Source organism: Magnolia sinica, chromosome 7 (genome assembly GCF_029962835.1).
Source record: "Magnolia sinica isolate HGM2019 chromosome 7, MsV1, whole genome shotgun sequence".
Taxonomy (NCBI): domain Eukaryota; kingdom Viridiplantae; phylum Streptophyta; class Magnoliopsida; order Magnoliales; family Magnoliaceae; genus Magnolia; species Magnolia sinica.
Genome location: NC_080579.1, coordinates 46,103,287 through 46,247,465, shown reverse-complemented (window position 1 = coordinate 46,247,465; position 144,179 = coordinate 46,103,287). Strand labels below are relative to the sequence as shown.

The 144,179-nt window shown below is 41.5% G+C and overlaps 1 protein-coding gene across 6 annotated transcripts; it reads right to left on the bottom strand.

Annotated features, from left to right (window-relative positions):
- Positions 1-45,608: 45,608 nt before the first annotated feature.
- Positions 45,609-134,926, bottom strand: LOC131251319 (lactoylglutathione lyase-like). Of its 6 annotated transcripts, none has more exons than XM_058251972.1 (7): positions 134,801-134,926; positions 133,352-133,477; positions 117,971-118,032; positions 102,424-102,484; positions 102,220-102,299; positions 101,731-101,801; positions 45,609-45,953 (listed from the first exon to the last, which is right to left on the bottom strand). In XM_058251972.1, the coding sequence occupies exons 1-7, from the start codon at positions 134,909-134,911 to the stop codon at positions 45,853-45,855; spliced, it is 612 nt and encodes a 203-aa protein (XP_058107955.1). In that variant the 5' UTR covers positions 134,912-134,926; the 3' UTR covers positions 45,609-45,852. The 6 variants fall into 6 exon arrangements, with proteins under 6 accessions (XP_058107955.1, XP_058107956.1, XP_058107954.1 ...); XM_058251973.1 differs by lacking the exon at positions 134,801-134,926 and adding an exon at positions 133,885-134,002; XM_058251971.1 differs by lacking the exon at positions 134,801-134,926 and adding an exon at positions 133,834-133,992.
- Between the last annotated feature and the right edge of the window lie 9,253 nt (positions 134,927-144,179).

Genomic DNA, 144,179 nt, shown 5'->3' with positions numbered 1-144,179 from the left:
TGGGCGGGTCGTGCGTCGCTGCTGTGAATGATGCTGCTGCTGATGGGAACTACCAGAGGGCGCCTTCCTCTTCTGATCTCCTCTCTGGTCATGGGCTCTCTACAAACTGGCCCAATCTGACTCATAAATCTGTGCCCTCTCCACGATCTGCTCAAATGTGTGAAGCATGTGTCCGATCACACGACTCCTAAGGGTAGGACGCAAACCGTTTTCAAAACGGCGGGCCTTTCGCCCCTCATCATCAACAAGGTATGTCGCGAATCTCGACAGCGCGACAAAACGTGCCTCATACTGGGTCACCGTCATGTCTCCCTGGACTAGAGTCTCAAACTTTAATGCGCGCTGCTGGCGCACATGCTCAGGAAAGAACTTCTAGTCAAACCGGTCTATAAAGTCCTCCCAGGTCCACTCAAAATCAACTGCTACCGATCGGCCGACAGATGTCTGCCAATGCTGAGCCTCACCTTGGAGAAGGAATACAACTAATGAGACTTGCTGCTGGGTCGTACATCTCTTGGTGTCGAATATCTTCTCCACCTCGGAGCACCATATCTCTGCTGTAGTAGGGTCAACCTCGCCCCGAAAACGCGGAGGATCGTGCTGTTGGAAGTCCTTGAGGAGGGCGCTCGCACGCTCCAGCTCAGCCTCGGCTGGTGTAACAATGGGACGCCTACTCTGCCCCTGAAGAATAGCAGTCATTGCCTGAAATCAAAGAAAGTCGACATTATCAAGTGCCGACTTCTGATGGCACAGAGCAGACAGAAGAGCTACGCCGATACGAGGTGGCGACCGCTAGAGTTCGAGGTCGGAGACCATGTGCTCCTCAGAGTTTTCCCGATGAAGGGAGTCCTTCGGTTTGGCAAGAAGGGAAAGCTTACGCTTCGATTCATTGGCCCATTCCAGATACTTAATCGAGTGGGGGCGGTAGCATACCACCTTGCCTTGCCCACTCCCCTCGTAGGCGTGCATAACGTATTTCATGTATTTATGTTGAAGAAAAATGTTCCCGATCCGTCCCACATTATCAAAGAGGAGCAGGTACAGTTGAGCGAGGATGCTACATATATACTGCGACCGATGCGTATCCTAGACAGGAAGGAACAGGTGCTGCGTAGCAAGGTTATTCCACTTGTGAAAGTACTGTGGACGCATCACACGGAAGAAGAGGCTACTTGGGAGACAGAAGCTGAGGTTCGAAAGAACTACCCTCAGATTTTCGAGGAGTACGAAAAGGTACTAATTTCGAGGATGAATTTTTTTTAAGGAGGGTAGATTGTAACGTCTCAAAAAAATCCGTACAAAGACCTGAGTACAACCTCAGGCAGAAATCACCCAGGACCAAAACCTTTAGAAATTAGGTTAATGTTAGCAAGTGCTAAACTAGAGTTCTTGTGAAATTAGCACTAATCACTTTAATTATGATCTACAAGACCCAAACCCTGCAATATCATTGACACTACATTACCCTGAAATTTAGAATCCATCCCTAAACCCAATTGCTCTCGGGAGCACACCGAAACTCCGTATCGGACCCGGACCGCACGTCGAAAGTCCGATGACCACAAAACTATACAGTTATGACCGTATTACTAGACTTGACAACCCCTTCGAAAATCAAGTCTTAATTCTGTCTAGAAATGCACAACTTGAGCCCGAAGCAAAGTGTGTGAGAAATGTGAATATCTTTAGAATGAAATCCGAATTTAAGTAATCTGAGGCGTATCGCTTGCGGGCCAAATATAAGGATTCAGACCGTCAGAATCTGACTCAAATACACCATCGGATCAGGAGAAATGACCCCTACATGTAGATGTACTTGTGGCCCTGATCGAGTGACCGTGACCGTTGAACTGAAACCGGTCCGCCACGGCTAATCTACAAACCTGATCGAAACGAAAACTTAGCCTGACCTAGATCCGTGGTCAGGGAGCTTAAATCCAACCACACGTGGAAAAGGGGCCACCAGAAGTGCTCCGTTGGGCTGAAATAGACGCCCTTTGGATATAACCTAAGTATACCTTGGCCCTGTGGCTATTTCCATCAATCCTGGGCCTATATAAGGACCTTAAACCCTCTCTCTCACCTCAAACGAATTTGAGAAACCCTAGGGGAGAGAGGAGAGAAAAGAGAAGGGAAAAGAAAGAAAGTGAGAGTGAGAGTTGGAGATTCTTCCTGGGATTCAATCCTGCTATTCCACGCACTTAACCACCATTCCTATATCGCTATACAGGCGATTTCGATTTCGTTCTTAGGTAAGAAAACTTAACCCTAACCTCTTTTAGTGTTTCAGATAGTGTAAGTTATGAAATAGCTAACCTAATTTATGCTATAGGTTGCCAATCCGCCGTTGACAAACACTGAGTGTCTAAAACAAATCCGTTACACGTTTATGGCATTAGGCGGGGACTATAAACGTATAGGTTATGGTTTTCAAGGCTTTCAATGTCGGTTAATGGTTTATTACTGATGTGGGTGCTATTTCACATGCCAAATGCGATGTTTGTTTCGTGTTTCAAATATGTATGAACTATGTGGAGTTTAGTGTATTCCATGTATTTGTAGAAAAGACCGTATACATATGGAATTTGAAATTACGTTTGCCATAATTAATTGTCATGTGATTATGCTAGTTGTATGTGTAACAACTCCTTGATGAAAGGATTTTCCCAAATACATGTTATCCAAACATACGTTGTGTATATTAAAAAGGTGTAGTCTAAGTGTTTATGAAAATGTCTGAATGATGGAAGATTTGCATTCGTGCTCGCCATGACAAATTGTTGTGGGTATATGATTGTTGTGTAGGCGGCAACCCCTTGGCGAAAGGTTTTACCCTAATACACATTATAATCAACATACGTTATGTATGTTAAAAAGGTGTAGTCTAAGTGTTCGTGAAAATGTCTGAATGAGCAAGTACTTGGCATCAGGTACTTTATATGAGTGTTGAGATAAGATTCTCAACTACCTTGACTATGTGTATGATTTCCTCCATGTAATTTATATTATATTATTTGTTTTACTTGTGAAATGCGCATGTGTGAATTCCTGTGTATGTTGTACTTCATAACATGCTCAAATGGTTATAGGATTGGAATTATATGTTTATTGCTGCTTTGATTATCTTATATGATTATCTATTATAATTGAATGTGTTTGGGACTACGGGATAGTCCAGGCAATCGGTAGCAGATCTCGACTTGGTGGCTGAGGTTGTTTTCACCCCACAGGACGTGTTTGATGAGTCCGAGTTGTACTTCAATTACTGACAATGGTTAGGCCACACGGAGTGCTTACGCACTTCATGTCAATCAACTCAACGTGCACTCGTATTAGTCGAGCTCGTCAAGTAACCCGATTGACTCGATGTATGTTCACCATGTATGGACGCTACTGCTTGAATCTAAGGTACCAAACTCACTAGTGAAAACTCCTTTAATCTTGGTACCTCGATCCACTAAGACTCATGAGCCGGGCATGGTGGTATGAGACACCGTGGTTGAGCTGTCGGCCTACGCTGGGGTGACGAGCCTCCCCGTAGTGACCAGTGAGCAACCCAAACTCATGAGCCGAATACGGTGGTATGGGACACTGTATTCGAGCTGTCGGCCTACACTGATAAGATGACGAGCCCTTTGTAGTGACCTCGAACGTACGCTAAGACTGTGTAGAGGTGACGAGCCCTTACGTAGCAATAAGAGTACCAACTAGGCCTGTACTGATAAGGTGACGAGCCCTTTGCAGCGACCTAGAACCGCAACATCGTATGAGAATTGCTAGGACTGACGACCCTAGAATGGATCATTGTTTGGGAATTGATATAAGGGAGGTACCTTAGCTTCCCAATCCTACTGTATGAAAAGGACTAATAAAAACTTGGTAATCACGCTCATGCACCGCATTGCATGTGCCATTTGGCGATGTGTAGAAAGCACGAGGAAGTGACTGACATACGCGACCATTAGATGAAGATCGCTGAGGGAGTGCAGGCGAGGGCATGCATCATTTATTCATACCATTCCTGCATTAATCAGAGTACTTAGGGATGTTCGATTGTATTACTTTATCATTACTACTTAACTGAATTGATAACATGTTAACCTTTGCTTTATTATTCCACTGAGTTGATCACTCACTCCCACATTACGGGACGGTTTCTTAAACACCAACCAGACCCTATTGTAGGTTCAGATGATGTAACGTCTCGAAAAAATCCGTACAAAGACCCGAGTACCACCTCAGGCAGAAATTACCCAGAACCAAAACCTTTAGAAAATTAGGTTAATGTTAGCAAGTGCTAAATTAGAGTACTTGTGAAATTAGCACTAATTACTTTAAATATGATCTACAAGACCCAAAACGTGCAGAATCATTGACGCTACATTACTCTGAAATCTAGAATCCGTCCTTAAACTCGGTTGCCCTCGAGAGCACACCGAAACTCTGTATCAGACCTGGACCGCACGTCGAAAGTCCGATTACCCTGAAACTATACGAATATGACTGCATTGCTGGACTTGACAACCCCTTCAGAAATCAAGTCCTAATTGTGTCTAAAATTGCACAACTTGAGCCTAGAGCAAAGTGTGTGAGAAGCGTGAAAATATTTAGAAATAAAATCTGAATTTAAGTAATCTGAGTCATGTCGCTTGCGGGTCAAATATAAGGATTCAGACCATCAAAATCTGACCCAAATACACCCTCGGATTAGGAGAAATGTCCCACACATGTCGGTGTACTTGTGACCCTGATCGAGTGACCGTGACCGTTAAACTGAAACTGGTCGGCCACGGTCGATTTGTAAATCTGATCGGAACGAAAACTCAGCCTGACCTAGATCCATGGTTAGGGAGCTTAAGTCCAACCGCACGTAGAAAAGGGGCCACCAGAAGTGCTCCGTTGGACCGAAACAATCCGTATTTGGATATAACCTAAGTATACCTTGGCCCTGGGGCCATTTCCATCAAACCTGGGCCTATATAAGGACCTTAAACCCTCTCTCTCTCTCACCCCATACGAATTTGAGAAAACCCTAGGAGAGAGAGAAGAGAAAAGAGAAAGAAAAAGATAAGAAGAGAGAGAGTGAGTTGGAAGTTCTTCCTGGGATTCGATCCCGTTACTCCACGCACTTAGCCACCCCATCTGTATCACAAATCCGGCATTTTTGACAACGTACTTGGGTAAGAAAACCTAACCCTAATCTATTTTAGGGTTTCAGATAGTGTAAGTTATGAAATATCTAACCTAATTTATGCTATAGGTTGCCAATCTGCTGTAGACAAAGACTTAGCTTTAAAACTGAGTTCGTTACGAGTCTACTGGCGAAAGGTGCGGACTATAAATGTTTAGGTTATGGTTTTCAAGGCTTTCAATGTCGGTTAATGGTTTATTACTGATGTGGGTGCTATTTCATATGCCAAATGCGATGTTTGTTTCGTGTTTCAGATATATATGAACTATATGGAGTTTAGTATATCCCATGTATTTGTAAAAAGGGTCGTATACGTATGGAATTTGAACGTGTGTTTGCCATGATTAACTGTCGTGTGGTTATGCAAGTTGTATGTGTAACAACTCCTCGGCGAAAGGATTTGGCCCAGTATGTGTTACGACCAACATACGTCATGTATGTTGAAGTGTGTAGACTAAGTGTTTGTCGAAATGTCTGAGTGAACATGGAATCATGATTAATACTTGTTATGATAGATGTTTGTTAATACATGATTGTTGTATGTGTCGCAACTCCTATGTGAAAGGATTTTCTATAATATGCGTTTTAAGCAAATAAATTTATGTATGTTGGAATATGTAGTCTAAGTGTTTGTAGAAATGTCTGAATGATCAGGCATGTAGCATTTGTACTTTACATGGGTGTTGAGATAAAATTCTCAACTACCTTAACGATGTGTATGATTTCCTCCATGTAATTTGTATTCTTTGTCTGCTTTGCTTAGACACTGCATATGTGTAAATTCATGTTTCAGTTGAAATTCATCAAATGCTTACATGCTTGTATGATTGGAATTGTTGATCCATTACTATTTTAATTAGCTTGTATAATTATCTGTTATAATTGAATGTGTCTGGGACTACGGAATAGTCCAGGCAATCGGTAACATGCACTAAATAGGTGGCTGAGGTTGTCTCGCCACATAGGACGTGTTCGATGAACCCGAGTCGTACCTTGGTTGTCGGTAGTGGTTAGGCCACACGAAGTGCTTACGCACTTCATGTCGGTCAATTCAATGTGCGCTCATACTAGTCGAGCTTGTCAAGTAACCTGATTGACCTGATATATATTCACCATGTATGGACGCTACTGCTTGAATCTAAGGTACCAAACTCACCAGTGAAACCCTTTTAACCTTGGTACCTTGATCTGCTAAGACTCATGAGCTGGGCATGGTGGTATGGGAACTATGGTCGAGCTGTCGACCTACGCTGGAGTGACGAGCCTCCCCGTAGTGACCAGTGAGCAACCTAGACTCGTGAACCGAATACGGTGGTATGGGACAATGTATTCGAGTTGTCGGCCTACACTGATAAGGTGACGAGCCCTTTGTAGTGACCTCGAGCGTACTCTAGGACTGCGTAGAGGTGACGAGCCCTTACGTGACCCTATCTCATATAGAGTCCCCTAAATATCTCAAGCCGAAGGGTATATGCTATGAATAATCATTATCCACAACAAGCATACAAATGATGTGTATGGGCATATAACTGGGCATGATATCTATTACTAGTGTGTTCTTTAAGGACAAGCACACTAACATGTTATCAGACATATCATGATATAATTGGCCTAATTGGCACATCATACACAGAGAGTGAAAACCGAACAACAGGCCCTACCAGAAATATAGAGGTCTATGTGGTGTGGCCCACATTAGACTAACATTTGATCCTCATATAGCATATCCATAAAAATCTAGTAGCTAGATGTAAGGCATGGATAAGACATATATGCCAAGGCGGGGTCTACTGGGAATGACCCGAATGGACACCCACATGTGCGACATGTGTGCCACTAGATTATCAATCTATTAAGAGCATTGCCCACTGATGATATCCCAAAACGATCAGATTATCATCAACATTACTATAATTACCTCAATAGGATGATCTGCACCATTTGGACATTGCCGATGTAATCGACAGTTATAAATCATTGGTTAGTCATTAGGATGTGATCATGTGTTTGTGGCCCATCTGAGTCTTGGGATTTCATCATTTTAGGAAAAGTACATGCCTCAATGGATTAATATAACCATAATTAGGGATTTTTTAATTAATTTCAAGCCCTTGCAAATTCATCCTGTATTTTAACATACAATTATATGGATTTTGAATCCAGGGTATCAAACATAGCCAAGGGATTCCAGAAATCCAGGAATCCCAAGTCCAAGAGAGCCCCAAATCCAAGGGATGCCAAATTCAGGGATTCCCAAGTCTATGGGATTCCAAATCCAAGGAATTCCCAAGTTCATGGGATTCCAAAGTTTAGGAATTCCAAGTCTAAGGGGTTTCCACCCCCAAAGTTCCCTGTGGTGCGACCCACCTAAGATTTGGATTGACTTGAACCTTAGGTCCATGGCTTAACACAGCCTGAAGAAAAGGATGAACGGTGTGGATGGCACAGAAACATCAAGGTGCATCCCACGAGTGGGCCCCATGTGCTGCTAAATAGGGGCAACACTCCCTACTCGCTTTTCCCTTAAGTGCGATCTTCTTAAGATTCAGATCGACCTGATCATTGGGCCCTAGCCCAAAACGATCTGGCAAAATGGATGGGCGGAGTGGATAAGGCACATACATCATGGAGGGTCCCATGAGTGGGCCCCATTCCATGCCCCATGGTAGGCGTCTACCTGCCCATGGGCACTGGCAGCAGCACTAGCTACTGGCATGAAAAAAATATATTTTATTATTATTCGAGGAAAAGATTACTGTCGAGATCTTGATTAGCCCTAAAGCATCAACCATCACTTTTCAGGTCTTTGACATTACAACTTCATTTCATCTCCTCCCTGATCGGTCTTGGATCCATAGAGTCAAGGCTCTCTCTTCAATTCTTCACCAAAAGGCCAAGTATATTTTCGAAGACAAGGCACTAACTGTTCTGGATGATCCCAATCAAATCTTTCCGATAGAAGCAGTCAACCATCAAGAGCTAGATATCTCGATTACAGACATACAATGCTCCGATGAGGATATCCCATACCATAGTCTTGAGTTCGAGACTGAATTGCATGCCTCTTGCATGTCCCATCGGATCAAACTATGTCTTCCCTCTAGTCGAGCACCAACATTTTTATTATCAGCTCAAATATCAAGAGAATGCAGACATGAGAGGACTGGGATATCAACCTCTTATGGGTGAGATACCAAAGCACAAATGGACCGAAGGAGGGCAAAGTCGGCAAGAGGAGGATGATCCCTTTAGCCACACATCAATCAAATCCATCAAAAAAGGGATCATCTATCCGGTAGGCAGGCCAAGATCCACCGTGGAGGATCAAATTAGCAGAATGAACCTAACTGAGTTATTTGAAAATGACTCAGGCAAGGGGTAAGAATTGCCCCTGACTGACTGGATCACAGTCTGGATCCTATCTGAGCTGAAAGAATCCAAAGGCTCACAATGCATTGGGAATGAGCTGAGAAAAATGACATCTAACACCAACTTAGAGCTCAATCTTGAATTCATCATGACATTTAAGCACAACGAAGAGGGCCCACCTACTAATCTGTCTAGCCCTGCCTCCTGAGGGGAGGGAGTGCAGGGCGATAATTGGTTCGCAATTCCCAAGACGACATAATAAAAGAAAATAGTGTTTCACTCCCGAGCCAAATTAGGCAATCCTTAATTCACATCGTCGTCTTTCTTTTTAAAAAATCAGAAAATTTCAAAAAGCCAAAAACATTAGATATTTTCGAAATGCCAAAAAATTCCGATACTTGTTAAAATCCAAAAAAAAAATTAGAAATTTCCTAAAAACTAGAAACATTAGATATTTCCGAAATGCCAAAAAATTCAGATACTTGTCAAAATACCAAAAAATCATATATTTGCCAAAATCCAAAAATAACAGAAATTTCTCAAAACACAAAAACAATAGAAAGTCTTTCAAAACTCATAAGCAATAATGTGCCAAATGCGTTTGTTACAACACCCGAGTTTAAAGTCGACTCATATGATCTCGATCTAGAGTTAGACTTCAAACTCATGGGTTTGGACAAAGCTCAGGATGGGGAAAATGATGATCCAACTCTCGAGCTAGAGGATTCCCTCCAAAAGTTCAAGGCAAAGGCCAATGTCATCACGGATGATTTTGAAATTATGAACTTGGGATCCTTTGAGCTCCCTAGAATAGTACGCATCAAGAGATCCTCGCCTCCTGAATACATGCAGACAATGACAGAATTTCTAAGACCTGGGGCTATATAACTTTAGGTTTTCCTATGAAACCTTACCCAGATCAAATGAAAAGCTAGTCATACACCATCCACTATGAAGCCTGAAGTCAAGACTACCAAAGCTATCAAGATAATGTCTGAAGTCTACAATGGAGTCCACAACTTGCGCGTAAAGGAACGTGCATTGTCCAAGAAGAAGTTATGATGAATGATGGAGATAAGCTATTGCAGCATGTCAGAAAGTGCTTTAAGTATTCAAAGCTTGCATAACGAATCCATGTGCATGCTTTGAGTCCTTATAACCTGACAACACTCTAGCCCTTCTTCATTATGGGGTGTGGACATCATCGAAAGAATGAACCCAAAGGCATCCAGTGGTCACAAATATATTCTCGTGGTAGAAAAGAGCGGGCACCAACAACATCCTATATCATCGGTATGAATGAAAAAGAGAAGTTAAGGAAAATGACCGGTGGTAATCTCGATACAACCAACTATATCTTATAGACATAAAGAGCATGGCGATCGCTAGGACCAACAACAAGCAAGTCTAAAAGAAAGGTTAGTAACATTGTAATAATGCATATCTTATCATTGCACCTACTAGATCCAGGGGGCAAGTCCAAGCCATCGTAGGATGATCCGCTGATCGCTTGCAAGTTCTTCCAGGATGTGCCCTTTCATCTCATCATCATTAAGGGCAATGATCTTTTAGAGCCCATCAACGCCGACAACATGGGTAATCCTACCTGACTATGTCAACAACTACAATAAAAAAGTTGAAGTCAAACAACAAGAGGTTAGCATCCTGAGGTACATTCCATCATCATTCCTTCCTTCCAATACGTGTTTGTAACGCCCTGAAAATCGAGAGTCGATCAAAGCTCAACTCCCGAGTTCCAACGCATCACTTATGCAACATAGATAATGATGTTTGAATGTTGTCCATGTTAGTGTATTAAACATGAGTGGGATTAGACTAAAACAGCATGTCATACTCCAGAGTTAATGTAATTATGAAGCGGAAGACTGAGATAGATATATAAAGTATAAAAGTGTTTCACAATCTCCAGAGTATGAGTATGTTACTAAGCTGAATACATACATGTATTGTTCCAAAAATTATAAAATATCAAAGTATAAATATCCAACTAATCCATAAGTCCAGGTAATCCTGTCGAATCAGCATAAGGTCTACATAGACCCGTCTGAGAGCTGAATGTAAGAGAATCCTTCCTCCTCACCTACGAAGTCCAACTCCACTATATAGACTTCGCCATCACCTGCATCTAAACTAGAGTCTGGGTGGTATTTTAAAACACCGTCCCAGGTGGGAATGAGTAGCTAATTCATTGGAACTATAAAGCAAAAGTTAACATGTTATCAATTCAGTCAAGCAAAAATGATAAAGCAGTACAACAATCAAGTCCTAATTACTCTTGTTAATGCAAGAATGGTATGTAATAATGATGTATGCTCTTGCCTGCACTCCCTCTGCGACATCATCTCACGGTCGCGCATGCTACACTCTCGTTAAACGTGCGCTTCCTCACTAAAGCACATGCAATGCGGTGCATGATCGTGTTAGCCCAATTCTTAATTAGGTTTATCCAAACAGCAAGTTCGGGAAGCTAAGGTACCTCTCTTTATATCATTAACCCAAACAATGATCCATCTAGGGTCGTCAATCCTAGTTACTCACATACAATAGGCAAGTTCGCGAGTTCATACTAGTGGTTGCTATGAGAGGCTCGTCACCTCAATATAGACTTGATTCATACTCGAGGTCACACCACCAATGCCCTACCAACTGACAGTCTATTTTCGAAGGCTCATCACTAACCTGACTGGGGACCACAGCCAGGTTGCGCCGGGGTAGGCCTGTTTTACACTCAAGGTCACTACGGGAAGGCTCGTCACCTTAGCGTAGTCCTAGTGTATACTCGAGGTCACTACGAGAGGCTCGTCACCTAATTGTAGGCCGACAGCTCGAATACAGTGTCCCATACCATCGTATTTGGCTCACGAGTTTAGGTTGCTCACTGGTCACTATGGGGAGGCTCGTCACCCCAGCATAAGCCGGCAGCTCGACCACGGTGTCCCATACCACCATGCTCGGCTCATGAGTCTTAGAGGATCGAGGTACCATGGTTGAAACAGATCTTTACATTGGTAAGAAATACCTTACGTTCAAGTAGTAGCGTCCATACATGGTGAACATACAATAGGCCCATCGGGTTACTGGACAAGCTCGACTAGTATGAGCGCATGTTGAATTAATTGACATGGAGCACGTAAGCACTCCATGTGGCCTAACCACTGTCGACAAATAGCGTACGACTTGGATTCATCGAACATATCTTGTGTGGTGAAACGACCTCGGCCACTAATTTGGAAATCATTGTTGATTGCCTGGACTACGCAGTAGTCCCAATCATCTTCAAACACAATAGGCATTTCATCCATAAATCACGTAGTAGTAAGATAGGTTACATGAAGGAAACTATAGGTATAGATAAGGTAATTAAGAATCCTATCTCAAAACCCTCTTTAGATACATTTCAACAAGCATTTTCTCATTCAGGCATTTTATCAAACACTTAAACTACACATATCAACATACATGTAATAAATTAGTTATGACATATATTATAGCAAAACCTTTCACAAGGGAGTTGCCACACATACAACAGTCATGTATTCTCCAACAACAATCATGGCAAGCACAAATCATAATTCCATATTCATACAAACATTTCAACAAACACATGGAATGCATTTGTTTCAACATAGTTCATATATATGTGTAATACGCGGAAAACATCGCATCTAAGCATATGTGATAGCAATCAAGTCAGTCATAAATCATTGACTAAAATTGACAGCCTTGAAAACCATAACTTAATGTTTATAGTCCGCACCTTTCGTTGGTTTGCTCGTTTCGAACTCAGTTCGAATCCTACTCTTCCGTCTACAGAACAACGGCTACCTAAATCACGAAATAAGTTAGTTATTTCTTCGAATACCCTATTTGGATCCCTAAAACGAGATTAGGGTTAGGATTTCTTACCCAAATCGTAACCGAAGATGTTCATGTAGCGATGGTGGGGAGGTGAATCAACACGTGGAGTTGTGGGAGAGAATCCCAATAACGATCTCCCGACTCTCCCTTCTCTCCTTACTCTTTTCCTCTCTTTTCTCTCTTCTCTCTCCTAGGGTTTGGAGAAAATCCTATGGAATGGGAATAGGGTGGTTTAAGGGCTATTTATAAGCCCAAAACTGATGTCAATGGCCCCAGGGCCATGGTACACTTAGGTTATAGCCAAAGGGTGGCTGTTTTGGGCCAATGGAGCACATCTGGAGGTCCATTGCTTGCATCTAGTCTGTGGCAAGTTCCCTGATAATGGATCTAAGCCAGGTTAAGATTTCGGTCCAATCGAATTTATGGATCGACCGTGGAGGACTCGTTTCAGTTCAACGGCTATCGTCACTCAATCAGGACCACAAGTACACTGACAAGTGTAGGAAAATTTCCTGATCCAAGGGTGTAGTTGGGTCAAAATTTGATGGTCTGAAGTCTTCAATTTTACCCATGAACGAATGGCCCAATTCACTTAAGTTCTGGTTCACTTTCTAAAGATATTCGCGTTTCTCACACACTTTTCTTAGGGCTCAAGTTGTACATTTATGGATACTATTCAGGCTTGATTCCTTTAATAGTTTTCAGGCCCAGTAAGGTGGTCATAACTATATAGTTTCACGGTAATTGGACTTTCGACGCGCGGTCCAGGCCCGATACGGAGTTTCAATGTGCTCCCTAGAGCAACTAGGTTTTGAGATTGATCCTAAGTGTTTAGGTAATGTTGGGTTAGTAATTTTAATGGTTTTGGGTCTTATAGTTTCTATTGAAAATGGTCCAAGCCAAATTCATCAATTGTTTAGTTTAGTACTTAACTAAATTCTGCCCTAATTACGACAGAATAAGGTCCTAGGGTAATTCTATGCCCCTTTTTGGCACTTTTAGTTAGTATATTATTTTAATTATTTTTTAGTAGTTCGTCATCAAGTCTAATTCATCTTCTCTAAATTTCATTAGATTTTGTTTTGTAGAAAAATTTTAAAAATTCTAAAAGTAGCAGCTATCTGAACTAATAATTTTTGGATAGTTGTCACATCAACCTAGATTCAACTATATTAAAAAAATTTATTATATTTTTTACTTATTTTTATATAAAACTAGACTTACCAAGCTTCAATTTGGCTTTTGAATCACCTAAATTGGAGTTACAACGAGGGAGATATGACTTTTTTGAAGTTGATCGAAAAGTGCAAAAAATCTGCAGCGAGGGTCCACCAAAACTTCGTACACCGCCGGCGCGCCACCGACTGGGCGGTGGCGCCGCCCACCTGTTGTGATATCTGGTGGTGGTTTTGCCATGCGATTCTTGAAATGAGTGTATCTTGCAAACCAGAATGAGTTATTCGACGTGCAATATATGATTTTGGGTAGGAGAAGCTACTCTATCCAAATAACATATTTTATGAGATTCCATAAAGTTAATGGTCAAAAACCTATTTTATTTATTTATTTACTATTTATAGTAAAATTTTATTTAAGTATTGTTCTTTATCATTTAAATTTTAAGATTAATGTTTAATATGAAAGTACTTAGAAAATTTTAAGAATAAAGTGGTGAAAAATGAGATTTTTGAAGGAAATGGGTTGAAAAGGGATTTGAGACCTTGGGATTGGGTTTTTGAGAAGTCGATAAGGTGTTATGATAGACCCATTGCCCAAGCACGTCCATTTCCAAGTTGGCAAAAATCCGGGATGTTACAATGTTCCAAAAAAATAAAGGGTTAAAAAAATATTAAAAAAATGGACTGATAAAGCGTGCAGTCCAAAAAAAAGAAAAAAAGAAAAAAAAAAAGAAAAGAAGAGTCAAATCCAATGAGTGAGAACATAAGTCACCAACCCATTTCCCCTCAGGATAGTTTAACATAATGTCAACAGCTTCACAATCGTGATTGAAGACAAAGTCAGGTAGCTCACTAGTCGGCCGGCAATGAATGGAGTCTAGCCTCCCGCCTCTGTACGAGAAAAAGAGAAATCAAAAGAAAAGTAACGTGCCTAAGAAAAATAGGCGAGGTGAAAACCTGAAAGGGCGGCTTGAGTAAAAACAATGGGCATGTAGCGAACTTGGTAAAAACCTAAAAAGGCATCAAAGGTAAAAAGAGCACAGCTGCCAAGGGGTAGGCAAGAGCAAAACCCCGAAACGTGGTGAAAATCCGAAAGGGTGCCACGGGCAAAAATGACGGGAAAGCCAGTCGTGGTGAAAACCTAAAAAGGCGCTACGGGCAAAAATGGCTATAAAAAAAATAAAAATAAAAAGTGGAGGTACAGAAGAAGCCAAGGCAACAAGCAAAGTGAAGAAACACAAGGAAGAGATAAGTCCTGGATTAAAATTCTGTCAGACTCTACCCAAGTCCAAGGGGCATGATCCTAATATGCGCTACTCTCAGAGAACAGAGATCCCTGGTAAACAACTCAGAATACCAGATTCGACATGGGCTGAGTTCAATATTCTGATCCCAATCATCCAAAGCACAAATCCAAACACAAGTAAACACTGACAAGTTTGGCACAAACAAAAATTTTCATTCCTTTAAAACATCCTTTTCACAAGTACATCATTTTCCTTTACAAAAACAAAATAAAAACATATACAAGACAAGCAGTCAACGAAGTCAGGGATCACAAGGTAAGCCTCTATCCTATCCCTCATATATTGACAGCCTCTGCCTGAGTCTTTCTACCTCCATGTGCAGGTAGAAGACCTCATCTCTCTCCAAGCGGCCACATCGAGGCATGCTGCACAAGCAAAAGGTTTACAGTTAAGTACCCTTCTCACCACAAGGCCCAAAGTCCAAAAGCCCACATGCTAAAAGGCCATAAAGCCCACAATTCAAAGCCCCAAAGGCACATAGTTCAAAGCCCCAGAGGCCCACAGTCCAAAGCTCCAGAGGCCCATAGTTCAAAGCCCCAAAGGCCCACATTTCAAAGCCCAAGAGGCCCACACTTCAAATCCCATAAGGCCCACAGTTCAAAGCCTCAAAGACCTATAAGTTCAAAGCCCCTAAGGCCCACATTTCAAAGCCCACAAGGCCCACATGTCAAAAGCCCACCAAGCCCATTGTCCAAAGGCCCATGTTTTCAAGCCCATTCTTAGGCCCACATATCCAAAACAAGGCCCACTTCATAAGTCCAATTTCAAGGCCCATGGTCTTAGGCCCACATGTGGGCCTATTTGATCCAAATTATACAATAAAAACTGGATGACAACGCCCTCCTGCGAGATTGGACGGATGTTTCAAAAAATCCCAAAAAATATATTTCAAATAAAAACCATGAGCCCCGCCAACTCATCAGTGGAGGCAATGCAACTGTTTACTTGACTTGTGTAAATAAAAACCAAACGACGACACCCACCCATGAGGTCGAACGGATATTTTTTAAAAAATTCCAAAAATTTATTAAATAAAATCCCCAAGGAGTCCAGTTCCAAAGATGATAGTTTTTAAACAAAAAATTTTAAAAAATGCACGCGGCACATAGTACACTGAGAAATCTTCTATATTCTCTAGTTGCGGTTAGTGCAAACAGCCAAATAAGATTCTATCCCTTTCGGTTTTCCCGGAGGATGATCGAATTCGTACATGATATAAGTACGGTTGGCCTGATCTCTATACCTGGACAGTCGTACGAGACGAATGCGAGTAAAAATGATTGGATTTATCTCTGGAAAGAATAATCAAACTCAAAAGTGACGACAATCCATTGTAATCAAAGTATCAGAATCAACAGACTACATGGCAAAAGATTACCGGCACATACCTAGTCGGGGATGTTCAGAAAGTTTTGATCGAGTTCAAGTCGGCGTAGTGAGTTCCCCATAAGGCTGCATCGACACGTAAGGCAACTAACCACTTTGATGATCAAAACAGAACGAATACTCCTAGGGTGATTAACAGCAAAGGAAATGATAGATCAAACAATATGGGAATCCTCGTAAAGTCGCATCGATGCACAGAGGCCCTACTTTCCAGACTCACCCTCCAATGCTATTAATAATCTGACGTGAAAGGGTTGTGATTGGTGACTTGTAACACCATATCAATGCGCAGGGACAATCACAACGTTTTCCTTAAACTCTCATGATATGTGCAAGTCATCTCTTTTCCAAACAATCAACTGACAATGATACAATGGTAGGCAATAGATTCAAACCACTACCTTTTCTAACCAGAAGGGTGGGGTGTCCACTTACTTTGGCGCTCGGTTGCGTATAACCTAGGCTAAGGAGGGGTATCTGTAGACACCCCACCCAGTCTAGTATCTTGAGAAAGCTAAGACAATCTGAGAACCATGGTCTAATCCAAACTAAACCCTGATCCCAAACCCTAATCCCAGAACCAAACCCTGATCCAAAACCCTAATCTTAACCTGAGCCATCACGAGCCATCATTCAAAGTCAAAGCACACCAATTCGAGCTTAAAAGCCCGAAAAGTGGACTATTGGACCAAGCGGAACATCAGATAAAACCCACCAGTCAAGGCTCGGCCCGAACCAGGCCTGTGCGATAGTCTGACTACCGCCAGTGGTAATCCAATTACCTCCACACGCGAGACATGTGTGTCCTCCGAGCAACAACTATCTCCCGTCCCAAAGTCAACTTTCATATGGATTTTGTAAGGCCCGTATCCTAAACCATACCATTCCTTAGATTTCTGTGATCCTCCCTATCAAATTTTGATGACCCGTGACCTATAATCTATGTTTGCATGCGACCCTAAGTCGAGTCTCATAGATCTGAGTCAAAACTTGTACCCTGGCGACAGCATTGTCCCCGCGGTTCTAACGCCACATCTCACATGCCGATGCGATATACAGGCTAGGAGTTATGGGCTCGCGTTTATCTCAAAGAAAGCCGCGCATTGCAAATCCCAAGAGAATCTCTACAACCCATCACATCAATCAATCAAGTCAAGTCAAGTACAGATCCCATCTCTAGCCCATGCTTCCTTTCTCCCCAAGACAAGCAACCCACCTAAGTCAACTCCTAAGTCAAGTACACCCATCACACCCATCCCTCTCCCTTACAACCTCTCTCTCTCTCTCTCTCTCTCTCTCTTCCCTAACCTTTTTTTCAAGCAACCAAAGGAGGTGACCGTTCAAGTTTCAAGAGAACCTAGGTGTGGCCCACTTCCTACCCTAAAAACCCTTAACTCAACCCTTCAACCTTCATCATCTGCCATCAAAGAAGGAGCCAAGGAGCTTAGCTTGCCATAGATCTAAGAAGAAGAGAAATCAGTGGGTGATCTTGGGATTTCCACCGTTGATTTTATTTAAGAGCACATTGTGGTGGGACCCATTTTGATGTATATGTTGTAAACAAAGAGGGGCCCATAGTGGTGGAGTCCCTCCTCTACACCATCCATTTCTCTCTCTCTCTCTCTCTCTCTCTCTCTCTCTCTCTCTCTCTCTCTCTCTCTCCCTCCTCATTTCATTTTTTTATGATGATGTGTGTGGCCCATCTGATGTGTCCAACAATCTGGACTGTCCAGATTTTCTGGATGTCCAGCGAATGGGCCCACCTTACTGCCCGTTTTTGGGCCAGCTAGGATGAAGGGAAACAAACAAAAATTAGCTTGGTGGGAACCCATTGATGTATGTGCTACACCCACATCGTCCAGCAGCAGGATGTGGGACCCATTGATGTAGGTGCTGCACCCACATTGTCCAGCAGGTGGACGTGGCTCCACCTTGTCGTATGTACCTTAACCCACACCGTCCATTTCTGGACGGTGCCATGTGGGCCGACCATGATGTATCTGTTTCAGCCATCCATCCATGCAGCATGTGGGGCCCACCCCACACGTGATACACGTGTAGGATGGGACCCACCTCGAGGATGTGGGTCTGATCTTGAGGTTGTGTTATATCCAACCGTCCATCCGCTTAAGGATGTGGGCCACACTAAGATGTACGTGTTTCTCCATACCGCCCATCTGATGTTGCCTTTGTGATTTGGGTAAACTTGTGGTTATGCTTCTTATGAGATAAATGTACGTTGCCAAATCCTCCTTGTAGGATTCCAGGATCAGATTCTGGTGTATGGACGCTAAAAGCCGAGATAGGGTACTATAGAGGCTGTCGGCACCAGATTCAGTGATCGGGAATTCTATGCCCGGTTTTCGAGTTAGTATCAGAGCATAACTTAGGAATACCTGAGGATAACATCACATATCTGCTGATAGCTACCCTACACTATAATTGTTAAAAACTTAGAACAATTAGATCCACGAGTTCAAATAACTTAGAAACTTTCTGATATAGCTCCCTACCGTTGAGATCATGAGGTTGCATAGTATTCCAGTCACGATTGTTTCTGACAGGGATCCGAGGATCAGTAAGGTCATCATAGTGTAGAAGAGGCATCTTGGGAGCAAGAGGCTGAGATTCGTGGGCATTATCTCCATCTCCTATGTGTTTAATTATGTTGGTATGATGTGTTCTAATTATATCTATAGTGATAGGATTTCCTGTCACCCCCCAAACTCAGAAACCAGACTCAAAAATTCCCGATTGCCGAATCCGGTGCCAACAACCTCTATAGTACCCCATTCTCGGCTCCCAGCGCACATACGCTAGATTTCGATTCTAGGATCCTACAAGAAGGATTTTTCAACGTACATTTATCTCGTAAGAAGCATAACCACATATTTACCCAATTCACAAAGGCAACATCATCATCACATATCCACTAATATAAACAGTTGAATACAGTGCTGAAAGGGAAATATACATATATTGAAAATCAAGCTCCAAAAGACCGCTGCACGCTCCAAGCTCAACTCTACTGCGACCAAACGCCACCTGCATGCATCTATCATGCATTAGCTTATAGAAAGCTTAGAGGATAGTGTAAGTGTGTGCAATGTACATGTCAAGCATATAAATATCAGAGTAAGCGAAAATACTGGCAATCCATAAATGCCATCAGCCTTAGCCAGGCTATGCGATGCAAAGACATAATAAACCAATATCATATACTGAGGAAGCAATGTAGATCAACTATGCAATGCGGAGACATAGTAAGCCAAATATCAGATACCAAGTCCACGAATACCGTTAACCTTAATTAGGTTATGCAATACAGAAGTAACCAAATGTTATGTGCTGAGGATGCAATGCAATGTGCGATGCGAATGAAATGACCAAGCTGGAGTGTGAAGTCGGGATGATAGTATGTAGTATCACAGCAACGGGTTCCACCATAAGAGACTTCTATCCAAACTAGTCTCATACTTAAATTTGGATAGTCAGACTCAATGTGGTAAACTCCTGATCTCAGGTTAATCGTGCACCCCAACTGTAATCCTGGCCATTGAGAATGTACACATATCAAATTAGTTGCGCACCACCAGCCCGAGTGGATAGTGAATGAATGAGTAAGATGCTAAGTATAGAACTCCTGCTCAATAAGTCCACATATCAACACCATACATCTTTGGGATCATCACCGGGGTCTAGTACACTTTACATGCAATCGCCGCCCACTGGACGCAAAACCATGCAAGTGGAAGAGACTTCACTATCCGTCTGGCTAGTAATTAGCCAATATCTACCCAACACATCGATAGTGGACCCATTTACGAGCTGGACAAACTCAACCTAGTTATGCCCCCTACCCTCGGGCAGGTAAGGCCACACCCCTTTCCAACCGACCATAATAAGTGGTAGACACGGCCTACTGGTATTCATCACTTGGGCGCTCATGTATCCACTTAGTCTAGACGTTGAGGCGTTTCCTGACCACGGAGGTTTAGAAATTTTCACCCAGGGACATCTATAGCGCCCCGATGCTAGTCACAGATTTTTGGTGTCCCATCTGGCCATCCACGACATGCCTGTGGAGGCTATGGCCCTGATGTCGCTAGGGCATATAGTAATCACAACACACAATGCAAGATGCGTGAGTCATACAATCTAGTCATGCATCAATCCTGTGCATACTGTGCGCTCATGTGAGACAATCTCCGCCTATAAGGGAGTCTCATAACAACCTGTCCAATGACATATGCAATGGTCAACCACATCTCATAACGAATATGCAGATGATGCGTATGGACATGTATCATGATGCTATGCTATCACATACTCATAATTGGTATCAACAACCGGCATCGATAATCGGCCTATACAATCGGCCTTAACAATTAGAATTGGCCTCGACAATTAAAATCGGCCTTAACAATCAGCTTCGACAATCGATCTCAACAATCGGAATCGGCCTCGACAATCAGAATCGGCCTCGACAATCAGAATCGGCCTTGACAATCGGAATCGGCCTCGGCAATCGGAATCGGCCTTAACAATTGGAATCAGCCTCAACGATCAGAGTCGGTAATCGGCCTAACAAAGGGCCTATGGAAAGGTCACAATGTGGACATTTAACCATCATCGCTCATCAATGTAGACATTTAACCAACATTGCTCCCAAGGAGTGCCCCACAGAGCCAAACGTATCGTGGGACCATGGCCTCACACAAGGGTCTAATACACATCACTATGGGCCTCACTCATGGGCCGCATATACATCACAATGGGCTTCGGCATATGGGTCATAAATATATCACATCGGGCCTCACTCATGGGCTGCATATACATCACAATGGACCTCAGCACATGGGCCATAAATACATCACATCGGACCTCACTCATGGGCCGCATATACATCACAATGGGCCACATCTCAAGGCCTAATATACATCACCATGGGCCACAACCCATGGGCCTCAATATACATCATAATGGGTCGTAACCCATGGGCCTCAATATACATCAAGTGGGCCGCATTAGTGGATGCACCAATGAGCCATAAATACAACGAGTGGGCCACATTAATGGGCTGCACCAATGGGCCGCACCAATGGGCCATAAATACAACGAGTGGGCCGCATTAATGGGCTGCGCCAATGGGTCATATATACAACGAGTGGGCCGCATTAATGGGCCACACCAATGGGCCATAAATACAATGAGTGGGCCGCATTAATGGACTGCACCAAGAGGCCTCATATACATCATAAAGGGGCTCTCATATGGGCCCAACATACATCACATTAAGGTGGGGCCCACACATCAATTAGAGGTCTTTTTAGAGCATTTCAAAAATAAATCCCATCAAAAGATCATTTGGACCATACCACAAACAATGAGTTTCACTGTTTAAACTCGCGAGGCCTACCATTTTATTTTCTGTCCAACCTGATCATAAGGTCACAAAGACCTGGATTAAGAGGAAGAATAAATTTCATATCGCTCCAAACTTCTGTGACCCCAATAAGGGTTTTAATGGTGGACATTCATTCTGCACTGTTTTCTGCAGTGTGGTCCCCACCTGATCATCAGATCTACTTGTCCCAAGCCTAAAGATGAGCTTGCCAAATGGATGGACGGTCTGGATGGAACACATCCATCAGAGGGACCCATAGAACTTGTTGCATCAGTACAACAGCAATATAGCTGGTGTCAGCGCACACCAGCCAATCCATTTCCAAACAAGGTGGGTATCACGTGGGGCCTACCAACAAATATTATATTGATATAATATTTACATTATTTTATTATTATCATTATCTTATTTATTTATTTATTATTATAAATATTTTTTTAGGACAACAATGTCCAGGCCATGGACGGCCTAGATGTTGCATCATGGTGGCCCTATACGGCACCGTCCAGTAATGGACGGTGCTGATGAATAGCACATATATCAAGTGTGGGCCCTACGGCCATGTTGACGTCAGTACAGTGGGCCCACTGTCCTGAAATCGGATGGACGGCTGGGATAAAATTCTTTTATCATAGTGGAGTCCACTGCACGGACGGTGCAGATAAAACCCATGTATCACAGTGGCATCCAACGTCCAAACAGCTGGACGGTAAGGATGTAAGGTAAACGCATCACGGTGAGTTAGGTCCCATCGTGCACAGATGGATGGTATGGAATACAAAACATACATCGTGCATGGGACCCACAGAACTTGTTGACGCCAATGCAGCAACTGTTGCTGCTACTATGTCCACCATCTAGACAGTGGACGGCTAGGATAAAACACATATTTCATGGTGGGTACCCACCGTCCAGACCAGTTGGACGGTGCAGGTAAGACCCATACATCATGGTGGGTGCCACATAGCAGTGAACGGTGTGGATCTCACACACTAGAGAGGTGGGTCCCACATGAGGACGGTGGGTAAAACACCTATATCGGGTAATCCCACATAGGACGACATGGATACACCATGCATTAGGGTGGGGTCCATGGCAGCATGGCCCACCAGCTTTGGATCAAACCGATATTTGTGTTTTTCCTTTTTCAGATCTATCCCAAAAATGGGCAGCAACATGGTGGGCCTCAAGATCGAACGGTGAGGATAATACATCAAGGTGGGCCATGTAATAAAGGAAAAAGAGAGGGAGAGAGAGAGAGAGAGAAAGAAAGAAAGAATGGTGGAGATGGGAGGGACCCCGCCACTATGGGTCCCTCTAAATACAATGCATACATCAAGTGGGTCCCATTACAAGTGGGCCCTAAAATAAAAACTGAGATGATGAACACCACCCATCGTTGGATCTCCTCTTCCTTCTTCCACCAATGCATCTTTGAGCTCCATGGAATGTATTTCAATGGTCGAGATGAAGCTTAAAGGGTGGGATTGGATGGTAGGAAGGTGGGCCACACTAGCTCTCTCTTATGGAAAAAGTTTGGACGATTGCTCTCTTGGAGCTTAGGAGGAAATGAGAGAGAGATGAGAGAGAGAGGTGATGTAAGAGATGGGTGTGATGGGTGAGGGATGGGTGAAAGGTGATGGATGTACTTGACATAGTTGACTTTGGGGATGGGTATTGTACTTAGAGATGGGTGTGAGTGATGGGAGTGATGGGATGTGTACTTGACATTTGATGGGATATATTCTCTTGGGATTTACAAGGCGTGGCATTTCCTCGAACTGAACGTGGGCCCACATCTCCTGGTCGGGGTATCGCCTCAGCACGTGAGACGCGGCGACGATGCTATCGCAAGGATATAAGTCTCAGGTCAAGCCAACTCTAGAATATGGGATACGACTCAGGATCGCGTGCAAACACCGGTTATAGATTGCGGGTCACTGGAATTCGACCAGGAGGATCGTGGAAGCCTACGGAATGATACGAGTTAGGATACGGGTCTTACATTTTTCTCCCTTGATGAGCTCTCTATTGGTTGTGTTGTAGTTTAAATTTTGAGGAAATTTTTATTAGGAGAGGAGAGCTATAAGGCCCGTATCCTGGACCGTACCATTCCTTAGACTTCCGTGATCCTCCCTATCAAATTCTGGTGACCCACGACCTATAATCGGCGTTTGTGCATGATCGTAAGTCGCGCCCGTAGATCTGAGTTGGCTTAACCTGAGATTTGTACCCTTGCGACCACGTTATCGCCGCGTCTTGCGTGCCAATGCGATACCTAGGCCAGGAGTTGTAGGCCCGCGTTTATCTCAAAGAAATGTCGTGCATTTACAAATCCCGAGAAAATCACTACAACCCATTACATCAATCAATCAAGTCAAGTCAAGTACACATCCCATCTCTAGCCCATGCTTTCTTTCTCCTCAAGATAAGAAACCCACCTAAGTCAACTCTCAAGTCAAGTACACCCATCACTCAACCATCACACCCATCCCTCTCCTTTACAACCTCTCTCTCTCTCTCTCTCTCTCTCTCTCTCTCTCCCCCTTCCCTAACCATTTTTCAAGCAACCAAGGGAGGTGACCGTCCAAGCTCCAAGAGAACCTAGGTGTGGCCCACTTCCTACCCAAAAACTCTCATCTTAACCCTTCAACCTTCACCATCTACCATCAAAGAAGGAGCCAAAGAGCTTAGCTTGCCATAGATCCAAGAAGAAGAGAAATCGGTGGGTGATCTTAGGATTTCCACTGTTGATTTTATTTGAGAGCCCACTTGTGGTGGGACCCATTTTGATGTGTGTTATAAACAAAGAGGGGCCCATAGTGGCGGGGCCCCTCCACTATGCCATCCCTTTCTCTCTCTCTCCCTCATTTCATTTTTTTGTGATGATATGTGTCGCCCATCTGATGTGTCCAGCAATGTGGACTGTCCAGATTTTCTGGACGTCCAACGAATGGGGCCCACCTTACTGCCCATTTTTGGGCTAGCTAGGATGAAGGGAAACAAACAAATATCAGCTTGGTGGGAACCCACTGATGTATGTGCTACACCCACATTGTCTAGCAGCTGGACGTGAGACCCATTGATGTAGGTGCTGCACCCACATCGTCCAGCAGGTGGACGTGGCTCCACCTTGATGTATGTACCTTAACCCACACCGTCCATTTCTGGACGGTGCCATGCGGGCTGACCATGATGTATCTGTTTCAGTTGTCCATCCATGCAACATGTGGGGCCCACCCCACACGTGCTGCATGTGTGGGATGGGACCCACCTTGAGGACGTGGGTCAAATCTTGAAGTTGTGTTATATCCAATCGTCTATCCGTTTAAGGACGTGGGCCACACCAAGATGTATGTGTTTCTCCACACTGCCCATCTGTTTTAAGGGTGGGCCCACCCCACACGTGTGGGCAGGTGGGACCGACCTTGATTTATGTATTTTGTATCCACACCATCCATCTGGATGGTGCGGTATGGGGTGCACCCTGCTGCATGTGTTTATATCCAAACCGTCCATCTAGACAGGTGGTGTGGGACGTTTCATGAGGTATGTGTTATACCATCCTGTCCATCCATTTGGCAACGTGGGACCCACCCCACACATGTTGCACATGTGGGGGTGGGGCCCACCTTGATATTTATGTTTTATCTCTACCGTCCATCTCCAGCTGGTGAAGCCCACATGATATATGCGTTGTATTCCACGCCATCCTCCAGCTGGTGGGCCACGCACGTGGACCCACCTAGATGCATGTGTTGGACGGTGGAAAGCCACTTGGCATGTGTTGTCCACACCTGGGCACCACATGATATATGTGTTTTATCTACACCGTCCACTGATTGGGACGGTGGGCCCCATCGTGAGGCATGTGTTACATCCAAACCGTCCATCTGGACGGTGGATCCCACGCAGCTGAATAGCTGCTATTTTGATGTCAGCAACTTCTGTGGGTCCATCCTAAGATGCATGTTATATCCCAATCGTCCATCTGTAGGACTTGGGACCCAACTGTAATGTATATGTTTTGCTTCACACCATCCATCGGGCTAGACGTGGGCCCACCATACTGTACGTATTTTATCTAGGTCGTCCATCCCTGGATGTGGACCCCGCCATGGTGTATATCCACACCGTCCATGGGACGTGGGGCCACCACGATATATGTGTTGTGTATTCACACCGTCCAGGGGTAGCGGCCCACCTTGATGAATGCATCTTATATCCAGGCTACCCATCCATTTTTCTTGGACTATGGGTTGCCCATCAATCCCATGTAATGCGGCCCATTGCGATGTGTTAGGCCCATGTGATGCGGCCCATGTGATGTATATAAGGCCCATGCGATGCATATGAGGCCCATTGTTGCGGCCCATTGTGATGTATATTAGGCCTGCATGAGTGGCCCATTGTGATGTATATTAAGCCCGTGTGAGAGGCCCATTGCATTGTGTAAGGCCCATGTGATGCGGCCCATTGTGATGTATATGAGGCTCATGTGATGCAGCCCACTTGATGTATATGAGACCCATGTGATGCTGCCCATTATGACATTAAGGCCATGGGCCCATTATGTGTTGGCTCTATGTGAGCCCCTCCTTGGGAGCAATGTTGGTTAAATGTCCACATTAATAGGCAATGATGGTTTAAATATCCACATTGTGATCTTCCCTTAGGCATTTGTTAGGCCCATTCTCATTCTTCTCTAAGTGGGTTGACCCTAATCATTGGGCCCCATTGATGTTAGTACTACCCGTCTCGGAATATATGATATACTTGTGCCTTGGGAGGCTAATGTTAGTCTAACATAGGACATACCACACGGACTCCTATAGTTGTAGAAGGGGCATATCGTTTAGCCCCTACTTTTGTAGGTGGCATACCGGCTAAGACTGATTATCACCGGTTATATTTTATAATCATGTAATTGTACTTAGTCTAGTAGGACACACTGAGAACATGCTTAGTATTACCTCATGACACATGTCCATATGCATCATTTATATGCTTGTTGTGAGGAATGGTTGATCATAGCATTACCGTTGAGCTGAGTTATTTAGGGGACTCCTTAAGAGACGGAGTTGCCCCACATGATTGCGCGGCACGCGTAGGTCTAACGCATGACTGGAAGGTATGACTCATGCATCTCACATTTGTATGACATGATCATTTGGTGCCCTAGCGATATCAGGGTTGTGGCCTCCACAAGTTCATCGTGGATGGATAGATGGGATACTGAAAATATTTGGTTCTAACACTGTGGGCACATAAGATGTCCTTGGGTGAGAGTCTCAGAATCCTCTTGGTACTAGAGGATACTCTAACATTTAGACCAAGTGGATACCAGTAGGCGGCGTCTCTCACTGTGTCGTGGTCGGTTGGGAGGGGCTATGGCCTTATCCACCCAAGTGAGGGGGCTATAAGCTAGGCTGAGTATGACCAGCTCGTAAATGGGTTTGCTATCGACGAGCCGGATAGGTATTGGCAGACTATTGGTCAGGTGGATAGTGAGGGCTTTTCTACTCGCTGGTTGTGCGGCTAGGGAGGCGGCAGCTATTGTGGAGTGTACTAGACCCCGGTGATATCTCAGAGATGAGCTATACTGATATATGAACTTACTGAGTAGGAGTTGCGTACTCAGCATTTGACTCATTCATTCATTCATTCACCATCCACTCGGGCTGGTGGTGTGCAATCAAGTTATCGTGTGTACCTTCGCAGTGGCCAAGATTTTGGTTGGGGCGCACAACCAACATAAGATCAGGAGTTTACCACATTGAGTCTGGCTATCCAAATTTAGGTATAGGACTAGTTTGGATTGAAGTCCCTTGTGATGAACCCCATAGCCTGTGATACTACGTACCATCATCCTGACTTAAAACTCCAACTTGGTCATTTCATTCGCGTCGCATATTGCATTGCATCCTTAACACATAGCATTTGGTTTACTATGCTTCTGTATTGCATAGCCTGAATATGGTTGATGGTATTATGAACTTGTCAGGATCTACATAGTACGTTACATCCACGGCATATGACATTTTGGGTTGTTATGTTTCTGCATTTATATAGCTAGATACGGCTGACGGTATTCGTGGACTCGTCGGGATTTGCCTATTGCATTGCATCCTCAGTATATGATATTTGGCTTGCTATGTCTCCACATTGCATAGCTGATCTACATTGCTTCCTCAGTATATGATATTGGCTTATTATATTTTTGCATCACATAGCCTGGATAAGGCTGATGGTATTTATGGACTTACCAGTATGTTTCCGCATTGCTCTGACATTGCATATTTGATACTTATCTTACGCACACACTTACACCATCCTCTAAGCTTTTTATAAGCTTATGCACGATAAATGCGTGCAAGTGGCGTTAGGTCGCAGCAGTGTTGAGATTGGAGTATGCAGCTGTCTTCTGGAGCTTTGATTTTCAGTATATATATTTTCCTTTCAGCACTATATTCAACTGTTTATATTAGTGGATATGTGATGATGATGTTGCCTTTATGATTTGGGTAAACTTGTGGTTATGCTTCTTACGAGATAAATGTACTTAAAAAATCCTCCTTGTAGGATCCCCGGATCAGAATCTGGCGTATGAACGCTAGAATCCGAGAATAAGGTACTATGGAGGCTGTTGGCACGGGATTCGGCGATCAAGAATTCTATGAGCCCAGTTTCTGAGTTTAGGGCGTGATGATTGTTGACCATCCCACCTTATTTACCATTTTACCTACCTCCAAGAGCCGATGAAAGTATGTCACATGACATTCTTCTCTCCTCAACCAATCCCAAGTTGTCATGTCAGCTTTTACCCCTCCCAAACCCAGCAATTATAGCAATGCCATCAGAAAATACTATAAACAGCCCACTCCTCTTCACATTTCATATACAACAATTCCAAGAGAGAAAAAACTCTTCTTATTTCAAGGGAGAGAGGGAGAGAAAGGAAGAGAGTAAGGGTGAGAAGGAGCTCCCAAGCCTCCAAGTTCAGATTTTTCAACCACTCTTTTGCCTCCTCCTAACCTTCTCAACCCACAAGTCTAGCCCGAATTAATTATGGTGCAACCCATGTCTTAGCCTACTCAAGATCAAGCCAAACATATTTTTATTACATACAAGCATTCATCATGACATTTATTCCCTTCTCAACCCCCCTGCTTTTCTAGATCTCTAGTGAACATATGCTCTGTGACTTACCGTATATCGGATCCTATCACATCAAAAATTATTAGCGTTCTAGTCTACTTTTCTTTACCTTTTTGCATAAGCATCATCACATCCATTTTCTAGACATTCCTTGGACATATGCTCTGTAGCTTGCCAGAATTCTGGATCTTTCTACATCAAAAATTTGGATTCGTCTAGTCCCACTTTGATCATATCATCCCATCCCTTAAGATCATCTTACCACACAAAGTAGAGACCGTACACTCGTACGGGCAAAGAAGGTGCCTAACACCTTCCCTCTTTGTAATCGAGGTCCCTTATTCAGAATTTCTAAAATCACAGATCCGGAGTCAACTTAAAGTAAGAGAGTCTTTAGATTCTCTAGCTTTACATATTCTGTAGGTTCTAACCGACTGCTGGATTTTGAGTTAAGTAGCTAGTGGCAACTCCAAGTCTACATTGCATCACTAATCCAAATCAGCCAAATCACCCCACCATAAAATATAAATTTACGTGGGTGCCGATTTCCAACATTTAAAGACTTGGACTGGTTTGCTGTACTCGATGCGACCCACTGGAAATATGGATCGATTTCATTTTTAGGTTCAACGTCCAAAATGAGGTGGAGAATCGGATGGAAGCCGTGGATGAAACATATGCACCATGGTGGGACCCACGAGTGGGCCCACACGGTCGCCCTTGGAAGGTGCAGCCGCCCATGCTGCTGGGCATCATCTTTGGACATATTGCGTCTAGCGGCACTTGCAACTACCCCTATCACTCTTTTGATTTAAAATGATGGTGGGGCCCACCTAGACAAATCCACTCCGTCCATTAGATTGGCTAGGTCATGGTGGGTCGATGAGCTTTGGATCAACCTAATCTTGGTGCTTTCCATCATCCAAAATTATGTGATCTACTCAATAGGTTAGATGAAAAATAAACATCACAGTGGGCCACATAAGGTGGTCCACGCTGTGATAGCGTGTGGGGCACGTTCTCCAACAACATGGTCGAATTAGACTAAGTAATCTACAGCTAGAGGTGATGATTATTCCTTCTAAGTTTTCCTTTAGCCATTGATAGTTTTAGTTAATGATGATTGAATTTTGTTGCAATTGTCTATGATACAAATGCTAGAAATATCTTGTTATTATTATTCTTATGATAATTGCCTATTTAATGCTAACATGCTTGATGAAATGACTATTTGAATCTACTCATGATAGTAGAGACCTTCTATGATATTTGACATGTTACTTAGATTGTTGATTAGGTGTTTGGGCAAAATTCCAATTGATTCAATATGATAATATATTCAATTGTTATATACTTACAACATATACATGATAATATGCATCTGTTTGGTTATGGATCAAACTCATAGAACCATTTGAATAAGTGGACTATCTGCCTTTGATTGCCATCACAGACTTGCTCGATTTTGCTAAACTTTCCTTTGTCCACCGAATAAGCCCAATTTAAAGTTGATCATTTATGTTTTTTATTATTGTACCACACCCTATTGAATATGGGATACTACGATTTCCTTTAGATTGAAGTCTCAATTATAATCATTAGTGTGATTCTATCTTATTAGTAAAGTCTAATGGTTGGATATAGTGGTATGGGACACTATGTTCAAGCTTTCAACCTATGCTGGATGATGAGCCCCCCATAGTGTCCAATAAGTAACAATGGAGGTGACGAGTCCTCCATAGTGTCTACTGAGCAATAATGGAGGTGACAAGCTTACCATTCTGTTGTTGGATTAGGGTGACGAGCCCTTTACATGTTGATTTAGTTTTGGGTGTCGAGCCCATACCTTTGGATTGATTACTTATATTCAGTATTAGTGACGACCCCTTACCATGTTAATTATATACTCGAGCGATGATCCCCTACCTTTGAATGATTATTCATATTTGATATTTCGGTGACGAACCTTAATTTGGATAAAGAGACACTAGTGACAAGTTATGCGATTCGGTTTATTTGACTTGTGGTATAACTTGTGGTATACTCACTTCCCTAATATAGTTGCATATAAATGGATTAATAAAGGCTTGGCTAAATCATGCATATAATGACATTTGTCAGTAATGTTGGTAATGAGCCACATTACTATTGGCTTGTTTGCATTTGCTGGTAGTATTGGTGACGAGCCATATTACTGTTGGTTTGATTATTTTGTGGGCGATTTTGATGGCGAGCCATTTCATTGTCGGTTTGATTCCTGAGACATGCATACATATATCATATCATACATGTATTTAATTAACAAGATTAGGAAGTTGTTTGTAATTTTGTGTTATCATTGCTTATACTTGATTGTGTTAATACCATATACTTAGAGGAATGGTAACATTGAGTTGCCTACTCACTCCCACCTGGGACGGTGTTTCAAAACACCAACCAATTATCTTTGATATAGGTACAGTCGAGACTGCGGTCTTAGACGAGACCTATGTGGATCCAATGGATGAGTCGCCATATTTCTAAATTGTTGATGAGCAGGCCTAGTCCAGCATTGCTACTACTGTGTTATTTTCGTTGTAGTTGTTTAGATTGATTAGAGTTTTAGCTCGAATGGTAGTACTGGTGTAACCCGCGGGCAACTAGGCACCCGATTTCATCAAAGTATTCATAAAATGGTAGCACTAGCTAACCCTTAAGCAACCAAGCACCCAATTCCATCCAAGTATCCATAAGATGGTAGCACTGGTGCAACCCTCGGGCAACTAGGCACTAACAATCATCCATAAAGTACCTATCTTATTGTAATATAGTCTGTGACCATCATTACCAACAGATGTCATGATATCCATGATTGGCCAATTCTTTATTAATCCAAATTCGAACAGCAAATTGGTGAAGCTAAGATACTGTCATTATATCACGAGTCGCTAATCGGTATCACGTGGCTTGTTACAGCATGGAACAGCTCCTCAACAGTGTCCCTTGATCCAATTTAGGGTTCATCACCCAATAGTCAAAATTACACAATCAAACAATGATAATGGCTTGTCACCCAAGGACAATTACAAATGAGGTAAGGGCTTGTCAACCAACACAAATCAAGGCGAAAATGGCTCATTACCCAATTCTTATAACGGCATGGTGACTCGTTGCTAATATCACCAACTAAATATCCTGATGTGATATGGCATGTCACCTCCATTAGTGCTCAATGGACACTACAGGGAGGCTCATCACCCTGGCATAAGCCGACAGCTCGGACATGGTGTCCTATACCACCATGCTCGACTCATAAGTCTATGTAGGATCATAACACACTAATGGTTATGAATGAACTTAGAATGAATGGTAATGGTAGTATCCCAAATTTTATCGAATATTATGCAATCACCAAGCATAAGAATGATTGGCTTAACATTATATTGATCCAATTGACTATGAAGAGCCTTAACAAAACTGGCATTAGGTGTAAAGCATCCCAAGCAGTTCCAACTATTGTTGGTCATCCATATTCAACCTTGGTCGACCGTATAAGTTCGGGATAGCCAACCCGAGGCAGGTCATCCACCAACTTAAATAATTAGCAAGGCTTGATCCACGACAATAATTCAGATCTATCAAATACTTGGTCATAATCACAAAATAATTTAATGCCTCGCTAGGGTATATCAATTAAACACATGTACAAATCTGTACAATCAAATCTATATCAATACAAATAAACGTATATCAATAACACAAATTAATACCATACCAGGTTATATCAATTGAACAAATGTATGATTTCGTACAATTCAATGTATATCAATGCAAACTAATGTGTATCAATAATACAAATTAATAACACACTAATGTATATCAATTGATCATATGTATGGATTCGTATAATCTAATGTATATCGATACAAACCAATATGTATTAATTACAGAAATTAATACCACACCAGGGTATATTAATAGAACACATGTACTTATCAATGTAATCTAATGTATCTCAATAAAACCCAACATATATTAAGAATACATATCCAATAGCGTAAAAGAGTTCTAATAAGAAGAATTTCATATCAAGTATTCCATCAAACATGTTAGCTACTAACAATAAGTAACATTAGGGTTATAATAATAAAGCAATCTAAGCATAAATATCATATGAAATCCTAACAATAACCAAAGATCATTATCTAACACTATCAAGGGTTGATAAAAGGAAAACCAAAAGAATGGTCTGCACCTTAGTTGAGAGATTTCTCAATCTTCTGTTACCTAGGGTTAGGGTTTTGGGGAAAACTTCTATTTCATAACCGAATGCAAGGAAAGTCATGTAAGATTCATAGAAACTATCACTAGGTGGCTTAATCGAAAGGTACGAAGCATTTCTTATATCTAATTGCAAGTAGAGATAGATTCGGTGAAAGAAGGTAGTAGATCCTAGGGTTTATGGAAGGAACTTAGCAAGGGCATGCACTAAGACACTTTTATCACACTCTTCTTCTCTCTCATTCCCTCTTTCTCTTTAATTTTTACGACAAATTCATACGGGAGAAGGGGGAGCCCAAAAGAGGGGTGTTTATAGTGTTAGATGTGGTCTATTTGGCCCTTAGAATTGGTTTATGTGTTTACTAACCCTGTGAGAGGTTGATTCTAGCTTTTGGAGTCTACTAAAGAGTATATGGGTCGATCTAAGTCGTAGGATAATTGCCCCTAGTGGCGATCTATACAAGGCATCGATCGCCATGTAATTCAGACACGACAATCAACAATTATAATTAGAAGTCATTTCGATGGTTACCAATCAATATCAAGATGAAGACTATGAGGGATATTTGTAGAATAATAATTAAGGGTAGTGCCTGTAATTTGGTTATAAGTTAATGACTCAAAAGCCATAACATTAGGTGAGTCTGAATGTGCATAATTAACTTAAGTTCTGAGTGATTTTTAGGCAGCCTCACACATCACATGTGCTACCCTTCAACTCCAAGTTGAGTGATTTGGTACACGGTTTTGGCTCAATGTCCCTTAAGGGACGTCAAGCCCACTATGCGGACGATTTTCATTTGTTTCGAATTTAGTGGCCCATTAACAAGTGATCTAAAGTTTGTTTGGTGATTTCGATTATCTTCGAAATGAAGTAGAAGGTGAGATTTTGTGTGTATTATGTGTGGGGCTGAATTGACTTATCTTTAAGGTTTGGTCATTAGAAAATTAACAGAAGTGGTGTTTTAGCCTAATTCATCCTCAATCATTTATTTTTAAGTTATACAATCATTTGGTTAATTCGGGCCATGCACATAATTAAAACTGTTGATGCAGAAATCTAGTTAGCCCCTTCTGGACCTGCTTGGTTGCACAAGGAACGGACAAGGAAGACCCTGGCTAGAGTAGGGGACCCTCTGATGCCTGAGTAAGGAAAGGGATATGGGTCTAGTCGAGTATTGAAGGTTTATGGCTAAAGATAGTATGTACCTCTCAGCATTAGAAGTACCTTTATTTATAGCTTTAGAAGAGGCGGTGGCGTAGAGGAGACCTCCATACTTAGTAGGTGTGTATTGGAGAGGGATTCGGATCCCGGACTAATAAGAGGATTTTTTGAGTCCTTGGTGAAGATTTTGGTAGTCTGAACGTGTCATAAATATCCTCCAAGATCTTTGGAGAAGACCTTGGATGGATCTCTCTTGGGTAAGATCTGATTACATGAGGCCAGCGGAGGGGTGCGATGGGAGGTTGAGATGGACTTGGCTGACCTGACCTGGGAGTGGTATACCACTTTGAGTCAAACCGACCTGGGTTATGCTGACTTGGGTTGCGTCGACCTGGGCCATGAGGACATGGGTCATGCTAACCTGACCTGGGAGTGGTATGCCACTTCGAGTCAAACTAACCTGGGTTATACCGACTTGGGTTGCGTCGACCTGGGCCATGGGGACACGGGTCATGCCGACCTGGGTCACATCGACTTGGGTTGTGTCGACCTATCTCCTTAGTCGAGCAGAGGGATGGGATATTGCTGACAAACTCTGGAGATCTTGGAATTGTCAGAGGTGGTTCTCTTATGGGCATGTTCCTTGGTCACGAGCTCTGAGTAGGAAGCGGGCTCTCGACATGGCTTCTCGTCGTCGCTTGCTTGGTCGAGCATATAAGGTTCCAACCTGACATTCTTCCATGGGTCGATCCCTTTTTCCCCATAACAAAAACTATCCATTGTGTTAGTCTTAGGTAGATCTTCATTATGTTTTGGTTATATAGATTTATTGATGGTGAGGTCCACTAGATCTTAGCCCTAGATTCGCAGTTCGCGTGATTGGGCTCAAGCTTTTGATGATCGATCGCATGCATTAGTTTTCTAAGGATGTCTAATCGAATTCGCACAGTTGATTTTGAAACTAGATGGTTTAGTTGGGTGTTTAGATGATAAAACGTCAAACTAGTATTATGTTATGGACAATGGATATGTGATCTATGGCCCGAGTTTAATTGTGAACGGTTTGATTCACCTATCAAAGTAATACACAAAGTGTTATGAGTATGAACTTTTAGAAACAAGTTTCCAAGCATACTTTCAAAGTGTTTTGAGTTTTAATTTGGGTGCGTGCACATATGTTTACCCAAGTAACAGAAAAATTCCTAGTGACACCCGAGAACATCTAATACTCGAGTATTGAAAAAATTGAAGATGTTACAACGAAAGACCTTGGCCTTTTGAATTATTTTCTTGGAATTGAAGTGGCACAGTTTAACTTAGGTATCTTACTATCTCAACACAAATACACTCTTGACCCGCTGCAGGAGACATGATTGATAGGATGCAAACCATGTGACACTCCTATCGATCTAAATGTGAAGTTGGATGATGATTAGGAGGAGCTCGTTACATATTCGAAGAAATACAGGAGACTAATTGGCAAATTTATATACATGATTGTCACTCGTCTAGATATCTCATTCGTTGTTGGAATGGTTAGTACATTCATGCACAAACCAAGGACACGTCATTGGGATGAAATTTTGCAAATTTTGCATTACTTACAGGGTGCACCTAGTCAAGGGCTTATTTATAGAAGGAGTGTGCATCTTATAGTTAAAGGCTATGCAGATGCGGACGGAGCTGGATCCAAAATAGACAAAAGATCTACGTAAGGCTAGGGAGCCTTATAACATGGAGTAGTTTAAAAAAAAAGTATTATTGCAAAGTCCATCATTGAGACCAAATATCGTACTATGGGTCATGCTCTATGGATCAAATCTCACCTCTAAGAACACCAACTATTTAATGAAGCATTGGTGTTGTTATATTGTAACAATCAGGCCACAACTTGCATTGTTAACAACCTCATTTTTCATAAAAGGAGGAAATATATTAAGATAGACAACTATTTCATTCATGAGAAAGCTGCATCCAAAGAAATTATTATGGAGTTTGTGTTGTCCAAAAACCAATTAGCTGATATTTTCATTAAGGGTTTTCCACAAACTAGGTGCTGAAATTTATAATAAGCTGGGCATTATTAATATATATACACCTGCTTGAGGGAGAGAGTTAGAGAATAAAAGGGCCAAGGCCCAATTTATTGGTGTAATGGGCCTTTAATGTGGACCTGGGCTCGGTCTAGTTTTCTATTATATAAAATAGGAGGAGAGGGTGGATACCCTAACACTTGATCCTCTCCTCCATCTCTCTCTCACATGCTCTCAGCTCATGGACTCTTCTTTCTCTTGTTATCTCTCTTCTTGTCGTCGCTTGTTAATCCTATATTGATCCGGTGCCCTAACGTACCTTAGGTTTAAGGTCAAACGTGTCACTAGAGCTATACATATTAATAAAAACTACCTAGTTGAAGAAAGAGGTTAAAGCACTTAAGATTGCCTTAGTAGAGAAGAGAATCTTACACATCCTCTTACCAAAACACTACCCACCAAAGTTGTTGTAGATTATATTTTTGATATGGGATTGCATATAGAGAATGTTTAGATTTAGATTACATGGGAGATTGTTGGTAGTATTGCCCCTGAAATCCAATATAATTTTAATGATGATTGGAACTTAGGTTATTAGCAACCTTTTACCTTATATTCTTCTTTCAAGGGACGATATGATGTGCATGGAGACATTCTTCTTATCGGTTGCAGTTGATTCTTTTAGATTAACTCTTCATTGTATCTATGGTAAAAGTTTAAGGGATGGATTGGCTAAGTTTTGCTCACAAGAGAGTTGTGTCCTATGGTTCTCGAGTATTCTAAATTCCATAACCACTACGAGATGTTGGGTCATCCAAATCTTTTTTGTGGTTATCTTGTGAAGAATTTCAATGACCTAGTGACTAACAAGAATGGATTAATCTCCACCATCAGGTCATTATAGCATCTTCATTTGGGGATCTTCACCAAATGGGAGTACAAATATTCCTTATTATTATTATTATTATTATTATTATTATTATTATTATTTTATTTTTAATACCAGTTTTAGTATGAAGCATGATTAGATATTTTGCATTGGAGAACTACGTCGAAGTTTTCTCACCGAGAAGCCATCATGTTTGGATTAGATTGACTTAATCATAGTTTTGATGTGATGACTTTGGCACACCAATGGACATAGGAATTTGATTTGGGTACATTCATAAAGGTTAAGAAGCCTCGTGTTATCTAACAAAGGATCCACCATCACCACATATGATTAGTGGCTTAGATTATTGTTGTCGAGACTCCATTGAACTCATCTTTGTAGGTTTTGTGGGCCCACACTTCTGAATGTTTTAAAATGATTTTCCAAAGGTTTTTAATTGTTGGATCTTTTGTTTTATTATGCTTAATGGACAACCAATCGTGATGATCTACTAGTGGCCTTCACTTGTCCTAATCCGAAAGGTGAACCGCCACATTAGTGGAGGGATATGCTCTGTTTGGGTGCATGTATAGATGTGGTTTATGCACCTTTAATTATGTAAGGCATATCTAAGTGCACAAGGTGGTGATTACCATACTCATAACCCTAGGCCTACACTACATAGATCATATTACTAAGATAATCGATGCTCCATGCCTTTCCCCTTTAGATGGTTTCCAAGAGAGAGAGAAAAAAAGAGGAGAAAATGTAAGAGAAAAAAGGTGAGAGACGAAGAGAGAGAAAGATAAGATCCTCTCCTTAATCACGCATGGTGCATCTCTTAGGTTAATCTCAAGCCTTGGTTCTAGGTCTCAGCCCCTTAACGAGATCTAAATCATTAAGAATATATCCAAGAAAGCATTCATTATGAAGAAGAATAGCATTAGCCTTGTATATATTTGGGTGAAGATCAGAATTCTTGCCCTATGAAGAAGCAGAGGTGGAATAAGACGATGTAATCCATTGAGCTCTGCAAAGCTGCAACGCTTTTCAATTAAAAAAGTAAAATCATTGGAGTGGAAAAAGAGAGAACTCTCACCCTTGCAACCTGGCTCTGCAAGGTTTATGTTAGGCAAGCGTCTGCTTGGTGGGCAGGTGTTGTTCTCTTTATTTGGATACTGGATTTTTCTTCTGTTCATTGTTTGGATGCTAGAACTGAAGTAGGAAGCAGTTTGTTTGGTGCGTAGTCATTGGGATGGTTGCATGACTGGGTGCTTGCATATATGATGGTTGCATGGCTATGTACGAAGTAGTTTTCTGGGTGGCTCTTTGTGGGGGTTGCTATAGCAGATGAATTGTCAGTTCCTTTTTTGTTTCTTGTCGCTGTAGAGGCTCAATCTGTGGATTATTGTAAGCCAGCTTGTGTCCATGTTTATTGATTTTCTCCCTTTCTTTCAATTATATTTCAACCAATCTGTTGTGGCTCTACCTAGCCTTGTATTTGTCTTTGCCACACTTTCAATCCTTCTGCCTTGAGATTTATCGGATAGGTAAGGCCCTTCTTTTTTTAAGGCGCCTGTTGTATTGGCTTCTACAAACTTCACACATTAACGAAATTACATGTGGTAAGAAGAAGAAGGCGGGGGGAGGAGGAGGAAGAAGAAGAAGAATCACAAACTCAGTTGCATTGACTTAGTTTAGTTTTAAGTTGGGTCTCCAAGTTTTTGGACTATAATGTAAACTAAAATTCTCATCCAGTGCGTCACATTATATTTGACAATGATATTTCTCTTCATTGCAGATAATCCTAAGCATCTGATTAGTGGCTTCAAAATTGACAATTTTTAGTTTACATTTGATTAACAACAATTAGAAGAATTTAGGGTTTGTTTGGCATCTCTACTCAAATTCAATAAAAGCTTTTTAAATAACAACTATTCTAATAAGCTCTTTTTGTTCTAGCTCTTGTTTTAAATAAGCCCTTTTAGAAAAAATCACTTTTTCAAAGTTGAGTTTTTTTTTTTTTTTTTAAATCTAAAATAAATAGTTTGACAAAACATTCAAATGATTATTTTGGCGGACTTTATCATAAATGGACCATGGTTGAAATGGCAAAAGAATGGATGGCTACAATCTTCATGTTTTAAGGCATTTGAGCAATCCATTGCGTTGGACATCGGATGTGGATCGTCCATCATATGGAGCCCACCTTTGATGTGGACCTTTCATCTTGTGAATCAAACCTTCAACGTGGGTTATCCATCATGCAAGGCCCATCTTGGATGTGGACCATTAATCATTAGGGGCCCACCTTGATGTAGTTCATCCATCATGTGGGGCCCATCATCAATGCTAATTGTCCTTTTTGTGGGGTCCCTCAATTTTCCACTACCCACACCCATCATGAGGAGTCCACATTCGATATGTCCATCGTGTGGGCCCTACCTTCAAAGTGGATTGTCCATCATATGGGGACCACTTTTGATATCCACTATCCATCGTGTGGGGCCCACCTTCTATTTATATCGTCCATCGTATGAGCCACTTTGGATATGGGCCATCCATCATAAGAGACCTTGGATGTGGACCGTCCATCACAAGGGGCCACACCTTAATGTGGGTACTCCATGTGAAGCCCACTCCATCCATTATATGTGCCCACCTTGATGTGGACCATTCATTGTGTAGGGCTCCACCTTCAATATGGGTCGTTCATCATGTGGGTCCACCTTCAATGTCCATCATCCTTCATGTGGGTCCCACCTTTGATGTGGACTACCCATCAAGTGGGCCCACTAGATTTGGGTCATCCATCTTGTAGGCCCGCCTTTGATGTGAAGTGTACCTTGATGTGGACCATTCGTCATGTGGGTCCCACTTTCAATATGGGTCATTCATCATGTGGGCCCACCTTGATGTCCACCATCCATCACGTGGGTCTCCCCTTTGTTGTGGACCATCCATGATGTGGATGCCCTTCATGTTAAGCCACATTTTGATCCAGGCCATCCATCATGTGGGACCCACCATTGATTTCCACCATCCATCATGTGGGGCTCACTTGTTGTGGATAGTCCATCATTTTGGGCCCACCTTTGATTTCCACCATCCATCGTGTAGGTCCCACCTTTCTTGTGGACTGTCCATCACGTGGGGCCCAACCTTTAATATGAATCGTTCATCATGTGGGCCCACCTTTAATGTCAACATTCCATCATGTGGTCCCACATTCAATGTCCACCACCCATCATGTGGGTCCCACCTTTGGTGTGGATCATCCATCATGTGGGGCCACACTTTGTGGGCCATCCACCATATGGGGCGCACCTTTAATGTCAACATTCCATCATGTGGTCCCACATTCAATGTCAACCATCCATCATGTGGGTCCCACCTTTGATGTGGGTCATCCATCATGTGGGCCATCCACAATATGGGGCCCACCTTTGATGTCACCATGCATTATATGGGCCCACCTTAATGTAGACCATTCGTCATGTAGGGCCCCAGCTTCAATATGGGCCATTCATCATGTGGGCCCCCCTCGAAGAGATTGTGAAGAGAAGGGAGCAAGATAGAAATTACTTGAAAAGTTTAAGAACAAACTTGTATACAAATTAGCAAAAATGTGAACCCGGTTAAGTCAAATAAGCTCTTAAAAATTGACCTCTCCATCACTTATTTTTTTAAGAGCTGTTTAGATAGTTTCAAAAAAAAACAAAAAACAAAAAAAGAGCTTTTTTTATATTATTTTATTATTATTTATTTAGAATAAGCAAAGACAGCTTTCTAGCTAGTTTCTAAAAAATAAATTACTTAGTAAGTTTTTATTTTTTGTTTTTCAACTTATTTCTCTCTCTCTCTCTCTCTCTCTCTCTCTCTCTCTCTCTCTCTCTCTCTCTGTGAGAGATGGTCCACATCAAAGGTAAGGCAAGGCCCACATGATGGACGGTCCACACCAAAGGTGGCATCAAGGTGAGTCCACATAATAAATTGTCCACATCATAGGTACGCCCCTCACAATGAATGGCCAACATCAAAAGTGGGTCCCACATGATGGACAACCCACATTGAAAGTGGGGCCACATGACGGTCCATGTCAAAGTTGGGCTCCACATGAAGGGTGGTGGATATTGAAGGTTCACATGATGGACAATAACGTTGAAGGTGGGCCCTGCAAGATGGACGCTCCACATCTAAGTGGGCACCATATAATGTTATCAAAGGTCAACCCCAAAAATGATGGGTCGCAATCAAGGCCCAACCCGCATGATGGACAACACATCGAAAGTGAGACCCACACAATGGATAATTCACGTCAAAGGGCAATGAACATTGATGGACAATTTATTTTGATGGTGGGCTCCCCATAATGGACAATCTACATCAAGGAGGGCCGGTGATAAATGGCCCATATCGAAGGTTGGGCCCACACAATAGACAGTCCACATCACTCCACATCATGGATGGTGGATATTAAAGGTGGGATACACATGATGGACAATAACATTGATGATGGGCTCCACATGATAGATGACCCATATCAAGGTCGGCCCCTAATGATGAATGACCCACATCCAAGGCAAGCCTCGCTTGATGGATTGCCCACTTCGAAGTTGGGTCCGACATGATAGATAATTTGGTTTAAAGGTGGGCCTGCATAATGGACTGCCTACATCCATGGTGGGGCCCGCATGATGGATAGCCCACATCAAAGGGGGGCCTTGCAAGGTGGATAGTCCACATTGAAGGTTGGCCCCACACAATGGACGCTTCACATTGAAGACAAGGCCAAGGTCGGCCCAAATATAATGAATGGTCCACATCAAAATTGGACCCACATGATGGACGGTATATATTAAGGTGGATAGAACAAATTTGAGGAATGAGCAATCAAAAGATATTGGAAACCAAATATACTTCAACATTTTGGCTGATATGTTATTATGCAAACATACTTAATTGTTGAAAAGCTACTTGAGGCATGAGGCATAAGTAACTTATGTAACGTAACCCATGATCCCAATGCTCCCTTAGGGGCGTTTGGATCATAAGTTACTTAAGTTACTCCTCTCTCAACTTATTTTGGTTTCTACTTATTAAGCTGCAGTGATAAGGTACTTCTAAGTTAAAGAAAAAAAAAAAAAACTTATAATTGATCTTAAACCAAACTTACTTATCTAAAAAAAAGTTACTTATCTACTGCTCGAAGTACAAAAAGTAACTTATTTGGTGGTATCCAAACGGGCCCAAAGTGACTAGTAAGGTGAATTAAAGTGATTGGACAGCTCAATAGCATAGGGAAGATTAGATGGTTATAATTCTCCAATTTGCGACTTTTAGGCCCAACCACCATCCACAATGGGTCCACAATCTGATGGTTCGGATTTGCATGCATGTATGTCACAAATGCAGTATACTAGTTGCCACATTTTTTACTTCATCCACAACACGCACTGAATTTTTCACTTGGTACCATAAGACAAGTTTTCCACAACCATGGCCATGTTTTAATTGTAGACATGGATGGAACACTTACAAAAGGTTTTGAGTTTGATATACATTCTTTAAAACCAGGTCAGCCGGCCCAGTGCTTGGTCACGGTGAGTCAGGCCTGGGTCTGGATTCTGTACCCATTTGATAGATGAGTTGGCTCAGGCTGGCCACCCCCAAACTTCTCTATCCTACATCAATCAGGACCATTGATTGATAGGCAACCTTCACTTTCAGTAACCTTAAATTCCCATGAATAAGAATTTCTATGGTCAATCCAAGGACAAGTACACATGTAGATTGTCCACCAAGGGAATGGATGTGTTCGCAAATCCCAGTAAAAATGACTAAAAGATACCTATCTCTGGGAGGCCGGCTAACCCTTTTAAACTTAGCTTTATCTAATCTTCCGATTTACCAGATGTCGCTGTTCAAGTGCCCAGCATCGGTCGTGAAGGTTCTGGAAAAGTTAAGAAGAGTTTCTTTGGCAAGGAAAGTCTGATAGGAAAAATTTAACCTCATTAACTGGAAGGTTGTCTTCTATCTGAAGCAAAATGGAGGGGCAGGCATCAAGGACCTAAAGCTAATGAACCGCGCTCTTCTGGGAAAATGGTTGTGGAGACTCGGGAATGAAGACAGGGCCCTATGGAATGACTTGATAAAGAGTAAATACGATAGATCCGATGGGGAATGGTGGACTAATAGCAGCTGCAATCGCAAAATGTCTGTTATATGGAGGGACATCCTCTCGACCAAGCCGGATGTCCTCAGAGGTATTACAATGGTTACAGGTAACGGCACCCGAACCCTTTTTTGGCTGGACCCTTGGGCAGGGATAGACACGCTCAGCACATCTTTCCCTAACATCTTCCGCATTGCTAAGGACCCCCTCAACACGGTTGATGACTGTCTTTCATCCGAAGGCGGGAACTCCGTTTGGAACATCGAATGCAGAAGGAACCTTAGGGAAAGGGAGATTGATGAATATGCTGCCCTCCTCAACTGCATCTTACAGTTTAAAGCTCAATCGCAATGTGCCTGATAGAAAGCAACGGGAATTCATTAAGAAAGAAAGAAAAAACTTACAGAGCAGGGCTACTGAGGTAGCAAGCCCAGAAAAAGGAAGAAAACTACAAACCTAAAAACAGGAAATCAAAGTCTTTTAAGGTCCAAAACATAGGAAACCCATTCGATCAACAGAAACTTGGCAAAAGAGCCCACTTTCTGAGCAGAGTGGTGGACATTGTTGAAACAACGATCATTTCTTTCCTTCCAGACAGCCCACCAAATAGCAAGGATAGCCACCCTCCAGATACCGGTTTTAGATTTGCCCAGATTAAACCCATGCCAGTAAGCCAGCGTAGAGGGAGCGGACAAACAGGGCAGATTCACTGTCGAGTCTCTTTACAGCCTCCTGTCTGTTAATTTCCCTCGTCCTACTGGTCTTATGCGGTATTACGGCTGGTATTACTCAGTCCCTCCCAAAATTGCAGTCTTCGGCTGGTTGGTCGCAAATCAAAGGGTCCTCACTGTCGATAATATGAGGAAACGGGGAATGTACATAATCAACATTTGTGCTTGCTGCATGGCCAATGAAGAAACGGTAAATCATCTCTTCATTCACTGTCCTTTCATCCACAAGATTTGGACGGTCTTCACCGCTTCAACGTGCAATGCTGCTTTCCAAGTTCAACTGACAGTCTCCTCTCCTTCTGGCATGGGGTTAGATGTGGGAAGCACAGGACCCCTCTCTGGCAGATGGCTCTTCTTGCGGTTTGGCGGGCTGTCTGGGTAGAAAGGAATGATTGGTGCTTTAACGACAAAGCCAATTCAGCGGACCTCATTGCGTTTAGGGCGATTCATTTTGTGGTCGAATGGGCTACCTACTCATCTAAGCCTACTGATTGTAATTTTGATTTTCTAGCTGCTTAGCAGTTACTGCTATCTCAGCAGAGCTGCGCTCTCTCTCTCTCTCTCTTTGTTGTCTTTCCCTTTTTTACATTTAATAATATTCTCTGCGTTAATTGTCCAAAAAAAAAAAAAAAAAAAAGACAGACTAAAAGAGAGTTGCCAGGAATTCCAAGAGAACACCATGCAATTTGCAACGCCAAAAGTGGCATCCTTGTAAAATGATTTCCAACCTTTCCTGCTTTTTCTGATCTAAATCACAAGTGAGACAATGGGGAGGTCCTGGTCATACCTCACTTGCATTCTGAGGCTGCTGTATCATGTTGGCCTTCCAAATTGAAACTCAAAACATAACCCTAATATTCCGAAATATAGCACAGGAAACACCACAACAAAACCGTCAAGTCCTCAAGAAGGGGGAACTTGTAAAACAGTAGAAATGCAGCATGTCTTCACAACCAATACAAATATCATAATATTTGGAAGTGTATTGCTAGCTAGACCAGCTTATGGCAATCTGCAGGTGTGTGCTAACTTCTGGAGATTCAAACTACTCATCTCTAGCTCTGATACCAACTGTATTGGACTTGCAAACTCCTTAACCACTCTCTCATGCAACACCCAAACACTACTCGAGTCCAGCCCATTCACACCACCATGTGCTAGACACCAAGAACTAGCTAAGATGCAAGAGAACTCAAGAGAATGGGTTGGGAAACCTTATATTGCACTATGGAGAGAAGATTAGAACTCTGAAGAGCAAGTCTGAAATGAGGGGCACTCCCTCTTTATAGACCATAGAAAGTTATGAATGGCTATCCAGCTTATCCTCCAAATGGATAGTAAATGAACATAAACATGCAGCATATGGTCAGCATTCCAAACAAAGAAGCACCAGTTGCTTGGATAAAGAATCCGATGGGGAGTTCTTTAGTTCATGACTCATCCATGTACGACCCACCATAAAAAGGTGGACCCATCTGTACCGTTGCAGACCAGAGCAGCAACTGCCAATTCATGTTTATTTATTTTCTTTTTCATCAACAATTATATTTATTATCATAGCATATCAAAGTCAGGCCCACAACAAAAATAAACAAAGTTTGGTCCCATGAAGTGATGTACAGGCACCATGTCTGAGATGTCATGGCAGTCATTAATGTACAGTGCAGAACCCAATGATCATCTCCTTTAAGACAAGCATAATCAAAACCAATGGAAGATTAGCTTATGCATGTGGCCCATTTTCAAGAAGCATCAGTAGTCACATTCCCAATTCTAGTAAGATCAAAGATTTCAATCCAGTAGCCATCAGGATCCTTAATGAATGCCAACCCTTTCATTTTTCCTGCAATTGGCCCAACAGAATCAATTACAACATTTCCAGGGAGAAAGACCAAGGATGTGTAGCCCTAGAGCCATGCCCTAGCTGCTTGCCCCTTTCTCCCCACCATGTGATGATCCAGAACATTCATCTATATGGTCTCACCTGATGGTCGACATGGAAAAACTTACTTATCAGAGATCTTATTGTTGATTGGAAGTTGATTCCAGAAAAGCAGTATGGACGATAAGGATATCTGGTTGGTGAGACTTTTGCCATGAGATGCAAATATTGTAAAACAGTTTGGATCATCACTTGGAAGAGGCAGCTTCTAGGGGGCAAGTCTCCTTCACATTCCCCTTGAGGAATAACCAAAAACCAAAATAATCTCAGAATAGCTCTTTAATATAGACATGGACTTGTTTGCAATTTCAGAAGGCTACAGTTATGCATAAGTGGAAGATAAGTGAACAAACAAAATATTTTTAAAAATCCAAACTGAGACAACAATATTTTATATTATAAATGAACTGCATATGCTGCACCCTTTTGATGCATCAATTGCCCACTGTAAAGTTATTGTACAACGTCCACTTTGGATGTGATGCCAATGTGCATCTGGCTCTATTTGCATGGTCGCCACTTCTGTCACTTCTGTTACAGAAGTGGCGATTCTGAAGCCACTCATAGAGAATGCCTGTCAAACTAGGCTCTCTCTCTCTCTCTCTCTCTCTCTCTCTCTAGCCACTCAATGCAAACACAATCCCAAATGCACCCTAAAGTAAAATTTGATGGCACCCTCTAGAAGTAGAAAACACAAGTTTGACAGAGTATGATGAGACAATCACTCCAAACCTTGGATGTATTCTCTTTGCACAATTATTCTTGTTGAATCAGCAATGCAGCATCCTTGCACCAGTAAGATGAGGAAAATGCATTTATTTATTGTGATTCAAAAGACGCATGCATGATGACATCCAATTCATGCATCCATCAGACATCCCAGATTTTTTTCTCCTTAAGAGCCATTTAGTGAGACACCCTATGGATTCAAACTGGCACTCAGACTTGATTGGACAAATTCTGTGACGTGATCGTTGTGGCTGGCTTGAACTGTACAAAGACAGGAAACATCATACTTTGTTTATTTACAGCAAAGTAATTCTGCCAATGTACATCGTTGATATTTTGATCATTTGTGGGAATCCTAGTATCATTTCCATGGAATTCCCTGAAGATACAATTGCAGTTTCCAAAACAGTCAATCCATGGCACAAATAGTAAGGGAACCCTGCACAGTGCACACTAATCAATCACATCTAAGCTCTAAATTTACGAAGTCTGTAAGGCCCAAAGCCAAACCCTGAAATAACTTTGGAACGGGTGATTCAACCTTGAAACCCCTCAAATACACTTACAAGTCCTCAGAAGGAAACAAAAATGTCCATAACTGTAAGCTTAGGCTACCTTTTGGTAGCTTTAGAAATCCCTGAAAGGCAATGGAACACTCATTTTTGGGCAGCAACAAATAAGCCTAATGAACCAAAAATTCTCCCAAAATGCTAAAATCAGTTACCACCTGTTCACCGTTGTTTCGACGTTCCTCTTCCTTGCATGGGTGATGAATATGCAGGCATGCTAGAATTGGGATTGCGGTTCCAATTCAAACCGAACGACAATGACCCCGAGCACCAAAGTAGGCAGACACTGGGTATGACCGAAGTCTGAGGAGATCGGTCACCTATTCGGCCACTCGCTCAAAGCGTAAATTGATTAGGCGATGGTCAAAGGGTGGGGGTTCATCCTCTGATGATGAGTTTCTCTTTGCCTTCCGTACGAAAGGACTTTCTCAATGCGTGAATGACAGAATACGGAGTGATAATTCAAAATTTTGACAAATAAAGAGTATTCATATTCTAGCTATCGACTACTGTATTTACACTGCAGATTATACTAGAGAAGGCAGGTAAATGCGATAAGTAATTGATTGCTCTAAAGGAAAGAAATTACTTGAAAGAAGCTGCAATTACACTATGAAATGTAAATTTGACAAGATAATTTGAAGATAATTGATTTGTTTGGGTTGGTGTGAGACAATTTTTCCTATTAACTTCTTCTATTTATAACTTTGATCCAAGCATTCTGGATCCTTTTCACGATCTGACGGTTACCATAACCGTTTTTGCCCATGCTCTACTTCCAGATTCTTCCCACGATCTAGTCTTTCTTGAGCCTTTAATCCCTATTCAGCATTCGTGGTGACTCGACCGCTGGCTGACTTAATCAATCGGTCGCGCCTCAATGATTACTTGTCATGTGCGAAACACGTGATAACACCCTTCGGGAATTCGGTCGCGCCTCAATGATTACTTGTCATGTGCAAGACACGTGATAACACCCTTCGGGAATTCGGTCACATATTCTTATTGTAATCTTCCGACCGTTAACCTCATGAACATGACCCACACGAATCTGACCGAAACGGGATCCGGTCGAATAGGGTACAAACACCAGCATAACTGTTGGGCTTGTAGTTGTTGATATGCTGCTGATTAGGGGTGCAACTTGGGTCGAACCCAACCTAAACAAGACTGGCAACCCAAAATTTACGTCAGGTCAGGTCAGGTGGGTTTAACACTCAGGTTGGGCTCAGGTTTGAGGCCTCAGGCAACCCAAACCCGAGCCTATATCACACTCTCTTTTTTCTTTTTGGGGTACTACCCTTTATTACAATTATACATGTATGGTTATAAATGAAAATATCCGACGGTCATATTTTAGCAAACAAGTGTCCACTGATCAGAGGTTAGGATTGTTTGAAAAACCTGATTTTGGGACTGTGACTTAATGATAGTGAGTCCCTCAATATGTAAGTACCTTCTTTTCTTTTTTTTCTTTTTGGGGCAATACCCATTTATTACATTTATACGTGTATGGTTACAAATGAAAATATCCAACGGTCATATTTCAGCAAACAAGTGTCCACTGATCAGAAGTCAGGATTGTTTGAAAAACCTGATTTTGGGACTGGGACTTTATGATAGTGAGTCCCTCAATTTAGTCAGTTGAATGAGAGTTAATGTATGCCTCGTGTTCAATTGGTAAGTGCCTATGTATCAAGCGTCATAGGCAGCTGGGGTATCAAATAACTCCCCAGCATCATGAAAAACGCTATAACACTGATACATCTCGCAAGAGTTTGTTTTGCCTCTGTCGCAACTCCAGATCAAGCATCTATTGTTTCCCAGTAGGGCCTACATGCTGAATTCTTTAATGATCTGAACCATCCATGTTGTGAAATCTGTTATACTCGAACCACCATGCAAAGCTTTCGCTCAACAGATGATTGTTACCATCACTATTTGTAGATGAATTGAGAACTATGAGAAGAAGATTTTCCTGGTTTTCAGGTTTGCTGGGACAGAGTTGGCCTAGTGTTTCCTGGGGAATGATTAAATTTTTTGGTACACCACATTTCCTCAGGAAACCAAGGAAAAGTCTAAATTCTCTACGTTTTCCATTCCCCAACTAAAAGCTTAGGAAAGTTTTTTGAGAAAAGGATGCGGAATGTATAACTACCAAAAGAAGCCTAACCGAAACAGGCTTTTTGTAAAAGCCAGGGAATTACTAAGCTAGAAAATCCAAAAACCAGCAACCAACACCTCCTCAAAATCAAAAGTGAGGATCATCATTCAAATATGATTATGGGAAACTATTCAAATTATGGTAGTTAAGAGAAAATGGATGGGTTTGAATCTCGGGACCATCTCAAGTGTGCGCCCCAGTAGGTGGCAACGCACGCTGGATATTTCTAATTGTCTGTGTGCCAAGTGTCATACGCATTACATAGTTAAATCCCCTTACACAATGCGCATTATGTGCATTGCTGAACAGGAAACTAATCATCGATTGGTGGAGTTTCCATACCTTAGTTGTAACCCGACTGGACCCAAGATGGGTTAGGGTTGGGAGTATGGAAGATCAGGTTGGGCCATGGATTGACCCAATCTGAGGTGGGGTTGGGGACCCTCAACCTGAACCAAGCTGCCAAAGTTATAACTCCTACCTTCTTTCTTCTTCTTTTTTTGTTTTTTTTGGCAACCCCCAAGTTGCACCCCTACTTATCCCAATCTAAATCTACGACCACAACCTTGATGCGTAACCCAATAGCTCCTTAGGTAGGAAGAGGCATGGTTCCTGATCAGAGGACTTCCGCACAAGCTATGAAACCCAGAGGTGCTCTTGGAGGTAGGTTTGTGCTTAGGGAAGGTTATTATGCTAGATCCGTCAATGGCGGATTGGGGGGAGCTGAGAGTTGCTCAGCTGCCGGTGAGGGAAAAGAGGTTTGAGAAAGATTTGGGGTGGATTCTGGTGGTCGTAGGAGGTGTTAGGGTGGTAGTTCAGGTTGAGCGTGATGGGGGTTAGCGGCCGAGGGGAGCAGAGGTGGTGGCAGACTGGTGATAATGGAGGTGGGGGAGTAGGCTGGGAGGAAAGTTACAGGAGCACCGAGTTGGATGGAGTACAGCTTCGCTGCTCCAAAAGAGTATCCGTGACAAATCAAAACACATGTATGATGGAGGTTGCACGTTAGGAGGTGGGGGGATGAGTGGTGATAGGAGAGGCAACACATATCCAGCTCATTGGAAGGAGAGGAGGCGAGTATGATGGGTAGACCCGTCTCAGGCGGGGAGGCAAAGGAGGTAGCATCTGACGTGTGTTGTCTAGGCTTCAATGAGATGAGCAACAGTGGCAGCAAGGGAGGTGAGGGAGCTGGAACGTGTCTTACTAGTTTAATTGTGAGAGGACTTAAAGAAGGCAGTTGACTGACCAACGAAAGAGATACAACAAGGCCTAGGTTCGAAGATGCCAAAGCTGGGGAGGGGGGCACATTCGACCTTCGCAAAGCCAAGAACATTGACGCATGTCAGGTTGGATGGGTTTCGAGAAGAAATTATGACAGCAATGAGGCCGAGTGCCAGACACGCATGGGGATGGATACAACAACAGCGCTCGCGCATAGAGTTCCCCATGTGGAGCTGGCATTTGCATTGGCATGTGGGTAGGATGAATTAGCCCCCTTCGCATGTGAAAGATACACCCTTTTATTGATGCAATAGAGGCTCGTCAGTAGAGAAGGAGGTGGAGGGGGCTTGCTCAATAGTTTTGAACCTACAACTGGAGGTGGGAAGTATCTGTCAACGATCAACTCCAGTGATATGAGGAAATTTTTTGTGGCCAGGGAGGTGGGTTAATGTTTGTCTTTCGATGAGGTCGGAGAAGAGAATGCATTGGTTCTCCTAGAGGTCAAACTGTTAGCAATGTGTAGTGATGAGATGCAAGCATCAACAAAGGGACTGAGGAGTGAGGAAAACAGTTTGGAGGCTTTGGAAGTGATGTCTCTGCAAACAGCCATGCACACAAGAGAGGATAATGGGCTCAACACTAGAAGCTCTAGTGACATCACACCAGGGAGCTCTACAGAACGTATATCAATGGCAAAAGGCATGTGGTGGGTCCAGGAAGCTTTCGAGCATGTCGGAAGGTTGCTCGGGGTAACTTTTGGAGAATGCGAAGAGGATTGTTTAGTATTGTTCCAATTTTTAGAGGAGAAAGGATTGAAGAAAACAAAGAAGGCACGAAAGGGAAGGACCCAAAAAACTCCTAAGGGGAGTAGAGAGTTGGCAAGCCTCGACAGCAACAACGAGGGGATCACCTCAAGAGGTGAGAGAAGGGGAAGAGTGAACAAATCAATTAAGCAATGAAGATGCTGAGTTGGAATGTTACGGAGTTAGGGTGCAGCTAGAAGAGCGCTCAGATTAAACGGATGCATAGGCTCTATTTGCCAAACCTGGCATCTTTGCGGGAAGTGTTTTAGGAAGATCTAAACTCTTTTTGCAGGGGCTGATCAGAGGGGGGCATTCGAGAAATCAAGGGATAGAAGGATTCCTATAAGCATGATGGACTTCTCTGGGTGGGTGGACATCAAATTCACATGGTTGAATGAGCAAGAAAAGCCAGTGATGTCGAAGCTTGATAGATTTATGGTTTCTTCATCCAAGATTAAGCACTTTCCCCAAGCTGTGCAGAGGGGCCTTCCAAAACCCATCCAGGATCATTGTCCAGTTTTACTGGAAGTGGATGACGATAATTGGGGCCGCACTCATTTTGGTTTGAACTGTTGTGGCAAGAGGTGGAGGGCTTCTAAGGCTTAGTGAAGGACTAGTGAGAATTGTTAGAAGTGGAAGGCAAGGTTGGCTTTAAACTCTTTTAGAAAAATACAACTACTTAAGAGGAAGATCAATGATTAGAGGAAAGAAGTGTTGGGGTAGAGGGAGGAGGAAATGGATGCCATTTTAAGGGAGATCTAGACACTCAATATGAAGGAAAAGGGAGGAGAGCAGTTGGTGGAAGATAGGTCGGCATGGGAGAATTTTAAGCTCAAATATAAAAAGTGGTCAAAGGAAGATGAGATAAAATGGAAGCAATGATCAAAAGCGATGTGGTTAAAAGAAGGTGATAAGAACACCGAGAATTTCCACGAGGTTGCTGGTGCTCTAGCAAGGCCGAATCAAATTAGAAGCGTGAAAGTGGACAACGTTCGGGTTGAGGATAAGGATCAAGTCCGCAAGACAGCTGTCATACTAAATCTACCAAATTAGCCACGATGTACCCAGTATTCCAAATATCAGTGAGATTATAGATAATATCATCAATATTATTGGTATCACTGGTCAGCGATAGCAAAACTTCAAGTAATATAGAAAATTCCAAACATCACCGATAATTTATAACGATGCCAGTGACACCAACGATATTTTGGACTTCTGGATAATATAGAAGTTTCTTGGTACCAACAATATCAACAATAATATCACTAATACCAGGGATACTTATGTAAAACGCTAGAAATTCACGAGAAAATTGAGGGAAAATCCTGAAAATCGAAAAAATCACCATGTTTTGTGGGATTTTTTTATTTTTATTTTTAATATATTGTTCCATAGGTGATTTCACCCACTCTCTTTGGTTTTTTTGTTGAAATCAAAGCTTCTATTTGGGGGAGAAATCTCGACTCTAAGGAGAGACAGTCCAAAACTCAAAGGTGACTTTTGTTCGTAGAAACTTCACTCTCTCTCTTTTTCTTTTTCTTTTTTTTTTTCAAATATTAGCATGTATTGCAATGTGTATGCATGATTCTTATGCATTGACTATCAGTGCATTGATTAGCGCACCTTGTTTGTCAATCACGTGTGTCTATGTCAGGGAGTTGGTTGAGCCCTTAGAAGTTGAAGACTGAAGACACACAAAGACTAGAACATCAAGGAAGTGAAGAACAAGTATATGAGGTGCCTTGGTGACCCTAACCTTGACCCAAAACAACCCTTAAACCTCTAGATGATCCTAACCCGATAGATAAACCTTGTTGATCATTACTTAGCTATATAACCAAAATTGGAACATGGTAAGGCTAGAAGAGGTGCAAAGCTGCTGTGAAATCGTATGCCAAAACAGCAGTTTTCAAGTGGTCCTCGATCCCATCGACAGGTTATCGATGGAATCAAAGGATCACTCAATCCGATCAAAGAATCAGTCTAGTAACCCAACAAATATATTCCTGAATTTTCTCAATGGGATCGACGATCTGTTCGATCCTATCGAAGGAGCTTCGATTACATCGAAGGGCCTTTCGATCAGATCGACAGAGCCATTAACTAGCAATTTTATGACCGTTGCAAACGATTTCTTATAAAAGGGCATTCGGCTCTTGGGCAATATGATGGGTTTTTGGTGCAATAGAAGCTTGGGAGATTTCCCACTCATATCCCACATTCCTAACTTCTAAGTAGATGAGATCTAAGTCATCTTCCTTGTAATTCATCATTTGGAAGAAGATTTCAACCACATTGAAAACGATGAACATGATCTCTTCTCCGCCTTGTTCTAGAAATTAGACTTGAACCCATAGTAAAATTCTTGTCTAAATCTTTTAGAACACCCATCTAGGTGAATCCCCCAAGAATTACAACATTTCCATGTGTTATAGGCATTGTTGTCATGTGCGACTGCACATGAGCATATACGAGTGCATATGCGCATATCCATATGCAGATCACATATGCGATCATGGCATCTACAAAAATATGCGATCGCATATGCAATGTATGTGATTGCATACAGCATACGCGATCGCATATTGGCCAATGGTTGGCACATTATTTTATTTTATTTTATTTTTTTGTTTAAAAAAAAAAAACCAACTTTTTCTCTATAAGGCTTCCAAACCTCCCCCATTTGCAATATTCTCATTCCAAAACTCTTTTACTCTATTCTTCTCTTACATTTCTTAATTTCAAGTGGTCTTAATCTCTCTCTTATATTTCCTACTTCTAAGTGCTCTCTCTCTCTCTCTCTCTCTCTCTCTCTCTCTCTCTCTCTTGGAAGTTGGAAGATCAAGATTTAAGCACTTGTTATTTAATTCATTGTTTAATTGATTTTATTTCTCTCAAATATATTTTAAATATGTAAAATTAGTTATTTAGTAACTTAGAAATGTTATCCTTAATTTCTTTTTCTTTTTTACAAAAAATTTTAATTTTTCATATTTAAAAAAATAATAATAATAATTTCCAAAATAAAAAATATGCGGTCACATATGCGAATCTGCAATCGCATATGCGCATATGCATATACAAGCACACATGATAGCATATGCGATTCGACAACATTGGTCATATGAGATTCACCCAACCTCTCATCACCTTGGTCACCTCAATAGAGCATCGCATGCAAGATATTTGATCTTGAAGCTAAAGCATCATCATCAATAATCAAGAGAGCAAAAGGGGAGTTGATTGAAGCACAGGAGAGCATCAATCAAGCAACCCAAGACGATGCATCAAAGGGGCTCAATTCGACAAGTGTCAATTAGTGAGTTCATACTTTATTTCCTTGTGTAGGATTGAGGATAAGAGTTTGTAACCCAAACTCGATAGGTTCTTGTATGGGACTTAGGCTCTTGTGTATGGTTGAATTCACCGAATACAAGTGGGTACGTGTTAGTCCCTGTGGGAGCCTCCAGTGGGAGTGAATGTAAGTCCTTGGACTAGGACTGAGGTTGTTGGTTAGCCAATAGAAACCAACTAAAGTCTCTTGCGGGAGCCTCTGGTGGGAGTGTATGCTAGATAGATTCTTGTGTAGGATTGCAGTCCTTGTGTAGGGTTATAAAGGTTAGAGGTGAACCTGATTTAAAACCTCCGATAGTAAAATCCAGTACACTCAGGGAGAGTGTGTCCGCCTGGAGTGGAGTAGGGAAACCGAACCACTATACACGCTTGTATTTGGGATTATCATTTGAATACTTTTCTAATGATGCTTAACGCGATTGTTTTGTTAATTTATATGTATGCTCGATTAGATGAATGATAGGATTTGAATAGTTAGCACTTCCCACACACATGTACACTATCAATTATAGACCATTTCCATAATTGGTATATCTTTAGTAATCTGTGATTGGACTCTATTGGCTTGGAATCCTTGAAGTTAATTGCCTTAGTTTAATTAACATATCAGTTTAAGTAAGCAATTGTGTGTTAAAAGGCAAAAAAATTAGTTGGTCCTAATCACCATTTTATAACTCCTCCAAGCTTCCATGCATTGTCGTGGTATCTTATTCCACGCAATTTCAATTGGTATAAGAACCAAGTTGCTCTTAAAGGGCTTAACCACTTTTGAGTTGCTCCAAGGAGTTTAAGAATCATGTCTACCTAAGAGGGGTGTGTCGTCACACAACCACTGTATTTTGATGGGTCTAACTACGCCTATTGGAAAGCTAGGATAATGGTCTTTCTAAGATCCTTTGACCCTATGGTTTGGGCAATTTTTAAATAAGGATGGACTATGCCGGTAAAACAAGTCGTGGTTGATAGTAGAACCATTAGCACTCCCAAAGATAAATTCAAATGGAGAGCGGAAGAGAGAGCGTGGTATACCTATGATACTAAAGCTCCCAATGTTATTTATTGTGCGATTTCCCCCAATGAATTTAAACGTATTTGTACATGTGAAGCAAGTAAGAAAGCGTGAGACATATTGGAAGTCACACACGAGGGAACTAGCACAATAAAGATATCGAAGCTTTAGCCTTTAATAATCCAATTCGAAAACATTAGAATGGAAGAGTCTGAAACTTTCATGGATTTCCATTCTAAACTTAACGATATTTGCAACTCCATATGGGGTTCATGAGAGAGAATCCCGGATAGTCATATATGCAAGGAAATACTTAGATCCCTTCCAGATAAGTTCACTCACAAAATAACCTCAATAAAAGATTGTAGGAATATAGACGAGATGAATGTAGAAGAACTCTTAGGTTCCCTACAAACTTATGAACTACACTTTAAGGCCCTCTCTATAGTAAAGAAACTAGTTGTCATTAAAATATCTCATAGGCATTCATGTTGAATCTGATAGTGATAGTTATGATAAGAATGAAGACGAGGATTTCGAAAGAAAATTCAAGAAATTCCTCAAATTGAATAGAGGAAAGAATTGTGACAATAGGTACAAGACTGTTGAGAATCGTAAAGGTAAATCTGTTAAACAACATAAAAAAGTCCAATGTTACAACTGTGAGGATTATTGACATATTGCCATTGATTGCCCTAGCAAAGTAAAAGTCCAATCCATTGGAATTAACTCTTTGCCAAATACTGACAAAAGGGGGGTTGAAAGATCAAGTCTCACCAAAACAATGAATTCTGTTTAGCAGGTTCTATTTGTTTCAGGGATTAATGAAGATAGGGAGAGCAATGCAAGTGTTACATGTCTTATTTGTATCGAGTTGTAAATCATTTATAATTTGACATATAATATTTATACTTGTTTTGGTATGTTATTGGTATGAACCATGACATTGTCTAGGTTAGTTTTTTGTCACGTAATTAACAAAGGGGGAGATTGTTAATGCACTGATTTTTGCACCTCGTTTGTCAATCACGTGTGTTTGTATGTCAAAGAGTCAATTAAGCCCTTGGAAGTTTAAGACCGAATGACACATGAAGACTGGAGCATCAAAGAAGTGAAGAACAAGTATATGGGGTGCCTTGGTGACCTTAACTTTGACCCAAAACAACCCTTGAACCTTTAGATGATTTTAACCCAATAGGTAAACCTTGTTGATCTTCCCTTAGCCTTAGAACCAAAATTGGAACATGATAAGTAAGACTAGAAGAGGTGCAAAGCTGCTATGAAATCATATGCCCAAAACAACAGTTTTCGAGTGGTCCTCGATCCCATCGACAGGTTGTCGATGGGACTTGATGTAATTGAAGAACCACTCGATTCGATCAAAGAATCAATCCGGCAACCCAACAAATATATTCCTGGATTTTCTCAATGGGATTGACAGACTATTCAATACTATCCAAGGGCTTTTTGATTAGATCAACAAAGCCGCTAACTAGCCTTTTAATATCGATTTCTTATAAAAGGGCATTTGGTTCTTGGGCAATATGATGGGTTTTTTGTGCAATTGAAGCGTAGCAGATTCCCCACCCATATCCCATATTCTCAGCCTCTAAGTACATGAGATTTAAGTCATCTTCCTTATGATTCATCGCTTGAAAGAAGATTCCAACCTCATTGAAGAAGATGAACTTCATCTCTACCTTATTCTAGAGATAGGACTAGAACCCATAGTAAAATCCTTGTTTAAATCTTCTAAAACATCCATCTAGGTGAATCCACTAGGAATTACAACATTCTCATGTGTTATACGAGACGAGATTCACCCAACCTCCCACTGCCTTGGTCACCTCAATTGAGCATCGCATGTAGGGTGTTTGATCTTGAAGTTAAAGCATTGGCAAAGCATCAACATTAACGATTGGAGGAGCAAAAGGAGAGCTGATTGAAGAACGGGAGTGATGGGGACATCACGCGCACACGCACGCCCCCTTACGCACGTACGCAAGGAGGAGGTCCCTACCATCGATCTGAATCGATGATGACGTCCAGGGAGGGCCTCTAGTTAGAGGACTGCGTTTTGGTTCGTTAGAGTGGACCCGATAGTCATGTAAAGCCCACCATGGGTTCTCATGATCATGACCCACTATTCTAATTAATCTAGTATTTTAGGTCTTGCTTATTATTGGTATTAAGAGTATCATGTATGGTTTAGATTGCTTTGATTAGTTGTTATTTTTTATTACTTCATCGCCAAGTAATAGGTTGTGCAAATGGCGCGAGTTTTGGGATATAGGGTTTTATTATAAGTAGGCACCCCTTATAGTCTTTTTAATTCATTGAAGATTAATAAAAATTCCTGTGTTTTTTCTACTCCTCTTGAGTTTCTGAGTTTTCGAAATCCAATTGGGTGTGAAACCCTCCCTTCCTCGAAGGGCTGACTACCGCGGTGCGAAGCCACATCTATCCAAATTCGCCCCCACCTTCTACCATCCATAAATCTCCTCCTACAATCATCTACGCTCCGAATCCCTCCTCTATTGCAGCTGTCTTTCTCTCTACAGCAGAAATCCAGAATCAGGGCTGAAACTTCGGCGGAGCACCACGCACAAACCATATATCAGATCGGCCTGAAAATCGAAGGTTTTGGAACCCACCCCTAGCCGACCAGACTCAAGAAGTCGGTTTCCGGGTTCAGGGACAACGCTGTCCACGCGTGTGGACTATCGCCAGGTTCAGTTTTTTTGCCTCTTTCATTCCTCTATTGCTTATTTTCCGTAACCCTAACCTTAGATTGCATTAATCCCAATTTATTTGCCCCTTTTTCCTAACCCTAGGGTTCTCTAGAATTGAAACCTGTGAATCCTTTGGATTATGGACATATTTCTATGCATGTGTAGATGAATATACTTCCCTTTGAGTATTGTTTAGTCCATAATTTTTTAGTGATCCAGCCCTAACATGTGTAGGCCTAAACCCGCATAGATTCCCCCTTGCTTGAATGTTTGAACTTTTGTGTGGGATGTAGAATTTTTATGTGATTGTTTCTAAATTAGTATGATCTAAAGCCTAAGATCTTACATATCATATTTAATTTTCATGTCCTGCATCAAATTTGGTATCAGAGCGTGGGGTTCTTATAGGGGAATGCATCACATGTTTAGGGTTTAGTTCGTTTGTCCATTACGCATCAGGTCCCATCATATAGAGCTGTTTAGAGGTCTATAATTCCTGGTACAAGCTACTGAATTTTCTGCTAACAGAAAATCCCCAATATCTCTTTGCTGGATTTTCTGCTGACAGATTCTTTGGATAGGTAGGTTGCTGAAAATCGAGTAGTATTGTGTCGTTTTACCCATATAGTCCTATAGGAGCATTTAGTCCCATCTATGCGCATATAGTTGTAGTAGAAGGTTAGGTTGAGTTAGTAGTTGTATGCCCACATGTACGGGTCGTGGTTTTGGCTTGCACCCTACACTAAACATGGAGCAATTGCAAGAATCAGTGAACAAGTTGACCCAGGGGTAGGCGCTTGGAACAACGTATAAACCAACACCTTGAGCATTTTAATGTGCGCGTTACCCAACTAGAAACCTCCCTTGGGGCAAACCCCACCATTGGGGAAGATGCCCAATCTCAGGCAGGCGGTCAGGAGGTTAGACCAAGGAATGGAGGTGGCCAAGTAATTGGTCATGAGCGTGCACCCGCGCCCCCACTCCGCGAGGGACATCATGATCAATATGACCCAGATGCGCAACTCCTCAAGGGAGTTAGAGTAGATGCCCCTATGTTTGATGGCCTCTTGGACCCTAAAGCCTTTTTACATTGGTTAGCGGATATGGACAACTATTTTGAGTGGTATGACATGTCGGATGCTCGTCGAGTCCGATTCGCTAAGATGAAGCTTGTGGGCCAAGCAAAGAGGTTTTGGGTGATGGTAGAGCGAAAGAAAGAGCGAGGAAGCTCCTAATAGTCCATTGGGGAGAAATGAAAGAAACGCTTAAAGAGAAGTACCTCCATTTCTCTTATTGCTATTGGTTGATTGAGGAATGACAGTCTCTTCGACAGAGTTCCATGAGTGTTGCTGAATATATTGAGAAGTTCAAAGAGTACTTGACCCGTTGCGAGGTTGATGAGGACCCTGTACTCACCCTTGCGCGCTTTAAAACGGACCTCCGTCCTGACATTAGAAGAGAATTGCTCGCCAAAGGCATAGACACTATTGAACAGTTGTATCAAGTAGTGTTAGACATCGAGCAATACCTCAAAGCATCTGTGGGAAGGCGGTTTGACTTTCGCGATTCTAGTGCTAAGGCCAACCCCTTTGGGGCTAAACCTTACATTAGATACCAAAACAAACCTTCCAATAGTTCTCAGTCTAGGCCCAAGGATGATAAGGGTAAAGAAATTGTCGGGTCTAGCTCGCATGGAAGTGGGGCAACTAGGTGTTTTAGGTGTCAGGGGTTTGGTCACTTTGCCCACCAGTGCGGCACGAAAGAAGGCACCAAAGTATTCCTTATTGATGGGCAAGTAGAAGTAGTACCCCCAGAGACTGACGGTGAGGAAGAAGAATATAAGCCAGTAGAAACCCCTAGTGATAAGGAAGAGGGAGGGCAAGAGTTTGCGACCCTCGCAGTTGTGCGTTGCGCCTTTGCTCAAGCCAAGAACACTGATGATTGGTGCCGTAACACGATCTTCTATACTTATGCAAAATGTGGGGAAAAGAGTTATAAGATGATCGTGGATGGTGGTAGTTGTGCCAACGTAGCATCGACTAGCATTGTGAGCCGTTCGGGCTTGAAGCTTGAAGCCCATCCTCAACCCTATAGTGTCCTGGGTTGATGAAACTTCCATTCCAATCTCGCACCGTTGTCTTGTTCCTATTCAATTTGGATCATATAAAGACACTTTGGTGTGATGTTGTTCCTATGGATGTTAGCCATATCATTCTGGGTAGACCGTGGCTCTATGACAGGGATGTTACCATATTTGGTCGTTCAAATGTGTGTACATTTTGGTTCAAGGGCAAGAAGATCAAGCTAAATCCACTGCTACCCAAGAACATAACTAGAAAAGAGTCCACCACACAGAGTGGTGTGAGCGCCTCAAAAGAATTGAAGGAGTCAAAGTCCAAGTCCAAACCTCTCCATATTCTAAACGCCATAGACTTTGAGCAAGAAACGGAGGCGGACTCGATGGTATACGCCCTTGTGACTAGGGATAGTATACTAGAGGCTAGTGTAGAGTTACCCACTGAGGCCATTTAGATAGTGCATGAGTTTCGTGATGTCTTTCCTGATGATCTATCAAATGACCTTCCCCTATGAGGGATATACAGCATGCCATTGATTTAATCCCTGGGGCGACTCTATCAAACCTCCCGCATTACAGAATGAACCCAAAGGAGCACGCTGAGTTGAAGAGACAGATTGACGAACTCCTAGAAAAGGGTTTCATTCCAGAGAGCATGAGCCTGTGTGTCGTGCCCGCCCTTCTTACACTTAAGAAGGATGGCACATGGAAGATGTGTGTTGATAGTAGGGCCATCAACTAAATCACAGTCAAGTATCGGTTTCCCATACCGCGTCTTCATGACATGTTGGATATGATGGTCAATGCTACTAGCTTCTCGAAAATTGACCTCAAAAGTGGTTATCACCAAATCCGTATACGCCCTAGTGATAAGTGGAAGACGGTCTTCAAAACAAAGGATAGGTTATACGAGTGGCTAGTTATGCCTTTTGGGCTAACTAACACCCTAAGCACTTTCATGCATGTGATGACCCAAGTGTTGAAGCTCTTAATGGAGAAGTTCCTAGTCGTATACTTTGATAATATCTTCATATATAGCATGACCAAGGAACAACACCTCAACCATTTGAGGCAGGTTTGTGGGATCCTTAGAGCCGAGAAATTGTACGCCAACCTAAAGAAGTGTGCGTTTTTGTCTAGTAGTATTATCTTCTTAGGTTTTATTGTGTCAGCTGAGGGCGTATCGGCGGATCCCGAGAAGGTCAAGGCCATCGTCAATTGGCCTAAGCCTCGCAATATTCAGCTACCTTCTGTAGGCGGTTCATTCGAGGTTTCAGTTCCATTATGGCTCCGATCACGAATTGCATAAAAAAGGGAGAGTTTCTATGGACAAAGGTAGCCTCAAAGGTCTTCAAGGAGATAAAGGTCAAGATGACTAAAGCTCCAGTGACGCGACTTCTGAATTTTTCAAAAGCTTTTGAAGTAGCATGTGACGCGTTAGGAGTCGGCATAGGAGTACTTAGTCAGGAAGGGGACCCTATCGCCTTTTTTAGTTAGAAACTGAATGAGACGAAACAAAAATATTCCACCTATGACAAAGAGTTCTATGCAGTAGTGCAATCACTGCGCCATTACCTATTGCCACAAGAATTCGTCTTATTCTCAAATCACGATGCCTTGAGATATCTGAACTCTCAGAAGAAATTAAACCCTATGCACACCAAGTAGGTTCAATTCCTTCAAGAGTACATTTTTGTGCTTAAGCATAAGGCCGGTGTAGAGAATAAGCTTGCCAACACATTGAGTCGTCGAGTCACATTACTCAATTCCATGAGTGTCGAAGTCACGGGCCTCGAGCGCATCAAAGAAGATTATTCTGAGTGTCCAGATTTTGGAGTTGTATACGCGTCGTTGTTAGAGAGTCCGTCAGGAGCTAGCAGTGAGTACTCGATTTTAGATGGATAATTGTTTAGGAGTGACCGCTTGTGCATACCGCGCACCTCCCTCCGCGATTTTCTTGTCTGGGAGTTACATTCAGGAGGGGTCGCGGGTCATTTTGGTCGAGACAAGACCATTGCCCAAGTGGAGGATAAGTTTCATTGGTCAAGCCTCAAGCGAGACGTGGCTAAAATTATAGGGCAATGTTGTACTTGTCAACTGACAAAACAAAAGAAACAAAATACAGGATTATACACACCATTGCCAGTTCCATTCATCCATTGGCAGGACATCAGTATGGACTTTGTGCTTGGACTCCCCAAGACTATTCGGAAACACGATTCCATATTTGTTGTTGTGGACCGTTTTTCTAAAATGGCCCACTTCATTCTTTGTTCTAAGACCTCCTACGCATCTCATGTTGCCAAGTTGTTCTTTAGTGAGGTCGTCAAACTGCATGGGTTACCAAAAACCAGTGTCTGACCGTGACATGCGATTCATGAGTTACTTTTGGAAGACACAATGGCACATGATGAACACTAGGCTCCAATTTTCTTCTGCCTACCACCCTTAGAACGATGGTTAAACTGAGGTGGTCAATAGGAGCCTAGGAAGTTTGCTCAGATGTTTAGTGGGGGAGCACACCAGGATATGGAACACCGTACTACCTATAGCCGAGTTTGCGTTCAATAGTTCTGTCAATAGGTCCACAGGTCTAAGTCCTTTTGAAGTCGTTACTGGTTATAAGCCTAGGAAGCCTATTGATCTTGTCCCTATGCCACTGTCCCGTAGGCCATCAGAGTCTGCAGAGTCCTTTGCGCATCACATTCATTCATTGCATTAAGAAATCAGGCAAAAAATCACTACTAGTAATGAACATTACAAATTTTCTTCAGACCAGCATAAACGTTTCAAGGAATTCAATGTAGGGAACTCTATGATGGTCCGCATTAGGCCCGAGCAGTGTCCTCAAGGGTCCGTTCATAAATTACACGCGCGTAGCGCTGGACCCTTCAAAATTATAAAACGAAACGGTCTCAATGCATATGTGGTAGATTTTTCACCTTCCACAAGAGTTAATTCCACATTCAATGTGGAAGATCTGGTTACTTTTCAGGAGACCACTGATACTTTGTCCAGCCCTTCGCTCACCCATCCTGATTCCCCAGATTTATCCCTTGATCCATGGCTTCTTCCCGACCTTTCTTCCCACCCTCTACCTCCCATACCTAACCTTCCACACCCAGAGAGGAAATAGAGGATATTCTGGAGCATCAAATAGTATCAACGTCGGACGACAGGTTTCAGAAGTACCTGGTTAAATGGAAGTCATGCCCAGCTTTAGATAGTACGTGGCTTACTAAGGAGGAGCTTCAGAGACTTGATCCTGATATCTTGGAGCGGTTTAGGAGTTTTGTTTCGCCAGTGGCGAACTCTTTGCAGCCGGGGAGAGTTGATGGGGACATCACACGCACACGCACGCCCCCTCATGCACGTACGCACGGAGGAGGGCCCTACCATCGATCTGGATCGATGATGATGTCCAGGGAGGGCCTCCTAGTTAGAGGACTGGGTTTTGGTTCGTTGGAGTGAACCCGATAGTCATGTAAAGCCCACCATGGGTTCTCATGATCGTGGCCCACTATTCTAATTAATCTAGTATTTTAGGTCTTGCTTATTATTAGTATTAAGAGTATTATAGACGGTTTAGATTGCTTTGATTAATTTTTATTTTTTATTACTTCATCGCCAAGTATTAGGTTGCACACATGGCACGAGTTTTGGGGTATAGAGTTTTATTATAAATAGGCATCCCTTGTAGTCTTTTTAATTCATTAAAGATTAATAAAACTTCCTGCGTTTTTTCTACTCATCTGAGTTTTTGAGTTGTGAAAATCCAATTGGGTGTGAAACCTTCCCTTCCTTGAAGGGCTGATTACTGTGGTGCGAAGCCACATCTATCCCAATTCGCCCCCACCTTCTACCATCCATAAATCTCCTCTTACAATCATCTACGCTCCAAATCCCTCCTCTATTGCAGCAGTTTTTCTCTACAGCAGATATCCAGAATCTGGCCCTGCAGGAGGGCTGAAACTTCGGCGGAGCACCACGCACAGACCATATATCGGATCGGCCTGAAGATCGGAGGTTTTGGAGCCCACCCCTGGCCGACCAGACTCAAGAAGTCGGTTTCCAGGTTCGGGGCCCACACGCACGTGTGGCCAAGCCCCTACGCACGTGCATCGGGTCTGGCCCGCTGTCCACGCGCGTGGACTGTTGCCAGGTTCAGTTTTTTTCCCTCTTTCATGCCTCTCTTGCTTATTTTCCGTAACCCTAACCCTAGATTGCATTAATCTCAATTGCCCCTTTTTCCTAACCCTAGGGTTCTCTAGAATTAAAACCTGTGAATCTTTTGGATAGGGAAGATATTTCTGTGCATGTGTGGATGAATATACTTCCCTTTAAGTATTGTTTGGTCTATAATTTTTTAGTGATCCAGCCCTAACATGTGTAGGCCTGGACCCGCATAGATTCCCCTTGCTTGAATGTTTGAACTTTTGTGTGAGATATGGAATTTTTATGTGATTGTTTCTGAATTAGTATAATCTAAAGCTTGAGATCTTGTATATCATATTTAATTTTTATGTCCTGCATCAGGTAGAGCACGCATCAAAGGGGCTCAATTCGACAAGTGTCAATTAGTGAGTCAATACTCTCTTTCCTTGTGTGTGATTGAGGGTAAGAGTTTGTAACCCAAACTTGATAGGTTCTTGTGTATGACATAGGCACTTGTATAGGAATAAATTCACCAGACAAAGGTGTGCACGTGTTAGTCTCCGTGGGAGCTTCAGACGGGAGTGAACGTAAGTCCTCGAACTAAGACCAAGATTGTTGGTTAGCTGATTGAAAACCAACTAAATTCTCTTGCGGGAGCCTTCGGCGAGAGTGTACACTAGATAGGTTCTTATGTAGGACCACAGTCCTTGACTATTAAGGTTAGAGGTGAACCTGATTTAAAACCTCTAATAGTGAAATCCAGTACACTCAGAGAGAATGTGTCCACCAGGAGTGTTGTAGGGAAATCGAACTACCATACATGCTTGTATTTGTGATTGTTTAGTTGAATTATATGTATGCACGATTAGATGAATGCTAGGAATTGAATAATTAGCACATCACACACACATGTACACTATTAATTATAAACTAGTTGCATGGTTGGCATATCTTTAATAGGCTATGTGATTGGACTTTTATTGGCTTGGAAGCCTTAGAGTTAATTTCCTTAGTTTAATTGGTATATTAGTTTGAGTACGTAATTGTGTTAAAAGGCATAAATTTTAGTTTGAGTACGTAATTGTCACTGAAACATTCCACCTTTTTCTCAATGTTTCCCTAAGTGATATTTTTCTAAATATCTGAGATATCAATACATGTTTTTATATCCCTGGTCATCGATAAATGTGATAACACCAATACTCTGAACACTAGATGTACCAACCCGCACTAATACCACCACCAAAAGCTCTTCTTTTTCACCTTTATTGTTTGATCTTTTTTTCTTTCTCCCTAGGAGGAAGGGGATTTGTGGGTTTTCAACTAATCCCCACCAAATTTGAGTAGAAAACACAAGTCCAAGCCCACTTTCACAGATAGAAGTTGCAAGTACCAATTTGCAGAAAAACTTGGTCAGAGGACAAGGTAGATCTTGGCCTGTTTTGTTTCTTTCTTGCTAGATTTTCATCTATTTCACAAAAATAATCCATGAATTAACAAATTATGTCTTTTTTTTTAATTCTATTCTTTCATTTACATTAAGCACATATACACACACACTAATGCAGGGGCATTTTCACACCGGGCTCAAGTGCGGTCACCTATGGTATGCAGGGGCACACTCAGGGTGGGTGACCAATGTGATTTGGGGCCCACAGGGGAGTTCTCGTGTTCGAGACTCCTCACAGGGGGTGATTAATGCGCATTTCACACTGGGCTCGAGTGGGGTACCCCGTGAGATGCGGGGACACACTCGGGGTGGGCGGCCCATGTGATTTGGGGCCCACGAAGGGGGTTTGGCCAAGGTCCTAACCCATGAGATGTGGGACCTGGGCTATGAGATAAAGGGATTAATTCGCCATGCTCTAATAGTTCAAGCTTTTAGAGCAAGTGGTTAATTGTCCTGCATCAAATTGGTATTAGAGCAAAGGTGTCCCGTATCGGTATCGATTGGCGTAACGGTGTCCTCCAAAACCGATACGGATACGGAGGCGTAACGGCCCGTAATGGCGCAAAAAAATTTTTTGCCAAAAAAATATGAAAAAATATGGATTAAATCCAGAATATTCTAAGCATTCCAAATATGCATTCATTTATAAATTGGAACATGTTTATGGTGGTGTAACGGTCCACTCTTTGGTGAGAAGTTGTATCAGACTGTCTGATGAATTTATGAACCAGATAACCTGAATTTGACTACAAAATTCATATATTTAATTTTCTAACTATCTACTATCAATGATAGATATATTAGAATGAATGTAAAATGAAAATATCTTACATTAGGTGTTTGCAATTATTTTTGAGGAATTTCTCGAACATACCTGTGGTCCTGTGCAGTGTGGTGCACGTGACTGTGATAGTGTGATTCCTGTCTATGACCTGTCATCCTCAAGTCAAGAATATTAAAAAAAAATAATTAGTAGTGTCTGATATACTCCCCTGCAACTTGATTAAGGATTACTTGATTGGTTGTCAGGGGAGCTATTTTAAATACAAGTTCGGCAGTGTCAAGTGTGTGCATGGCTTCTTGCAATAATACTGTTGTGAGCTGTCTGCTGCAAATACTTACCTTAACACAAATATATACTCACAATCACAAGTCACCACCAAAATGAAAATCTGCTTTTTTTGTGATTGCTCGACCTCCACATCATCGTCATCGTCACCATCAGACTGAGGCTGTCCAATAGGTGTAGGTGCTGCATATCCATAATATCCAGTGCCAGAAGGAAATACTAGATCAACGAAACTAGAGGATGACTGATCCTGACTAGGCAACGACTCTGACCCGGAGTAAGGATATCCACCAGTGCCCGTCGAATAGCCATACTGGTGCCCATACTCAGGCTGTTGAGAATCTTGAGATTGAGAGTGCGTCTGCTGTGATGAGTAACTTGGATTTGGATCTGGATATCTATAATCATATGAATATTGTTCGGGAGGGCTACTCCAACATAAATGTGATGGAACAAGCTCAGTATAACCATCATAATTCAATTCACCATAAGAATATCCATCATAATAACCAAGACCATGAGCCTGCTGATGTTCCGAACCTCCCAGACCCGATGCACCACTACATGTACCCACCTCCTGCTGGCTGTATCGTGACTCAGTACACTCATAAGTCTGACCTCGTGTACCACCTCGTCGATGTTCATCGACATCGTGATCTGTAGACGGCTGTATAGGGCGCTGAGCAACACCAGAAGTACCAGCACCAGGGGCAGGGGGGTCATCGTCATCATCCGACACGGTCACGCTACCACTGCTCGTACTCTTTTGTTGATCTTGAGTCGTATCCGTACGTGGCATAAACACTGCCCCTCTTACTGGGTCCAACACATCTGCACCACTCTCTTGTTGCGCTCTACGTATTTCTGGGTCATCAATTTCCAATTCTTCACTATCCTCTTCAATTTGCTTTTCCCTTCTTTCCAACCACGGTAGAAGTGGGTCATCCTCATCATAAATATTGTCCAAGTTTATTGGACAATAGTCTCCATCATCAGCAGCTGTAATGCTCCTATGATGTCGTCGCATTCTTAGTTTTATATTGTAGTACATGAAGACAAGTCTATCTAATGTTCTAGTCTGCAATCTATTCCTATTCTTTGAATGAATGAGCGCAAAACAACTCCAATTCCATTCGCAGCTAGAGGAAGATGTTGTCTAGCTCAAAACTTTTACTGCAATTTTTTGGAGAGCCTTCGTACTCTCTTCGAAATTAATCCACCATTCGGCCGGTTGCAATCTAGATACTGCATGCTGTGCAAGAGCATCTCCAAAGCTACCAAGGCGATTTCCAAATGTATCTAATTCATTTAATGCCTTTATTTGCAGATCTAAGTTAGACTCTAATCTCTTTATCACATTTTTTAGCCCGACACGAACTTCATCATCCGCAACAAATGATTGGGCATATCTATACCTAGGATTTAGGTAGTAACCTGCTGCATGAAGATCGTGATGGAGTTGTTTTGTCCATCTCTTGTCGATCATCTTCCAATAAGTCTCCCAACTTCTACAATCACGTTGAATTGCAAACTTTGCCTTATCCATGGCATCATATAAGAAGCCCATGGTAGGTGCTTCATCGGATTCAACAAGACGGAGTACCCTCATTAGTGGGTCCATCACCTTTAGGATCGCCTTGACCTTCTTCCAATATTTGTTGTCCCGTATGGTGTTCGCAACTTCGACCGGTGTCCCTGATGTCTTCTTCCCATGTTTTGTGTTGAGCCATTCTCGGGAAGCGAACATCTCACTCAACTCTTCCCTATGCTGGAATAAACTCTCTAATGCTATAAAGTTTGTTGCGAATCTAGTCGCCGCAGGCCTCAACAACTCTTGTCCTTTCGTGAACTTTCTCATTATTGCAACTACTTGATTATGGTTGTAAATAAACGTCGTCACTTCCCTTGCCTTTTCGACCATTTCCTTAACATTCTTCTTCTTCCCAATATCTTTCAATATAAGATCAATACAATGGGCAGCACATGGTGACCAAAAACAGATGTTTTCTCTTATCCATCAACATATCCTGCAAGCTTATATGTTGATTCATTATCTGTCACAATCTGCACTAAATTCTCCTCTCCGATCTCGTCCACAACTTTATCCATTAGTCCATTAATATAAGTAGAATTTTTTGTTGCCTCTAAGGCATCAATTGACTTGTGGTATATAGTTCCTAAGTGGCAGTATACCATGAAGTTGATCATGCTGCGTCTGGTTGGGCCAGTCCAACCATCACACATGATTGTGCATCCTCTGGCTTGCCATACAGGTTTAAAGGTAACCACGTATGCTTTCACATCCGCATACTCTGCATCTGTCCATTTCTCCCTAATCTCCTCAGCCGTGGGAGCTTTTATTCCTTCACTTGCTTCTGCTGCTGCATCAATTACCACCTGCCAATATGGAGAATTGGCTACGTTAGGAGGTATGTTGGCATGTATAAATAACTTTGCTGCTGCTCTACCTAATTTCTCAACGGAAGTTCTACTCCACATTTGTTTTATCTTCTTTTGTTTAGTTGATTCTTTCCTAAATAGGATTGGATCAATAGAGGGTCTCCTAGGCTCATTTACTTCTTCATCCAAACGTATAGGGGCATCACGTGAAGATGTCTGTCGTCGGCTCCCAAACATACGTCGTAACCCACCAACCCCCCCCCCCCCCTGTATCACGCACTGACCCATGCGTGCCAAACATACGGCGACGTTCTTCCTCTTCACGAGCTAGACACAAGCTCTCTCCTAGCTATAGTAAATTCTTGATCTGAATCTTCGTCAGAATCAATAATATCTTCATCACGAATGCCCATATATTCAGGACCAAACACTTCCTGTCGAGCTGCATCCAAAATATCATCTTTCTTTTGTACAACAGCACGTTTACCCTTCGACTCATCTAGACTAGCTTGCATTAAAAGCATTATCTCTTTCGGTACTCTACTACATGGCGCAACTTGACCCTTTCGATGTGCCAAATGTTGTTTGAGACGGGTAATTCCACCAGTCACTAGTCTATCACAATACTTGCACTTCATTTGGTGCCTAGCACCACCAACCCTCTCACAATGTTGTCATCCAATATCATCAATTACTTGTTGTTGGCCAGACCCAGACATTTCTTTAGGTTTAGGTAGACACTAGATAATTAGATATGAGTATGAGTGTATGACCTATGTTAATAAAGATGATTTTATATTCTAACTAAACCCTAAGAAGCTCCAAGGCAAAACCTGTCCAATATAAGCAAATAAAAACATAAAGTCACTAATTCGAAAATAGAAAAAAATTATAAAATAACACCCCAAATCTGTAATATACACATTAACATGTTCTACTATGATTAACACATCACATAGCATGATTAAAACAGTAAAACAATCGTTAAAAAATTATTCCCTTATAACAAAAGAGAGAAAAAACGCGCAAAACAAAACTTTCTAAAATAAATAAATAAAAATCATGCATAACAAATCAGTCTTTTAACTCATCCTACACATGTGTCCTCCTAATGTGGGGCCTTCACTTAATCCAAGGACACGTGTAAGGTCTTCAAAATCCTCCTTGGTTGTGCCACGAACCATCATCGAGCCATAAAGATGTATTTGTCGGCCGCCTTCATCTTTGATAAACTTTGAAAGGTCTGATGTCCTCATCAACTCCCCTCGGGTGAGAAGAACTCGGCTCCGACGAGTTAAAACTTTTGTGTGTCTCGAGAAGGTTTGGATCAATCCGTTGCAATTCCGCTTCTGTAAGCCATGTGAAATTGGATGGTGGCTTGTTCTTCCATTTGACAAGGTACCTTAAGAAGCCCCCATCTCGTGTGGAAACAATCTCCTCATCCACTATCACTTCAATCTCTTCCTTACGATCGATTGATGGTAGACGAGGTGGAGTGGGTTAAGAAGTAAAGTAGGAAAGTGGCCAAGGGTAGGAAGAAGAAACAATGGAAGGGTTAGGACAGATGACTAGATGTTCCACATTGATCGTCAGATTTATTCCCATTTCAGGTGGAAGGTCTACCCCGTACGCATTAGACCCAATTTTACACAATACTTTGAATGGTCCAGTACTGCGAGCTTGTAATTTCTTAGCAAAACCCGGAAGAAACCACTGGTCTAATCCTAACCATTACATAATTTCCTTAATTAAATTTTGTCCACCTACGATGTTGGTCGGCTGAACATTTATATTTATCATTACTCGCATTTATTCGTTGTCTAACATGTGCATGCAAGTCATGAATGTCTCATGCAAATGCTTCGGTTGACTCAGAAGATCTTTGGGTAACTGACATGGGTAACAAGTCCATGGGCATCCGAAGCTTGTACCCACTAACAATTTCAAATGGACTTAACCCTGTAGATCTATTAACTGAACTGTTTGCAGGCGAACTCGGCTATAGGTAGAATCAAATCCCAAGCTTTCGCATGTTCACCCACTAAGCATCGTAAGAGGTTTCCAAGCCTGCAATTAACCATCTCAGTTTGGCCATCAGTTTGGGGGGTGGTATGCAGTAGAAAACTGCAAACGTGTTCCTATCATGTGCCATAATGTCTTTCAAAAATAGCTGGTAAATCTGACATCACGGTCAAACACTATGGTCTTAGGTAAACCATGGAGACAGGCCACACCATCAAAAAAGACCTTAGCAATATTAGACACATCCGAAGTTTTAGAACATGGGATGAAATGCGCCATCTTAGAGAAGCAGTCTACAACAACAAAAATGGAATCGTGCTTTTTATTCGTCTTTGAAAGCCCAAGCATGAAATCCATGCTAATGTCTTGCTACAGAGCATGTGGCACAGGTAATGGCGTATATAATCCAAAATTTTTCTTTTGCTGCTTCACCATCTGACATGTTCTACACTGCCCTAAAATTTTTGCGACATCTCGCTTGAGACTTAGCCAGTAAAAACGATTCTCTACGAGGGCAATAGTCTTATCGCAGCCAAAGTTGCCAGTTATCCCTCCCGAATGAAGCTCTCAGATGAAGAATTCATAGAGGGACATACGGGGAATACATAAATGATTTCCTTTAAAAAGGAATCCATCTCTCAACACGAAATCCCCCGCACTTTGTTGATCACTCGAGAGTGACATATAGATACCCCAAAATCTGTACATGTGGGATACTCGTCTCTCAGTTGCTCAAAGCCGACAACTCCTACACTCAAAGAATTGAGCAACGCCACTTTATGGCTAAGGGCATCGGCTGATTTATTCTCTACTCCGACCTTGTGTTTCAAGACAAACGAATACTCTTGAAGGAACGTAGCCCACTTAGCATGCCTTGGGTTAAGTTTCTTCTAAGAGTGAAGATAACATAAGGCCTCATGATCATAGAATAAGACAAAATCCTGCAGTAGTAGGTAGTGGCACCAATGTCTTAAAGACTGCACTACCGCATAGAATTCCTTATCATAGGTAGAGTATTTTTGTTTTACCTCATTCAGTTTCTCACTAAAATAAGCAATAGGATGATCCTCTTGACTCGGGACTCCACATATACCAACACCAAATGCATCACATGCAACTTCAAAGACTTTAGAAAAGTCGGGAAGGCGCATGACTAGAGCTTCGACCATCTTGCCCTTAATTTCTTTGAAAGCCTTAACTGCGACTTTCAACCACACGAATTCTCCCTTCTTCATACACTCTATAATGGGAGCCATAATTGTGTTAAAACACCTAATGAACTGACAATAGAATGTGGCTAAGCCATGGAAGCTTCGCACTTGGATGTTTCTCGGTTCAGGCCAATCAACTATGACCTTGACTTTCTCTGGGTCTGCACGCATCCCTTCTGCTGACACTATAAACCCTAAGAACACAACCTAACTGGACATGAACGAACCTTTTTTAAGGTAAGCGTATAATTTCTCCGCCCTCAGGACGCTACAGACCAACTTCAAATGTTTAAGGTGTGATTCTCTAGTGGTGCTATAGATCAAGATATTGTCGAAGTACACCACTAAGAATTTTCCCATGAACGGTCTCAAAACCTGGGTCATCACCCGCATGAAAGTGATGGGTGCGTTAATTAAGCCAAAAGGCATGACCAGCCACTCATATAGCCCATCCTTCGTCTTGAAGGCTGTCTTCCATTCATCACCGAGGCATATACGAATTTGGTGATACCCACTCTTGAGATCTATTTTGGAGAAAATGGTGGATTTAGCTATCATGTCTAACATGTCGTCAAGCCTAGGTATGGGAAACCTATACTTGATCGTGATTTTGTTAATGGCTCTACTGTCCACACACATGCACCAAGTGTCGTTTTTCTTAGGTGTCAGTAAAGCGGGTACGGCACACAGGCTCATGCTCTCCTGGATGAAACCCTTTTGCATGAGCTCATCTACTTGCTTCTTCAACTCAGCATGCTCTGCAGGGTTCATCCTATAGTGAAGAAGGTTTGGTAGAGTCGACCTAGGGACAAGATTAATGGCATGCTGGATGTCCCTCATGGGTGGCAACTCATCCGGCAAATCCTCGGGGAATACATCTCTGTACTCCTCTAAGACCGAGGCTACCACGTGGGGTAATTCTATTGGTACTTCTGGCATAGCCTCTCTAGCCACTAAGGCATACACCGTCGAATCCTCCTCAGTCTCTCTTTCAAACTCTTTAGCTATGATGATGTGGAGAGACTTGTGTGTGGATTTCCTCACTTCTTTAGGCTCACTAGCCTTCTCAGTTTTCTTCTGTGCAGTATTTTGTGGTGGCATAAGATTAATTTTGATCTTCTAGCCATTATGCATGTAGATACACGCATTAGAATGGCCGTAGATCTTGAGGTCATTATCGAATAGCCATGGTCTGCCTAGGATGATGTGACCTACATCCATGGGCAACACGTCACACCACAGGGACTCCTTATAAGACCCGAACTCAATGGATACAAGACATTGATGGGTGACAAGAAGGGAAGTCCTGTCTACCCATGAGACTTTGTACGGGTCAAGATGAAGGGTGGCTTCTAACTTTAGACAGCCTAAGGTGCTAGTGGAAATTACATTCTAGCAACTCCCACTGTCCACTATCACCTTACAATTTTTCTCGCCACACTTGGCGATTGTGTAGAAGATAGTGTTGCGACGCCAGTCAACACTACTTCTAGTATGGGCTAGCACACACCTGACAACTGCTAATGTGGCATCATCACCCATCTCATCCTCATCACTCAATGATCCTATGGGCTGATATTCTTCAACTTCAGAGTCGCCCTGATCATACTTGTTATCCTAGGAAACGCCTATGACTAAGGCTTTTCCTTTGCTCTTAGTGGGACACTGAGTTGCAAAATGTTCAATATTCTCACATTCGTAGCATCGCACATTCTATCCTCTACCTGGACCAGCACTAAGGACGCCTTTTCCCTTGTCATCCCTAGGCCTAGGCGGAACATTCGCTTGCGCCCTGGGTTGATTACCAATGTTGGGTCTAGTTTCTTGAGAACCAGTCCTAACATTAAAGTCTCGGGAATTGAACCGTCTTGTACAGGAGTCTTCAGATACTGCTCTAATTCCTGTATCACTTGGTACATCTCATCCAAATCTGTCACGGAACGAGCCCAAAGCTCACGCTGAAGATCCGATTGAAGGCTCGTCTTGAAACGTGTGAGCGTTACTAAAGGGTCTTCCTCAATATCACACCGCATCATGAATTCCTCAAATTTTGCAATGTATACTATGACAGGCATGGATCCTTGGCGTAAAGATTGCCATTATTCCAAGAGCTTCTGGCGATAAGAGAGAGGGGGGTACTTCTCTCTTAGTATAGTTTTCATCTCGCTCCATTGGGTAATGGGAGCTCCTCCCACCTGTTCAATCCGACGCTTTTTAATAGTCCAATACATCTTCGCTTGCCCCACAAGTTTCATTTTGGCAAACCGCACTTGTCGGTTCTCTGACATCTCATGCAACTCAAAATAGTGGTCTATGTCAGCTAACCAATCAAGGAATGCCTTGGGGTCAAAGGAACCATCAAAGCTTGGGGCATCAACCCTGACATTCTTCATGGCCCTCTCGTCAGGATCAAAGCGATCCTGATATGCCCGTTCTCTACCCACATGCCCGCCATTGGTGGGGGTTTGTCTAAGGGCTGGCTCCTCACCAACGCCACTTGCCTACGACTGCACATCTCTCCCAACAATGGGGTTCTCCCCTTAGGATGCCTCTAATCGCTCAAGTCTAACTTCGGTGGCAGTCAGTTTTTGTTCAATATTTTTGTTAGATGTCTCTATGGCAGTTATCTTTTGGAGTAATTGAGCGAGGTGATCGGTTAATTGCTCGTTACTTATGATGGGGTATTGGCCAAAACCCTTACCACTTCTAGTGGGCATACACCAAAAACTTGAACTCGAATTTCCTAAGCTCGACTCTTAAGGTTTAAACAGACCTCAATATGGATGTATGATCCTATTTCTATATGATGTATGAATGTTGCAGATTTTCAGATTTAACTAGAATGAAAACACAAATATAGAAATTCAGATTTATATCTCACAAGACTGTGAATCTGAAAAATCAAGTTCGTAATTTCTGTGGGATGTAGATCTGGAATTATCTAGACAATCCTATATGAGAAAACAGATGATCCTAAGTTCAAATGACTCGATCTAACAAAAAACATGCAAAACCTAAAGCTTTGATACCAAATTTGATGCAGGACGGTCAAAACTAGAATGCATGTGTGAGCACAAAAATTATCCAGCGAAATAAACTAAGCAAATCAATTGAAATATTCAACATTTCACATCATAGTAAAGATAATAACAAAGGAAACAAGCAATGGTTGCAGACCATCATCACAATCCTATGGTACCGTATTCAAATCATGCGTGGATTGGATCTGGCAATGGATGGGACCTCCCGATCTTGCATGATTTCAATCTAACAATCAATGCAGCTTCTCTAGTCCAGGAAATTAAAGGATTTCTGGAATAGGAACGGCTGGAAAATCTGAGAGGGTTGAATCAATTCTCAGATTTTTAGGGTCAATAGCAATCAAAGAATACTAGGCATAGAAAGGGAAGAAGGTTGGAGGGCTAGAAATAGAATTTAGAAGAAGAGAAGAGATTAGGGGAAGAGAAGAACTTACCACAAAGAGAAAGGGAAAGGAGGCACCAAGCTTTTATTTAAAAAAAAAAAAACATTATTAGGTTTAGGGTAGAAAACACCCTATTTATAAAATTCAGATTTAAAAGAAAATGACTAAACTACCCCTATAACAAAAGAAGAAGAAAAACGCATAAAACAAAGCTTTTTATAAAATAAAAAATCCCGCATAACAGATCAATCTTCTAACTCATCCTATACGTGTGTCCTCCCAATGCAGGGCCTTCAATTAATCCAAGGACACATGTAAGGTCTTCAAAATCCTCCTTGGTTGTGCCACGAACCATCATCAAGCCATAAAGATGTATTTGTCGGCCGCCTTCGTCTTTGATAAACTTTGGGGGGTCTGATGTCCTCATCATAAATTAGACCACAACCCAATAATGGACTCCACCGAGCCTGGCATTCAACAAGCAATCCCAAACCTTAAAGAATTAAAGACCGGATGTGTCTAGCAAAAGAATAGTGAAGAATTAGATGGGAAACAGATTCCTCGGACTAAAAAAACATTGAACAACTGTTGGGTAAAGAAAAACCCCTTGTTCTTTAGGAGATAGCGATGGAACATTGTTTGAGCAAGCTTCCCAGCAAAACACATTCACATTCCCCTAGGGTGGGGAGCAGACCTCTTTCGCTCTGAGACTGCGCTAGAAGGTCGGACCTGTTGCTATTTTACCGGCAACCTACTAAAAGAAACTGTCCATTGTGCTACCTATGTTGCAATCATATATAATTCCTCAAAGCAGACACTTGAAGACAACCTAGTGCACCAATAATCCTCCAAAAATTATGTCCCAACTCCTACCCTGCATCTTATATGATTTGAAAACTAAAGACTGACAAGCAGCTCTCCAAATCACAAACAATCCAGTGCACCTACAGTCCTCCCAAGAAACTTGGTCCCCAACGCCTCCCATGTATCTTACATGATTTGCAAACTACGTAAAAATTGACGATGCAGCTATCCAAATTACAGAGCCCTTTCTTCAATTACCTATCTTGATTCTTGATGCCCCATCCATTTTCCGAAAAGCCATATTTAGCTTTTATACTGTTCTTAGAAGAAGAATCTCATAATTTCCTATCCTCCACCATCTTCCTCCTTGCAACGCTGCGAGACCTAGTTCATGGAAGCTTTTGTTATGGGGGGTTCCTGCATCAGCAAGGTGGTTACGATCAACCCGGCGACGAAAGCAAGTGCAAAGGTCAAGCTAGCAAAGATTTGCATAAGAAGGAAGAAGGCATTGTCGGTGCCAGTGAAGGCTACCATCGTGGACAGGGATGTTAGAGTGGCAGTGAGGGTGGAGAAGCAAGAACTAAGGCTCGACTAAGGGAGGAAGGAGGGGGCTGCAATGGAGGCATGTGTCAGTGGTTTGCTTGGGGTGGGTTTGACGGTGCCTAGGGGAGGTGGAGTACACTTTTTGTGCTCCGACAAAGCTCTAATTAGTTTAGGGGATGCATGTATGCCTTCAGCCGCCGAGCAGGGGGTTGCCTTAATGATGTGTGGCTGGAAAGCTTATGGGTCGGACGCGATGGCAAGGGGAGACGTCTTGTCGGTTGCGTTGGAATCGAGAGGTTGAACTCATGGAGGACCAAGATGCAAGCTCGGGATTGCAAGTAGCTTCAATGGCAAGGTTCAAACTCAAGCCTAAGGCTCGAATGGAACATGCTAGTTTGGAGTGCGGTCACAGGATGGTAGTGTCAAGTATGGGCAACAGGGGCCTCTCAAAGGTGTTAACCTGGGGCAAGTTCAATGTGGAGAATGCTCTAATTGTTGTAGGAACTGTGAGGCATATGCATTCTCTAGTCCGTGCGTCCATCTCCTCTGCTGAGGTACATGTGCCCTCGACTTACTGTCTCCACACCTGCTTAAGTGGTAGTATGACTCCCGTTTAAGTGGTAGTGTGAGGGGCACGGTTCTTCTCTCGGAGTTAAGAGGATTGTTGTTCTTCGAGCCCACTCTCCTCTTTAGGTGGAGGTGACCTCAACCTTCTCCCCATTGGCAGCAAGGGAGGCCAGATAGGGGAGGGAGGTCATCCGTTGTAACAATGAGGATATTAATGAGGCGACACAGGCGTTAGTGGCCGTGAGGCTTGAAGGTGATTTATTGATGGATGGTTGTCTACTTGAGTCAGAATTTTTAGATGCCAAGGAGGATGCAGGGACCCAAAAGGAAATCCTAGAGATTGTTTTGTTGCAGGTGGTAGTCGCTAGAGGAGTTCAAATGACCTCTTGTCACAATTCGTCATGTTGTCCAAGGGAGAAAGCTGAAGATAGGATGGTCAGCCATGTTGAAGTGGTTAGGGAAAAGCGTTGGATGAGGGAAGCCCTAAATCATGTGGGAAGACAAATTGGAGTTACTTTTAGGGACAGTGACGAAGATTACTTCACCCTGATTCAGTTGTAGAGGAGCGAGGAAGGCAGAACCAGCAGCCTATCTTACAGAGGGAACTTCATCAATCTCCCAAAGAAAGCAAAGAGCTAGTAAGTCTCGCCTCAGACGTCAATTATAGGTCTAGAGGTTTGTTGGGGGAGGGGGGCAAGGACGGGTTGAAGGGGGTGATCAATTCCCAAACCAAGATTCTAAACTGGATTGTGAGGGGCCTGGGGTACAAGATGAAAAGTGGGCAGGTTAGGGATATTTGTAGAAGATCGAAGGAAGGCCCAAGTGATCACATTTAAGGAGACCAAGGTTAAGGCTTTTGATGAAAGGTTTCTGGATTCTCTATAGGACATTGGTCCCATGAATTAGGTGGTAATTGATGTTGATGGTTCTACTGGAGGAATTTTGGTTGCATGGAGAGTTCGTGGGGTGAGAAGTTTTTTGTGTCGGTGCTTCTAAAAGGCACCTCGAATAGGGCTTAATGGCGATTTACAATAGTGTATGGGTCAAATGTGTCAACGAAAAGGGATGCATTTTAGGCAAAGTTGAATTCGGTTCACGGCATGGCCAATGGCCCATGGTGTGTGGGTGGAGATTTCAACATCACTAGATTCACATTTGAATAGACAAGCAGGAAGAATCACACAGAAAGTGATTGTGTGGAACCGAAAGTGATTGTGTGGAACCGCATGAGATGATCGATATTCTGATGGGTGGCAGCAAGTACACTTGATCAAACGGCCAAGATCAGGTCGTGATGTCAATGCTAAATAGATTTTTAGTCTCGACCAAATGGGTGGAGAGGGTACCCGTTGGTTTCGCAGCATGGGTTGCCAAAGCCTGTTTCATACCATTGCCTTATTCTGCCAAAGGTGGAGGAAGAGAATTGGGGCCCCAAACCATTCAGGTTTGAGTTGATGTGTTAGGGGTTGCAGGCTTCTCCAAGTTGGTAAGGGAGTGGTGGGGATCATTCAATGTTGAAGGCTACGCTGGGTTTAAAATAAAAAATTGAAGCTCCTATAAAGAAAAATTAACTCATGGAAGAGAGGAGTGTTGGGAAAGCAGGAGAATGAAGCTGAAAATATCCTTAGCAAGATCCAAACTCTTAACATAAAGGTGGAAGGAACAGAGCTATCAAAGGAAGAAAAGCACTTATGGATTAAGCTAATCCAAGAATAAACAAGCCGGCTAAGGGAGGAGATCAAGTGGAAGTAGCGTTCAAGAGCCATCTGGCTTAAGAAGGGGGATAAAACACAAGATTTTATTTTTTCATAGTATTGCGAGTGCTCAAGCAAGATGCAAGAAAATTAGTAGCATTGTGGTGAGGGGCAGAAGGATCGAGAAGAAAGATCGAGCATGCAACTTGGTGGTTTATTTTTATAAAGGCCTTCTAGCAAGGGAAGGGTGGAGGAGACTAGAGCTGAACAATTTGAATTTCAACAGCCTATCAAGGGAGGAAGCTGACTCACTCAAAAGACCCTTTATAAAGGATGAAGTGAAAACCACTATGTTTTCCTTGGGGAGGGATAAAGCTTCGTGCCTCGATGGGTTCCCTTTGACGTTCTTCCAATAGTTTTGGGATGTTGTGAAAGACAATGTTTTAAGCTTCATGTTAGAATTCTTCGAGAAGAGGCGTATCTCAACAGAGCTTGGGGCATCCTTCATTGCCATCATTCCAAAGGTTACAGGTGCAAAAAGCTTAAGGAATTTTGAACGAATCAACCTAATAGGAGGGTTGTATAAGATTCTCGCCAAAGTTCTTGCTTTGAGATTAAGGGAGGTTTTAATCAACCTCATATCTATGAATCAAGGAGCATTTGTGGTGAGGCAGCAAATTCTGGACAGTACTACTGCGCACCTGTGCATGAAATCAAGATATATTGGCTGAAAGGAGTTCTCTTCAAGATGTCCATCAAAAAGGCCTATGATCACGTCGATTGGGGCTTTTTGGATTATATGATAGGCCGCATAAGATGCAAAAGGAAATGAATAGGTTCTCAGTTCTAATCAACGGCTTTCTGAAAGGATTCTACAAAAGCTCAAAAGGAATTAGACGACTCACTTTTTCCCTATCGTTTCTGGTGGTAGTAGAAGTTTTGGGAAGAATGTTGGACAGGGAGCAAGTAGGTGTCTTTTGTAAATTCAAGGTGGGGAGATCGAGTCCTCCGAGATCTCAACTTCAGTTTGCGAATGAAACAATTCTTTTTTGTGAAGCTGATGCGATCATGTTGGACAAGTTAAAAATGATTATAAGGAGTTTTGAAGTGGTATCAAGGCTAAAAGTGAACATCGAAAAAAGTGAGATGCTTGGAGTACGTACATACAAGAAAAAGGTCAATCCGAAGGAAGGGATCTTTGGTTGCAATGTGGGCTTATTTCCCTCAACTTATCTTAGGTTGCCCCTTTCCATTGGGAAGCGGGCTAAAAATTTGTGGGACAAAGTTGTGGAAAGGTTTAAGAGGAAGTTAGTCGAATGGAAGGACTGATGTCTATCTCACGGAGGTCGGATTACTCTCATCAAAGCAGCCTTCTCAAACTTGCCTCTCTACTTTGTCGTTATTCAGATGTCCGAAGTCGATGTTGTTGAGATTGGAAAGGTTCAGGTGAGAATTATTGTGGCAAAGGTCAAAAGAGAAGAAGAAAATCCATTAGTTGGACTAGGGGGAGGTGTGCAAATCTTACAAAGAGGGACGATCTAATATAAGTGATTTGGATTTGATCAATCTGGCTCTTCTGGGTAAGAGGTTGTGGAGGTTTGGGACAAAAGAGTGAGCCTTGTGGAGAGAGACTTTGTTGATAAGTATGGATGCCAGCAAGGAGAGTGGTAGACCGAGGATTCCTCACTTCAGAGCATCGGCAATCTAGAAAGGGGTTTTCTGCATGAAGTCTAAATTTAAAGATGGGATTGGATTTTCTCTTGGTAATGGGGAGAAGATCCAATCCTGGGAGGATATGCAAATTGGTCAAACATCTTTGCATACAATGTTTCCGAATATGGCCCACCTCTCTCCATATTACAATATTTTGGTTGCTAGGTGCTTCTTTTGTGGGGAGTTACCCATGTGGTCCCCTCGTCATCAGTTGCTTCATGATGAAGAAGTGGACAAGTATGCTTCACTTCTCGATCATCTCCAACTATGTTTCCTAGTGAGAGGCAATCAAGACAAGGTCTAGCTAAAAGGACAAGTCAGGTGGTTCTCAGTTCAATCTTTCTACTATGCGCTTTAAGTCTCGAGGAGGGGCTATGAGTTCGGTCAATCATGTCATGTGTCGCACCCAGTGTTCGAAATATTGGTATTGCACTATGTATCGCACCCTTGGGATACAAATACACATTGGTTATCGCACGGGATATATCGTTTGTATTGCATAATTTATCGCACTTTTTGGGAAACATGGGGAAACAATGGGACAATGGTTGAATTTTTTAATGAAACTTTGGGGATTGTTAAAAAAGCCCTTAATACACACTTTTAAATCATAACACCTCAAAAAAAAGATGCACATAATAAATTTCCTTTGTATAGGGTCCTAAGTTATGCGATGTTTAACTAAACTAATGCAACTATATTTAAATTGAATACATGATATTTATAAATATATCAAAGTCATGTATGAAAACACAACTAATTCATTGAAAAGCAAAAGAAGTAAAAATTGAGAAATATACATATCAATGATGGGGACTGGTTGTGGTCTAGACCCACATAGAGTTGCGCGGTGGCTCGTAATCATCATCTCCATCTCAACAGGGCTGGGAATAGTACTGCTACTCCACAAATCGACAATATTATGCCCAGGTCATAGTAGAGTGATACTAGTTAAGATACTCCCTGACATAACATTGGTACTCATCCTCTCCAAACTGAATCAACACGCCCATCCGTGGGTACTGCGTAATCATCATAGTCCATAACTGATATGGATCTAGGAAGGGCACATATGAAGCTCCTAGGTATCCATATTGTTGCACATATCCCTGCCCATATGCAGAAGTTAACTCCTGACCATGGTTGAAAAATGATGTGTCGTAACTGCTGGTGTCACTCATCACATATCCACTAGGTCCATATCCATGCCCATACTGTAGCACAGAACTCAAGCTACTCTCCTGTGTTTGTGATCCAGATTCATATTGTGGCCTGTAACTCGAGCTCCCCTCTCTCGTCCGTGATCCAAATCTAGAGCCACCTCGCCTGCCACGAACGTTTGTGTCGCTCATGCATTTTGTCAGCAACTCCTCAAAATCTGAAAGTTTGAGTGCTTTTTCTACAGTAGTTTTTGACACGTGTTTGTCTTATTGTAAATAAGACGGGGTCATGGTTCTCCTAGACGAGAACCATAGTCAGGGTCCTGCATGGAATGATCGAAATTCTCCTCCCTGCTGAAAGGGCTAACAGGCCTCTTATCCTGACTCCCACCCATGCTGACACCATCCCCGTCGCCATCATCATCATCATCCTTACTGTCATCAGAATCATCGCCACCCTTATTGTCGCCATCATCATCACCGGACTCATTTCCCGCATAACTCTCTAACTCAGTCTCGATGTTAGACAATGTCTCCCCACCACGTGTCCCGCATGATAGTGACTGCCACGGACTGCCCTCCGGACTCCTCGTCAATGGGTCGAATGCCTCATCAGGAGAGCTCTGCTACTCCACATGTACGTCAACATCAATCCCTTATATCTCTGCTTCCGCCACAACAGGTGGCTTTGGTCGCTCATCCGAGGTATCCAAGTCATCTGACCTAACCTACTGGTAAACTAGGTCATCCTCCTCATCCTCAGCATATGCATGATGTACGACCGTCATTAAGTCCAGTGGGTCTTCCTGCGCTTTTCTTCTTCCTTTCAGCGGACCAGCCTCTCTCGTAACTTCATATTGTAGTGACAATACACTAGCTTTTAAAGCCTCTCATACCCTAGTCTATTACGTTTATTTGTGTGGATGTGGGAGAATGTACTTCAATTCCTTTCACAGGGTAACGAGGACACCGTCTATGCAAGCACACAAGCAGTTGGTCATTGTAAAACCTCACAGTCGGTCCCGTACATGGACCACCATTCGCCTGCATATCATAAAATTCTTTCATTATTTTAGATTTTCCAAAATAATATAAAAGTTAAGTTTACCGCAGTAACTCACATGCCATCATGGTGTTCCTTGACTTCACTACAGGGTGGCACCCAAACATTCTAATCATGTCGCCGAATCTAACAATCTGTTGATGGCATATAGCAACCAAGATAAGTATAGAATGGTTGAGATGAAGATAAGGAAAATGTAAGTGCGAAACATATTTACCTCACTACCAAAGGTGCCTTTCCTCATATAGTCAAAGAATAAGTGATCGTACACATCATTTACAGCCCTCTTTAATGAATTATCTTCAAAGAGATTCCAATTGTAGTGGCATTTGGGATTCAAGAAATACGTTGAAAACCAACATATACACATCAGTACAACCCTCGTTTATTATTGCATATAGAAAAAAATCCATATAGGTACTTACCAACCTGATGTAGTGGGTGAGAAAGCGTCCTTTCCCAACGGTCGTCTATTATTGCATGCACCCACTTATATGCATTGGGAGCTTTAACCACGATGGCCTCTTTCGTCAGCCGTATGGACATACAGCGACCTCATCGACGGATTTGTCTCATTGTCCACCATCCTCAACACCACATAAATGGGCTCTAGAATACCCACTACACCACGCACGCCATCCTAGAATGAATTTCTCAGCACCAGCTCCTCGATTCTCCAGGTTACTTACGCCAACCTTTTTTTCCATTCTTCGTAATCTTGAGAGCGAAAAGCACTCGTAACCCCTGTCTGTATTTGAGAAGGCTACTTACGGCAATATAATTTGTGGTGAACCGCGTCACCCTGGGGCACACTATATCCCCACCACACCTCTCGCACATCGCTGCTAATAACCAGGTGTGGTTGTATATGAAGTTTGTGATGAGCCGTGCATCAGTAATTACGGTCTTCACCGACGGCCTATCCCCGATCGCCTCCAGCATGAGATCAATGCAATGGGCTGCGCAGGGCGTCCAATACATATGATACTTGTTTTGAATATTATTTCCCGCCTTGACAAATGCACTCCCATTGTCTGTAACAAACTGCACAATGTTTCTCCTCCCAACATCTTGCATGAGGTTGTGCATTAGTTTGTAAATGTAGTTAGAATCCTTAATCTTATTACTCGCATCTACAGACTTTAGGAACACCGCCTGTCCCCTGAAATATACCATAAAATTTATGACCGACATCTTCGTTGGTCCAGTCCAATCGTCACACATGACGGTGCAACCGTAAATCTTCCATGACTGCTTATACGAATCGACGTATGTCTTCATCTCTGCATGTTCATCCTCCAAGTACTTCCCCATGATCTCAAAGGGTGTAGGCGGTTGCACACCCTCACCCCCACGTTGCACTTCACTTATCATATTTTTGAAGTGCAGGCTTATTGCGGCATTCGCAGGGATTTGATCGTATATAAAAAACTTCGTTATAAACTTTCCAACTTTCTTCCTCACATCCCCTCCACTAAACATCTTTATTTTCTTTTGTCCCTCCTACCTCTTTGTACATCCTCGGATCTGAAGGTAGATCCGGCACCCGCATGCTACTACTCCTGCCCATGCCCCATAATCCTCCCCGCTTACTACCCTCCCCTGGTCCACCCCTAAAACTCCCACCTACTCCACTCCCCCCACCACACTCATGGATAGACCCCCCTGCTCTACTCTCCCCACCACGCTCATGGATAGACCCCTCAAATCTAGGCCTACTCGTGCCCCACCTATCCTGATCTATCTCCCACTGATCCCGCATGGACTCTTAAACTACGCGTCCATATTCGGGATCATCATCACGATCGAGATCCACTACATCATCATCACCTACATATGGTAGCCACCCCAACTCTTCTCTAATCTCCCTCTCCCATGCATGTCATCGTTCATCTTTTGTCTTCACATTTTTTTTCAATATGGCCATCATCTCTTCTCGCACATCTTGTGGGCACTTAGGGCAATCCACAATATTGCGATACCCTCCCGCTAAATGCTCTTTTAAGCGGGTTACCCCACCACTCCTCGATACATGGCCACATAAATTACAAATACTCCCGAATCGATTATCGGGAGTGGGCCGACCGTACCTCCACCCTATATTAAGTTGTCTCCCTCCTCTTCCTCCCGACATATTTTATCTGTAAAAGAATATTATGTTAATACTTGTTAGGGCCCACCTTAGTGCATGTGTTGTATATCCATGCCACCCATCCATTTTGTTAGATTATTTTAAGGAATGGTCCGAAAAATGAGAATTATCTATGCCACTCATGGAAAATAATAGATGGATGGTGTGGATAAAACACATACATCATGGTGGGGCCATAGAGCACAATCCAATAGGCAGTAAGCAATTAAAGACAAAAACACATGTAATATATAGTAAGACACCAAAATTTTAGTCTCGTTTGTAGTCTCATCCAGATCTTTGCAACCTTATCAACAGGTTCATGTGCGGTCTCATTCCAGTAGCCCCCATAAAGTTTTTTATTGTGGGGATTTAATCACCAATGGCCCCCAGAATTTGTGGGGACATGGCACACGTGTGCTGGATCATGGCATTCCATCAGGTTGTCCACGTATGTAAATGTTTCCTAGTCCTGGTCCACTCACCAATCGGTTGGACTGTCTCACCTCGATGGTTGTCAAAAGTGGGCTCCACATGTACAGTGTACTGGCTACGTGTATAGTGGGCCCCACATATAGCGGCCACACATATAGTTGTTCATGCATGCAACATCATGCCACATGTAAAGTGTGCCAGATACCCCAAACATGGATGATGCACACACATAGAGTTAAGTGAGCCATAAATGCAGAATGGTCTGGATGATTGAACCATGGGTCCAAACAATTGGATGGATGATGCTCGATTTAAGATCCACACAAATAATTTCATTAGTCCATACAATGGTTGGATTTTGCTTGAAGAAAACCCAATTTCCCACCATATTTAAGCCCATCCATTGCGTTAATTAGATGAGCCCTGACAGCAAATAGAACATGCCCTAAGAAATTCACCAATTCTAGATCCAGACCGTTACTTTTCATCAGTCCAAACAATGGTTGGGTGATGCCCAATTTTTTTTATCATGACCTAAAATGATATTTAAAAACGGATGGACGGCGTGGATAAGGAACATAAATTCATGATGGGCCTCACTAAATTTACTCAGTACACTCAACTTTACTGAGTTACTCAACAGGATTCACTTCCAAGTTACAACCGCTAGAAGCGGACTGTGTAATATTATCTCAACAAGCTCTAGTGTCTGAGTAAAATCTATACCCACCATAATGTATGTGTCTTATCCCCTCCGTCCATCCGTTTTATCACATCGTTATTGTGCATGAGCCCAAAATAGAATTATATCCAAATCTCAAATGGACCACACCACAGGAAACAGTGTGAATTGAATGTCTACCATTGAAAACTATTTGGGGTCACAGAAGTTTTGGATCAAGTTTTGGATCATTTGAGTCAATCCTATCTGTTTAATTTAGATATGCTTCAATTTTGGGCGGGTGCCCTAAATTGATCTGTTAAAATGGATTGACGGCATGGATAAGACATATATATCTATGGTGGGCCCATGGAGTTTACTCGGTAGACAATCCGCTTCCACGGCCGCCCAGGTTAGTGCAAATACCACCGTACACATGGCAATCACACACCTCAATCCAACCCATACAAAGTGTGGACACACCATAGATGAGGTATCTGTTGTAAATGGTCCCACTGAAAGTAGGGAACATGATTTTGGACCTCTGGATAGAGGTAAATGCTACATAACACCTCATATGTGCAAAGTGTTGTGTTTTGGAGAGCTGTGGACATACTTCTATTTTGGAATCAACGGTTAAAATGATTTGGAAAAACGGATGGACGGCATGGATAACCCACATACATTCATAGTGGGCCCAACTGAGTTTACTCAGTACAATAAAAAAGTACTGAGTAACTCAGTACACAATCCTATTTCCAAATAAACCTCTCATTGACGGGCACAAGTGATGTCACCAAGTTATGTGAGTCCCACCATGATGTATTTTTTGTATCCACACCGCCCATCCATTTGAAGAGATCATTTTAGGGCATGAACCAAAGAATGAGTCAGATCCAAAGCTCGAGTGGACCCCACCGCAGAAAACAGTGGAGAGAGTGACGCCCACCATTAAAAACTTCTTGAGGGCCACAAGAGTTTTTGATCAAGATGATATTTGTGTTTTCCCTTAGTCCATATCTTCCTAGACTTGTGAACAAATTAGATCACAAATAAACATTATGATGGGCCCTAGGAAGGTTTCAAGTTTCAATGGTGGGCGAACTGTCCTCGTTGTTTTCTGTGGTGGGGTCCACTTAAGCTTTGGATCAGCCTCGTTCTTCGGCTGATGCACTAAAATGATCTATACAAATGGATGGATGGTGTGGATACAACACATACATCATGGTGGGGCCCACGGTCAAGGTCACACTCACATCGCTTGTCCGTGTGCAACAGACTAAGAGCGGATTAGTTGTTACCCCGATAACAACTCAGTGGGTGTTACCCTAACCATGTAGGGCCCATCTTAATGTATTTTTTTATATATCCATGCCATCCATTTGTTTTTCCATCCCATTTTAGGACATGATACCAAACCTTAAGAAGATCCAAATATCAGATGGACCATACCAAACCCTAACGGTGGGCGTCACTCTCTCCACTTTTTTCTATGGTGGGGTCCACTACAGATTTAAATCTGCCTCATTGTTTGTGTCATGCCCTAAAATAATATTTCCAAATGAATGGACGGTGTGGATACAACACATACATCACCGTGGGACCCACAGAACTTGGTGACATCACTTAAGTGAATGCGGATTGCATAGTGAGTTACTACGCTTAGCGTACTGAGTAAACTCTGTGAGGTCCACCATGATTTATGTATTTTATCCGCTCCGTCCATCCATTTTACCAGATAATTTCAGGGCTTTAGTCCAAAAATAAAGCATATGCAATGTTCAAATGGGCCACACCATAAAAAACAATTGAATTGAACATCTACTGTTGAAAATTTCTTAAGGGCCATAGAAGTCTTGGATCAAGCTTATATTTGTATTTTCCCTTCATCAACGTCTGTATGATCTTATTAACAGTTTGGATGACCAATAAACATCACTGTAGGGCCGAGAAAGGTTTCAACGGTGGAAATCAGTATCCCCACTGTTTCCTGTGGTATGATCCACTTGTTATTTGAATGTGCCTAAATTTTGGGATCAACCCCTTAACTTAGATGGAAAAACGGATGGACGGCGTGGATAGACCACATACATTCAACGTGGGCCCAACTGAGTTTACTCAGTACGATAAGAGTATACCGAGTAACTCAATACGCAATCCGATTTCCAGTTTTCCCCAATCCGCGTCCCTCCACAAACGCAACGATTCGGCGATGGTTCTCGTTCTGGAAGGAAGGGGTTCCTCAATCCGGCCCGATTTCTCGCCGGAATCTCCGATAAATCCCCACAGGCACTCTCCAATCAACGAAGAAAGAGGGAAATCGAAGAAAATAAAGAGAAAAATCATCACAGAAAGAGGGAAATCGAACTTACCTGTCAATTGATGGAATGGCCCACCTCCGATCACCAATATTCGCTACAACCTATAGGTACTCTCTGGTTTCTCCTCTTTTTGTTTCTAATTCTTTTTTTTTTTAATTCTCCGCAACCCCGCATCAGCTTTTTATGGTCGTTGTGGGTTGTTGGCTACAGTGGGACTCGTGAGTCCTTTGCAATCAACCCGTGAGCGTCCGTGAGTGCGTTTGTTGAAATCCGAAAACAATGGGTAAGGATATCGTGCGATATCGACGATACATCGTGCAATATCTGGATTTTGGGTATTTTTCTAAACTTCAGGGGGTTATTGCGTGGGTTTCGTCTCGCTGGCAAGCGATAACGATAATATCGGCCGATATATATCGATATTACGAACACTGGTCCCCATTAGCATACGTGGATCGATTAGGTGGAGCAAAAGTAGGACTAGATGATGTATCAACCCTTTAACACATGGCATAGATAGTTGTTAAAGAAGGAAGAGGGTCCATGACTATGATCTGCTTCCAAATATTATAATACTAACAATTGAGGCCAGAGAGAAATTGCATGATTCTCGTTTTCTTCACGCTGCTTCCACGCATGTTCATAATCCACAATATAGTGGAAAGGAAGCAAATGATAAAGATCCAACCAGTGTTCGAAATATCGATACTATCGGCCGATATTATCATTATCGCACCCCTGCGAGACGATACAGTCACGATAACCCCCGGAAGATACCAAAAAACTCAAAATCCAAATATCGGCCGATATATCGTCGATATTGCACAATATTTTGACGATATCACGCGATTTCCTCTCCATTATTGTCGGACATCGACGTCATCATCCGAAAAAATCGGAAAAAAAAAAAATAGAGGATGGATTTCAGTACCTGTAGAAGAGATCGCCATGATCGGAAGCTTCCATTTGGTGGGCCATTCGAATTGAAGCGCCGTTCCTAGGTTACCGCAAATAACATCTCCGATTTTGGAGAGAAATCCGGAGACATCCAATGAGATTTGGGAGATATTTTAGGGTTCTGGTTTCCGGAACTCTCTCTGTTTGAAAACCAAAGGTCTTTCGAGCCTTTTTTCTCGGACACGGATTAGCTACTAACAAGTTGAGTAGCGAGATCGCTACTGAAGTGACGTCACCAAGTTACGTGGGTCTCACCATGATGAATGTGTTATATCCACACGGTCCATCCATTTGGAGATATCATTTTAGGACATGAGTCAAATAACGAGGGAGATAAAATTCTGTAATGGACCCCACTACAGAAAACAGTGGAGAAAGTGACATACACCGTTGAAACCTTCCTAAGGTCCACCGTGATATTTATTTGAGATCTGACCCGTTAATAAGTTAAAAAAGGCATTATAAAAGGGGAAAAAATATATCAGCTTAATCGAAAACTTTTGTGGCCCTCAGAAGTTTTTAATGGTGGGCGTCACTCTCTCTACTGCTTTCTGTGGTGGGGTCCATTGGAGCTTTGAATCTTAGTCATTCTTAGGCTAATGGCATAAAATGTTCTCTCCAAATTAATGGACGGTGTGGATACAAAACATACATCATGGTGGGGCCCACGGAACTTGGTGACGTCAATTCAGTAGCGAGTCTCGCTACTCAGCTAATCCCGCCCCCTTTTTTTTATTGTAATCGAGTACGCGCGCACGGCGCACCACCGAACTGTGTTGACGTCACCAAGTCTGTGGGTCCCAGCATGAGGTATGTGTTATATCCAAGCCGTTCGTCCATTTGGCGAGCTCTTTGTAAGGCTTGAGCCGAAAAATAAGACAGATCCAAAGATCAACTGGACCACACTGCAAACAGCAGTGGTAGATTGAACGTTTACCATTGAAACCCTTTTGAGGGTCACGGAAGTTTTGGATCAATATGATATTTATTTTTCCTCTTCATTCAGGTCAGGTCTGTGTGACCTAATTAACAGATTGGATGGCATGTAAACATCATTGTCAACCTGGGGAGGTTTCAACGGTAGGAATTTTCCTACTCACCTTTTCCTTTAGTGCGGCCCACTTTAGTCTTGGATTCTGCTCATTTTTGCTCTCAAGTGCTAAAATGATCTCAAAAAATGAATGGACGAGGTGGATTTCTTACAAACATTATAGTGGACCCCACATAGGTTTTGAGGGAAGGAACTTGGTAGCAGCACCCCACCCCCTGGGAAGTGGATCCCCTAGTGAGCAGTGTACTTTGTAAACTTTGTGGGCTAACTATAATTCATGTATTTTATCCACTCCGTCCATCCATTTTACCAGATAAATTTATGGTTTGAATGAAGAGGAAAAACTATTATTAGCCTGAACCAAAACTTTTGTGGCCCACTAATGGTCAATCACCATTGTTTCCTATGATATGGTCTACCTAATTATTGGATCTGTTTTATTTTTTAGATAATGTCCTGAAATGATATGGAAAAACGGATGAACGGGGTTGATACTGAATATAGTTGTCTTAGTTCAATCGGACAGCGCATAGCTTAGGACCTTATACAAAGGAAATTTATTATGTACACTTCTTTTTTGAAACTTTATGATTTAAAAGTGTGTATTAAGGGCTTTTTTAACAATCCCCAAAGTTTCATTAAAAAATTCAACCATTTTCCCAATGTTTCCCCATGTTTCCCAAAAAGTGCGATAAACTATGCGATACAAATGATATATCCCGTGTGATAACCGATACGTATCTGTATCCCAAGGGTGCGATACATTGTGCGATACCGATATTTCGAACACTGGATCCAACTCATCCCACATACCTCAACGAGCTAAAAAATACCCCTTTGGAGATCTTAAATCTTGTTGGAATTTCCGAATATCTGAGCTCGGCTGGAAATTTTTGGATATGTTCTAAGCCTCTGAATACATCTCATGATGGGTGACTCACATCCTTTTGATAGATGTTAGAAACATAACTGAATTACTCATGGTAGGTTTCATACTATTACGTAGCCACGCCATAACTTGGTAGTTTTCCTCGGTCCAAGTCTTGAAATTGCCATTTTAAGAATCAGGGCCTTCATCTAGTATGTAAGAAAGTCTATCTCTTCCTCCTAGAAACAATTTCACTGATTGAGCCCACTACAAGTAGTTGTTACCACTTACCATTCAACTTCAACGTAGTAATTAACAAAGGGTGTGATTCTCATAATCTGACTCCGGATACGGAAGAAGTTTTGTCCTCCATTGGAGTCTAGCAACACAAAACAGGACCACAACAGCTACAAGAGAATATACACAGCGACACTCAGATTTGTACTAACCTCAGTTCCCGGGGGGGCTGAGGTTCCAAAAGCAACTTTAGAAGAGAAATACAGTAGCCACACGCACAATGAGGACTGAATCAGACATGGAAGACACCCACTACACTAGATCAACTCCATAGACATACACCGTGAGTTTTAGTGTTTAGTCACAGGCTTGAAACCCCAAAAACAGTACAACCGGACCTCTATTTAGCTCACTGCTCTTTCAAAGCTTCCCACCCAGAGATAAGGACCCCGTGGAGCATCAGGGACAAAGAATCTGACCCCAAGTATGGAGAGAAATCAAAGAAACATCCCCCGATTTGATAGGAATCATCGAAACTAAGAGATTTTGGGATTTTATGTCGAATGTGAAAAAAATTCCAAACATACCTCAAAAATTCTGCAAGAATCACTATAAATATTATAAAATCAACTTGCTTCAAACCATGTTCTTCCCATTGAAAAATGAGTCGTACAGAATGTACAGTGTTGACGCCAATCGTACGGTTGCTGACATCAGCAGGTTCTGGCAGCGTCGATCTACTCGCAATAACCTTGCTCTAATACCAAGTTGGCTTGGATGGATTAGGAAGAGAAACCTAACACACCTTATTATATTGCTAGAGAAACACTTACTCCACAGGAGCACATGATACCTATACACATGCACACACCCAAAAAAGGAACAAAATGCAAATGCACAATACAAATACACAACTTGCATTCTCCTTACTCCTTGATCCAATCCACCTGAGATTTTTGCCTCCTGCTAATTTCCACCTTCTTTAAGGTATGCTCTATGAGTCTATGACATTGGACAACTTAGCTTTCCAGTTGTCTTTAGGAGATAGGGGGCATTCCTCTCATCAATCAAGCTCAGAAAGCTCCAACATTAATTTCTCTTTAACTACAATGATGTTATCAAAAGAATCCTTGTTAAAACCCTTTTCTACGGATTTTAGCCTCGAACAAAATCATTTCCATGCTCTGCCCTCCACTGCGAGGGACCAACACTGCTTAGCTAGAGAAGGAAAATCTAGGTGCTAACCACATACTTTTAAATCGGAATAGCCTAGGGGTCCTAGGACTCCAGCACAGAAGAGAGGCATATAGGTTTGTGGTCCGATGCAGGTTTGGAAGAGCTTTTTTTTCACTTCAAGGAAGGATTCTTACCATCAAGTATTGATCAATAATCAAGGCAGCCAATTGATGGATTGTCCTAATTATTCGACTAGGTATGTTTGGCTCACTATAGGGGAGGATCTATCAACTCCTGCCTATTGATGAAATCTATCAACTCTTCCCTATCGGCACTTTTAATTCCCTTTTCTAGTTTCTTCCATCATAGTTGATATTCAAAATAAGATTTGAAGCTCCCAAGTCCCTTTCTATAAAAGTTCCTTTCCCGTAATGGATTCCTGGATGATATTCTCCTTTTCCTCAATAGACTCGAGCATAAACATGAGATCCTCTTCTTTGCCTTCGAAGTTTACCCTAATCATCTTTGTAACCTTTTCAAGTATTCTTTGAACCCATGAAGAAACATCGGAAGCCATAATCTCATTGTTGACTACTAGGTGCCACCTTCATCGATCAAAGCCACGTTCACCTCCTCTTCATCTACCCACTGTGTCCAAGAGGAAGGGCAGGGTTCTATTAATGCCAATTGCCAAATGCTTGTTAATATCAGAGTTAAAATATGCAAAGGATCTCCCAGATCCATATGACTCCACAGAAAAAGAATCTGCCTGAAGGCGAACATCCAGACACTACTGAAAAGGCAACGGAAGAGGCATGCATGGAAATGGTACCAACAGAACTGGAACTTGAAGGCTTTCACCATTCACAACTACGCTAAGATCTCACTGCTGCCTGATAGATTCCCTGTCTGAATCCAGACACTTCCAACCATCGAGACGAAGATGCTACTTCTCCATCCAAAAAGATACCGCCAACTCCGATGTCAGCAACCATCCAGTGCTATCATCCGACTTGAGAAATTATGGGGATAATAATCACTATTCAAAAGGTCATTGGTTATACTGGTAGGTTGCCTCAAGGTCATAACCTTCCACCAAATAATCTAGCATGTCTCTCTAGACCATTAGGAACTTTCCCTTAACCTATTAGACTAGCAACTGGCATGAGAAGGCATATCAATTGATAGGGCCAAATTTAACTTCGAGACCTTGACTGTCGGATCCTTTGGCCGATTAATAACTATTGATATCTGAGTGACAGGTGCCTCGCCAGGGCCCACTATAGCTTCTGATAGGTTACAACCTTGCTGCACCGAAGCAACTCTTCCTGACTGAGTATTAAGCATCTCAGACAAGCATGTGTGACCAGCCGGTGAACATGTGTACCACTCAACATGCCATGTCTGCTCTCATATCTTTCCCTCACTGGACAGAGAAACTGAAAGGTAATTGTCTGATTGGAGAGCAGGCGCTTCTCACTAGAAGAGTACCATTGGCTTTAGAACCACCTGGAAACCACTTTCCACACAAGGAATCAGATTAACTGGCCAGATTAGCTAGGGGGGATACTAGAAGACCAGATGATAGAATGCAACATTCCATCAGCTGCCCCGCATTAGCTGCAATGTCCAACAGAACTTCCACTCTAGCAAATAGCAAGAATTTTTTTATCAGTAGCAGGGGGATCAATGTCGAGGACCTTACCAAATCAAGACACCATCTCAATTAGTACCAATTTCCATCCAAGTATGGACAGGAATATAGAGAATGCTAGTGTATTATATTTATAGTGTGTCCTTTTAGTGTAAGTGCATGAGCACACTTCCCTATTCCCCTGCAGTGTACTATATGCTTTTTCATAATAAAATATTATGTGTTAGGGCATGCAAGCCTAACACATATCATCTCTCCCAAACTCTCCTCCTCCTTCTCTCTCAATATTCTCATCTCTTCTTCACATTATCCTCATCAAATCTTTTTCTACTTGGTATCAGAGCAAGTTCAAGGCATTCCGCATCCAACAGGTTGAGAGGCGACACGTCACCTTGCTGACGTCAGCAGCCGTACGGCTGACGTCAGCGTTGTACGGACGCATGGGCTCTGTTTGAGCTAAAAGTTTAGGAGTTTGATAGATCTTGATTTTAGAAGATTTGTCATGATTTTTTCAGAATTTATTGGACCTCATTTCATGGTATTTTGGGCGAAATAGAGAAATTCGAAAATCGGTTCCAGATTCCGTTTTTCTTCGATCTACCTCAAATCGGTAAGCTTTTCTTCGGTTTCTTTGCTCAAGATGGACCGAAATCTTCCTCCCAAGCTATCCATGGTGGATTTTTTACTTAAGATCAATGTTTGAGAGGTTTTTAACCTCAAATGGGCGTGCGGCTAGGCCGTTTTTCACTCGGTCAGGCCCTATTTGACTGTGTTTCATGGTATTTTGGATGATTGACATTTGTTTGAGGTTTATCTCTTGTTATGTTGAAGGATTGAGTGAGATAGAGTTGTTTGAATCAATCTTTCTTGGCATAGGGGGTCTCTTGGCATAGGTTTATTTCTCTTGGACTCTATTATGGCTGACAAAGGGCCCTCATCTCTTGGCATAGGGTCTCTTGAATCTAACCCCTTGCAGATTATCTCCATTAAGTTGAATGGTGACAACTATCTTCAATGGGCACAATCTGTAAAAGTATTTTTAGGAGCCCGTGACAAGTTGTCGTATATTTTGGATGATTCCCCAAGTTCTACAGATGTTACCTACAAGTCTTGGACAAAGGAGAATTATCAAGTTATTGCATGGTTGTTGAATAGCATGGATTCCTCGATTAGCCACTCAGTGATGTTTTTATCCTCGGCTAAAGGCATTTGGGATATGCTTCATGATATGTTCTCGGAATCTCAGAAAATTTCACGGGTATTCCAGCTTATTCAAGAAATTGGTCGGTTTCAACAAAACTCCAGATCCTTAAAAGACTACTATTCGATGCTTCGGGGTATGTGGGATGAGTTGGATATGTATCAGCCTCTTCCTTCCAAATGTAAAGAGGATCATGAACATGCTCATAAGCAACGGGATGATACTCGTATCATGCAGTTCCTCGCTGGGTTGAGTTCTGATTATCTTCACGTTCGCGATCAGGTTGTTATGCAGGATCCTCTTCCCCCATTAACGACAGTCTATGCCATGTGTCAGCGTGCTATGATCTCTACTCTTCCTTCTCATTCATTTGTGCCACCCGAGCGTTCGGCACATCTTGTTGGCGATCAGTACTCCCTTGGTCTTAGGGTACCATCCTTGAGCTCAGGGCGCATTTCTGGTTTTGGTGGTCGTGGTAGAGGCCGCGATCTAGATCGCAGTCGCGGCGGCCGTAGTCTTCGTGGTCGTGGTGGACGTGGACGAGGACGTGATGGTTCCCGCATTTGTTCACATTGCGGTGGAACTAATCACACTATTGATTATTGCTGGCAGCTACATGGTCGTCCTACGTATGCTGCTGCTTCCACTGTTGCTTCTGAGACAGAGTCTTCCACCCCGACAGCTGAGCAGTCTACTTCAGGGGAGTCTCTTATTATTTCTCGGGCGGCATATGATGCCCTTATGCGGCTTCACATTCGGGATATTCCTGAGCCTTCTCACGCAGCTTCGGCCCAGTCAGGTACCGCCCTTCTTGCGTCATCCTCTCCTACCTCCTGGGTCATTTGACTCTGGAGCTTCCTCCCATATGACTGGTAAGTTGCAATTCTTTTCTTCTTATTCTTCTTCTTCTTCTCCCACTCAGTATGTCACAGTCGCAGATGGAACTCAATCTCCCATCTCTGGGATTGGTTCCATCCCTCTCTTCTTCCTTGTCTGTCCTCCGTATTGCATGTGCCTTGTTTTCCATTAAACTTATTGTCTGTTAGTTCTCTTACTAAATCACTCAATTGTTCCATCACCTTCTTTCCTTCTTATTGTTTGTTTCAGGACCTACAGACGAAGAGAGTGATTGGTGGGGGCATGAGCGAGGAGGCGTTTATCTTCTCGATGATACACCTGTTGCCGCTTCTAGTACCCTTTCTCTAGATCAAGAGTCCATGACTCGGTGGCATTGCCGCTTAGGCCACCCATCCATTGCTAGATTGAGACTTTTATTTCCCTCCTTACCTGTCACTAAACCATTATGCTGTGATATTTGTGAATTGTCTAAACATCATCGTGCTACGTTTCCTCCTAGCTCTTCTAGGAGGAAATCTCAACCTTTTCTTCTGGTTCACTCGGATGTTTGGGGACCAGCTCCGGTTACCTCGACTTTTGGATTTAGATATTTTGTTACCTTTATTGATGATTATTCCCGCATGACTTGGATTTATCTTTTGAAATCTAAAAGTGAAGTATTTGATGCATTTAAAGTGTTTTATCATGAAGTGTGCACTCAATTTCATTGTTCCATCAAATCCCTCCATTCTGATAATGGGGGAGAATACATGTCTACTGCCTTTCTGTCCTTCTTGCAGGAACGTGGTATTTTATCTAGGACGTCATGTGCTCGCACTCCTCAACAAAATGGTATTGCAGAACGAAAGAATCGTCATCTTCTTGACGTTGCTCGCACCCTTCTACTTGGTATGCATCTACCCAAACATTTTTGGGGTGATGCTCTTTTAACTGCTACTTTTCTTATTAATCGTATACCCTCACGTATTCTGTCTTATAAATCTTCATTTACTATTTTGTATCCTCATGATAACCCATTTCCTCTACCACCTAAAGTTTTTGGTTGTACATGCTTTGTTCAAATTTTGGATGGGAGTAATGATAAACTTAGTCCCAGGGCGATTAAATGTGTCATTATAGGGTATACTCGGAGTCAGAAAGGTTATAAATGCTTTGACCCATTGACTCGCAAGAAATATGTCTCTGCCGATGTCACCTTCTTTGAGGATCTTTCTTTTTTCTCCTCTCCAGGCAGATCCCTCTGTGATCCTCTTGCGCGTCAGGGGGAGTATAACTGTTATCCTCTTTCCACTAATGATCATGAGAAAACTCCTCTCCCCTCTATTCAGCATCCTGTTGGTGATATGGTTGAGCCTAAGCCTCTGCGGGTGTATCAGCGTCGAGATAAATCTTCACAAGCTCAGTCATCTACCCTTCCGCTTACTTTGGATGTTGGTTCAGGTGACTCTCCTAACTCGAGTTTAGATCTTCCCATTGCCTTGCGCAAAGGGTCACGATCTTGTACTCAACACCCCATTAGTAATTTCATTTCATATGATCATCTTTCACCGTCTTTTCAGTCGTTTGCAGCTTCCCTTTCATCACAGACTATTCCTAGATCTCTCTCACATGCTCTTCAGAGTCCTGATTGGACAAAGGCGATGATGGAAGAAATGTCTGCTCTTGAGAAGAATCATACTTGGGATCTTGTGCCACTTCCTGTAGGCCATAAGCCTGTTGGCTGTCGATGGGTTTATACAATCAAGTTTCTTCCAGATGGCTCAATTGATCGCTATAAAGCCCGTCTTGTTGCTAAAGGTTACACCGACTCATGGTGTGGATTACTTCGAGACATTTTCTCCAGTGGCTAAGCTTAATTCAATTCGTGTTGTGCTCTCCTTGGCCGTTAATTTATCGTGGCCCTTGTTTCAGCTTGATGTTAAGAATGCATTTCTCCATGGGGATCTTACAGAGGAAGTTTACATGCATCAACCTCCTGGCTTTGTTGCTTCTCACAACCCTGCACTTGTATGTCGGTTGAAGAAGGCTCTTTATGGACTCAAACAATCTCCACGTGCATGGTTCGAAAAATTTAGTCAGACTCTCTTGGAGTTTGGCTTTGTTCGTAGTCATGCTGATCATTCTCTCTTTATATGTCGTCGATCGACGGGCATCATGATTCTCATTGTCTATGTGGATGATATTGTTTTGTCCGGTAGTGATTCTGCTGGAATGAGGGAGGTCAAAGATTTTTTGAAGACCAAGTTTGAAATCAAGGATCTTGGTCCTCTTCGTTACTTCCTCGGAATTGAAGTTGCTCGCTCATCATCTAAATTGGTCTTGTCACAACGAAAATATGCGCTCGATCTTCTCATGGAGACCGGCATGTTAGGGTGCAAGCCTGCTACCACTCCCATGGATACTTCACAGAAGCTTCGACCAGATGATGGTCCTCTCCTTACTGATCCCGAGATGTATCGACGATTTGTAGGCCGGCTTATTTACCTGATTATTACTCGCCCAGATCTCTCATTTGCAGTGGGGGTTGTTAGCCAATTCATGCAAGCTCCCTGTACTTCTCATCTCACGGCTGTCTACCGCATACTTCGGTATTTAAAATCAGCCCCGGGTCTTGGCCTCTACTTTCAGTTGCATGGTCATCTTCATCTTTCTGGCTATTCCGATGCTGATTGTGCAGGTAGTACTTTTGATCGCCGCTCTACATCTGGCTTCTGTACCTTCCTAGGTGGCAATCTTATAACCTGGAAGAGCAAAAAGCAGCCAGTTGTTGCCCGGTCCTCAGCTGAAGCTGAATATCGTGCTATGGCTCATGCAACATGTGAACTTGTGTGGCTTCGCAATCTTCTTGAAGAACTTGGCTATCCTCCTTCGGGTCCTATTCCTCTTCACTGTGACAATCAAGCGGCTATCCATATTGCTCATAACCCAGTTTTCCACGAGCGAACCAAGCATATTGAGGTTGACTGTCACTTTATTCGGGAGAAAGTTGCTTCTAAGGAAATTGTCACTCCTTTTGTTCGATCTGGGGATCAACTTGCTGATGTTCTTACAAAATCTTTGAGTCGAGATGCTCTTCATCGTGTTCGTGACAAGTTGGGCATGATCAACATCTATGCTCCAACTTGAGGGGGAGTATAGAGAATGCTAGTGTATTATATTTATAGTGTGTCCTTTTAGTGTAAGTGCATGAGCACACTTCCCTATTCCCCTGCAGTGTACTATATGCTTTTTCATAATAAAATATTATGTATTAGGGCATGCAAGCCTAACACATATCATCTCTCCCAAACTCTCCTCCTCCTTCTCTCTCAATATTCTCATCTCTTCTTCACATTATCCTCATCAAATCTTTTTCTACTAGGAATGTCATATATATTTATACAGGTATCTCTGTTTAGGAAATATCTATAGAGCTCCATGATTCCATCTTTGATATTGACAAAGATCCACTGTGAGGGAATCCATGACAAAGATGCATCTCCTTAAACATAAATGAAAGAATAAATAAATCAGGGGATAGCCTGTAGCAGAGATTCTCGCATTGTTGAAGGGAATCAAACTCAGCCCTCCTACAAAATCCACCATAGTTCCAATTACTGGCAACCAACAGATATACCATTTTGCAATTCTCTTTGGTCTACTCTGGACAACCAAATCATGAACTTGCACCACCAATAAGAATGCTGCTGTCTCTGTAGGATCACAGTGAGTGTGGGGGTCTCACAGAGCCTCATGACAAGAGCCATCCTTAAACAAATACAACCTTGCACTTCATGGTTGCCGATTCCCTGAACATAACGCAGGCAGATACAATTACAAAGGTTCTGAAGTATCTTTGCAACCATGGCCAGAGTGATAGTTTGGTTCACAAACATAGTGTCCTGCCTTTTTTAGCTCCATTCATGACCTGAATGGATTTCTGAGCTTCATCCTCGCACCAGAATCTCACAAAGGTGTATCCCTACTTCACCTAAATGACTCTCCCAAGGGATGAAGATATTTGTGAAGTTTGCGTGTGTGTGTACCCACCTTTGTATTCTTTACATGGATCCAGTCACCTACCTCACCATCCTCACTTGAGTACAAATGAAACTCTACTAACCAAATTCAGTGTTCTTAACAAAGTCCAATGCTTTCAAAAGTGTGAAAGTTGAAATACAAATTTTCCAGATAATGCTTGGAGGGAGGCTCATACCAAAGCCACGAGGTTCTGAGTTTCCATTGTGGTAGCCTTTGAAGTCAGGATCACTTTCTGTGCCCCAATTACTGAAAGCAATAAAAAAGAATAAAATTTTTATAAGATTGAAAGCTATATCAAGCTAAATCAGAAATAAAAATCAATCAGCAACTAAGGGGCCTTTTGGCAGGAAAACCAATTTCAAACTGGTTTCTTCACATCCAAAGACATGTTAGCCTACCAGATGAAAGCTGAGGGATTGGGTTCTCATTTAGCAATGTCCCTCATGCAAACCCGAATGGAAAAGAAATAAGGGAGTTTCATCAATTTTAAGAAATTTCAGCGTTTTGCATATTAACAACTGAATTGGAGAGTGATTGACTGGCATGCCTTCAAGTGTCCAGAACCAAAATAATAGGAATTCCTGAGTTTGTTGCCCCAAATGGCCCCTAAACAATATACTTCAGATTCAGATGTAACGACAGCACTACTGAGAAACCTCCTTACTGTGTAAGCTCAATTGTTGCCTTCTGACTGAAGGTCCAGACTGTGCGCTGAACTGGATCAGTTGGAGCTGATATTGGATTCTAAAGGCAACATAATTCATATCAATCAAATGTAGAGTATAGATCATAGACATGAGATTTCATCCACTTAGCAAATTATAAAGCACTATTCAAGATATCACAGAAGTGTTGGTATTGACTATACCTCATACCCCATGAAGTACAAGCTGAACTTCATTTCCGGGAAGTCCAACCTCTTAAGTAACCTGATGTATTTGGCGATAATTAACAAGAAGCTGAGGATCATAAACTTCAATGTTCTTTGTATCAGCTATTAATTATTATGTTTTTTAGAACATAAATGCATAAATAAAGTTGCATCTAGTTCAGATAAGTAGCTGTCAGGTTCAAAACATTTGAATAATAATGTAGGGTAGTATAGCTGACGGAGACGACAAACCTGTACCCAGTAAACTGGAACATTCTACCCTTACGAAAAACCAGTAATAAACTTCATGATAAAGCTTGATAAATAAAAATGACGATGGCAGTCTCAGGGTACAGGCAAATAATAGCAAGCACAGATAGGAATTACAATGAATTTGATGCGGAAAGGTTGCAGCTGCCATATACCGTGCATGGACTGGACATGATATCCATTTCCAGGTTTCAGGATTATGGTTTTAGAAATGGAACCTGGCCCCCTTGTACCATGAAAGCCTGCCCCCAGTAATTGAAAGCCCATGTTGATTATTATCAGTAGCATCAGTGCGCATCCAGCAGAGAGTAAATAGGAAAAAGAAATTTCTGAATGACTTCATGCAAGGGTTTATAACCTATGAGATACCCTATGATGGTAAAGGGTTGAAGATAAGTGTAATAACTGGCAGTAACCCCACTTATAATGCAGAGCTTTAATATTGTTATCCTTCTTTCATTTGCCACATCAGGCTCTTTATTGTCTTATTTACCTACTAACATATTTTTCCCAAAATGTGAATACTTCTGTCATGTTGTTCTGTGCAATTGGTTGGATGCAATAATCATTGAATTTTGTTTATTAGATAAGAGGGTAAAAACGATGCAATCTGCCTATCGAATGAATGATAATTCAATACACAAATTGCAAAAGTAGAAGCAGTAAACGTGCCACACAAGGAGTTCAAATAGAGAGATAAACAACATACTGGAAATTGGTATCTCTGAACTAGTTACAATTACTTCTATCATTTACCAGTTTTGGTGTTTCTCTTTTTTTATTTCTTAAGGATTATTAATCCTTTAAAAAAAAGTACTTCGGAACTCCAAACATTAGTGGCATTTTGGTAGGAGATAGAAATTAGCATTAGTGGCATGTTTTCTGAACAAGAAAATAAATTATGCCAGCAAGATATAATATGGGAAAAAAAAAAAAACACAAGGCCTTTACAAGAGGTATCCATCCTAGTACTTGCTATCAACAACTTGCTATCAACACTACAGCCAATTTTATTCCAAATATTTTTTTTAATGTATGTGAAGAAATAAAAGAGAACTAGCAAGAGAGATGAAAGAGGAGAGAAGAAAAGAGGAAGAAAAGGAGAGGAAAAAAAAAAAGTTTTGGAGAGCAAAACCCTTTGTGTGGCAGCCCCCTTATTATTATTATTTATGCAAGCAACTTTGGAAAAATTACAAATAACACCCTACTAGTACTCATATTACAAAAAAGACCTTATTAGTACTAGTATTACAAGAAAGCACCTGTAACCTCATTTCTCAACACCCCCCACCCCCCCAATGCTCAACTTGCTAAGAACTGATTCCAATTTTGTCTTAATAACTCCCTTAGTGAGAATGTCAGCAAGCTGATTCTCAGTTATTACAAATGATAAACAAAAATATTGAGAGATAACTTGCTCACGACTGAAGTGCACGTCAACTTCAATAAGCTTGGTTCGATCATGGTGAACTAGATTGTGTCATACTGATGGTTGCCTTGTTATTACAAAACAACCTCATGGGAGCATCTGCCTTGATTCCCAAATTACATTTCAACCATATTAACTTTGTTACACCATGTGCCATAGCCTTGTACTCTATTTTAGCACCACGCTTAGCCAATTTTCTTTCTTGCTTCTCATCCCACAAAAGTACAATATCCTGTAATCAACTCTGTCATCTACACCACCAACCCAATCTGCATCTATGTAGCCTCTATGCATAGATGACCATGATCTGCAAACAAAAGATCCTTTCCAGGTGATGTCTTCAAATATGTCAAGATTTTGTCCACCGCCTCCAATTAAGGAACCTGTGGAGTCTACATAAACTAACTCACCACACTTACTACATATGCTATATCAGGTCCAGTGAGAGAAAGATAGAGTAGTCAACCAACCAACCTCTGATACATCTCTTTATTTGGTAACAACAATCCCTCCCCCCCCCCTCCCCCCCCCCCACACACACACACTTCAGCTCAGCTTATGATTAGGATCAATATGAGCATTTGTTGGTTAGGAGACTAAAGCTTACTAGTTTCCTTTAATAAGTCTAAGGTATACTTTTTTTTTTAAAGGCAACTGAGAAAATATATAAAAGAGAAAAAGAAATACAAAGAGGACTGCTGAGATAGCAGCCAAGAGGGAAAAAAAAAAACTAAGAACCTAGAAAAGAAAGATCATCGTCCTTTAGGCACGAAACAGTAGACACCCATTCAACAATTAACTTTTTGACAAAGGATCCTACTGATCTAGTCGATGCCTGAGAGTCGTTGAAGCATCTTTCATTCCTCTCCTTCCAAACCGCCCACCAAATAGCAATGATCCCCATTCTCCAAAGTTTAGTTTTCACTTTACCAAGCTTTGGCCCCTGCCAGGCTGCAAGCAAAGACGCTGCCGAATTGGGGACACAACCAACAATATTGAAGCGAGACCAAAAGTCCCACGGGATTAGAGAAATGAAGGGGCAGTGGACGAAGAGATGGTCTACTGTCTCCTCGTTATGCATACAGCAGCGGCAGACATTGATAATCTGCATACCACGCTTCCTTAGATTGTCTATAGTGAGGATACGATTCATGGCAGCAAGCCACCCAAAACAGAGAAACTTAGGAGGGGCGGCGCATTTCCAAATGAAGGGCACTGTCTGCTGAGAGGGAGGAGGAGTCTGAGCTAGGGAAGAGTATAAAGATTTCACCGAGAAGGTGCCAGATCTATGACCATTCCAGCGCAAATCATCAATAGAAGACGGGTCCGGAGAAACAGTAGAAAGGCAATGCATCAATTGGACATATTCTTCAACTTCCCTATCGTACAGATTTCGGAAGCAATTGATTTCCCAGGTTCCGCTGGTCCCTACTTGGGAGAAGTTGTTAGCAATCACACTTTGTTTATTGACAGCGATGCGATATATACTCGGAAATCTACTGCTAAGGGTGGACTCTCCCAACCATTGATCTTCCCAGAACCTGATTCTCATTCCGTTACCCAAGACGAAGCCTATTTTGGACAGCACAATTGATTTATGGCGGAGGATGCCTTTCCAGACGGAGGAGGCCTTATAGGAAGAGGTGTCGCTGGTCCACCAACCACCAGCAGACGTGCCATATTTCCCTTTTATGACAGTGTTCCACAGAGCTTCAGTTTCCTTTCCCAGGCGCCAGATCCATTTACCCAACAAGGCCTTGTTCATAAGCTTAAGATTTTTAATGTTAACTCCCCCATTCCTGACGTGCGTGCACACTACCTTCCAATCCAATAAATGAAATTTGTTATGATTGTCTTTACCGTTCCAAAGAAATTCCTTTCTGAGCGTGTCTATTCGATTCAAAACTGAAGTTGGACATCTGTAGAGAAACATATAATAAAGGGGAAGGTTGGACAACGCTGCTTTGATAAGGGTGATTCTACCTCCGATCGATAAATATCGGCATTGCCAAGTTGCAAGTTTATTTTGAATTTTAGCGATAATATGATCCCACATCGCAATCGGGGGGGCGCCAACGGAGAGAGAGAGACCAACGAAAGTCATAGGGAAGGAAGCTTGAGAACAGCCCAATATAACAGCGAGAACTTGTAGCTCATGATCCGATAGGTTGACACCATAAAGATTAGACTTGGCCATATTGATTTTCAGACTGGAAACTGCCTCAAAACATCTTAATGTCGCATGGAGATTGTTCACCGAAACCTCATCTGCCTCAATCATAATGAGGGTATCATCAGCAAACTGAATATGGGAGAGACGAGGAACATCATGTGAGAGGGAAATTCCACAGAACAAACCAGCGCTCTGACCTCTAGATATCAGTTGAGATAGAGCCTCTCCAATGAGAATAAACAACAAAGGGGATAGAAGGTCTCCTTGGCGTAAACCTCTCGAACCTGGAAAGAAACCTTTAGGGGAGCCATTTAGCAGGATAGAGTAATGCGAAGACTCCACACACGCTCTGATCCATCTTCGCCATTTGTCACCAAAACCCATGCGAAGCATCATATAGTCGAGAAAGTCCCAGTCGACATGATCGTACGCTTTTTCGATATCAAGTTTATAAAAGATTGCCTTCCAACCTGCTTTGTGAGATGTATGCAAACACTCGTTGGCAATTAGCGCTCCATCAATAATCTATCTCCCTTTAATAAACGCATTTTGGTGTTTAGAAATGAGAGACCCTATGACTCTAGCAAGCCTAGAGGAGAGAATTCTAGCAAGAATTTTGTAAGGACCTCCAATGAGGCTAATCGGCCTGAAATCTGAAAATGAAGAGGCGCCTGAAACTTTGGGGATCAAGGAGATGAATGAGGCTCCTAAACTTTTTGAGAGTTTCCCCCTCTCGTGAAACTCACGAAGAAATTCCATAATATCTTCTTGGATCATATCCCAGAAGGCCTAGAAGAAGAACATCATAAATCCATCTGGACCTGGGGATTTGTCCCCCGACAATTCAAAAACCGCAGCTTTAGCTTCTTCCACTGAGAAGGGGGCTTCTAGAGAGTCCGACTCAGACCGTTGAATAGCGGAGAAGACAATGCCATCCAGCCTCGGACGGAACCGCCCTTCAGAAGTGAGGAGAGAACGAAAATGCTCAATTGCATACTCCGCAATCAAATTTTTGCCTTCGATCTGACACCCATCTACCACGATACTACGGATAGCTTTTCCAAGAGCTCTGATATTGGTGATGTTGTGAAAAAATTTAGTATTTCGATCACCTTCTTTCAGCCACTTCACTCGGGATTTAATCTTCCAATTAATTTCATCTTCCAGCGCACGGGCAGACAAAGATTGGATGATTTGAATCCGCCTAGTCAGAATTTCAGTCAGGATGTCATCTACATTCGCTGCCGCATCTATCCGTTGAAGTTCAATCATAAGAGACTCAGTTTCGTTCTCCCTTTTTTTAAATTCTTGTTCCTTCCAATCCTTGATTTTTGCCTTGAGAAGCTTGAGCTTACAAGTCAATCTGTGACCAGCGTAACCAGCTACCTAAAAAGAGCTCCACCATTCCACCACTTTTTCCTGGATACCTTCAACTTTAAGCCAAGCTAGGTTAAATTTAAAAGGGATCGGGCCCCAGTTAACTTCCTCCATCGACAACATTATTGGACAGTGATCCGAAGTTGTCATAGGAAGAGCCAGCTAATGAACCGCGGGGAAAGCCTCCATCCATTCAGTGGAGAGAAGAAACCTATCCAGTCTGGATTGAATCGGAGATCTCCGACAATTGGACCAGGTGAACGTGGCGCCTGACATGGGAAGATCAATAAGCTCCTGAGCTTGGATCCATTCGGAAAAGCTTTGCATAGCAGAAGAGGTGTTCCTACATCGAGAGTGTTCATCCGGAAACCGAATGACATTGAAATCACCACCGATGCAGCATGGACTTGGAAAAGACTGTCTAGACGAGGTCAACTCTTCCCAGAAGGAAGACCTGAGAGAATCATCATTAAGGCCATATACTGAAATAATTAAACAGGAGAAACTGGAAGACTTATCTTGAAGCAAAACGGAAACAGAGAAATTCTCGATCAAGGAGGAGAGCAGAGACCATCTCGAAGATTTCCAGGCAACTAGAATACCACCCGAAGACCCCCCCGCATCCAAAGTGATACAATGGACATCATTCACCTTCCAAATCGACCGCATTAACTTGTCAGAAAAGAGAGGAACTTTGGTTTCCTGGAGACAGACAATCTCCGGATTCTTACGACTAATAGTCCCTAATCAGCCCCCTTTTTTGCTTGGAACCCAAGCCCCGAATATTCCATGAAATTAAATTCATTGGGAGACTATGCTACCCCGGGTATCCTTGCGACCATGCCGACCCACCAGAGGAGTGGCAGTGTTGGAGCTCTGCTGAAGGCGGATCAATTCTCTGTTGGAGGACCTCGGAGATGGAGAAGAAGACTTTCTGGAGGGAGGGAGAGGCCTCCCACGGTTTTCAATAAACTGGAAGAGACTAATGTAGTCTTCAGGTCTGTTGCCGAAAGAGAGGCCAAGGGATCTACCAACATGCCCTATCGCATCGCGGATCCATCTCTTATTTTGGATCTCTTGAAATATGTCGTCTTTACTCTTTCGTTCCTGATATTGGTCAAGATGAGGATTTGGAGTGGGGATCATGTAGGCATTGTTGTTGTCCTGCTGCTGCGGCAGACGATGAGGGAACACCTACAATGGTTCGGCTTCAAGGACTTCACTGGAGACATTCTCTTGGAACAAGGTGATTGGACCCAAATCGGTCCAGTCGAAGTCCTGGACGGGGAGCTCCGACGGAGATGCAGGACTAGAAGGGAGAGTTTCCGATAACATGCTTTGGGAGTCAGTCCCCACTGATGAGTCATCACCCCAATTGCGAGGAAGAATAACACAAACAAGAGGACTCGGCAGGAGAGGAGGGGGAGGATTATTGGGGATTGAGTCAATAATTTTAATAGGGCCTCGGCTATCGAACGAACAGGAGCAGCGGTTCGAACCCAGACTTGGGTCCGAGGACCCAAAGAAAAGGCGTTGAGCAGGCCTTTGATCTGGAACACAATCAGGCACATGTACAGTAAGCTTGGGAGCTGTAGGAGAGTCAGTTGGCACGTGGGGTGTCTTAAAAGACATGCCACCCTCGTTAATGATAGAGAGAGAAGAGTGGCTACGTGGCCTTTCCGGAGACGACTGAAGTAGTGGAAATCTCTTCGTACGAGATATGGGTACAGAGGACGAGCCACGTGTCGAGCTCTCCGATAATCTCATTACCGTGGCGGCTCGGTGGAAATCATCTTCTGACGCCGGGGGCGCTAAATGAACAGATATAGAGCCACGAGACTCCGTAGCTGTTCGGTGAGGATTATCTTCTGACGCCAAAGGCGCTAAAGCTGCAGAAAGGGAGCCACACGTCTCCGTTAGACAGCTTGCAAGAGGACATTGATGGGTAGTTTCGTTATTACCCTCGTCGCTATCTTGTGGTGGTCCGCAGTGGATTGAAGGGAGAACGCCATCTTTATTTCTCGACGCTGCCATTGCAGACGAAAATGCCTTATCTCTCAGGCTCCATTTTTCTCCCCACCGACTCAGGGGATTACCTGGGACCTCCTATTGGACAGGAAGAAGGATGAAACGATTATCTACCTTCACCTTTACCGCAGCAGGTAGGGGAGAACCTTTCTTCCTCTTGATCCTAGCCCTGATGACCCCTACTTCAATACCCAATTTTGTTTTAGTGTCTAGTTCCAGAAGGAAACCCAGGGATGAAGCAGCCGCAATTAAGAAATCATCGAACCAACATTCCAGGGGAACATCCCAAATGAGAACCCAAATATTTTCTTTGCCAAAGATAGAGAATTCTTCCCATTGTATAATTTTTACCACTAGACTAGAAGAAGGCAGCATGGAATCGTCAGAAACCTTGTCTAGGAGGAGTCTCACACCAGCGCTCACCCAAAGTGAGTGTAATCCCAGCGGCTTGAGATCGGATAACCCTAATTTGACCGCCGAATAATAAAAGATCCATTCTCTAACCGACGTTATGGAGGCACCCTCCTTCGTAATGAGAACAATAGATTTAGCGAGATCAGCCCCATTTTTTTCAAAGATATTCTGATCAACAGCGATGAAATCTTCATGAGCAGCATCGGACTCTCCGTGCGAAGGAGAAGTCCACTTGGAATCCATCTCCATCGACATCTCAATAGGAGCATCAGACGAATGAGTAGGGGGAAGGGGTGACGCACCTAGCAACAGGGCTTCTTTGAAAGACTGAGCACTGGTTTGTTGTACTGCAACGGAACGGATAACCTTTGAAGGAATGTGACGCCGAGCTCTGAAATGGTCTGAACTTTTTGGTTGGGCTTGCTTAAGCGTGCTACGAGTAGGCGCTAAGGAGTCTGGACCGTATCGCGCTCTCTGTACTAACATCTTCTTACCTCCAAAACTCATTCCATGGATCATACGAACAACTCTAGCCAACTCTTCTTCGCATCCCATACGAATGAGAGCAAAACCTCGATATTTTCCACTCTCTTTATCCCGCGGCATTATCACCTCCATAACAGCTCCCGCATGACCGAAAATCCTCTTGAGATTGAGAGGATACCATCCCAGAGGATAGCCTTTGACAAATAGGGTCGGAAAAGTGGAATATTTACTGCGAACCCTTGTGGAATGGGACCTCAGATTTTTTCTAGACTGAACTTTAATCCATTCCCCTTCGTCCTGTTTTCCAGTGGAGGTAATCTCTTCGACAACGACCGACTTACCTTTCTCTTCTGCTGAGATCTTACCTTTCTCAATCGCTGGGACCTAACCTTTCTCTCTCTCCGATGACATTGTGTCAATGAAGCTTCAACAAAAAATTCACCCTCTTCATGAGAAGCATAATCCTCAATCAGTCTAAGGTATACTTTCTCTAAGATATAACGATATATTTCTTTGATCTAGCAACCTCTATACCTAAAAAATATCATATACATAAACTAACTCACCACACTTATTGCATATACTATATCAGGTCGGGTGAGAGAAAGAGCAGTCGACCGAACCACCTCTGATACATCTCTTTATTTGGTAACAACTCCCCCTCACTTCAGCTCAACTTATGATTAGGATCAATATGAGCGTCTGTTAGTCAGAACACTAAAGCTTACTAGTCTCCTTTAATAAATCTAAGGTATACTTTCTCTAAGATATAACGATACATTTCTTTGATCTCGCAACCTCTATCCCTAAAAAAATATCATCTATATAAACTAACTCACCGCACTTACTGCATGTGTTATATCAGGTCGGGTGAGAGAAAGAGTAGTCTACTAACCAACCTCTGATACATCTCTTTATTTGGTAACAACTCCCCCTCACTTCAGCTCAGCTTATGATTAGGATCAATATAAGAGTATGTTAGTCAGGAGACTAAAGCTTACCAGTCTCCTTTAATAAGTCTTAAGGTATTTTCTCTAAGATATAACAATACATTTCTTTGATCAAGCAACCTCTACACCTAAAAAATATTTCAAAACTCCTAAATCCTTAATCTCAAATTCTTTTGCCAAAAAAAAAAAAATTAAATGTTAATTTTTTAATCTCTGAGAAATCATTTCTTGTCACTGAAATATCATCCACATAAGCAATCAAAACTTTAATCAACTAAGCGTGTCACCTCACAAAAAGAACATGGCCGACATGATTCTGAGAATACCTTCTCTTCTTCATTACCTTACTAAACTTTTCAAACCAAGCCCGAGGAGATCGTTCAAGTCCATAAATAGACTTCTTCAACAGACAGACCTTTACTTCACTGTTGGGGAACCTGAAACTAGGTGAAGGAAACATATACACTTCCTCCTTCAAGTCTCCATGGGGAAATGCATACTTCACATCTAGCTGATATAGTAGCCAAGAAAAATTTGCTGCAAGAGATGGCAAAACCCGTAGGGAGTTTATCTTGGCTATGGGTGCAAACATTTCGTTGTAGTCAATACCATATGTCTAAGTGTAACCCTTAGCAACAAGCCTGGCTTTATACCTTTCAACAGACCCATTTGCCTTATGTTTTATTATGAAGACCCATTTGTGACCCATTGACTCCTTTCCTTTGAGTAAATCTACCAATCCCCACGTCCCATTCTTTATTAATGCCCTCATCTCTTCCATCATAGCCTCGCTCCACTTTGGATCGGAGACTGCCTCTTGGAATTTGGAAGGCAAAGAAACAGCAAAAACCAAAGGCAAGAAAAAATAAGAGGAAGGAAACAAAGCTACATACAATGTTCGTAGTATCAATATTGTTACATGTATCATTGGTTGGTGATATTGAAATATGTATGAAATGCATTGTTGACCGAAGGAAACACAAGGAAATGGAGGGATTTCTCAATCAAACTTCAAGAGATGTTAAAATACACATATTTGTATATTTAGGAATCAAATAATTGCAAAAAGATGCATACATAATAAGTTTCTCTTTAATGGATGTTGAATTAGTGAAACATGGGGGAAATGATGGAATTTTTCAATGATACTTCAAGAGATGCTAAAACGCATATTTGCATATTTAAGAATCAAATAAGAGCAAAAAAAAAAAAAAAAGATCCATATTTGCATATTTGAGAATCAAAGAATAAGTTTTCCTTTAATTGGGCTTAAAAGCATGTATTGTTGACTCAAGGAAACATTTGGGAAACATGAGGAAAATGGTGGATCCATCCATCTAGTCAACCATCCATCCATGCATGCACATACATAGAAACATGCGTGATCCATCCATCCATCCATCTATGCACACACGCATGCAAGCACACACACACATATCCATCCATTCATCCATGCATATACACACATCCAAACATGCATTTCATCACACAACCATGCACCCATAAAAAATTTTGAAATGGAATTTTTTTTAATAAACGTATTTTTGGTGATATTGATACATTAGTGATATTATCAAAATATCTCCGATACATTGGCGATATAAGCAACACATGGAATTCACACAATCGAAAATATCAGCGATACATTGGCGATAGAAGCGACACCTAGAATTTACATAGTAAAAAATATTTGTGATACATTGATGATATCGATACATTGGCGATACTTAGCAATATTGATTTTATGATACTACTATTGTTATCGGTATCGACAAGCTGGAGATACGGATATAATATCAGGATACTCCAAACATTGGCTACAGATGAACGAACTTCGATCAAGGATGGAAGGTACACTATCTCTACCCTTTGCGTAAGGCAATAGGAGCACTATCCTTAGAGGAAGAAGGAACATAGAAAAAAGAGAAGGATTACCTAGCTCCAAGAAATCAGAATTAGTAAGTGGATGCCATGGTGTGCCGTAAAGGCCGTTACGGGGCCGTAAAGGTCATTACGTAAAGGTAACGGTAACAACCGTTACCCGTTACGGGGTCGTAACAGCCATAACAGCCATTATGGAAAAAATGAGTCGTAAGTGTTGTTAACGGCACATTACGTCCCCTATAAAGTCCATAACAGCCCCGTAATTGTCTGTTATGGGGCAGATACAGGTTTTCCATACTTTTTAATCAACATTAGGGGCAAATACAGGTTTCTCAGTATTTTTTTTCAACAAAAAAAGAGACCATAACGGCCGTTACGAGGGCCGTAACAGCCATTACGACCCGTATCGTAAAGGTAATGGTGGTGGCCATTATAGCCACCGTTACCATTACAAAACACCTTGGTGGATGCATATCAGTCATTACCCCTTTCTAGTATTTTATGTATACTCATAGTTCCTTCACCTGTGAGTGTTGGGCTAGATAGTATTAGTAAGTTGCCCAAGATTAACTAGGACAACAGTCGATGGACTGCAAGGAACCGAATGGGAAGGGGATAAACTGTAGAAGGATTCCTCTCTTCCAACTCACTAAGCTCCCAGTGAAAACACTTGTGTCCCTTTTTTATGGAGGGATGCCTCAGAAATACACCCCGAATGGATTTTGGATCTAACTTGGTCCAATTCATACCCAAGATATGAACCAAACACACACAACCAAAGACACGAGGTGGAACAATGAAAGAAGGATGATCTTGACAAAGGACCTGATGTGGGGACTTTAACTTCAATGCCCTGGATGGCATACAATTTATAAGATGCGCAACAGTAAGCACCAAATCAACCCAAAAATGTTTTGGAATGTGCATCCCTGTCAAGAGATTCCAAGTAACTTCAAGTAGATGACGATTCTTCCATTCAACCACTCCATTCTACCAAGGAGTGTACAAACAAGACCTTTGATATATCATCCCATATGCTTCTAGTAGCCCCGTAATTCACCTTTGAAGTATTCTCAAGCATTATCTAACTGAAATATTTTTAATAAAATACCAGTATTTCATTGAACCGTGTAAGTACCACCTTATGAATTTTTTTTAATGATATGTGGTACTTCATCACGAGTCTTTATAAGATACAACCAGGTCTGGCAAGAGAAATCATCCACAAAATAAATGAAGTACCAATAGCAATCCATGAATACGATAGGGGTAGGTCCTCACACACCAAAATGAACAAATATGAAATGGAACCAAACTTTTATTTTTACTTGGGGAGAAAGTTGATCTACAATGTTTGGATAACTCAAAAACTTCAGACTATATATTATAACTCACAACCAACTTAAACTAGTCTGAAAATAACAACTTCGTTACTGAAAAGATAAATGTCCTAAACGGTTGTGCCACAGTTTAACCTGGGCAATATTATTATCTCTACAAAGACTACTACTTGATTGTAAGGCAGAAGGAGAACCACCAATATCCAAAAGGTAGAGACCATTTGCTTCACGACCACTCCCAATCATTTTCCCCATCAACAAGTCCTGGAAAATACAGTGGGTAGGAAAGAAAGTTACACGGCAGTTCAATTTTTTTTGTGAAACTAGTAATAACAATAAATTTGTGGATAAATTTGGGAACATGAAGAGCAAGGATATAGACAAGTGATCATTAAGTTTCATATCATCCTTGCCAGATATGGAAGATAGGGATCCATTAGCAATTCTTAATTTATCTCTTCCAGATTAGAGACTATATGAGGAAAAAACTAGCTGACAGACCTATCATGTAATCAAACACACATGAATCAATGATCCAGGCAAGGTTGGAGGTGGAATGACAGACAAGGTTAGCAAGATGCATGTATACCTGACTATGCAAATAAAGTAGAAGCAGATGGACCTTCTAGTTGGGGAAATATACTTCAAAAGTATTCCAAATCCCTAATAGATAAATGAAGGCTGATGAGGACTTCCCAAAGAAAGGGGCAAATGTGGAGGAAGAGGTAATACCTACGGAAGGAGCAGAGGCAGCATCTAAACATATCCTTCTCATTGTCAAAGAGGTTGTCCAAGACAGTTGAACTTCGTTGGTCTACCATGGAAATCCCAACAAGTTTCCCATCGATGACGAATTTTCCCACAATGGTTGCATCTCAACTTATCCTTCTCATCAGGCCCTCTGTCTTCTGATTGGATCCTTTTCTACCCTTAGAGAAACCAGAAGAGACTACAAGAGCTAAATGATTGTTGTTGGATGAAATTGGTTTCATGGCTTCCTTCCGGCTTTCCTCACTCTGAACCAGGGAATAAACTTGGTCCAACAACAGAAGCTCATCTCTCCCTAAAATATGCATCCGGGACAACTCATACTCAAAGTTCAAACCAGCTAAGAAATCAAAAATTCTATTCTATTCGACCTGCTTTTTACATCTCACCCAATCATCATTAGTATCCCATTGTAATAACTTATAATGATTCAACTTTTCCTATAGACTGTGAAGAGTGGAATAACAAGTAACCAAACTCTCATCCACCTGATTAATAGTAGTAATCTCCTAGCATAACCGATAAATACAAGCAATATTCTACTATTGGGAATAAGTTCTGGTAACTCTATGCCAGACTTCTTTGGTTGTTCGCAAGAACAAGAATCCTCTACTACTATGAGGTTGCATAGAGTTAAGTAGCCGAGACATCATCATCAAGTTCTCTTGCTCACACCCAAATCCATAGCTCAGCTGGCAGACTGAGTGGAGATACCTTGTTTCAACACTTGAGGTCTTGGTATCGATCCCTAGCGGGGGTGGCTAACATGGAGTGTGTGTACTGACATGGGTGTGTACTAACAAGCTAACCTTTACAAAAAAAAAAAAAAAAGAAGAAGAAGAAGAAGAAGAAGTTCTCTTGCTCACACTTCTCATAAGAAGAATCATCACTAGCTAGTTCCTTCACTTGGCCATTCAAATAACCTAGTTTCCCTCGCCTGCTGATATATATCTTAGCAGATTAAGACCATTCAAGGAAATAAGTACCGTCCAACTTCATAGTTGTGATCTACACACTAGGATTGTCACCATCAACCCTTATGGTGTTGATATACAACTTATGGCCCCAGAAACATTGGATGTAGCCTCTAAACCACTAGTAGTCAACATCTTCCCACAGAAAACAACTCCTTATATTCTCCAAAATATAACAAAGGACTTGTTTAGAATTTCAAAGAGGCTCAACAAAAAATCAAATCAAACATTTGATGAAAAGGGGTGGTACGGCACCATTCCCTTCACAAATGCCATCATAAATCTCGCAAATCTAAATGAAATGACATGATTTTGTTTCTAAAGGTGGCAATTGGTCACCCATATCAAATCAATGTGGGAAAGTTCCACAAAAAACCTCTCAGAAAAAGGCATGGAAAAAAAAAAAAAAATCCACCACCTTCTTTGAGACTTCTCTATTTCAAGCAAAACAACACCAAATACTTAACTAAAAATTGTGAAGAAATCACCATAATTCTCCTAAAATCATTCTCTTCTTAATCCCACACTTTTCTTCTTCATGGGACTATCCGACAGTGTATTGCTTATGTCAACCAAACGGCATGATGACATCAGTAGTGGGTCCCACCCAAGAAACCACCAATCAACGAAAAAAGGACACAAGTGCTTTCTTGGCGCCTTGATACCAAGAAGAAATGAAAGGAAGAGAACTAGCAAGAGATGAAAGAGAAGGAGAGATGAAAAGAGGAAGAAAAGGAGGAGAACAAAAAAGAGAAGTTTTTGAGAGTTTAACCCTTGGTGCATCAGCCCCCTATTATATATATATATAAGCAACTTTGGAAGAATTACAAATAACACCCTACTAATACTCATAGTACAAAGAAGACCTTATTAGTACTAGTATTACAAGAAAGTCCTTCTAACCTCATTTCTCAACACATGCCATATTCAGTTCTTCCCACTAAATATAGAAAAAAAAAAACCTAGCAAAAAGTACGTACATAAACACAGGAAATTGTACTAAAAAAAAAACCATTAAATGCATAAACAAGAGACTAAACGAGGTAAAGCTTCTCAGTTCTTCCCCTCTTTTCAGCTTCGGTAAAAGATATTTATGTATAAGTATGTGTTTTAATTTATAAGGAACACCATGTGATACCCGACACATGACGATATGGACATGCCTACAATAGTAACCAATACAACCCATCAGCTTTTAAGAACAACGACAAGAGATGCTTTTATATACAGGTCAACAAGATATGAAAAACCCGTGCAAGGAGCTGTAGAGACTAAGACAGTTTTGCTAGAATATGTAATTCGCAGCTTTATCTTTTCCCAGGAAGTATCTGCATAATAAAGGCAATAGTAACAGACTTCTCCACAACAAAAAATTAAAAACATTGTGAAACTATTTAATAAATCAGAATATTTCTTCAGAAATTTGAGAAGAAAATTACAAAGCAACTTACTTCATGCCCAATACACGGGAGTAGAAATCTAGGCTGACTTTGGGATCTTTAATTCGAAACATCTGCAATTCCAAGTCAACTCCTGGTCAATGCTATTGAGAAAACAAACTTCCATCATCTAACCTCCAAAAGAAGCACGCACACAAGTGTGCACGCATGCGCATGCACACCACCCAGACACAGACATATGCACACAGAAGGCATGTATGCACATGCAGCCACACGCGCGCACAAGCATGCATGCATAGATACAGAGGCAGACGTGCACAAATGCATGTAAAGGCACACGACCCCGAAACGTATGCACTTGCACATGCACGCACGTGTGCACACACACACACACACACACATGAGACAAATGCACAAGGATGGGACCTAACTGCTCATTCATTACAACCATGAATAGGTCATAGAACAAAACACATTGTCAGACAATCCTAACCTTTTTAAAATGTGTAAGAAAATCATATAAATCTGGTCAATGATTTTTGCACAATAATTTTGCATGGTTAAGATCATCTAACCATTGTTATTTTTAGCCTCCACCCATTTATGAAGCCTTGTGATGAATGAACATAGGATGAAAGATTTTGTCCAACCGGATGGACTGAATCTCATATAATATATGTATGTGTGTGTGTGTTTGTGTGTTAATGATCGAGTGCAAATGTCTTCTCCACAATTTTGGTGCAAACAACCTCTGCGGCCCCGCCGTGATGTGCGTGATGTGTTGATGACATCCGCTCCAACTATCATGCATGCCCTCCCATGTTATTGTTTAGACATGGGCCCAATAATCAGGCCAATCCATGGATTAGGCGGGCCACACAACCAATGTTCGAAATATTGGTATAGCGTTATGTATCACACCCTTGAGATACGGATACGAATCGGTTATCGCATGTGATATATCGGTTGTATCGTGTAATGTATCGTTGTTGTTGGAAACATGGGCAAACATTGGGAAATTGGTCGAATTTTTCAATGAAACTTCAGTGATTGTTAAAATAAGAAATCAATACACACTTATAAATCAACACATTACAAAAAACAAGTGCACATAATAGGTTTTCTTTGTATGGGGTCCTAATCTATGCGCTTTCTAATTGAATTGATGACAGTATATTCAAAGTCTATTCATATAATTTATAAATGTAAGAAGACATGGAAACACAAGCAATACATTCAAGAGCAAGAACAATCACTAGATCAGGTTACATATATGTTTGATTTTATGTTTGGACACAAAGAATGCAACTGATTTGCAAGAAATTGGAAATTTTTTATTTTTTTCAATTTTCCGCAACTTGGCCCATCTCCTCCAAATCTCAAAATCAAAGCTCTCAATCCATGATTTTTCATGGATTTGTAACAATTTGACACTGATTTAACATGATTTATAGAAAAAAAAAAAAAAAAAAGGATCGAAAATGCACACCCCATCAAACATGTGGGATATATCCCACTACTTGTGTGCTTCGTATCGCACAGGTGGGATACAAGATATATCATGGAATATATCGCCCGATATCATCGATACTTAAAACACTAGTGGTGACTAATTCCTTGAGTAGGGATAAAGCGTCGAGCCTGAACGGCTTTACTATGGCCTTTTTCCATAAAATTTGGCACGTGATTAAAAAAGACGTTTTAGCTTTTATTACAAAGGAGCTGCCTCTCTTTTGATCTTGGAGCCTCTTTCATTGCAATCATCCTAAAGGTTGAAGGTGTGGAGTGTGTAAAAAAATTTAGACCCATTAGCCTTATTGGGGATCCTAATAAAATCCTCACAAAATCCTTTCCTTGAGATTCCTTGGAGTGCTTTCAAATATCATTTCTAAAAATCAAGGAGCCTTTGTTGTGGGGAGAGAGATTCTTGATAGCACTCTTATCGCCCACAAGTGCATTGATTCCAGGCATAGAGAAGGCAAAAGTGGGATAGCGTGCAAGCTGGATATAGAAATGGCATATGATCATATGAATAGGGATTTCCTTAATTATATGTTGGGCAGATTGGGATGCGGGTATAAATGGAGAGGATAAATTAGGGCATGTGTTGGTTGGGTTGTTTTATTTGTTTTGATCAATGGATCGCCAAAAGACTTCTTCAAATCCTCAAGGGGGTTGGCCAGGGAGATCCTCTATCCCATACCTTTTTGTGATTGTGGTGAAGGCTCTTAGCAAGATGCTTCGTAAAGGCGAGGAGGTTAGTTTAATTATTGGCTTCAAGGTTGCAGATGCAGTAGTTAGAGCAAGCCATCCTCAATATGCATATGACACTTTACTTCTATGTGATGCAAATGCAGAGAAGGTTGATAATATTTGGAAGATAGTGACTTAATTTGAGTTGGTTTGGGGGCTCAAATGAATATATAAAAAAAAAAGTGAGTTGTTGGGGGTCCAACTAAGTGTGAGGAGGTGTCTAAATTCGCCTGTGTTTGGAAGCAAAGCAGGTTTGCTCTCTTCAAGGTATCTGGGTTTACCGATGTATTGGGAGGCCGGCTAAACATCTATGAGAACAAGGTTGTTGAGAGAATTGAAAAAAAAATAAAAAATAAAAAGATATAAAGTTAGAACCAAGTGTTGGCATTTGTCTTTGAGAGGTCACCTTACCCTTATAGCAACAAAAAGGAACATCACAGTGGATCGTTACTACTCCATTTCTAGTAGCTCTGTGATGTGGCTACCCCCGTGCAAAAGAGAGATGACCGATGAGGAGACCAAGGAATTAGAGTCGTTGTTGGACCATCTCAGGCTCCTCTCCCCCTCAGTCAGGGAAAAGGATTCTGTGTTGCAGCATGTGCACATAGCTCGGGTTGCTTCTCCAGTTGTTCCTTCTACAAGATGCTTAGGGGCCAACCTTAGACGCTTGATTCTTATCATCCCTTCTAACATAAGTGTTGGCATTTGTCTTTGAGAGGTCAACTCACACTTATAACGATAGAAAAGAACATCATAGCGGATCGTTGCTACTCCATTTCTGGCAACTCTATGATGTGGCTACCTGTAACGCCCTGAAAATTGGGGGTCGAGCAGGAGCCCAACTCCCGAGTTCCAATGCATCACTTATGCAACATAGATAATGATGATTAAATGTTGTCCGTATTAGTGCATTAAACATGAATGGGATTATACCAAAACAGCATATCATACTCCAGAGACATTTGAAATTTCGCAAGCGGAAGACTATGGAAAGTATATACAGCATATAAGTCATTGCAAGTCTCCTGAGTATGATCATGTTACCAAGTCCATTAATTACATGTAAAATTCCAAAATATACAAAATGTGTAATGTCATCTAGTCAGCATCCCAGTAATCCCCGGTGATCAGAACAGGGCCTATATAGACCCGCCTGATAACTACATGTAGGAGAACTCCTCGTCATCATAAAAATCAGGCTCCGCCTCGCAAGCATCGCCATCATCTGCAACTAAACCAGAGTCTGGTTGGTGTTTAAAACACCGTCCCAGAACGTGGGAGTGAGTGATTAACTCAGTGGAGCTATAAAGCAAAGGTTAACATGTTATCAATTCAATCAAGCAGTAATGATAAAGCAATACAACACTCATGTCCTAAGTACTCTTGTTAATGCAAGGATGATATGTGATAATGATGTATGCTCTCACCTGCACTCTCTCTGCGACGTCATCTCACGATTGCAGCATGCAACACTCCCGCTGTGCTCAACACCAATGCCAAAGGCACATGCAATGCGGTGCATGCGCGTGATTAGCCAAGTTCTTAATTAAGCATATTCATACAGCAGGATTGGGAAGCTAAGGTACCTCCCTTTATATCATTGACCCAAACATTGATCCATCTAGGGTCGTCAATCCTAGTTAATCACATACGAAGAACAATTCCAGATCGCTACGGAGCGGCTCATCACCTCAGCGCAGGACTGGTTTATACTCGAGGTCACTACGGGAAAGCTCGTCACCTTAGCATAGTCCTAGGGTATACTCATGGTCACTACGGGCTCGTCACCTGATCGTAAGCCGACAGCTCGAATACAGTGTCCCATACACCACCATATTCGACTCATGAGTTTGGGTTGCTCACTGGTCACTACGGGGAACTCGTCAACCCCAACGTAGGCCGACAGCTCGACTACGGTGTCCTATACACCACCATGTCCGGCTCATGAGTCTTAGCGGATCGAGGTACCAAGGTTAAACGGGATTTTCACTGGTAAGTTGGTACCTTAGATTCAAGCAGTAATGTCTATACATGGTGAACATACATTAGGCCAATCGGGTTACTTGACGAGCTTGACTGGTACGAGCGTACGTTGAGTTAATCAACATGGAGCGCATAAGCACTCCGCGTGGCCTAACCACTGTCGACAAACAGCGTACTACTCGGATTCGTCGAACACATCCGTCATGGCTAAAACAGTTCGGCCACCGGTCGTAAACTATTACCGATTGCCTAGACTACATCGTAGCCCCAATCACACTCCAACCAATAACAATGACATGTAACAATTCAAGACAACATGTGATAGACAAATCCAAACATAAATCTCAGTTGAGCATTTCAACAACCACATAATACATATGTTACCACACAGGCATTTCATCCGTAAAACACATAGTAGTCAGATAGGTTACACACAAGAAACTATAACCATATGTAAGGGAATTGAGAAACCTATCTCAACTCCCTCTTTAAGTACATTACATCAAGCATTTTCTCATTCAGGCATTTTATCAAACACTTAAACTACACATATTACATACGTAATATATTAGTTATAACATATATTATGACAAGTCCTCTCACAAAGGAGTTGTCACAAGTACAACCATCATATATTTACAATTAATAATCATGGCATACACAAATCCAACTTCCATATTCAGTCAGGCATTTCAACAAACACATGGAATGCATTCAAAATCAATATAGTTTACATATATGCGTAATAAACGAAAAACATCATATTTAAGCGTATGTGATAGCATTCAAGTCAGACATAAATCATTGCTGACACTGAAAGCCTTGAAAACCATAACCTAAACGTTTATAGTCCGCACCTTCTGCCGGTAGACTCGTATCGAACTCAGCTTGGACACTATGTCTTCGTCTATGGCACAACGGCAACCTATAGTATGAAATAGGTTAGCTATTTCACTATTTACTCTATTTGAATTCCTAAAACAGATTAGGGTTAGGATTTCTTACCTAAGAACGGAATCAGAATCGCCGGTATAGCGATACGAAAGTGGTAGCTAAGCAGGTGAAGCAATGGGATCGAATCCCAAGAACAATTGCCAACTCTCTCTCTCTTCCTCTCTGTTTCCTTCTCTCTTTGCTCTCCTCTCTCTCCTTGGGTTTTAGAATTCGTATGGCAAGGGAGAGAGGGTTTAAGGCCCTTATATAGGCCCAGAACTGATGAGATTGGCCCCAGGGCCATGGTATACTTAGGTCATAGCCAAAAGTTGGCTGTTCGGTCCAACGGAGCACATCTGGAGGCCCCTTTTTCTACATACGGTCCAGGGAAAGTTCCCTGACATTGGATCTAGGTTAAGTTAAGTTTTCAGTCTGATCGGATTTACAGGTCGACCGCGGAGGATCAGTTTCAGTTCAACGGTCACCGTTACTCGATCAGGGCCACAAGTACACTGACCTGTGTTGGAAATTTTCCCTGATCCGAGGGTGTAATTAGGTCAGAATCTGACGGTCTGTAGCCTTAGATTTGGCCTGCAAGTAAACGACTCAATTCACTTATGTTTCTGTTCATTTCCTAAAGATATTCGCGTTCCTCACACACTTCGCTCCGGGAACAAGTTGTGCGTTTCTAGATACTATTAGGACTTGCTTCCCGCGATGGTTGTCAAGCCCAATAACACAGTCATAACCTTATAGTTTCACGGTAATCGGACTTTCGACACGCGGTCCAGGTCCAATACGGAGTTCCAATATGCTCCCGAGAGCAACTGGGTTTTGAGATTACTCCTAGGTCTTAAGGTAATGTTGGGTCATCGATCCTAATGGTTTTGGGTCTTGCAGTTCGTATAGAAAGTGGTTCAAGCCAAATCCATCAATTGTTTAGTTTAGTACTTAACCAAATTCCGCCCTAATTACAACAGAATAAAGTCCTAGGGCAGTTCTATGCCCCTTTTTGACACTTTTAATTAGTATATTATTTTAATTATTTTTCTAGTAGTTCGTCATCAAGTTCACTTCATCTCCACCAAATTTCATTAGATTTCGTGTTGTAGAAAAATTCTAAAAATTCTAGAAGCAACAGCTGTCCAAACCAATAATTTTTGGACAGTTGTCACATCAACCTAGATTCAATTATATTAAAATTTTTATTATATTTTTCTCTTATTTTTATATGAAACTAGACTTATCAAGCTTCAATCTGGCTTTTGAATCACCTAAATCGGAGTTATAACGAGGGAGATATGACTTTTTGAAGTCAATCGAACAGTACAGAAAATCTGCAGCGAGGGTCCACCAAAACTTGGTGCTCCAGCGGCACGCCGCCGACCTGGCGGTGGCGCCACCCGCCCGCTGTGGTGACTGGTGGTGTTTTGTCACCCGATATTTGAAATTAGTGTATCTTGCACCCCGGAATAAGTTATTCGACGTGCAATATATGATTTTGGAGTAGGAGAAGCTGATCTATCCAAATAACCTATTTATTGGGTAATATTCCATAAGGTTAATAGTCAAAAACCCATTTTATTTATATATTTACTATTTATAGTAAATTTTTGTTTAAGTATTGTTCTTCATCATTTAAACTTTAGGATTAATGTATAATATGAAAGTAGTTAGAAAAATTTAAGAATAAGGTGGTGAAAAGTGAGATTTTGAAGGAAATGGGTTGAAAGGGGATTTGAGGCTTTAGGATTGAGTTCTGAGAAGTCAGTAAGGGGTTATGATCGACCCATTGCCCAAGGACATCTAACTCCAAGTTGGCAAAAATCCGGGACGTTACACTACCCCCGTGCAGAACAGATATGACCAATGAGGAGACCAAGGATTAGCGTCGTTGTTGGACCATCTCAAGCTCTTTCCCTTGGTCAAGGAAAATGATTATATGTTGTAGCATGTGAACATAGTTGGGCTTGCTTCTCTAGTTGTTCCTTCTACAGGATGCCTGGGGACCCACCTCAGGCTCCTCTCTCCCTCAATCATGGAAAAGGATTCTATGTCGTAGGACATGCATAGCTCGAGTTGCTTCTCTTTCTTTTACAGAATATTAGACACTTGATTCTTGTCATCCCTTCCAATCTCAGTTCTACAAACAACCCCCCCACCCCCACCCCCCACCCCACCCCCCCCCCGGGTGCAAAAGAGATATGACCGATGAGGAGACTAAGGAATTAGCGTCGTTGTTGAACCATCTCAGGCTCCTCTCTCCCTCAGTCAGGGAAAAGGATTCTATGTTGTAGCATGTGCACATAGCTCGAGTTGCTTCTGCGGTTGTTCCTTCTACAAGATGCTTGGTGGCCAACCTCAGACACTTGATTCTTGTCATCCCTTCTAACTTAAGTGTCGGCATTTGTCTTTGAGAGGTCAACTCACACTTATAGCGACAGAAAGGAAAATCACAGTGGATCGTTGCTACTCCATTTCTGGCAACTCTGTGGTGTGGCTACCCCCATGCAGAAGAGATATGACCAATAAGGAGACCAAGGAATTAGCGTCATTGTTGGACCATCTCAAGCTCTCTCCCTCGGTCAGGGAAAATGATTATATGTTGTAGCATGTGAACATAGCTTGGGTTGCTTCTCTAGTTGTTCCTTCTACAGGATGCCTAGGGACCCACCTCAGGCTTCTCTCCCTCATTCAGGGAAAAGGATTCTATGTTCTAGCACGTGCATAGCTCGAGTTGCTTCTCTTTCTTTTACAGAATATTAGACGCTTGATTCTTGTCATCCCTTCCAATCTTAGTTCCACCAATGAAGCGACAGCAAGCTCCGCCTCTTTCTTTTCCTTTTTGCTTATTAGCTTTAGGTTGTGTTCTTTTCCCGGCTCACGTTTGCTTTAGTGGACCTTCTAATAAAAATTGATGCCCACCCATTGAAACCTTCTTGATTGTATATAGGGCCCAATGAGATGTAGTTTAGACATCCAGCCCATCCGTTGTGTGTGTCCCGCTTGGATGAGGGGTCACACCAAATTTCGGGCCATTTCAAAACTTAGGTGGGGCCCACCAAGTGCTTTTTGAAGTTTTAGTCATGATTTCCCATGGTTTTAGATGATGTGGTCGACCTGAGCTCCTGATACAGCTGATTTTTTGCACATCCCATAACCTAGAGGGGAACTACCAAATGCACGATGTGGATGTCCATCACACATCATGGTGGGGCCCACAGAGCTCAACCTCATGGGAAGCTCCCATGAGGTTGACCTCACAGTACTCTCTCTCTCTCTCTCTCTCTCTCTCTCTGTGTACATGTAATAACAACTAGAGAGAAAGAAAGTCCACATAGTATCACATTGCTAAAATAGATACTAAAAAAAGGAAATAGGCAAATAGAACAACTACGCATAAAAGACCATGCATAAGACTTTATTATGGCATGTGTACATAAATGCATGACCCAAAATTCTTATGTTTGGCCACCTTGTGCTAAAATACCATTTGCATGAGTACATAGCCACACGTGGATAGTTGCCACATATAAGGTTGGACTAGGGGACGCAATGGGCCAAGTTTGGGACAAGCCAACCTAGGCCAATGCCCAGGCTGACACTTAAGGTCCATGGCCTGAGCACCACCCAAGCCCAGCATGAGCATAGCAGAGCATGCCCAAGCTCAAGCCCAAAAATTTTGTTTGGGCCTAGGCCTAGGCCGACCCAACTCAACCCAAAATTGAGAAAAACCCTCTTTTCAACTTGAGTGTTTTTAATCTATCAGTTGATCAAATGGGCCACACATTCATAAAGAAATAGCGACTTAAGATGAAAGAAATCAATGGTCTCCATTCAAGATGCAAAAATTGCCCACTCAATGATTTGAATTCATATTTGTAGGACATAAGAAATGCACATATGAAGTCACGTCAGGTTAAGCCGGGCTAGAATGACCTGAGTCCAAGCCTAACCCGAAAAATCGGGCCACGCATACCATGCCAAAGCCCAGCCCACGGGCCAAGCTAATAGGTCCAAGCCTAGTCTAAATCCGAACCAAGCTCGTCCAGCTGGGAGACCATCAGCCCATTGCCACCCTTAGATTGGACTTCAACTGCATCAGTTCCCCCCGGCTTTGAAAAATGCATCCACAAGTTTGAAACTAACATCATTCTCTAAATCTATATTGTCGTCGTAGCACACATCTTCAATTGCCTTGATGGATTCTCCAAGTCACTAGGTGTAGCATTGACCAAATCATGTGCATTCTTCCTTTTGTGCGCTTGTGACCATGCAATGCCATATTCTTCCATGGTGATTGCGTAACTTGTTTTGCTCTTTGTATCATGTTTGTCACGCTTTCCTCTATTGCAGTCTTGATGGCCTCATCGTGAATTGCTTTGAACTCTAACATGGCAACTACCGTCTCTCTATTCCTTCATCATCTTATAGTGGATCATTCAAAAGGTCGAAGACAACCTATTTCATAGGGATGTGTGTGTATTTATCTATCCACAATATTGTACGTGATGGTCGTATAGCCACCGATGTCCCAACAATACATGACAAACCTGCATTGGAACGACCTCACTCCAAACAAATTCCATGTAGTGTGTAAGCCCAATGAGTAACCCACCAATCATCAGTAACTTATCTATATGGATTCCCCACTCAGCTAAGCAATTGTGAAACTCGTGGGAACTTTTCCATTCAGAGCTTCAACTGATAGACCATTCTTTATGACATTATATTTGTCTTTTTTATGGCTATCTTTCTTTCTTTTTTTACACTAAATTCATGTTGTCACCATTATTGATGATCATCTTAATAGTCTTTCCTTCACAGGACACTTGTGCACAGCCAATTTTCTTTTGTTCTTTCTTAGGATATGCCTCAACTAGTTGAACCGCTAAAATACAAGGTCCTTCATTCCATCCCTCAAATATGATTTGTCACCATCAATACGGTCTACGTCCCCATCCTTTGACTCTTCATTTTCAATGGTCTCCTCCAAAAAGTGAAGGAACTAAGATGGACATAAAACTAAGACGTCTTTTACCTCGACACTTACAACAATTAATAATGTTGCTCTCTCTTCTCAATGTCTCTCTACCATTTCTCATATTGCCTTAGGGCCCAAAACCGACATGGCCTTTTGGCTCTCATCATTAGTGATTATAGGGATGCACAATTTTGCCTCAATCTGTGGTACTACCACTTGAAGTAGTATGCTACTGGAGGTAAAACAGGACAATTGATACCCCATAGTGTTGCATCCGTAGCCACCTTTCTATCATACGCCTAAGCTCCTGGTGCAATATGATAAATCTTGTACACAATAGTCGACTTTACTACCACCAACACCCTCTAGATCTCCAGTTTCAATATGTTCCAGTATCAGGCAACTCTTTGTGATGCTATCTCAAAAAAACTCATATCAAAATGCCAAACAATAGTATTTATGTTTATATTATTCATCGGTCAAGTTTTCTTGCCTCAATGAAAGGAGATCTTGAAATGTAACGGTCCCATCATTGAGGACCAGAATCCTATTTTCAGCTTGGCTTTTTTATTCCTCCCAATTTAAAACATGAGGAAGTCCATCAATTCATACAAGGTATGATTACTGATATACTTGATCGATCTGTTTAGTGTGAATCATTAACTCATGGAATTATCAACTACATGATTTTGTATATATATGATCAGTTTCACCTCTTGTACTCGCAAGACAACCCATTCATCTATAATCTAGCCTAAACCTAACTGTTGATCATACACAAAACTTACCGATCTTGACCCATGATCCTCACCGTAGATCTACATCACTAATGATCGTTGAACCCATAAGTTAGATCAGCCTGTTGAACCATGTGGTAACGGACCTAAACTGCTCAAATCAATCCAACCAAGAAGATAAATCAGTCCCTCAATTTTTACCCTAAATTGACGCATACAAGTCATCCAATCCCATCATCAATCGTAGGCCATTCGTTCATCAATCTTCACATATGTTTGTATACTTGACAATCATTCATCGATCCAACTGTCGAGAAGACCCCTTGTGGATAGATAAAGCTATCCTACTGTTTAACTTTTGATTTGGACAATCATATCATCATAAAAGAAGGATCTAATCTACGCTATTTATACCCAATCATCAACGATTCCGAACCTTCCATTTAAATCTGATACACAAAGGAATGTTTTGCACCGTTAAAGTCCAAATCTAATGGTTACAACTGACAAATACACCATTGATCATCTTAAGTTTTTTATGGTGTACACGTTCCTACCTGACACTATACTTCGGAAAATCTATTTGTGGGAATTCGATCATGATGGAAATTTAATCAGTGCTTATTCAGACCCATTGAACCATATATCTTCAATCTCCACACCTAATTTACAAGTTCTATTGTCCATCAGATTTCACATCATATATGTTGGATGGCCCACCTGAAAGTCAAGCAACGACCATCATTACAATTCACAGGCCATCCCCGACAAATCTACCAATTTACATTTCACATAGGGACACTTCAGGACCTATTTCCGAGAACTCCTAATTGTCCAGTAGGAATCCTACAGTTTCTAAATCCAAAAGTATACGTTAGTCGTGGCACGCACCTTTTTGTTTGTTTCGGAGCTGTTTTGGTGGGGTGTACCACACCACCGGGCGGCTCACCTAAATGTTGAGTCTTCCTCCGCCACCAACTTGACATCCTCCTAACCAACATCAGCATCACAACATGTTGTTGAAAACTACACCGTACATTCTCACTCAATAAAACACGATCTAACCGTTAATTTGGAAGACTGACTATACATCTACGCCTAGATGCCCTAGAGGAACCCCGTGAACCATGGATCTATGATTTAACACGATACGACAGTTAAATTCAAATATAAACTGTTATAGTCGTACAATCAAGGTTAACCGATTAGAACCGTCCATTCAACAATGGAAACCACTCATCGGGTGGACCATTTGAAGATCAACATCCTCGACCAGAATACAGCTCTGTGGGCCTTTTGATTTATGAATCTAAGGATGATCTGATAGTTGATTTCCAATACAAACTCCTTAGCAAACTGATCTTGGATAATCGGTTTGAAAATCAACTTTTGATGGTCCAAACTGCCAGCCCGGTGGGTCACTGGATACTACGATCTGTGGACAGCTTGCAAATCACCCTGGCTGATGTATGTGTGATCTAGAGTGCACGTGTGCATGGGAAAAACTGAAAACGCCAATTCATTACAATGCACAGGCAAAGATCAAATGAGAGTGTCCCTATTTCCTTCTCTCTCAATTCTGTTTCTACAGCACCAATTCACGAATTATCATCATGAAATCCTAGCTGTACAATATCTAAAATTACGTGTTGTCAGCAACCACCCACTTCCTGCACTCCGAACAAACTACTGAGAAAATCGGCACCCGCTTTCTCCTCAACTCGTTCCTTTCAAAACAGCAAAGATTCTGAATCAATCCCGGCCATCCAAGACCTATTAGGATACTCCTAGGAGCTCAATCGTAAGGTAAGAAACCCGAAAACAGCATCAATTTCCCATTCTTTCCTTGCAACAATCTTGCGGGAGTTGATCACTTCTCTTGCGAACCCACCACAAAAGCGATCAGAACCTTTGATTTATGGGGTCTGCAAGCTCCCATGTACTAATCTGAGTCGTCCATAATGAGCATAATAGAGAAAGACTCACTGCATGAAGAAACGCAATTAGAGCCATCATCTTACTCGTTGGAAAAAACACCAGCCAATAGTTCTTGAACAACCCTGACTCAACATTCGATCCAACCATTATGCAGGTCATCTAATCGTTGTGTGATCACAGACATTCAACCAAGAGAAAGCCCAACGTTTGGGTACATCAAAACCGCAAGAAAACAGTGTGCAACTGAGTCATTGAACATGCTTCTGCGTAACTCGTTCGGGACGTTCAAATCCTATCACAGCTGTGATTCCGAAACCTGTAGAAACAACTGAGAGAGTTATAAAACCCCTCCCAATAGCGAGAGAAATATATACCAAACATAAGTGAAAAACTAAGAGAAAGATAGAGAGGAGATAGAGAAACCGTTGAGTCGACTCACTGAGTTTGAGCGAATTCAGGTTGGGTCGGGTTTAGTAGGTTTGGGAAACCTCTGGAGAAAAGCTAAGAGGCAGAGGAAGAGATTTAACTCGGTGTTGCAATCGAGTTGCAACCAAGTCGCAACTGAGTCGCATCAAGTCAAGCCAAGTCGAGTTAGATTTGGGCCTGGTTTAACCTGTAAGTTGTCTCACACTGCTTATAAGCATTATAATCTCAATTTAGTATCTTTTTATCTTAATTTTGGTTTTGTTAATATCGATGGTTCAATTTTATATAATCATGTTCGTTGGTTTATCTTATCAACATAGGAATTCAAAAACTTGTATTTTGTTATTTGAGAATCTATGTTTAACTGTTTTTCTAGATTTTAATCATGATGATTGTTGGATTCTCAGTTGTTATGCTCAGATTTTGAACGAGTTCTCCAATAGTCATGTTTTGTAATGTTTTCGAGAAACTGGTGTTATATATTGAGAAATTTTGAGGTTACTTGTGTTTATGATTGGATTTTGGCGCCTTGGAAAGGCTGGAAAGCTGAGTGCTTGATTTTTTAAAGGCTTTGGGAAAGGAATTGTATGATTCATGCATTCCACGAATGTGAACTCTAATTGATATATTTTGGTGAGCACCCAAGCATGTGCAACAGCTCTATGAACTTCTTTGGTTGAGTGCCCAAGTGTGTGTGATAGATTGTATGCTCCATCGATTGTGGCCGGTTGTGTAAGCATTGTGCGAGAGACCGCTATGCAAACCAACAGTTTTGATTGTGGCCGGTTGGGTGAGCTCCAAGTGTGAGCGAGAGACCGCTATGCAAACCAACAGTTTTGATTGTGGCCGGTTGGGTGAGCTCCAAGTGTGAGCAAGAGACCGCTATACGGATCAACGACATTGGTTGTGGCCAATTGAGTGAGCACCCAAGTGTGTGCAAGAGAATGCTATGTAGACCAACGAAGATTTAATTAACAGTATAAGCCGACTAAATTAAATTGGCCCCAGATTTTCTATTGATAACCATACTAAGACAATTGATGCATACTTGTATATTCTGCATTACATGCATGGTTTATAATGTTCATTTGGATTTAAATACTCGATTACTCATATTCTATGAAAATCTTTGTATTTGCTTTGAACTTTGATTACAAGTGATAAATTGTGTGAGGCTAATTCACTGGGCTTTTGTAGCTCATTATTTTAGTGTGGATAATCAATTTCAGGTGACGATTTACAGGAGACATTCCCAGAGGAAGATGGATACTAGAAGATTACTTCGTAGTTATTTTCTTATTTCATATTGAAGACTTAATATAATAAGGTCTATGGAGTTGACCACTTAATTTAGTTATTGAGGTGACTTGTTTAGTAAAGTAGAGAGTAATGATTGATGAATTAAACATGGATATTATAGTTGTGATGATGATTTAATGCATATTAGTTTCTTAATATAAGTAATGCAAAAATGTGAATGTGAATGCAGAATTGGAGTGAAAGCGATGAATAGTATTAAGCATTCATTCATTATTTATCCCTCACCCTCAAACTCAATCCAGAGTCCTTCTACTCGGGTACCAAATTTTGGGGTGTGACATCGGCTTCAACAAAAGTCCACCTATTCAATGCGGACCCCTTTAAGTTTCAACATCACAAATCATAGCTTGACTCCATCAGTCATCCAACACCAATTAAAATAAATTTCCAATAATTGTAGCCAATTGTGGAAAGCATGTAGATAAAGGTTACCAGCATAACCTTCAACTTCTACCTCAGCACGCCTTGCTGGGTCTTCCAAGTGAAGAAGTCAAGCATAATCCCTAGAGGGTTGGGTGGGTTTTATGGTGGTTGTAGAGGGGGTGGATTTTTTCTTTTGGGGGGGGTGGGGGGGAGGAGGGGGGGATGGTAAGATTGTTGTGGATTTGAGTGTTAAGGCTGCAAAGGCTGTTAGATTAGTGGTAGAGAAGTGCGAAAGGCTTGCATAGAAAAGCAGCAGAAACTTGCAGGGGAGGTTGTAGAAAGCTGCAGAAATTTGCAGAAAATCTAATAATAACTGCAGAATACATACTATATTTGATGATTGAGTCAATCAAGAAATCCACACAGAGATGACACATTTTCAACCTTTCTTGCTGTCACCACATGATTAGAGAGAGAAAAAGCTCTTGAACTTACAGTTTGCTGCATGAAGTATCCTTTGGTATCTTCATCAGATTCCACAGAGAGACCTGGATTATTTGAAGGAGACTCTTTTGGCTCGGACGCCATTGATGAAGAAAATACGCGGAAATAATGAGATCTCTGCAATCCAATTAAAGGAAACAGAAATGGAAAATGTGAAAAAGCTGAACTATAGACAATGTAAAAAAACGATAAGCTGATCAAGATCCCGCCATTCATCTGATCGGAACCACCATCAACATGCACCCGTCTGAAAATCCCACCAGCCCACGCACCTACCTCGAATGCAGACCACCAGTAATTCCTTTTCCAGCCGTCCGTTTCTCTTTTCTTTTTCTTTTTTTTATTATTTGCAAACAACGCGGACTGCTCACCAACCGGCTTTTCGGCCGGAGCATATCAATAGTGGCAGCGGCCCATCAGATAAATGGCCCGGATCTCGCACGCATATGCAAGGTTGGGGGTGGGGAGAAGACCTTTCTTCTTGTACTGGAAAGGAAGGAGGAACTTATAGGAGGGAGAATAACGGGGATGCGAAGAAGAGATGACCGTAACAGAGACGAAGATGCGGAGTATGCCACTGCCATTCGTAATCCGCCCTTCTCTTTTTATTTTTATTTATTTATTTATATTTTATTACTTTATATAAAAACAATTTCAAAGAGCGATGGATACAAAATGCTGACCTCCTCATTCTCTTTCGAGTTTTTTCCCGTTGTATGCCTTACTTTTAACCCACTTACCTTACATCGTCGGCCAAACTTACTATACTAAACTATGACCCTTCTGCACAGGTGCTTTTTTATCAAACCAAAATGCCCTTACTTTATCAGAAAAGGAATTTGATGTTGCTCCCATCACACGGTATAACCTTATTAGAAAAACTCCCATTTTTTAATTCCTTCTCTCCTCTTTGTGATTATCCACCCTAGCAAAAAAATCTCCACTTTCTAATTTCTTCTATTCTCTTTGTGATTGTCCACCCTAGCAATAAAACTCTCATTTTCTGATTTCTTCTCTCCTCTTTCTGATTGTCCACCATAGCAATAAAACCCTCATTTTCGGTATATTTTTCTTTTAGTCGAGATTACACTTGCCACATACGTCATTTTCGAGTTTATCAACCCAAGATAGGTCGGAAATTGTGCCCCCATTAAAGAAGCTACGAATGACAAGTATATTTCAATGTCTCGACTTCATTATGTGAACCCCACCGTATTTTATATGATATATCTCCACCGTCCACAGTCCAGCTATTTTATTTATACATTTATACATTTATATGATATATTTTCTTTAGTACTTTCTATAGTAGTGATTACGTATTGTCGATGTAATCCACAACAAATAAAGTCATTATGGTTGGGGGGGGGGGGTGGGGTATGGAGGGTGTGTGTGTGTGTGTGTGTGAGAGAGAGAGAGAGAGAGAGAGCAGGAGAAGACCTTTCTTCTTGTACTGGAAAGGAATGAGGAATTTATAGGAGGGAGATTAATGGGGATGCGAAGAAAAGAGGAGCGTAACAGAGACGGAGATGCGGAGTCTGCCACTGCCATTCGTAATCTACCCTTCTCTTTTTATTTTTATTTTTTTATTTATGTATTTATTACTTTATATAAAAACAACTTCAACGAGCGAGAGATACAAAATACGTACTGACCTCTTCTTTCTCTTCTGAGTTTTTCCCACTATATGCCTTACTTTTAACCCACCTACCTTACTCTGCCTGTCCAAACTTACTATACCAAACTATAACCCTTCTGTACGGGTGCCTTTTTATCGGACCAAAATGCCATTGCTTTATTAAAAAGGGAATTTGATGCTACTCCCCTCACACGGTATAACCCTATCAGAAAAAACTCTCATTTTCTAATTCCTTCTCTCCTCTCCTCTTTGTGATTGCCTACCCTAACATAAAAATCTCCATTTTCTAATTTCTTTTCTCATCTTTGTGATTGTCCACCCTAGCAGTAAAACTCTCATTTTCTAATTTCTTCTCTCCTCTTTCTGATTGTCCACCCTAGTAATAAAATCCTCATTTTCGATATATTTTTATTTTAGTCGAGATTACACTTACCACATACGTCATTTTCGAGTTTTATCAACCCAAGATAGGTCGAAAATTGTGCCCCCATCAAAGAAGCTACGAATGGCAGGTATATTTCAATATCTCGACTTCATTATGTGGACCCCACCGTATTTTATATGATATATCTCCACCGTCCACAGTCTAGCTATTTTATTCATACATTTATATGATATATCTTCTTTGGTACTTTCTGTAGTAGTGATTGCGTATTGTCAATGCAATCCACGGCAAATCCATTGGGTGTGAAGTAGACAACCACGTTAGTTGGGAGAAAAGTCATTGTGGTTGTATAAGGACATAATACCTTCTATTCAATACAAAGTATCAGTTCTTTTAATTAAATAAAATTGTACTTTATTTTAGAGATGAAGATAATAATGTTCTTGTTGAAAGTCACCATTTTGGTATCTATACGATGCAAAACAGTGATGAAAATCATATAAATATTTTTTAAGTTATCATTAAATAATAACGATCCCTAGCAGAGGCGCCATTTTGTTTCGACAAGAAACGAAATGTGGTTTTATAGGGGAATTATCATTCAATAATAATGAAGAAAATAGAAGAACATTATCATAATAGATTTCATTAATTTTAGGTTCGTTTACATTATCATCTTTCCCTTGATTCTAAAACAAAGTATAATGAATCAGCACAATGACATGAAAAAGAATTAATCCAATGGCAATTTCGGCGTGTTTTGCATCTGTCAGGGCGACAGAAGGGCGGGACCAGGATCCTTGCTCCAAGCCGACATTCACTGAATATATATATTAGAGGTCAAACCGTAAAATAATCCACAAAACTGCAAAGAATAGAGCTGTGGGGATACTTGTTGCGCTCGTATGCAGTGTACCCTATTGTGCGAGTGCGCTCAACACATCTCTGTTGTGCGGGTTCGTGCAACACTATTCACCGTGCAACACTATTCCACGTGTAACACTATTCACCGTAATATTATTCCCGCGCAACACTATTCACGTGCAATACTATTCAACGTGCAACACTATTCACGCGCAACGGATTTTTCAAAGAGAGGGATGATCGAGAGAGGGCCACGAAATGGGCAGGGCTACCTATCTTAGTCCTTGATGCGCAACAAACCAAACTCCTATTGACTCGTGCATTTTTTTTATACTGGGGAGTGACACTTGAAGTAATCTGAAGCACTTTAGGCTTGTAGAAATTTCCCTAAGACCGGGACACAATTGGCCCCATTTCTTTAACCTATGGTCACGATGCAGTGATGCCTATGGAAATAACAGTGCCTTCCCTAAGAGTCGCATTTCAGAATAATTTGACTCTAGAGGAATTTACAAGGCTATTCTCATGGAGTTAGAAGATTTGGATGATGTTCATTTAAAGGCTCTAAATGCGTTAAAATAGCATAAGGAATGTTTTGTGCAGGGGTCTACAACCAGAAAGTGAGGGGTAAAGCTTTTGGTGAAGGAGAATTACTATAGAAAGCAGTTTTGTTGATTTATGCGAAAGACGAAGAACTCGAAAAATGGAAAAAAAAAAAGGGGGGGGGGGGGAGGGGAAGACTTGTACACTATGCACAATGTAGTAAAAGGCGGGGTTTACATCTTATAGGATTCAAATGGGAATATCGTGAAGTTGGCAATCAATGGCCGGTATTTAAAGAAGTTTGTTCCCTGCATGTGGGAAACCTACAAGTTTGGAGATCAAAAGAAGTAAGAAAAAATATTTCAACCAAGAAGGTTAGGCTGAATCATACACATATAAAATTAGAACATTTAATTCTAAAAAGAAAAATGTAGTGCCTGAATTTTGTGTAGTCAGTTATACCCACTTATACACACCTAGACATATATATCTACCTCACAAGGAACACAATGAAAACTTAAACATAATGAATCAGTATACATGGTAGAAGTAATTGAAAAAGTTGAGCTTAAAGCCTTAGAGGGGGGTGAATAGGACTATGCCAAATTTTCAAAAAAATGTGAAATACAATGATAGATAGCACAATCAAATAATAAAGTAGCACAAGTAAATAGCAACCTCAAATGCACTAGTCTTGAGAGGTTGATACAAACTAAGTTCTCAGGACAACATAACACAAAAAACCAAAGGTTTATGGCAGGACAACCTTATTAGAACGTTTGTAAGTATCAAAAACCCAAACTAAGAAAGAGGCAAAAGAAATAATCTAAATTATTACAACATTCACCACATGTGCATAAAAAGAAATTACACCATTCACCACAAGTGCATAAAGTAAATTACAACATTCACACATATAAACAAATCCAATCATCCACCACAACTCCAGGAATTATAATGGTTTGTTTGTGTGTACACCAATTGTTTGAAAAACAGCCACACAACTACTCCACTCCTAATATCCACTCCCTCTGGATATTAGCTTTCACTATGAAAAAGGTTTTCCAAGGTTCACCTTTAAACCTTCACAATTGTGTCTTTAGATGGGCTTATATAATTATAAAAACCCCACACTTTGAGATTTTCTGGATTACTTCAGACGAAATCAAAAATTAGATTTTCTTGGCACAACCTCACAAACTATAAAAGATACACAAAGATAAATGATACTTATTTAAAAATTCTCCTTTTGATGAAGCTCGGTAGAATCAATCCGATGCAGACGAGATGTTCAATGTCCAATCTCACAAATGAAAGGTTCTAAATCTAAATGATTTTTAGATTAATTCAGCCTGGGCTAGCTTAATTTGATTTTAATTTTAAAGAGGGTAAAATCACAATTCCCTTCTATAAAGAAACAGAGTTGAATGAAGATCACAAAATCAAATGTAAAAAGCTATTTAAGAGAATTTAAAATGAATATAATGTAGCTTAAGAAATGCAGGAACTTATCTCTAAGAGTGATGGTTTGATATAGCTTGGAATGAATGAAAAACTCTGAAATTCGTCCTCTATTTATAGGTTAAAATTCTGTTCTCTCGACTAGTCTAAGGGTCGGTTCAACTGGCCGAAGGACCAACCAAATTTCAAAATTTCTGGCGCGATAAGATAAGGTCGTTACTCGACTGGTCGAGTGGGACCAAAAAACCTTGCTGGACTTTGAGTCGAGCCTGCACGATCGGTCAAGCACTGTTCACTCGACTGGTCGAGTAGTCTCCAGGACTGGTCGACAGCCAATAGAAAATTTCAAAAATTTGCAACAAATCTTAAACTGGTCAAAAAACTCTTGGACTGGTCGAGCCAAAGCTTGGACTAATCGAACAAAGACTAGGACTAGTCGAGGAAACGACTTATAAACTTATGAAATGACTCACATAAAATATGTAATGAATATGACTCAACCTATGGTCAATCTAGGGTCATCCATACCTTGTTTGTGAGTTTGAATAATTGAAACATCGTTCGCTTTCCTAACTCATACACTTGAAATACTTGAATCTTGTCTTCAAATCTTAAACTTGAGCTTAGGTAAAGACTTAAGTTCTTGAGATTGTTTAAGGTACTGATCTTGAAAATTAAACTCAAACTTGAGCCTTGAACTTGTACTTGTACTTGAGATTGAAATCTTGAACTTCGACAACACTTCTTCAACTTGAATACATAGAGAAGTTCAACGAAGACTTGGACAACTTTAAAATGCACGAAGTTAATCTATTCATTTCATCAATACATGATACAGATTATAAATGATTTAGCACAACAAAATTTGACAACTCTGGGTGCTAGATTTACAATATAGCATTTACAGTAATTAAATTTTGGGCACGAAATTTTATTTAAGGGGGTAGATTGTAACACCCCGAACTTTTTAATACTCGAGTATTGAAAGTTTTCAAGTGTTACCATGAAATTTAATTTACTACACACATGTGTGTATCACCAATTTATCCGATCCTAACCTTACATCTATTCTCTAATTCGAATATGACCAATTATAACATCCCATATGTTACCGTTTTAACCTAGGTTAATCTTGTTGTTTGATATATGTATTTTCCCTTAATTTATAAGAATTTTAACTTATTTAGTGAATAACTCTTTATTTGTAATAATTTAAATATAAGTACTTTTGTAAGAATTTTTAAAAAACGTGCCTATAACCATGTAGAATCGTTAGATTTCTCAAAACTCTCAAATTAACAATAATTACGAAAATAGCATTAACCTAGACCCTTAAAATTTAGATGATATGGTTCTCATGATCCATTTGATGTGAAATTTTATATCATGTATGTCGAATTTCAGCCCTTATATCATTGTAAAAGTGGCTCAATTGACAAATCAACCCCTTAACCATTGATTTTGGTGTCCATCGAGTGAGGAAAGCTCTTGGGTAGTAGTAGTAGGATATTTTCTTTCATATGAACGACTTGAATTTCTCATCATATAGAGTGAGTATGAAATATGAGAACCCAGCTTGGTAGGCTTTTCCTTAGGCATGAAGTTAGCCATTTTAGGCTTATCAACTCATTCTAAATCTGGACCTTTTGATTGACGCACTTTATACCGTCAATCGCAACTCAAGTTTGGACCACACTTAGGCCTTATACAACTATGAAATCATATAAAATTTAGACTCCGATTTATGATCTTATACCGTTGAATGATGACCGCCTTAAAGTCAATTCCTTCATTTTGGTGCAACAAGTGAAATTTTAGATTTAGGCCTTTTTCACCATCGATCAACTACCAAAATTTACTCAATTGTTTTCTTATCTCGGCAACACATTTTTTCCAATTGGGCCCTGATCATTAAGCGAAGACCATTAATTGAGATCAAGTCCATTTTAAGACCTGTTAGGAGAACTTTCAAGATGGGCCAATCTAAATTTTGGATCACCAGGAAAATGATGTATCATGACCCTATTCGACGACCCCGATGCTGTGACAGAATTAGATTTAAATAAAGATTGTTAAAAAATATAAATTTGAGAAACTCAATTCAAGCGGGATATAACACACCCACTCTCACACCTACTCCATTACAAGAAGGAGGTGTGTGCCTCTTCTCCACTCAAAAACCCACACACCTCACCTTCCCACATCCAAGAGAATGAGAGAGAGACATCCAAACCTAGATGTTCATCCATTCTCTTCCTTCTCCACACATGTGGTGTCTCTCTCTTACTTGAGCGATATTATGGTTCATGTAGAAGCCCTCTTACATAGATATTTACATAGGGTTTACATTTAAAGCTAAGGTAAAGGATTCTTTTAAGCTTATACCAATTTAAGTTGAATTTATATGTAGTCATCTTATTTCCCCATTAAAGTTATGTATAGTTTGATTTTTAATGTGATTTCTATGTTAATAAGTTACTAATAATTATAAATTATTTATTCATGTTGGAATTATATTTGAGATATGATTTTAATTATGTTGGACATATTTTGTGGGTCAAATCACAAAACTATGCCTTAAATTGTGAAACTACATGCATTCAGGTCTTAAACTGTGCATAATTTGCGCATTTAATGGACTGGATAGTTATGTCAACAAATAGTATGATTTTATTAACATTAATTTAACTTAAAATCTATATTTTAAACCTTAGGGCAACAGAACTCACTTTTGGAGTAATTTGAACTTATCGAGCGGTCCGTCTGACCAGAAATCGCACTGTTGTGCATATGGATTCACTTTGAAGTGTATGGACTATTTCTACCCAATTGGGGTTTATTTTATTCTAATTCCATATTAATTAGTCCATGAAAATAATGCTGGACTTTTTATGAATTCATGATGAGTGATAGATATAAGCCTTGCCCTTCGCCGATTTTGAGAGCGACGTGTGTTTCCACTCTCTATTGAATTGGCTTTTGCTTCTCTCTCTTATTTTGTTGAGTTAGCATATTTGCTACCTTTCTCTTTTATTGAATTAACTTATTGCTACTTTTATCTTTTATTAAGTTAGCCTTGTGCTACCTCTTTTTTTTTTATAGCTTGGGCATGTATCTTAGAATTTTAAAAATCTCATGGTTTGACTTATTTCCCTATTAATGTATGTGATGTGTTAAAGGTATCACAACTAGTGACTTATATGTATTTATCGTAGATATAATGCACTCTGGGTAGTGACCATTTTGGTCGAAATGTAAATCATTAGATTTGGATAGTGGTGCACACATCGATGTAAGTAATCCGCAATGCGTATTACATTACCTTTCTCGAATTGGATGTCACAATTAGTCGCTCTATGAACAAATCGTGTTACGTAATTCATCCAATCCATGTGTTGTATCGTCTCGAGGAGTTACATAAATCCACGGTAGTGTTAGACACACCAATGAATCTCCCTACTTATGGGATGTGGAGCGAGCCGAATTTTTATGAATTATATTCCATAATGTGGTGGTCTTATATATGATGAACCGCACACACTATACTAGGCATGCATTCATGTAGATTTGGTTGTGCATATCGATACCACCCGTAATGGTGAAATACGAGGTGTATCGGAACCCTTACATTGTTATTATGATGAATCACTTGAATTATTGTTAATCTTAAAAGATAACCACCGCTATGAGTACGGTGCTAACTCTCTCCAACCATACAGATTATGTAGGTGATGCATATATTAAAGATATGGGTGATGGATGATCTCCCTGTGAAAGACTACGAGTGATGTGAGATTATATTGTAGATGCTTTCATTTTAATTTAACTTTATTTATGTTTCATGTTGCGAATTTGGATATTTGTAATAAGTTCCCACCTAGGTGAACATTAAATAATTAGTTGAACTTTTATATTTAAATGGAATAAGATTTATAATATGGTTGGTTTTATTCTCATTAATAGGTACCTTCATTAATGTGATCTAAAATATGGTGTAATTATGAAGTATTCATTAATTCATTTTACTAACACCCAAAATTCTCAAGCACGAGTATGTACACTCGAGCCACAAAAACTCGGGGCGTTACACAAAAGGTTGAATACGACTTCATTCACTTAAAATGCTTTTAATTACAATGTATGTATATATATATATATATATATCGATTTTTTCTAAGTTCATATAAAAATATAAAAAAGAATCTTAAAATGGCTGACAACGAAGCCACTGGTACTGATATATATAGTCATCTATAGTTTACTCCTCTATTATTCATCAGTCTTCCCAAACAGTAGACTCTCAGGAACGTGAGTTGTGTAAGGTCATTGCATTGATAAGATTGATGCTCATGCTCTCAAGGCATGTTTTGGAAATAACTAATGTTGCCTCTTTTAATGATCTCTGATGTTTGAGAATTTTGAGTTGAGTTTTTATGGCAACAATCTCTTTTTCCAGCTCTGCATCAAGACCATCATCCTTCAAACATTGTTGCTGCTCGAAAAGTTGTTCAGAGAGTTGCGAACAGAAGTTTGAACTTTTGTGTGAAGAGCTTCCGTAGTAGCAAACTTAGAATCTTGAGTCCACCTAAGTTGGAGAAGACGTCTTCTAACAGCCCGACGTCTTTTAAGAAATTTATTCGAAGCATGTCAGGTACTCCGGGTTCATTGTAATTATGTAAGATGGTCTGCACTATGAGAAGATGTTCCCATGCTCTAGTGCAGTTTGGTGGGATGATTCGAAGGGCTGAATCACTTCGAGGAGCGGAGGAATTTCGTCCACTAAGTGTGCTTCGCGTAACTCTTACAAATTGAATTAAAAGATGTTTTATAAGAGGGCTTCGGCGAAAGAAATGACTTCAATAGCCATTTTTTAAGGAGTTTGAAGTGATGGGGTTTGAAGTGAGGATAATCCCACATTTAATATGATAAGATCCCATATAGTGGTCAAACGACAACGTTTAGTTATATAGAGAAGAAGCCTCTTCGAGTGCTCGCAAGAAATGAAGAAGTGCAATTAGTACAAGCATTTAATGCAGGGGGTGATTAATGCTTAAAAAGTTAGGAAAGGATTTTAGCCAAGATATACAGTCAAGTCCAAAAAAAGACAAAATATTTAAGCATAAAAGGTCGAGAGAACGAGTTTGTACATTAAGGCATAAAGTGTATACAAACTAAACAAATTAACCAAAGAAAAGATGAAGTAATTAATTTGGCAGATCGCGAAGCTCCTCATATTGAGAAATGTATTTGACCAAAGCATCTTCCATCTCTAGCTTATGGGTTGTCTATCGAGGGAGCTCAGCATCTTGTTGGTCCAAATAAGCTCGCATCTCCCTTCAAAGCAATTCTCCTCAATTAAAGACAAGCTTCGTCTCAACCCATCTTGCATATGCGATTTTCGACTCCATACGAGCCTCGTGGAGTTGGGATTTCACTTTACAATATCGATCCTTGAGGTCATTAGAAGGATTCTCTTTATTCCAGACCTCAAACCTTAGTTCCATCCTTAATTATCGAAGATCCCGGATGTGGTATTTGGTATACCGATAGATCGATTTGACTATGGAGAGTGAGTCCTTAAGGATGTCATGATGAAGCTTAATCTATCTGAGACAGTCTTTCATAAATTAAATATCTTTAATTCATTGGTTTATTGTGTCACGAAAAGCCTAGGCTCGTCCAAAGTCAACAAGAATTTTATGAAATCTTTGTAGAATAGATGTGTATACTTGAGCCTATTTTTCAGTAGCTAGTATTGGTTCAAATGACAGGAAACGAAGCTCAGTTTCCTCATCTCTATTGGTCTAAAATAGAGATAATAAATTAAAATTAAAAAGAGTAAAAAACAAAAACATCATTTGAAGATTTGACGAATGAAGCCCGCGACACATGGACAACCATTAATATCGTATCATGTTTCTCACCAT

Coding starts and splice junctions, on each gene's coding strand:
- LOC131251319 (XM_058251972.1), bottom strand. CDS start 134,911: ATGGCAGTGGCAGACTCCGCATCTCCGTCTCTGTTACGCTCCTCTTTT. Junction 133,478..134,800: donor TTTCCAGTACAAGAAGAAAG/GTCTTCTCCTGC, acceptor ATTGGATTGCAG/AGATCTCATTATTTCCGCGT. Junction 102,300..102,423: donor TGTACTTCATGGGGTATGAG/GTATAGTCAATA, acceptor TGTTGCCTTTAG/AATCCAATATCAGCTCCAAC.